Genomic DNA, 123,759 nt, shown 5'->3' on the forward strand with positions numbered 1-123,759 from the left:
CAAGGGTCAATGAACTTGTAGATGGGTCATGTTATCACTCCTTTACCAAGGTGTCACATGACTAATAATAATACTCATAATAATAAGGAATTCTGCATTCTATGTCCTTCCAAGTTCAGTGATCTGAACTCTACTGAGAAAAAAAAGTAACTGACAGAAATCCTGGCTAGAACATCTATTATACCTCTTTCTATATGAAGAGTAAATTTTCTTCAAGTATACGCTCCTGTTTCCTTTTACCTAATTTCATTTTCCTGCAACTCCAACTTTAATCTGAGGTTCTGGGAATGATGTTAGTCTCCTCTTTTTTCAACCATAGTCCAATATCAGCTTGTTGGTTTTAAAAGGATAACCACTTTTCTATACTCCCAAGAAGGCAGAGGCTGTGATAATCTGTGTGCGTGACAAAGAAGATCCTCCCTTGTGGATATGGGGATATCGAAGTGTCTGTGAATATCTGAGCCTGTTACTGGCAAGGAAGGTACATTCACAACAGATGGCAGTAGAGACAAACAATTATTGGAACCAGATAGTTTAGGATAATTTGAAAGCCAAATTAAATTACGGGGGGTGACTTTTTCAAAGAAGAAACGATTTTGTGGGATATTAAATCTCTACAAAGATAGGATCATGCAAGCCATGGTATTCTCTGTGACACTCTATGGAAGTGAAAGTTGGACTTTGAAGAAGCAGGATAGGAAGAGTATTGATGTTTTTGAACTGTGGTGTTGGAGAAGACTCCTGAGAATACTGTGGACAGCAAAGAAAACAAACAAATGGACCATTGAACAAATCAACCCAGAGTTCTCACTTGAGGCACAAATGACCAGGCTCAAATTATCCTACTTTGGGTGTATTATGTCAAAACCTAGCTCTCTGGAATAAGCTCTAATGCTGAGAAAGGTGGAAGGAAAGAGAAGGAAAGAGCAACCAGTAGCAAGGTGATAGACTTAGTTTGGAAGACCTGAAAGACCAGGTTAGGGACAGATTGTCATAGAGAAAACCTATCTGTGTGGTTGCTAAGAGGCAACAATGATTTGGTGACACCCAATTAATTAATTGGTACAATAAGACAATGATAAATCTATTAACTTAAAACAGATGATCTATCAGAATGAGACTCTATAAAGTTATAACTCAGTCATAACTCTCAGTTGGATTATTGCAATGTGTTCTACATGAGCCTGTCTTTGAAGAGTATTCAGAAGCTTCAGCTAGTTCAGAATGCAGAAGCTCAAGTAATTATGAGCATATCTCAGTAACTCATGTAACGTTCTGCTTCAAATACTGCAGTGGTTACCAGCTGGTTTCTGAGTGCAAGATGTTATTTTAAAGCACTTCATGGCTCAAGTCCTGAACATCTGTGGGACTACCTTCTTTCAGTAACAACTATCTACCCATAAGATCAAGTAGGATGGGCACATTCTAGGTCTCTTTCTTGAGGGACAGCCATCTAAAGGTAACTTGGAGGAGTGCCTTTTCAGTAATGACCACACTTTTGTAGAATAGCTTGCTCCTGTGTGTCTAAATTACTCTTCGCCTTCTGATTTTCAGAAAGTCAATAAAACATGGATGTTTTATCAGACCTTGAGGTTTGGAATGTTATGACTGGTCCCTCTGGCAAAGAATGGTGTTTCTAACATTGAGCTGTTATTAGTTGTATATTCCCATTTTTTACATACTGTTTGTTCTATGGATGTGTTAGATTGTTGTTACTTATGTTCCTTTATTTTGTTTTAATCTGAATATACAAATATGGGAGTCAGAGTTAGTTTTAACTGAAACTGAAACAGGTTTCTAGCTTTATATAATATATATATATATATATATATATATATATATATATATATATATATAGGTAAATAGGTAAAACTTCAGGACTCACTTGAAGACCTGTAATGACTGGCTTGGTAGACAGCCATTGGAACTTGGGGGGGAGGGGGAATACTACAAGGGTTCTATACTTCATGACCACCTGCTCAATTGGCTTGAGAAATAGTCAAGCAGGGAAGGGCCTCCAGTGTTGATCTCAGGTCAGCTGTTGACTGTTGAGTAGGATACGTTACCACAGAGACAGAGTAGGTCAGGTTCTCTCATCATGCTAAGCCATAATGTCATTTGTAAACTATGACTAATGTCTTAGTGTTCAGCTGAATCCAACAATTGCAGTTTATTCAACCATAATTAAAACTCCTATGCATATTTTTCTTTAACTGGCCTGACATTTGTTAATAACACCTAATACCTGAGTGGACTGCTGGAAAGACTCCAAGATTACTGAGATCGGGTGAGAGGGGAAATACAGGACTAAGATATCTGGGCTGCAAATATCTGGGGATAATTCTTGCTGCCATCTAATAGCCATCTGAATTTCTCCAGCTCAGGTAAGTGGATAGGTTAAAAAGTTAAGTATGGATGAATGTATCAAATGAAACAGCCATTTAAATGCTGCTTATTCCCAAACATTTGAAATAATAATGTTTAAATCTTTATTTTTATTAAAAATGTCAAGGATTTTCAAAACAAAAATAGAATGTGCCCTTTCTCAACAGAAAACTGCAGCGAAGTAAAAATCAAGTGGATATTATAAAAGGTAACACTGAATACAACACATACAGAAAATAAAAATATAATAAATTAACTCTTGGACATCACTTTACAAGTCTGTATAATGAGCAAAGAATTTAGCAACAGTAAGAATCATATGTCTGTTGATAACAGCTGATAGAAACATTGCAAATTAGATACCTATCCAGAGCCCCCTTCCAGTGAATTATTTCAGTTTCACTTGATGTTCACAGCCAACTTCAGCCTGCCATTCTATAATTAATACAATGACAATACAATTATAAAGGTATTAATTCTGTACAACATGTAATCAGTAATAACAAAAAACAATGACTTGGTACAAAGATCACACTATCATATTTACCCCAAAGGAAAATTACCTTGAATTTAAGAATATCCTTTCCCTCCAAAAAGGAATGGTAAACAGAAAAGTATTATTATAAATATTGACAAAAATCCTGTACAATGTTCACTTCCCCATTTTGTCAAACTAAGATTGCAAACATCAGCTGAAATAAATCCTGTATATTTCTTCCTTTTCAAAAAATACTTGTGTATGTGTGTTCATTGTCCACATATACCTGCCAAAAGCCATAGAAAAGAAATTGTAAGATTCTCCATTTATAACATCAATTGATCCCAATTATCTCTCACATAGAGACACATCCATACATACATTTCCTTCCTTTCTTCTTTCTGGCAAAACAGAAGGGTAAGGGGGAAAAGAGGATAGCAAACTTGAAAAGAAGAGGTAACTGGAGACATATGGAAAGAAAAGGGAAGGAAATCCAAACAAGACATTTGTAGTACAGTTGTACCTGCACTTCCTGCCTATTCCTTTCTTTTCAACAGTTGAAAAGGTGGGGGATTAAATCCAATCCAAAATCCAGTCCAAGTCCAAATGTTGTTTGTCAGATTCTTTGAACTCCTCAACTCATTTTGGTTTCTTGAATAGACCACAGTTAAGGAAATTGCACTTTACCTTGACCTGTGAAACATCACTAAATCAGATTATTAGTTTAAGTAGGTATTACAATTCAGGCAGGGGTGAAGGACAGCTCCCTCCCTGTTCCCATCACCATTTTATCATCAATAATAATAAACCTTTGAAGTAGATTAAGCAGAGACAAATTGTTCCCAGAGTTTTCAGAGGTAACCCAATTTCCGGGATTTTGCATAACACACTGAACCATAAAGTAACCACACAGTACATTCTCACACATCAAGCAATAATTTAGCCTCTCAAGTTTTAACTTGGCTAAACATCACGAAATACATTTATCTTCCTGTGACTAATCAAAGATAATTTTTTAACGGCTATTGTGAAATAAAATTATTTTAACTCCATTTCTCCAAGTAGTTTCCTCTGCAAAATTTATGAAGTTCAAATCATGAACCAACCACACATGAAAATTTCTTGATTCTGCAGCTACAAAAGCTGCTACTTTAGCATTTCTCGTGCCACGTAATGAGAGGAAACCTGTCAGAAACCCCTAATGTCCCGAAGGGAGAGGGGGAAATCAAGCACAAAGGCAGAGAAATAGGACATTGGCTCGCAAGCCGGAAAAATTTCAGCAGCCATTGCTGGCGCTGAAAGAAGCTTTCAGCTTGCCTGCCGGTCTGTCTTCTTCCCCCAAGACAAGAACGAAGAGCGCGCTCCCCGTCCCTGACTCTTCAGGCAGTTGCTTAGGCGCCTTTGTTTCGCCAAGGACCCTGGCTAGCGTTGCTGGGCAAAGCGAAGCTGCGACGCCGGGCCTAGGCAGGAGGGGCCAGTAGCGTAGCGTTGTTAGAGGTTTGTCGTGTGCCTCGCTTATGGGGCTGGAAATGGACTCGTTGCTCCACGCCTTGAGTTACTTCAGGCGGAGGAAATTCCAGCTCTGCTCGGATCTATGCTCCAAGTTGCTGGAAAAGGAGCCCGGCGACCAGGTAATGGGGAGAGGCAGGGCAGGAACTGGAAGCATGGCTGTGAGGTCGAACCGAGTTCGGGAAAAATGTAAAGCCGGGCCTTGGGTGGATCCCTTGATTCAGTAACCATTGTCTTTTTTGTACCTGCAGGTCTTTTTGCTTATCTTGCTTGCGCGAGCGTTCTGTAAAGATCGTGTAACGGTGCCTTTCCTGCATTTCATAGCTTTTCGTCTTGCCCGCGCAGGCACGCAGATACCTTGAATAGAGATAATTAGTTTTGCATTTATGAAAATGTGTTGTTCCTTAAAAGGTATCAGTACTAGATAGGAAACTGAAAAAAAATATCCTGTAAGAAGGCAGTGACAGACCACTTCCCTGTCATGGCAGGAAAGCCTCGTGGGTGCATCTTTAAGAGTCAAGTGGACTGGGAGGCGGCTTTAGCCATAAAACCCTCAGAATAGTTGCTACGAATGTGTAAGAAAATACGGTTAGAGAAAAGGGGATCATTGAAAAGGAGATAGGTAGTCTTCCATCCTGACAAGATTTCTTATTATCAACATGTTCTAAACTTGCAGTACTAAGTGTCTCTGGTTTAATTTTTTAGTAATTATTTTCAAATTCCTTAGCAACAGCTGTCTTTGTATCTTCCTTGTCTCTCACCTAGAGCATCCGAACGTTAAGTTTTGAAATAAGTGAGAATGGAAAAGATGAGGGAAGCCTGACACAACTCCTTGTTGTTTATTCGTTCAGTCGCTTCGGACTCTTCGTGACTTCATGGACCAGCCCACGCCAGAGCTTCCTGTCGGTTGTCAACACCCCCAGCTCCCCCAGGGACGAGTCCGTCACCTCTAGAATATCATCCATCCATCTTGCCCTTGGTCAGCCCCTCTTCCTTTTGCCCTCCACTCTTCCTAGCATCAGCATCTTCTCCAGGGTGTCCTGTCTTCTCATTACGTGGCCAAAGTATTTCAGTTTTGCCTTTCATGTCATTCCCTCAAGTGAGCAGTCTGGCTTTATTTCCTGGAGGATGGACTGGTTTGATCTTCTTGCAGTCCAAGGCACTCGCAGAATTTTCCTCCAACACCACAGTTCCAAGGCATCGATCTTCCTTCTCTCAGCCTTCCTTATGGTCCAGCTCTCGCAGCCATATGTTACTACGGGGGACACCATTGCTTTAACTATGCGGACCTTTGTTGTCAGTGTGATGTCTCTGCTCTTAACTATTTTATCGAGATTTGTCATTGCTCGTCTCCCAAGGATTAAACATCTTCTGATTTCCTGGCTGCACTCAGCGTCTGCAGTAATCTTTGTGCCTAGAAATACGAAGTCTGTCACTGCCTCTATGTTTTCTCCCTCCATTGGCCAGTTATCAATCAAGCTGGTTGCCATAGTCTTGGTTTTTTTGAGGTTTAGCTGCAAGCCAGCTTTTGCACTTTCTTCTTTCACCTTCATCATAAGGCTCCTCAGTTCCTCTTCGCTTTCAGCCATCAAAGTGGTATCATCTGCATATCTGAGATTGTTAATGTTTCCTCCAGCGATTTTAACTCCAACATTGGATTCCTCATGCAACAAGCCCAGCATGTTGCATGATGTGTTCTGCGTACAAGTTGAATAGGTAGGGTGAGAGTATACAGCCCTGCCGTACTCCTTTCCCAATCTTAAACCAGTCCATTGTTCCGTGGTCTGTTCTTACTGTTGCTACTTGGTCGTTACACAGATTCTTCAGGAGGCATACAAGATGACTTGGTATCCCCATACCACTAAGAACTTGCCACAATTTGTTATGGTCCACACAGTCAAAGGCTTTAGAATAGTCAATAAAACAGAAATAGATGTTTTTCTGAAACTCCCTGGCTTTTTCCATTATCCAGCGGATATTGGCAATTTGGTTCCTAGTTCCTCTGCCTTTTCTAAACCCAGCTTGTACATCTGGCAATTTTCGCTCCATGAATTGCTGAAGTCTACCTTGCAGGATCTTCAGCATTACCTTACTGGCGTGTGAGATGAGTGCCACTGTTCAATAGTTTGAACATTCTTTAGTGTTTCCCTTTTTTGGTATGGGGATATAAGGTGATTTTTTCCAATCGGATGGCCATTCTGGTGTTTTCCAAATTTGCTGGCATATAGCATGCATTACCTTGACAGCATCATCTTGCAAGATTTTGAACAGTTCAGCTGGGATGCCGTTGTCTCCTGCTGCCTTGTTATTAGCAATGCTTCTTAAGGCCCATTCAAGCTCACTCTTCAGGATGTCTGGCTCTAGTTCACTAACCACACTGTCAAAGCTATCCCCAATATTGTTATCCTTCCTATACAGGTCTTCTGTATATTCTTGCCACCTTTTCTTGATCTCTTCTTCTTCTGTTAGGTCCTTGCCATCTTTGTTTTTGATCATGCCCATTTTTCCCTGGAATTTACCTCCAATGTTTCTAATTTTCTGGAAGAGGTCTCTTGTCCTTCCTATTCTATTGCCTTCTTCCACTTCCGTGCATTGCTTGTTTAAAAATAATTCCTTATCTCTTCTGGCTAACCTCTGGAATTTTGCATTTAATTGGGCATATCTCCCCTTATCACTGTTGCCTTTTGCTTTCCTTCTTTCTTGGGCTACTTCTAGTGTCTCAGCAGACAGCCATTTTGCCTTCTTGGTTTTCTCTTTCTTTGGGATGTATTTTGTTGCCGCCTCCTGAACAATGTTGCGAACTTCTGTCCAGAGTTCTTCTGGGACCCTATCTACTAAGTCCAGTCCCTTAAATCGATTCTTCACCTCCACTGCATATTTCTTAGGAATATTAGTGAGTTCATATCTAGCTGATCTGTGGGTCTTCCCTAATCTCTTTAGTCTGATCCTAAATTATGCAATGAGAAGGTCGTGATCTGAACTACAGTCAGCTCCAGGTCTTGTTTTTACCGACTGTATAGATGTCTGCCACCTTTGGCTGCAAAGGATGTAATCAATCTGATTTCGGTGTTGTCCATCTGGTGAAGTCCACATATAAAGCCGTCTCTTAGGCTGTTGGAAGAGAGTGTTTGTTATGCAGAGTGAGTTGTCTTGGCAAAATTCTATCAGCCTATGTCCTGCTTCATTTTGTTCTCCCAGGCCATGCTTACCTGTAATTCGAGGTGTCATTTGACTGCCCACCTTAGCATTCCAGTCTCCTGTGATGAAAATAACATCTCTTTTAGGCGTGTTGTCCAGTAGGTGCTGCAGTTCCTCATAGAACTGCTCTACTTCAGCTTCTTCAGCATCTGTGGTTGGGGCGTATATTTGGATCACTGTGATGTTAGATGGCTTGCCCTGAATTTGAATTGAGATCGTTCTATCGTTTTTTGGATTGTATCCAAGCACTGCTTTAGCCACTTTACGATTAATTATGAAGGCTACTCCATTTCTTCTGGACTACTGTGGTCCTCTTGTCCACAGTAGTAGATCTGGTGGTCGTTTGATGTGAAGTGGCCCATTCCAGTCCATTTCAGTTCACTGACGCCCAAAATGTCTATCTTTAATCTTGACATCTCACCAATAACCACTCCAATTTGCCCTGGCTCATAGATCTGACACAACTCCTTAGCTCATCTTTAAAATGAAGATTCTAAAATAATTGAAGCACATACAAGAAAGAATGCTAACATTTTGATTGCCTTGAGAGCAAAGCATACTCAAGTTGTCTACTTTTCTTCTTCGATAAAACAAAAATGATTAGCAATATATGAGAAAAAACACATTACCAAACTTATACCCTACAGGTATTGTGAGCTACAACTCCTATATTGTAAATCCCCCACACCCCTAGGTAAATAGAATACCTGGATGGCACCATGTAACCAACCCAATCAATATATAATAATTAATTGTAATATTATATTGGCTGAAATGAACATTTCATGCTCTAACAACTGGTTTCATATATTATACCAAGCTGTGCTTTCGGAATTATAGTTTGTTGGCTCAGTCATAATGTCCAAGTTCAAATATAAATGCTAAGCAATAAAAATGACTTAACATGAGTTCTCTTGTGGTTTTTAAACTGTTATTTACATCTTGGTTTAACAAAGTGTAGCTTAAGGCAGTTTTATAAAGCTTTTTATAAAAAAATTCCTTGCAGAATTCAAAATGGAGCTTAACCTGTTGTAGGGAAAAACAAGTTCAGAAATTATTTGAATGAAATTGGAGAGTTCATGTTATATTATAAGTTGGGAGAATATTGCGAATAATTTAAAGAACAAGTGGCTGTGATCGTTCAATATGCTAAGTTGTAAAATTCAGTTTCCAAGCACATACTGCTGTTACCCTCCCCCATCCCCATTCATAGTCTATACAACCCTATATAACCTTAACCCAGAGGATTTTAACTCCAGCAGAGCTCATAACTGGAATTCCTACCTCCCAGTATGTCTACTCATAATGGAAGAAAAGCTCTAATTTATTTGTGTTAAAATATTTATAGCTTATTATCTAGATAATCTTGAGATAGGTTACAATTCAATTAATAATTGACATGATTTCAAATACAAGTGGTCCTCGTTTAACAACCACTCATTCAGCCACCATTTGGACTTGTAACGGCACTGAACAAGTGGTAGTTAACACTGGTACTAGAAGTTCTTGCAGTTGCAGCGTCCCGTGGTCACATGGTTGCCATTTGCGACCACCTTTGCCAGCTTCCTACAAAAGCAAAGTCAATGGGGATCCTAGTAGGAGGTTGCAAATGGCAACCACATGATGTCATCACTTGATGATGAGATTTGCTTAATGATGGCAACTGAAAGCGCCAGAAGTGCCATCACTTAATGGTGCAGTCATGTGAAGTCGTGTTTCATGAGTGTGGCTTAGTGATGGCAATGCTGGTCCCAATTGCCATCGTTAACCAAGGACTACCTGTAGTAAGTTTAAGAAAGGATTTCTAATTTGGATTATAACAAATGTAAATTGTTAAGTCCTCTTTTCCTTCTTCCCCAACCTCACAATTCTGATTTGGTTCAGTTCTCACTGGCTGGTTGTTTTAAGAAAAACCAGCTATTCAGGTTCAAACTATATGACAAGTATTGTTACCAAAATCTGTACTGCTTTTCTTGTTGTTGTTGTTGTTAGTTGCCGTCAAGTCATTTACGACTCATGGCGACCCTATGTATAACAGAACTACAGTCTTTCCTGACGATGTGCGCAAGGTATGAGAGTCTAAGCCTAGTTAGCTTTGCCTCTAGGGAACATTCTGGTTGTATTTTTTCTAAAACTGATTTCTTTGTTCTTCTGGCAGTCCATGGTATTTTCAGTAATCTTTGCCAACACTACAAATCAAATACATCAGTTCTTCTTCTATCTTCCTTTTTCAATGTCCAACTTTCACAGGCATATGTGGCAATTGAGAAGACCATGGAGTGAGTCAGATGCACCTTTGTTTTTAAACTGACATCTTTACTTCTGAAAACTTTGGATAGGTCTTTGATGACAGATTTTCCCAGCGTGATATGTGTTGCAGAATGCTGGGAAAGCCTTTAGCCCAGGAGAGATCAGAAAAGTCACACACCAGGCATTTCTATAAAAATAATTTATTTACAAAAAGCAAAACAAAAGCAAAACATATTTAAAGGACTTAGCTCTCATTCAGAGCTACCTAGCTTGGCTACATATCGGCACAGAGAAAAAAAAGAGGAAGTAAAACAAGTCCGGGCAGGTTCCTCCCCCCAGGCGATTTGCATCAAGCACGTGAAAGGAGATACAACCTCTTCACCCGGCCAAAATGATGAGGTACAATAGCAGTCTTAATCGTTAGTAGGAAAACATCAACAATATGTTGTTTGATTTCTTGATTACTACTTCCCTTGGTAGGATCCCGTTGATCCTAGTAGACTGAAATTGTTGACGACTTCAGTTTCTTCTCCATTTATTGTGACATTGTTTATTGGTCCATTTGTGAGTATCTTCGTATCTTTTCTTATTAGTAATATAATTTCATGTGATACAGGGTGGACTGTTTTGTGCTTTATAGCTGGAGAAATTTATTGATAAGATACAAACATGAATTTAAAGAAATAAGTAAAAGCTAATTGTTTGTCACTGTGATAGTAGAATAATTTATTTGTGAATTACAATTCTCAAGATCAGGCCATATATCATGTAAGGCAGGTGCCAAGTCTTGCTCCACCTCTTGTATTTCAAAATGTTTGTTTGGTCCAGAGAAATTAATGAATCAGCTTGGCCTTTATTAGGGCTGTCAGATCTAGGCTGCAAAAACCCAGATGATCATTGATGGGAGCAAAGCATTACAGAAAACTCTTACCTGCTCTCCAGTTGTCAACAACAAGCCAGTTAGCTCAGGTCTGCTCGTGGTACCCTCATTCTGTTAACCTCAGTAACCTGGCTTGTGCATTCATGTTATTTATTTTACAATTTAATAACCTACTTCAATCAAAAGTCTCTGGGTAAGTTATAACACGTTATTAAAAAAAGCACACAATAACAATAATACTGGTAGTCTTCGTTTAACAATGCTAATTGGGACTGGAAACTCCATCGTTAAGCGACATGGTCATAAGTTGAAAAACCATGTGACTGCACTGCTTAGCTATAGCTAAGCTGTTGCTAAGCTGTTCTCGCAGTCCCTGTTGCCTTTTGGGAAGCCAGCAGGGAAGATTGCAAATTGCAATCACATGACCTTGGAATGCTGTGGTGTTGTAATTGTGATCCAGGCACTGAGCGCCCGGATTGCGATCACCTGACTGCAGGAATGCTGTGATGGCCATAAGTACAAGGTCCAGTTGTAACTACCACTTGTTCAGCGCCATTGTACGTTTGAATGGTTGCTAAATGAGGACCACCTGTATATCAATTCTCCTCCAGATTGGATGCCAATAACATTTAATCAGGGTTGAACAAATTAAAATAATTGTATGTTCTTTGTAAATGGCATGAAAGGGGAGGCATTACAAACTTCTGGTGGTAGAGTGTTCAGAATCTGTGAACAGACACAGGAAAGACCTCTTATCTGAGCCATGTCCCTCTAACGTCAAATAAAGGGGTTCTCTTAATGGGCAGACTGAATTCTGACAAGGCTACAGCATACAAGATTTTGTAGGTTATTACCAGTACTTTGAATTGGGCCTGGAAGTCTACTGGTAGCCTGTGCAGCAACTTCAGGAGAGGTGTTATCCTGCAATAGTGCTAAACCGTGGTTTGCTTAACCATAGTTTTAATAACTATAGTATTTTGATATACACATAATGTTAACCTATTAACTCTGACTTACAAATCACAGTTTCTATATGTTACCTTACTTTATATGAAAACCAAAGCGACCATACTATGCCTGAGCTTGATGTGTGAACTCACCAAATACTTAACTCTCATGATGTAATTAAAACTAAAATGTTATATAGGGTAAAAGCTTCAGCTACATGTGTATCTACAGCAAACCATGAAGCCGATGAAGCCAAAATAGCAACATATTTGTGATGATGTTGTCATTTTCCACCTGCAGATGCTCATAAGTTTGCTTAACTAAAATGCAGAACCATATTAAAAAAACTTACAATGCTATTAAAATCTAAAACTAAAATAACCTCAAATAAATATATTTCCTCATAATGGATGAGCATGGATTTTCTCATAATGGATGAGTGTGAATTCTTGAATGTTTAGGGTGAAAACTGGTATTCCCATTTGGACATTCCAATGTTGCCATTGACTGCCACGACCGAGCATACACTACCTGTTCTAATAAGTGAAGTTTGGCACGCCATCCATCAGATGACACTGGGGAAAGCTCCAGGAAAAGATAGTATAACAACGGAAATACTGAGGGATGGAGGTCATAAACTATGGAAAGTGCTGGCAGAGCGCTTCACCAGGTACATAGGTAAAGGTAAAGGTTTCCCTTGACGTAAAGTCCAGTCGAGTCCGACTCTAGGTGGCGGTGCTCATCTCCGTTTCTAAGCCTTGGAGCCGGCGTCCATAGGACACTTCCGGGTCATGTGGCCAGCATGACGACACGGAACGCCGTTACCTTCCCGCCGAAGCGGTACCTATTGATCTACTCACATTTGCATGTTTTCGAACTGCTAGGTAAGCAGGAGCTGGGATTAACAACGGGAGCTCACCCCGCCGCGCGGTTTCGAACCGCCGACCTTCCGATCGACAGCTCAGCGGTTTAACCCGCAGCGCCACCGCGTCCCATCACCAGGTACATAGAGATGCAAAAAATTCCTGACTGCTGGAAGGAGTCCACTACGGTCCTACTGTACAAGAAGGGAGATCGCAAAGATCTCAAAAATTATAGGCTGATTTGCTTATTATCGACTGTCTATAAGCTATTCACGAAAGTGATTACAAACCATCTTACAAGAACTTTAGACAAGCAACAGCCACAAGAGCACAAGAGAATATGAATTTCCACTTGCGATTGCATTTGTGGACTATGAAAAAGTATCTGACAGTGTCAAAGTCAATGCAGTAATGCAAGCGATCAGGGAACGAGGAATCAACTTCAACTACATCACACTGCTCAAAGAAGCAAATACCAACTGCTTCACAAATATTACTCTCTTCGAAATCAAAATACGAATACCAGTGGAGATAGATGTAAAGCAAGGCGATATGATCTCACCTAAACTTTTCAACGCTTGTTTGGAAAATATCATGGCACAAAATGAAATGGGAAGACAGAATTGAAATAAACAGAGAGAAGATAAACCATCTCAGATTTGCAGAAGATGCTTTGACAACTTGACACTGAAAGCAGAAAGGTGGGTCTAAAGATGAATCACACTAAAACAAAATATATGCAGACAGGGAACCTGCCAAAATTCCAAATGAGGCTTCAGAATGAACTTAATGAAGAGGTTGACCACTATGTCTACCTGGGATGGCTAATCAAAATGAACAACCATCAAAGAGAAGAACTGGTCAGAAGAAAGAAAGCTGGATGGGCTAGATACAACTCCATTAGGGAAGTCTTACAGAATGAGAAGATCGACGGAAAACTGCATGCTAATCTTTTAATTCAACTGTCTTATTGGCGGTGCTATATGGAAGTGAAACATGGCCTCTAACAAAGGCAGAAGAGCTTTCAAGAGTAGTAAGAGCTATGGAAAGATCCATGCTGAAAGTTTCTCTCCGAGACCACATCCCAAGCAGCCAGATTAGAACACGAAGTGGAATAAATGATGTCATCGTCGAATATCGAAAATGGAAGCTATGCTGGGCAGGACATGTGTGTATGTCATATGGCCATTGGTTGCTGAATGGTATCCAAGAGAAGTAAAAAGACCTATCGGCTGACCTCCAAAGAGATGGAAAGATCCAATAGTCAAGGACTTTGGCAGAACCTGGAGAAGGAAAGCCAGGATTTGAGATGAATGGAAAGCAAGTTGTGACCAGCAGGACTCTGTTTAGCGACAGTCTGGTCAATCAAGGTGATCAAGGATGAGCATGGATTTTCTCATAATGGATGAACATGGATTCTTGAACATTTAGGGTGAAAACTGGTATTCAAATTGCCTTAAATGATAAGCCACCATTCTTTATAACTTCAGTTTATAATGATTGAATAAATATTCTGGTGCATAGTATCTGAACATTCCTATTTGCTTCTTTCCACTAGCAGGAGTAGCTAAAGGAGCCAAAAAACGGAATACATAATTTAGGTTTCCACAGTTTATAACTTGGGTTAGGAGCTGAACATAATTGGTTTTTTTTTTAACCCATGAACTGCCCAGAGTTGCTGGGAGTCAGGTTGTATGTTTTTTAAACAAACAAATAAATAGGGATCCTAGTTTCCACATGAAGCTAAATAACCCTGGACAGAATTTCCTAATTTATTTAGTTTCCACTTCCTCCCCACCCCTGCATTGACAGGAACTTGCCCACCATGTACATGACGGAATATCATTATTTCACACTTTCCCACTATATATTTGAAATATTCTGCTGAAGGGACTAAAAGCAATTTGCTGCAGAATCTGGATCTGCAGTGTAATATGCTTCTAGACATATAACTGATTTATCCATGCTATAGAATTGGGACATACAGTATCTTACAAGATCTGCAGTACAGTAAGTACTGAAATATAAACATAGCCACAAGATACACTTCTTATGATTGGTTATGAATGGGTGGTGGTTAGTGCCAAGCAATGTATTATGAATTTGGAAAGGCAGTCAGATCAAGCTGCCTTTCCAAATTCCTAGACATGTGCATTTGAGTAATCAGTCTTCCTTTTTTAGGCCAGCAAGATATCTAAATCATCTTCTCACAGAGAAGTTAGCCATATGTATCCTTTCTTAACCATGATGATGCCAAAATGGCAAAACGTGCATTGTGACATCAATTAAAACTGTATTCCTAATGCTTATTAGAAAGTAGATTCAGGAAATTTAGTAGGACTTCCTTTTAAGTACACGTACCTTATTTAAAATTAATTTTTGAAAGAGGGTCTAAATCAGCTATTACTGCCAGAAATAATCTTTCATTAACCTTATTAATCCCATTGCAGCTTCTTTGTTTATAACCGTAGCATGACCTAAAAGGAACATGCTTCTTTCCTCCTATCTTGGTTGATCATCCTGATCGCTTGCCTAATCTGATTATTGTTCTTTATGTTCCATATGTCGATTTAAAGACCAGGAAACAGTACTGATTTATAGTACTCAAGTACACAAAGAAAAATAGATGACAGCTTATGTTGAATTGCATAATTCTATGCTTGCTTCTTTTTTTTTTTTTTGCAAATGTATATAATATTTTGGCTTTCCAATATTGATTTTAAAGAAACTTTCTTACCCCTGCCTGATGCTGTATTTCACAGCTGATTTCACTTCCATGTCTTCTGAAGATATGATTAGTAATAACATACAAGGAAAAGGTGGGAAGGCTTTTAAAATATTTAAAAATATGGTAGAATTGGTTATATGATGTTCTTTTTATTTCTAGCCATTGAATTGTCCTAAACATACCATTTTTTTACCATTCATTTAAGCCTTTACTCCTGGATTTAATATCCTGTATGCAGCATTTGTGTGAGGAATTAACCTGTGTTAAACAGAAAAAAGTATTTGAAACATTGTGGCTTTTCATTATTCAGAAGCTTTCCTTTGATACTTTTAAAAGTTTGAAATGTTTATTTTGCATTACTTTTAGGACACTTCTATAGTAAAGTTATTTTGATTATCATGGTTTTCTGCAAAAACACAAGGGCTTGTTCTTTATTTTAGGAATTCTGCTTTACCATGCTAGTTCCTCCTATTGATTTCTCTGAGATCCTTAGCTTTTTATTAAGTTATCAAGAGAACATGTGGAAAGGCAATCCTTTTTTCAAGAATATTTTAGCTAATAATGAGAGCTATTTTTGATCGTATTTCATAAACAGACTGGTTTGTACTAAATACTTTAAGATTATCAGTACTGTACTGTATTTTGTCCATAACAAAACTGAAGATGTTGCCTAGTCTGGCAGTGAAACATCTGCAAGAAAACAACCAAGCTCAGAGAGCACCAAGGACTTTACAGTTCAATCCTGAGCTACAGATATTCTCTTCTTAAGGGTGTGGCACTTCAGTGTAGTGTTAGAGTAAAGAAAACAACATAGAATCATAGAACTGTGGAGGAAGATCATCTAATCTAGCCCTTTGCAATATGCAGGAAAAATCAATTAAAACAGCCATAAGAGGTGACTATCCAACCTCTTTTTAAACGTTCCCTATTAAAGGGGAGAGTTCCCTTGATAAAGAGCTGCTTCCAGATGAGTTAAAAAGAAGTAAAGACCAAAATAAGATACAGTACTCCGGTCAGGCCATATAGTGGCTAGTTACAAAGACTTCACAAAGAGACCTAAGGTTTTTTTTAAAAAAACCTCTTATTATTACTATTATGGAAGTCAGAAAGATTCTAAAGCAAAAATGCTATATTCCTACCCAGGCTGCAGCATGAAGAAAGATAACATTAAATGCCCAAGTGCCTAATAAAACTATGAAGTTTGACTTAACATCATGTACTAAAATAAATCAAGAAAACACAGAATTCCTGGCTAAATATTTTTATTTTATTCTCAAAGTTAGTTGTTATTTCCTCTGTGTAAATTAGTCCTGGAATTCCTGCTTCCTAGAGATTTCTTTAAGTTAATTCTAAGGCTTCTGAGACACCAATCCTGTTCCCAATCTTGGATCTCAGTATCCCTCAGTCTATTTTCTTTTTTCCTTTCCCACAGGTGCCGAGTAATCTATTGCTGGGCTGCCTTATCTGTATTCTATTGAATTTGATTTTTAAAATATTGAATGTATTTTGTCGATGTTTTATATTACTGGACCTTGTTTCCTCTCTGTCTCTCTCTCTATTTTAGGCTGCTTGGTGTTTGAAAATGCGAGCATTAACTGAAATGGTTTACGTGGATGAAATTGATGTGGATCAGGAAGGCATAGCTGAAATGATGCTGGATGAAAATGCAATTGCACAAGTTGCACGTAAGCTGCATTTATATATGCTCCAAAATGTATTGGCAGAAGCAGCTCATGATTCCCTCCCTAGAACACCAGCATTCCTTTTTAATAGTTAATTTAATTTGTCCCCAAAGCTGTCCTCTGGAATGAGTGACTGCTACCAGTTTAACTGTTTTCTTTTCTTCTCTTCTCTTTAAAATTACTATCCTCAGTTTTGATAATGTGGTACAGTTTTATGTCAATATTACAGTTTTCAAATTCAACATTGCATTTCTTGTTATAAAGTTCATATGCCTATAAAATATCAGTTGCCTTAGTGAGTAAATATTCTTCATGTATAACTTGTATTCAGTCCATACTGCAACCAGCTAGGAAGTTGATTTTCAAGAAAAATCTCCAGTGCACTAAATTCATGTGTTTTTAATTATTTTATTATGAACATAATCCAGTGCTACGCAGGTGGCATTTTGTTTGTATAAGGGAATTATCTTCTCTTTACAGTTTTGACTGATACTGAGTCCACTCATGATGCTGTGGTTAAATGAGACAGTGCATTTTTTAAACAAATGTATATAGCATTAGATTTTATTTGTGCTACCTCACTAAAAATAAAGTCATCTGTGATTTGAATATTCCCTCTTTATTTTTTTAAACTTGGGAGAGGAGACCAAAAGATAAATGGCAAAAGAAATGTGTATAGGAAAGTATCTATAACACATAAACATGGTGATTTTTGTTTCTTTGTTTGTTTGATAGGACCTGGTACTTCACTTAAAACTCCTGGAACTGGTCAGGGGGCTGGGCCTAGTCAGGCCATCAGGTATTCAGTTTCTCAGTGGGGTTAACTGATCTGGGTGTCTGTTCTTTGTAGTTAAGTGATACTATAATCACTACATAAAATGTATAACAGAGAGAAGAAATAGATGTATTTTATGTCTTTGTTCTACACTAGCTGATTTGAGCTGTCCCTAATTGTCACCCAGCTGGCAGCTACTATGTATTTGAACTCTTTTCATTTGAACTGGTCAAGAGTTGGTGGTATTTTTCCTCCTCCCTCATCAGCCCTTTTCATTTTGCACTATATTTTGTAGATTGTAAGCCTGAGAACTGACTTGAGCTATCTAATTAATCATATTTGTAAATTATTCTAGAAGTCTTTTTGCTAAAAATGGTATTAGAAGGTTTTTTTGTTTTTGTTTTTTTAAGTCTGTCTAAATGTACTTCGAGAGCCAGTTAGGTGTAGTGGATAAGGCACTGGGCTAGAAACCAGGAGACCAGGAGTTCTGTCGTGCCTTAAGCACAAAGCCAGCTGGGAGACCTTGGGCCAGTCACTTTCTCTCAGTCCTAGGAAGCAGGCAATGGTAACCACTTCTGAAAAAACTTGCCAAGAAAACTGGAGGGACTTGTCCAGGCAGTCTCTGAGAATCGGACACGATTGAACAGATTGTGTGTGTGCGTGCGTGCATGTATGTATATATATATGTGTGTGTGTGTGTACATATATACACATACATACTGTATACACATACACACACACAGACATTATGCTATTGTAAGAACCATTTAATACAGTCGTCGTTTTGATGTAAACTCTAAAAGAGTGCATACATACTAATGATAATACATCATTGCATATATAGGAAATTGTTAATGCACATGTATCTTTCTTAATAGTTCCATATGCCAATCTGTACACTTTTTGTTTTTACAAATAGCAATAAAAACTGCTGTTTTATCATTTTATTGTGATGTTTTTCCATATTTGAATCCTTTGGATCCAGTAAAAACTGCTGTTTTATCACTTTATCATGATGTTTTTCCATATTTGGATCGTTTCAGACCAGTGACTCAAACAGGGAGGCCTCTGACAGGTTTTGTGCGACCTAGCACACAGGCTGGGAGACCAGGTAGCATTGAACAGGCCATAAAGGCTCCAAGAACTGCTCACACTGCCCGTCCAATGACTAGTGCTTCAGGGAGATACGTCAGGCTTGGAACAGTAAGGATCCTGTGTTTGTATTCTTGGAAATTCAAAGTACATGTATATACAAGGACTAGATAGGGTTTTTTTTCCTCATATTCTTACCTTTTTTCTCTGCTAAACTAATAACTGTTATTAAAAATAATAGCATCTTTATGTCTGTTTGGATGATCAGACTTTTGAAAAATATGTGTGTTCTATAAAATACTAACAGACTTTGCTCATTACTGCTTAAACCAATGAAGATCAAATGTCCCACAAAATAGACAAAAGTACATTGTCTATGCATAGTAATGTGGAAAAAGTACAGCTTGGTTGTATAGTCCTGTGGGTTACTTAGATGTAAGCTCCACTGAATTTAGCAACACTTCATATTATGCTTTCATGGTTGCCCTTCATTGGATTTTCAGCAAATTATAGGCTTTGGTTCATCTTTCAGCTCCAGGCTAAAATACTCATCTTCTTTCATGCATTTTTACAGTTTTGTACATGCTCTGCACTGTGATAGGTAACAAATGTTATGTTTTACTTTTTTCTGTGCTGTTTATTATTTTAAATTTATTGTTCTGTTTATTATTTTCAATTCATTGTTTTGTTGATTTACTGGTGTTTTTAATGTTTTTAATAACTTTTTAAAAAATTAGTAACTTTTAATTCCACCCACAGAACTTCATTATTGGATAGCTTAGATATGTTAATCATTAATAGAAGAAAAAAATTAAGTGAATATTTTCTTCAGAAAGGGAAAGATTCCTATTGATTGCACTTTACTGGGGGCTGTCCAAGCTATATGGGCCTGGATGGACTCTGGAGAATCAGTTTCCTGCTAAGCTCCATTGCTGCTGTTGCTGCTGAGGAGTACGTGAGTGTCTAGTTGACTCAACTGAAGGAGCATTGGCAAGAGCTGGGAGTTGTGCAAGTGTCAGAATTTATTCTCATGTATTATTTTTTATAGGCACCATATTGGTTTCATCAGAATTTTATATTGTATTGCCTAGTAGACAATACAATTGTATTGCCCAAACATGGCATGTCAATTAGTTTGATGCTTTTTCCCACTACAGGCTTCCATGCTCACTAATCCTGATGGTCCTTTCATAAATATATCTAAACTGAACCTAAATAATTATGCTCAAAAACCAAAGTTGGCAAAGGTATGTCCTTGTTTAATATAACATTCTTGATTTGTTTATTTTAAATTCTTATTTGTTAATTAAAGCAGATAATATTCTGTTGCTTTTGGTTTTTTACTGATTTTTTTTCCTAAGAGAGATGCACAAATTCAGTATTGTGCAGTTTCATAGCCAGGGTAAAGCAATCAGGAACAAATGAGAAGAACTGACTGCATTCTCCAGGTTCAACTCATATCTTCACAAGTAAGAGTTGCAATGGCAGCACATTTAATTAAGATTAAAACAAGATTTCAAGGAATCCTGGTTACTCATGATCATGTCAGCAGTGGAATTAGCACAAGTAGAGATAACTCTGTCTCAATGACATACTCAAATTATGATCCAGAGTTTCCTATCTGAATGTGAAAGGGACGTGAAAACATTTAAGTCCAGTAGCCAGACATCCATTCTTCCAGTGCCAAATCTAGTGTAGTATTAAGGTTCCAGTCTTCACAGCTAGTAGTGGGAATTTATCTCAGTAGACTGTAGTCCTCTCTGAATTGGACAATAGTGTGTTGGCTTGCAAGATAGTTTCTAGAATAGAGATCTGAATGGTACGAGCATCGTTGCTGTAAAACTGGGCTTCGGTTGCACTTGTGACATACTGGCTAAAATGTATAAAAACTAATTACTATAGCCCTTATCATTAGTGGGGAATGCTGCATGTGGCACAGGCACAGCTATGACTGATACCCTAGCCTGTAAATTGTGTATAGACTACCTTGCAAGCCTACCAATAAGAGGCATATACAGTGTATAGACATTTTTTTTTATCCAGATTGTGTCCTTTTTTGGAGTGTGGCTTCTGGTAAGCATACCTGCTTACCTAATTAAAATTAAGGTACCATATAATGTAAAATCAAGTACCCACTTATAAAATTAATGGATTCCTTATTTAAGGAATATGAACACACTTTCTGACACACAGAAATACACACATGTATTACTCTTCATCCTTCCAGAAGATTAGTGAAAAGAAGAGAAAAATAATATGGAGATGGGATGAAAGGAAAGGATTGTTTCATTGGGAAGGAAAGGAGACAGGGAAAAGGTGGAGAATAAATTGGAGTGACATGAGGAAAAGAAAGGAGAGGAAACTTTGTTTAAGCCATACAGAAAAATTACATTTACAATATGAGCAGTCACTCCCAAGCAAAGGCTGCTTTTCAAAGATAATTTTCAGAGCATCCAGCTTTTCAGCTGTGACCCCCCCCTCCTCTGTTAAGTACAGTAAATGCAGCATATTATAAAAGATACCCCATTTCCCTTGGCTTTCTCGCAGATTTGGATTAGAATGATGGCTGAGCCTGTGTTGGTTGTTTGGTTGTTTGGTTGGTTTTTGGTTTACATGTTTTTCTTTGGGCTGCTTATGATCGCTTTGTTTTTCTTTTTGTATTTTTTTCCTTACTTTTAATTGTAAACTGCCCAGAGTCATTGGGTGTCAGGTGGCTATAAATTGTACGTAGGTATGTGTAAATAAATAAATAATATTCAGGTGTAAGATTAAGAATTCTTGTGTAATAAGGCAGCAACATTATACAGATTTTTGTGATGTGAATTCTTTATTGCATTCAGTAATAAAGTTTTGTGTGAAATGAGTTAATAAAGTGATTATTTCTAATGTACTGTAACTAGATCTTGTTTCACAACATATTTTAAATTTGTTTTCTTAATAGACTTTGTTTGAATACATTTTTCATCATGAGAGTGATGTTAAGAATGTAAGTATATTTGTTTTTAAAATGTTAATGTTCTTTCTGTTGTTTTTATTTTGAGTGTTTCTGTTGTTTATATTTAGCAGTTAAAGAAAACTAGGCCCATGTGGGACAGGCTTATCTCTTTCATCTAGAATAATGATACTGCATTTTCTTACTTCAGAAAAAATATAAAATCTATTCTCTTGAATAGATTCTTGATTTCAGATATTTCATGTTACGTAGTTCAAACTAATTTCTTTATCATTTCTTTTTCAAATAATTTTGGTTTTCCAAAAAAACCATATGTGGTCACTTGAAATCAACAGATGGTATATGGTTTCTGAAAATAGTTGCCATTTCTTGTTTGAGTGTCATCAAGTCAGTGTCAATTCTTAGCAACCACATAGGTAGATTTTCTCCATGATGATCTGTCCTTAACTTGGTACTTCAGCTTAAAGAAATATATTGAGGTCTAAAAGAGGTTTTAGAGAAAATAATCTCTGTGAAGGATTAAAATGAAAGCAGGAACCACCAAATGATTATTAGTTCCAACCAGGAAGAAATTATATAAAAATGTAGCTCACTACATATAGAAACATATCCTTTTGTTTTGCTAAGGGAGGCATGGCAGTATTTAGCAACTTCATATGTGCAAAAAAATGGTAGAGGAAATAGAAGCTGTATGAATGAACAAGGCTCTGAGATGAGGTTATAATGTACTACCTGCAAATTTTCACATTTCTCTGAAGTATCGCAATAGGATATCTTGGACTTATAGATTCTGCAATAAGTAGTTCAGTTATGCAGACAAACTACTCTGAAGTAATACCAGCCTACCATTCTTGATTTTCCTTCCTAGTGCACATCTGCAGAAGGTTGGGTGTCAGATTTAGGCAACAATGAGATGTTGATGCATTACATACAATCCTGTAAATATTCCCTCTCCCTACACTGCAGTGCACTGGAGTTCCAGAGTAGGAACTGGAAGCCATTTGTATCTTGAAAATCTTTGGAGTTTACTGTATTCAAGGGTAAATTCAGTCTGACAATCTGTTTTTGTCTATAAATATGGTGAAAGACTTCCTAATATCAGTCTGTAACCGATATTACAACTGAATGGTGACTTAAAATCTTGATCACAGAGAACAATTAGAATTATTACACTTTTGTCCTATGAAGGAGTCAACAGTGTTGCCCTCATTGGTGTGATGAAGATGCCTTATTTTTTTCTTGACAATTGCCAAAAAATACAGGTGGCTTTTATCTGATGTTGATACAAGGCCTTGGCATAGATTTAAATGTTTTTCCATACGTGCAGTTTGGGACTTGTTTTTTGTTGCTGAATGGATGTACAAAACATTGGATGGTCTTTTACTCATACAGAAAATATGTTTTTTAAGAGTTAGATTGTCTGCACAGTATAACTTTATTTGTTCATATCATTTGCATTTAAGGTCCTGCTATTTCCCTCCTCGCTTATTTTATGATGAAAATTAATTCTTCACTACTATCTTTTAATTTTTATATAATTGTTAATAGGAATAGTGGGCATGTCTACATGCTGGGAACTGGTATTCATTCATCACTTTCTGGTACCTAATCATCTAGAAACAATCTAATTGCTAAAATATCCGAATATGACACTGAATAGTATATTGATATCTGGTGTGATCAAATGCTGGTTAAGTCATTATTAGTGACTTCAGAGCCAAAACAGATGTGTTGCTCTTTTTATTTTTTCAGTATATAAAACACATAAACAGATATTAGTCCCTCCCTTCTTCCCCAGTTGCCATCTAGGATTTTAATTCATGGTACCATTCAGGTTTCTTGATGCTTTTCTCAAAACTAATTATTATAAAACAAAAGTGGCTCATATATCTAAACCCATTGTAGGTTTGCTTTTCAGTAAGAGTATGCTAAGTCCTCATATCAACAGAGAAGCTATTGTTAATTTGGGATGTGTTGTGTTCCTTCATGCAAGAATTGGTGCATATGAGGGATTAGGGAAGTATTTATGCTTTTGCACAGAATGCTGAATTTGCAATTAACTGCACATAATTTGTATAACCTTTCTCGGTATTCATTTATGCATGTACTAAATGATTGGAATGATCCAATTTAAGAGGAATCCAACCCTATAAGGAATTAATACTAAAAATGGGGAAGATAATTTGTTATATGAGTTAAACTATATAGGTGGTGGAGGGGCTTGAGCATTTTAAAAAATGCATTTATCAAGAAAGCTGTCAGTTTTGAATGGCTTAAAACTATGCCATCAAGGATTCCTTTGCCATTTCAACTCATGGGGCAAAATAATAAAAAGGGGGAAATCTAGTATATTTCTCCAATTTAATCTTGTAATTTTTTTACATCCTGCTAAACATGGACTGCATAAGTTTTTTCTCTCAAAATTGAAGATGACCTTTGTAAATCTGCTTCCCTTTCAAGGCTTTAGATTTGGCAGCCTATGCCACACAGCATGCCCAATTCAAGGATTGGTGGTGGAAAGTGCAAATTGGGAAGTGTTATTACAGGTAAACTTTCCATTTTGAAATCTGCAACTTCAAGCTTGCTTTTTTGGTGGCAGCCTCATGTAATGAATAATATAGTTCCAGTTTGAGACAGATTTCTACGCAGATCTTCAAAACGTATTTAAATTGCAAAATTAGCTCAGTAAAACTAGACAGTCTTCAAAATCTATGAAAAAGAAAGCAGATCAATTACTTGCTTCAATTAAAATACGTTGTTTCATCTAACAACCCTTTCCTGTGCCAAAGTTAAAAAACAGTGAAATTTTTATTCCATCCTGATCCACTACTTTTATGTTTATAGATGCTTTTTCTGGGGCTCGAAATACAAAATTCATAACATTTAAATCTTGAATTGAACAGGAGTATGATAGCATAGGACTTAAGAAAGCAATCTCTAATTTAAAAGTGTAATAAAAGGGGAAGCAAACTATTACTAGCTGAACTTGACTGAAGAAATTTAGTATCACATTGATGTTTTTGAAGAAAACACATTTCAAAATGGCAAACTGCTTGCAAAATCATTGCCACAGGCCAAATTTATGGTGGAATATTATACTTGCATCATTGGGATAAGGTTATTAAACTACTAATATACCACATCTGTCTGCCATCTGTAAGAATAATAATTTTTTAAAGTTGTAAATAATGCAGAAGTTAAAGACGCATAGGAATTTTAAAATATACATTGCTAATTTTAGTTCTTGTGCTACTACAATAGTTATACTCCATTGCCTCTGTTATTTTTTTAATCTTTATATGTCAAGGGTTTTCTGATAGAAGTAGCCAAATTGCTCATTTTCTACGAACTTAGTTTAAAATGCTGGAGCAAAATTAAGAGGCAAGGAATCATGTTTAGCATAATCTGAAGTGTGTGTGTGTGTGTATTCTTTCACTGTTGAGATGTTGAGCAATCCTAACTCATTTCATTAAAAATATCCATATACATTACCCATTTTGGGAAAAATGGAACATTTAATTTTGCGTGCTGATGATGACTCAGGATGCTAATTTTGCGTGCTGAGTCCGGTTACAGTATATTTGGTTTGGTCAGTTTGGTCTAGTGGTTAAGGTGCTGGGCTAGAAACCAGGAGGCTGTGAGTTCTAGTCCCACTTTAGGCATGAAAGCCAGCTGGGTGACTTTGGGCCAGTCACTGTCTCTCAGCCCAACTCAGCTCACAGGGTTGTTGTTGTGGGGAAAATAGGAGGAAGGAGTATTAGATTTGTTCACTGCCTTGAGTTATTTATGAAAACAAGGCAGGATAAAAATAAATAAAATAAAATAAATTTTATAGAATAAAAAACTTGCAGAGTTGGAAGAGGCCATTGAGTGCAATCCTTTTTTCCAAATGAAAGCATCTATGGCAGATTGCTGTTCATCCTCTGTATGAACATATCCAATGAAGAGAAACATTTTTCTGAATAACTGGTTCTACCATTGAATGGCTTTCACTGTTAGGAAATCTTTTGCAACATTAAACCTGAATCTGCCTTCCTGTGAGTTAAATCAATTATTGTGTATCCTGCCTCCTGAGGAGTAGAGTCTTGGCCTTCTTCTGTGTGACGTACTTTCAGATATCTGAATATTGCTGTCATATCTCTACTTGTTGCTGTTCTCTGAATCCATTTCACTCTGTCTAAATCCTTTTTTAATGTGGTGCTCAGAACTGGAGACAGTGTTCAAGATGGTGTCTCACCTACCCAGAACAGAGTGAAATGCTAACTTCCTGTTATTTAGAAACTAGTCTGTTGATGTAGTCTAAAACTTCATTCCCCATATTTATTACTACGTCACATTTTATTCAGATTGCAATCAAGTACTCTTCTAAAATCTTTTTCATGTGTATTCTGAAAAGCCAGATATCCCTTATTTGATATCTGTTTCCTAAGTGAAACCTTTGTTTCTAATAAATTTAATTATGCTATTTTCAACCTGTTTTCAATTTTACTTTGAAATGTTATTTCTATCTTTTTTAAGATCATTGCAGGTGGCAGTACCAAGCTTTCTCAAAAAAATTAAGCAAGGAGAGATATGGTTAATATTTGGATGGTAGAGTACCAAAGTTCCTGGGACTAGGAAGTTTTAAAAAGATGGGAAACATCTTTGTGTAGGTACCAGGAACTGAGCTTTGCCAAAGGCTGACTATTCTGTAGTTTGCTAAATTCCTTCCCCCTTTTTTTTTTGAACTTAGGGACAATATTTGCCACCTCAGTTGTCTAGCACTTCACCCATTTCCCAGGATTTCTCAATACATAAAGTTCAGCCAGACCATCATTAAGTTTTTTCAATGTCCTAGGATGCAGTTTATCTGACCCTGGAGATTTTAACTCATTCAAATACTGTAATTTATTTTTTTTTAAATATGTATTTTTCAGTCAATTGCAAGTTTCTATCATGCCCTTTTATTTTACTCTCCATAATTGTTTCATGTTAACATCTGTCCCTTTTTTAGAAGAGACTGAGCTAAAATAAGAGTTATGTCATTCTGCCTTTTCTTCATTGAGTAGCTACTTTTATTTTATCTGGAACATAAAAACATATTAGGTATTAGGATCATTTGCCAACCTCACTTCATTCTGATCTTTAGCCTTTCTAATATTATTTTTACAAGTCAGGTAAATTGTAGAATATAAATTCTCTAATATTTTTAGTGGTCATAATATTGAATCATTGTAAAATATAATCCATTTTCTACTAGCTTGTTAGCCTTAACATACTTTTCATTATATATTTGTCCAGACTAGGATTATATCGTGAAGCTGAAACACAGTTTAAGTCAGCTCTCAGACAACAGGATATGGTAGATACAGTACTGTACTTGGCAAAAGTAAGTTTGCATTTGTAATTAAAAATTCATCACTTTAGACAAATGGTTTAAAATTCTTGGATTAGAATTTCTTAAGCCTTTGCAGGCTACATAAAATAATAAGTTTTTCAGTTGCTAATGCTGTTTTTTTAAAGGTATCCTATAGGAAGTGGTAATTTGGAAGCTTTTTCTATAGCTGTTTGCAACACTTGGGGTAAATCCAGTTTCAGAATGTCATCGCATTGCCTGTTCAGTTTTGTCACTGGCTACAATTGAAAAGTTTTGTATAGTTTCCCCCCACGTGTATGCACTGACCAATATGCTAGTTACCTGAGATCAGTCTCCTTAAGAAGTTGATTTTTAAACAATCATTTCCAAATTCTGAGCTTGAACAAATAAAAAAAAAAACATCTAATAGACTACCGTGTAATCTGTCTTTAGAGGTGATTGTAGAAAACAGTTAAAAAACAATATAAATATTGGGGTAGTACCCAGCCTTACATTTAGTAACCAGCATTTTTCAGCTGGCATCATTAGGTGCCTTTGACAAGGCTGTACCGCTGTCCTATCACTCTTGAAAGTTCACTGCCTGCCTTGTCCTGCTGAAGGCCAAGTGGAGAGGCATCCTATCCTTAAAAAAATGTAACAGATGGTTCTCATGAGCTGGACTGAATGAACTAGTTATGCAGGGGAACACAGAATAGTTGCATTAAATATTTTAGAGGAGTGAAAGGAATAATGCTGTTTTTCAAAACCATGTTGTTATGGTATTCTAGAGTTATCTGAATTTTGTCCTGAAAGATATGTAGAGGCAATGCCAAAATGTGGAGACTAGTTTTCTAGCTTTAAACGTAGCTACATGCATAGACTTTATAAAATATAATATAATGTAATGTAATATAATGTAATATAAATGATTCAATTGGCAGCTAATTTTCACAGCTCTAACCATTATAAAATCGTAGCATTGATGGAGCTATGCCCATTTATTTGCCCAGGTGTATTCCCGCTTGGATCAGCCTTTGACAGCTTTAAATGTTTTCAAACAAGGTTTAGAACAATTTCCTGGAGAAGTTTCCCTCCTTTGTGGTATGGCCAGGATTCATGAGGTATGCAAATCAAGTTTTGTCTTGCATAAAGAGGATAATTGATGAGTACGCCCTCAAACAGTTTCTGCTTTAAATTTCAGTGGAGTCCTTGGTGCTCTCTGAGCCTTGTTGTTTTCTTGCAGATGTTTCATTGCTAGACTAGGCAACATCTTCAGTGCAAAGAGGGAGCAAGGCCCACTCCCTCTTTGCACTGAAGATGTTGCCTAGTCTGGCAATGAAACGTCTGCAAGAAAACAACAAGGCTCAGAGAGCACCAAGGACTCCGCAGTTCAACCCTGAGCTACAAATATTCGCTTCAATTAAATTTCAGTACATAGCTGTGCAAATGAGTTAATGCTAAGGAGGCAGAATGGGGGAAGTTAACAACTATTAAGACTAGGCTTGTGGCTTCTTTGTTCTAAAATTTATTAATTTTATTTATTTATCAAATTTCTCTGCTGCCCATCTCATACACGACGACTCTGGGTGGCTTACAGACCATAAAATAACAATAAATAAAAACAATACAATATAAAAGCGATATAAATATAAATATACATAAATATAAAAGTACAAAAGTGTAAAGTGTAAAGTGTAAAATTCAAGATGGTAATGGGCCTTAATAAAATCTTATCCTTAGCACGGTCACGGTGCCAGCCACCCCCGTGAACAGCTATCCCCCCTCCCGTCCCAAGCAAGGTGACACAACCATGTCTTCACCCCCTTCCGGAAGGCTGGGAGAGTGGGGGCCTGTCTTACCTCTGGGGGTAAGATTTTCCAAAGGGCAGGTACCATAGCAGAGAAGGCCCTTCTCCTGGACCCTGCCAATTGGCAATCCCTCATGGACAGGGTCTGTAGCATGCCCTCTGCCAAACTGTGTGGGACGGGTGGATGTAGCAGGGGTGAGGCAGTCCCTCAGGTAACCTGGCCCCATGCCATGTAGGGCTTTAAAGGTGATAACCAACATCTTGAATTGGACCCGGAAGCAAACTGGCACCCAATGCAGCTTGTGCAGCAGTAGTGTTATATGTGCCCTCCTTGGGACTCCTAAGACTGCTCATGCAGCCACATTCTGGACGAGCTGTAGCTTCCGGATACTCTTCAAGGGTAGCCCCATGTAGAGCGCAGTACAGTAGTCTATATGGGAGGTGACCAGGGCATGAGTGACTGTTCAAAGGGACTCCCGATCCAGGAAGGGCTGGATCTGGGGCACAACACAAAGTTGTACAAAGGCTCCCCTGGCCACAACTGCTACCTGCTCTTCGAGCAGGAGTCTTGAGTCCAGGAGGACCCCCAAGTTCCGCACCGGATCTGTCTGGGGCAGTGCAACCCCATCCAGAATCAAACATGGCAAATTCCCAGATCCCCGGGAGCTCCTAACCCACAGCCATTCCATCTTGCCAGGGTTCAGCTGAAGCCTTTTGTTCCCCATCCAGACCCCCACAGCCTCCAGGCACCGAGGGTGGCCACAGCCTCACTTATGTCACCTGGGTTGGAGATAAATGGTTGAGTTTCATCAGCATATTGGTGATACCTCGTCCCGTGGTGACGGATGATCTCACGCAGCGGTTTCATGTAGATGTTAAAAAGGAGGAGGCGAGAATACCGAACCCTGCGGCACCCACAAAGTAGGGGTCGCAGGCTGGATCTCTTGCTCCCTATCAACACCGATTGGGACCGGCCCTGGAGGAAGGAGGTGAACCAGCGTAGAACCATGTCACCCACCCCCAACTCCCTGAGCTGGCCCAGAAGGATTCCGTGGTCTATGGTATCGAAAGCCGCTGAGAGGTCAAGGAGAGCAAGGATGGATGCACTGCCCCCATCCCTCTCCCGCCAGAGATCATCCATAAGTGTGACCAAGGCTGTTTCTGTCCCATATCCAGGCCTGAAACCCGACTGGAAAGGGTCCAGATAATCTGTTTCATGCAGGACCCTCTGTAGCTGCAATGCCACCACTTTCTCAACCACCTTCTCAAGAAAGGGAAGGTGGGAGACTGGACGAAAATTGTCCAGAATGGTCGAGTCCAGTGATGGTTGCTTGAGGAGGGGGTGCACCAGAACCTCTTTAAAGGCTGCCGGAAACAATCCCTCCCACAGAGATGAATTCACCATCGCCTGGACCCAGCCACACGTCACCTCCCGTATAGACTACTGAATATGGAGAGCTAACCTATGCAGTCAGTCCCTTTAGCTCACTAGTATTTCCAAAGAGTTGTAGTGGCTCTGGGTTTCAGGATCTAGATATCAGGGATTGAAATCTTTTAGTTTATCACTGAGCTCTTCTAGCTTCTACGTTATAGTTCGGTCTCGGAGACACATCCATGCTTGGACAATGGAATCATTGCCAGATCCTTTTCTAGTACATTGTTTGTTTCAAACAACACAGACTTGTAGAACTTGTCAGCTAGTTGAATTCTTTGCAACTTGGTACTGATTTCATGAGCATTGGGAGATTGTAGGAATGTATCTACATTAATAAGAACTACTGCACACTACAATTACTTCAAAAATTACAGAATGGTTAAGATAATTGTTGTGTGGGGCATAAGATGGCACCAGGGAGATTTGGGTTCTAGTCTGTCCTCAGCCATTGAAGCTCCCTGGGTGACTTTTTCTCTTAGCCCAAACTACTTCACAGGGCTGTTGTTGTGGGGGGAAATAGGAGGAGGAAGTACTGTAAAAAGGCAGGATATAAATATAACAAATATATAAGATTTTTTTTTTTTTTTAGAAAATCACTGTTCTTTCAAAATTTGTTGAAATGAAAGATCATATTTAAATACGATAAATAGCATAAGTAAAGCATGTTTTAAGTTGAATACTGTTTATTAATGCAGTTAGAGTTATAATGGAAATTTAGGTACCTTTGAATATTTTTCAGTTCAAGTTTTTTAGCCCAGAAAATTTTGCCTTCCTTTGAGCATGCACACATATGAATTGCACTTTTGTAAGCACTATTTTCTCTTTATTAGACGCCCCCAGTCTTTAGGGACTGGGAAGCACTTGGATTTTTCAGAAAATATTATGAGTGTGCTTTTAAAGTAAATGCTTGGGAAGGAGCAGATCCATTCACAAGTGGCTGCCAAATGGGCATGGTCAGTCACAAAATACCCGTTTCCCAATAGGCTAAAAGAAATGCAACTTCCTCAAGAATTCAAACAGTAGTCTAAGGTCTGAAATCAAGTATAGTAGTCTAAGCTCCCAAATCATCATAAAGAGCAAATGCTAATGCTGAGAGAGACATCCATTCAGATAAAGTACACTTTTGTGTGATTGGAAGTCTGTTCATGCATTACTGATGTCCTAGGCTAAGTGAGTATAGGATTGCATCTTTAGAGATTAGAAGCCTGCTATGCCTTCCACTGTGGAAATAAATCTTTTAAAATTTTTTTGATAACAATTGACAGAAAGTTATACAAACAAACAGAAAAAGCTGTTTCTTTGAAGAAAACCGATGCTCTTATGTAGTACTGTTTTATCCAACAGCAGTCTATAAATAGGAGGAGGAAAGAACCCAAAACATATGGTTACTAACTGTGAGTAGGCTAGAACAAAACAGCTTAGTCCACATATAAAATGACATTTTATAATTATATGCAATTAACGCATGTATGCTCATCTTTTCAAGTATATTTGTTCTTTGGCAGTAAAGTGTATGTGAAATATATTTTCATCCACCTTAATTACATTTGAAGAATAATGTTTTCAAATCCAAAGATGATAAATTCCAAAGATAATTTCAAGTTGCCATTCTCAGTTACATTGTAATTCATACAGTACAGCTCCAAAATTTCACCCAGATATGCTTGGTACAGCAGATATTTGAGAATTGTAATAAAAGCTGCAAAGTTTTGCAGATCAGCATCACTGTACAATGCTGTCTGATGAGGACTGTAAGCAGGCATAGGATATATTCAGCCTAAGTAGAACAAGGAATTTAAAACTTAAACCTTCAGTGGAAAACTGCTGTGAAAACTTTGTCCCTAGAGCATTGTCCCAGCCTCATCCAACAAGAAATACTGTTTCAAGACTGTTGGTCTCCCTGTTCTGCTTGAGCATCCCAGATGCTGCTGGAGAGGTGAGATATGTCTTTCACCTTTTCTGGGGCTGTTAATCTTCCTTCTGAAAAGAAATAATAAGCATAAATATGATTTTACACAAATAAAATTCTGTGTATTTTGTCCAGACTATTATACTCTGGAGGGCATATATCTTCCAAATGGAATGTGCATGAAAAACAGAGGGCCTAACTTTCATAGAACAACGTTTACTGGCAAGTATATCATCAAAGAGTTATAAAGTCATCAAATCGATTGATGTACCTTGCAGCTCATTTACAAAAAAGTGAGATGGAAGATCCCTTTTTAAATGTCTGGCTACATAAGGCATGGAAAACCTGCTGCTCTATCTTCATAAGGCACTCCTTTGCACCACCAATACTGTCTTTTATTTTATCTTCAAATATCTTTTTTTATAGCCCCCTTTTTTAAAATGCAGAAGGATTTTAAATAAAAGGCAAATCAACAGAAGTAAAATAGTCACTGTTAGTGTTACAATACCAAGAATGGAGACAGAGGGAGATACTATTTTGTATCATTAACTGTATATTTGAGGACAGGGATATTTTAATGTAAAAAACTCCAGTAATCATAACCAGAGAATTACAAAATGAGTATATGATAAGAGAAGCATTTACAAGATAATACACAAGCCTGTAGTACTACATAGCTACTAATAAAATTCTACAATTAAGAGTTTTATTCTATATGTTGTATAGAACTGCCCAGAGTCCCTCCTTTGGCGGGGGGGGGAGATGGGTGGTGATAAAATTTGATAAATAAATAAATAAATAAAAATAATCTCTGATCAATTATTCATCTAATTGCTATAATATTCCTTAGTATTTAAGGAATCACAGCACTCTTTTTGTTTTTATTAATCATGCATAACTTAAAATCCTTTTATTTTTTTCATCTCTTTATAGGAAATGAACAACATTTCTGCAGCTGCAGAATGTTATAAAGATGTCTTAAGACAAGATAATACCCATGTAGAAGCCATTGCATGCATTGCAAGTAATCATTTTTACTCTGATCAGCCAGAGATTGCTTTACGTTTTTACAGGTAAGAAGGTAGTGAATCTACATTATTTTTTGAAGTAGTGAAATAATAAAATAAAAAGAAAACCCCAATATGGATGAATATGTGAAAAAAATGTTAAATTGTAGACCAACTCAGTGAGTTGTTTGTCAGACGTAAGAATTATATCCCTGACAGGGACCTAGAAAGAAACTACAGCCTAATTTTTGTACTAAGACATCTATAATAGGTGCTTATAGAAATCTTTGAAGTACACAAGGGAATCTCGAAATGCTTCTACATATCAACTGGTTCTGTTCCATAGTCTCAAGGCAGCCTAAAACAGATTCATGATCACCTTTGTTGCCAGTAGCCTTGAAGCACTGGGAACACTTGAACTGATCAGTCCTCTGTCCCCAACTAATTAATCAGACAACATAAAAACAGCATTCAAACTCTCCCACCCATTCACCTATATTTTTACTTTGTGCACATTTGCCTGAAGATTCTTCCCACCAAGATAAGCAATTGTTAGAAGGGCTACAAAGCTATCAGGGCACTATTCTTCTCTTGCATTTTAGGAAGACCTAACAGATGTTGAACTTCTGTGGGAAAGAGGGAAAGGCTGAGTTCAAGCTGAGTTAGAAGCTAGGAGGAAGCTTTTCAGAGCTTCAGCATCTCAAGAAACTGCAATCTGGAATGTAACGCAACTAAGCCTGAAATAAATTGGCTCAGATGCTGATTTATTGCTCCAGTGTGGAGCTGATTTGGGAGAGGTAAAAATGCCTCATATGGAATGCCCTTGCTATCTGTTACTGTTCTTCGCTCACTGTTTCTATCTCCATATAGTTTATATTACATTGCTTCATGTATTCCTGATAATACCTCCTGAGAATATGGCAAATGTGTTTTCTGTTATATTTTCTCAAAATTATGTATATATATTTCTTGTTCAGAGTGTACTGTATATTTGCTGTCTAAATAATGTACTTCATTTACATCTAAATGGAGAGCTTCTCTGTATTCCTTCCTCAGTAACACAAGCTAGCTATTTGCAAAAATATCCCTGACTTTACAGAACAATAATCAGTCAGGCTAGCTCTGCCGTTAGATAGGATGGAAGCACAGCCTGAGAAGAAAATTAAAAGCTTTTTATTATACCTGTCAGATAGTCAAAAGGCTATGAAAACTTAATGACATAATAAATGTGTTAGATTTTAAGGTACTACACAGTGTTTTGAACAGCAATTTCCTTTGCAGCTTTTAAAGAAGGCTAAGTTTGACAGTTCTAGTCAACAAGGCTTGATTCTCAGGCGAGGGAGAGGGGGAGGGAGAGAAATGGTGATCATATTGAAAATGAGGGTATAAGAGCTATTGCACCCTGGTTGCTTCTTATATTCAGTGAGAAATACAGATAGCATTGTCCTCTGAGATGATTTTTCCCTAATCCAGGAGAGGTGACATTTTTGTAGAAAGACCCACTGTATAGATATTTCCCATGGATTGTGATTTGTGATATTACCATGAGATGGAGAAGGAGCCATGCTGCTGCAACAACTACATGCCATGAAGTATACTATATAGAACTCCCTTTTTTGTAGGTTGCCTTAATAGGCAGCAGCACCTGGGCTCTTCTTTGGGCTTGGATGCTAAGAACGGTCAGACCTTGGGAGTACTTTGATGAGAGACTACCAAGGAACACTAAGGTTGTAGGTGTCAGCTATGTAAGGCAGACCAGACTAAGAAACCAATGCCATATAGGTCAGGACTACTTTTATTGAAACAGCTATAATAACAGAATCTTGCACATTTGAATGTGCTTCCCCCCACCTCACTTTATCTTAGTGTGAACTCGGGAGATGTTTACTCAGACTAGTTTCTTGGAATGGTCTCAAGCCATGCTTGTCTTTTCATTGTCTTGGTAGCAGCTTTTCCTCCTGTCTTCCAAGGCCGTTCCCTATTCCCTATACAGTAGGCTAGTCTGGGAAATCAAAACTATCCTTGAAGAGGCAGGACTGTACTGTTCCCAAGAAAACTTCATGGATGTCTCAGTGAAGTCAGCAGGAATCAAACTGCTGAATGAGGAGAATTGAGCTTGTCTATTTGGAGCACAAGAAACTTTCAAGAAGCATGCTACAAAAGTACAAGTTACTTCATTTACTTTTTATGTTGAACTAGGAGGCTCCTGCAGATGGGCATTTATAACAGCCAACTCTTTAACAATCTGGGCCTCTGCTGTTTCTATGCCCAGCAATATGACATGATTCTCAGTTCATTTGAACGTGCACTATCTCTAGCAGAAAGTGAGGAGGAGGCTGCAGATGTGTGGTACAACTTGGGACATGTAGCTGTGGTAAGAGCAATGTTTGTTAAGAATACTTTGTTGAAATATTTATGCAGAAATTATTAAATTTTAGCCCAGAAAGCTTTAGTGGCCTATAATCTGCTTATCAACTATCAAAAAGATGCAAGAAGAAATGTTTTTGCATGCTGCATATCACAATACATTTATATCATCTTGAAGAAGATAGAAAAAGTCTCAATGGAATTTTGTTGCTGTAAGGGAAAGTGATGTAGCCTGCCTGAAAATTTTCCAAACAAAACTTCACAGCATGTACTTTTCAAGGGCAAGATCTCTCATTGAGAAGCAGCCTTTGAGATGAAGTCTTGGTTCTGCTAACTCTGGGATAAAGTGACTTCTGAAAACTTTCTTGTAAAATTGTATCTCATTTCTGTGTATCGATAACTGAAGTGTTAATAATCAGACTGAAAAATGAAAGTAGGCTAATGTAGGGGTTTTAGTACTGATCCAGTAAATGCTCATTATAATTTGCTGAATTCACTTTACTAATTGAAACATTAGTAAAGATTTGAACATTTTCCTCAGGGATGAGTAACCTGCAGTTTTAGACGCTCTTTGTATTGCAGTCCCCAAAACTCCCCAAGAGGGCAAGAAATGTTGGCTCTGCTCCTTTAAAGACCCCTGAGTATCCCCTGCAACACTCCAAGAAGCATGATGACAGTACCACAAGAGGGAGGGAAATCTGTATGTAAATAAATAAAATGCACTCCTCAACCAAAGGAAAGATGTCCATCCCAGACTTACATGAATTAGCATAGCATATTTCTCTGCATGCCTAGTTATAGTGGTCTCCTTTCCCAATTTAAATGTACGCGGTGGCGCTGCGGGTTAAACCTCTGAGCTGCTGAGCTTGCCGATCGGAAGGTTGGTTCGAATCCGCGTGACGGGGTGAGCTCCCGTTGCTAGTCCCAGCTCCTGCCAACCTAGCAGTTAATGTCAAGGGAAACCTTTACCCTTTATCTCATATCCTATAGCTACAAATGATTTTTGGCAGAAAGTGATCATAACACTTGGTAATTTTGTCAGACTCCTTTAATTTAAATGGAAATATTGCAGGATATCACCTCCTTTCTTATGCTTTCAAGAGGTATAACTGGAGTTCTGCTGAATCCATTCAAAATTCCAGGTAGCACAACATTCTGTTTTCCACAATGACCAAATGGAAGAATTTCAGAAGCTCCGTTCCCACTTTTTTTTTTACAGAAAAGGTTTGAATGGAAGCCCTAACTCAGTACTTGTAAATGTTAAAAAAAAACCCTGTAATCACAAACCCTGCCTAACTACGCTTCCATTGTATGGAATGTCTTTACACTCTTCAAATATTCCAATTCAGTCCAGGAAGGTCAGGACTAGAGGAGGCAAGAGTGGCATGTATACCCATATCTCCTTTCCAGAGTTCTAATATCGGAATAGGGACAGTTACCTTGTGTATAAAAACTGTGATATAGTCTGTGCTTTTACTTCTTTTTTTATTAAACTTTATTAAGATTTCAAGATAAAAAGATACAAAGTTAAACAAAGAAAAAAAAGTAAAGTAAGGGAACAAAATAGAAAAAAGAAAAAGAGCAAAGTCAAAAGTGCAGAAAAAGAAAAAGAAAGAAAATACAGAAAAAGAATGACTTCCTTTGCTACATGTGCATTAAACTCTTACTCTAAGTTTACAACATAGCTTTCATTAATTCTATTGCCCATTATTATTTCTGATGATCAAATCCAGATATCATGATTTCATTTTTTTCTGTTTTACACAAAAAAGACCAAAAGGGGTTTCCAGGTAGCATTGAAATTAGTCAGTGTCTTTTCTCTAATCAAAGCTGTCAGTTTTGCCATCTCAGCCAACTTCTTCAACTTCACCATCCATCTTCCATTGTAGGTAATGTCAAGTCTTTCTACCTTTGGGCATATAAAAGCCTCACTGCTGTTACTGTATATAGAAACAAAGTTCCTTTGGTTCTTTCTAACTTTTGTCCATCAGTCCCAAAAGAAAAGTCTCTGGTTTTGATTGTATATTCATCTTTAAGATCTTCTGAATTAAAGTATGTATTTGATCCAAATTTTTTTAGCTTTTTTGCATGTCCACCAAAGATGATAAAAAGTCCCCTCTTGTTGTTCACAGTTCCAACATACGTTTGAAGTCCCTTTGTACATTTTAGATAATTTATCTGGGGACAAATACCAACAATACATCAAAAATTCTCTTTAAGATTGTAACACAGTATAAATTTCAATCCTTTCATCCACATATTCTCCCATTGTTCCATTTGTATATTATACCCAAAGTTTTTAGCCCATTTCATCATACAATCTTTAAGTTGTTCCTCTTCTGTTTCTAATTTCAATAAAAGTTTATGTATCTTATTCTGTGCTTTTACTTCTCAGGGAATAGGTGATATAAACTTGGCTTACCAGTGTTTCAAACTGACTTTGGCCAACAACAATGACCATGCAGAATCCTACAATAACTTGGCTGTTTTGGAAATGCAAAAAGGTCATATTGAGCAGGTTAGTATCAAATCTAAAGAAGGCAGCATCTTAAGTTTCTATAGCTAATGTATTTTAAGAATACTGTTGTTTGAGGTGAATGAGAACCATAGTAATGAAGTCTCAACCTGAAGCATAGGCTATATCAATGGCAGGAAAAGCATGCTGTGCAAACACCTTTAACCAGTCCACAGTCCACAGGCAGGAGAAGGTTTGTTCTAACTAGGTATGTTCAAAACCTGATGTTGCAGGAGCAGAACATTCCAGAGAGTTCCAAAATGTTCCAATTCTCCTATGAACTGTACCAATCCAGCAATTATGGGTGTTTCCAGATGTTTAACCTCTGGAAATATTTTGTGGTATTCTGAGATTGATCTGACCTAGAAGTAGAATGTTTTGTCTGAAACACCACAAACTCTTTGCAATTTGGAGAAATGAATTCTGGAAAACCAGAATGGCCAGCTCAACATAATCTGGGGGAGGAACCAGTAGGTTTTCCACCTACATAGTTTTAATCTAAAACAGCCATAAGCCTATCTTAAGCTGTCCTATCCAGTCAACTATGTTGTACAAACACTATAACTCAACAAGAAATGTAGTTGTAAAGCCCCACCTAATCAGCTGTCCAAGAAAAAAAGTTGCATACAGAGAGCAGTGCAAAGCAAGCCCATTGGCAGAATCTTGGCAGCTGTAATACTTGAGTTCATAGCATTAGATGCCATGCCCAAACCACTGTCGAAAAATTGAAACCCGTATAATTGTTTGTAATATGCAAATTTCTCTATGTACTGTTAACATGTATAGAGTTTTAGGTTGCTGTTTGGATGACTATGAACAAATTAATTGTTTAGTGCAGTGTTTCTCAACCTTGACAACTTTAAGATGCGTAGACATCAGCTCCCAGAATTCCCAAGCCAGCATGCTTTAGTTTAGCAGGTGAACCACAGCATAGTCTAAGTTTCAAAAACATTTTACCTTACTTAAAGCTCTATTCATAAGTAGCAAATTCCTTTCAGGCCTACAGCTTCAGAATTCTAGCAGTTACCATGGACACTGTTAAATACACATCTGCGCAATCTTTTGTTCTGATAGATAAAGATTATTTATACAGTGATGTCTAACTGGCACTGTAGTGTATATATGTATAACATATTACCTTTCCTTTTATATATTTTCCTTCAATTTCTTTACAGTTTCTTTTGCAGTAACTATAAGGCTTGTTGGCTGTCATCTACAGCTTAGTTTAGTGACCTTCTTTCCCACCCATCCCATATCTATTCAGTTGCTCTGCATTTGATCAGACATGTACTTTTCAGAGTCCCTCCATTGGATATTGCATATCCAAATTGATGGTAGGCATGCAGTTCAAAATTTTTGTATAATTCATATCCATGTAATTGTACAAGATGCAGAGACCATCTTTGGATTTGGGGGATGAGAGGAAATTGCCAATGTTTTATCCAAACTGCTGGTTCATATTCTGTATTTTTATACAGAATAGTTAGTGTTGAAATGAGTAATTGGTAACAATCTGTATCTTCCAGAATAACATATTTGATTACAGTCATAGCACCAAAACAGAGATAGACAAATGGTCATCTGCAGGCCATATGTGACTGTTTTTCTGGCCCCTAGAGATCTCCCTTCAATTATGCTGCCAGATTTCAGCAAGAAATGCTGCAGTTTCTAATTGTTTTTGGTGAAAATAAGAAAAAGTGGTATATGAGCATACAGGTTTAACACACCATATAGAATCAAAACTATCATTTGAACCACTGAAGAAATGAAACTCTTTTGAAGATCCAACCCTAATTACCTAAGTGACATCAATACAACATTACTTGTTCAGTGTGGCTCTTGGCCACCATTTATTTTTATTGCAGCCCCCAGCTATTTTTTAATTTAATGATGGTTTTAAAATAATTCATTCTAGCCTTCTTCATGCGCTGGATAAATGAGCATTATCTGGATTGAGTGTAAAGCTGAATGTGGATATATTTTTCAGCTATTTCTCTGTCATTGGTGGTGGGGTTGAGCACTGAGATTCTGCTCTCCCAGCTCTTCACAGGATAAAGCACTTGTCACAAGAATATAGCTATGGCTTTCTAATAGGTGCACTTTGCATCTTTTCCAGCACAGGGTTTTGGACTAATGCTAAAAACAGCTTCTCAGTTTCAGAGTGTGTTCTACTGCTTAAGTGTGAATGTATATAATTTTGCATAATTGTATGTTGTTAACTATTTGCAAACTGCCCAGAGTCGCTAGGAGTTGAGTGGCATACAAATTTAAAAATCAATAACAACAACAACAATAATAATAATCCCCTCCAAAGGAAGAGTACCTCATTGTGGTGGAGGTCTTAGCTGAAGAGTCGGGCTAAATCTGTTCCAAAATACCCATTCAATATGGTGAAAATATGCAATTTGAATTTCATGCTGGATTGACTGTCACCCATATTAACAACAGTTGCGTTGGATGCTATGGCTCCTGGGCATTCATCGAAAAATGCGCTACAGGGATCAGCTCCCTCTGCTAGGCAACCAGGGCATGGAGCTGACAGGCTACTGGAAGGCAATTGAAAGTGAAGAATTTGGTCAAAGGAAGAAAACTACTCAATTATGGAATGTTGTTACTTGGGAAAATCAAGGACCGAACGAAAGAAGCCGAGAGAATACGTTTGCTACAATTGAATCAAATTAACAAGAAGACCTTAGCTAAAATAGTGAAGAATATTAATGAAGCTGTCAAAATTATTCCAACTGAAACATTGATCCAAACAAACCAGTTGATGTATGCCTTAGCCTATGCAACTATTGAAGAATTGGGACTTAAAATGTGAAGAAATGAAGCCATTAAAAGGGGAAACCTAAATGGAAAATTCACTTGGAATTGAAGATAAAGAAAATTTGCATAGATTTGAGCAATTTGAAGAATTTTAGGCAAGGAAATTTGAAGAACAAGAAAATCAAAATTAGCCTGTGCATGAAGTACAACCTGGAGAACAATGGAATTTTATTTTATATTTTATATTTTTATCTTCTATTTCTATTTCTATTTGATGTATTATTTCTAGTCTTATTATATTTTAAATCTTACTTTTATTGTAAACCGCCCAGAGTCCCTCCTCTGGGGAGAGATGGGCAGTGGCAAAATTTGACAAACAAACAAACAAATAAATAAATGGAATTTCAGAGATTGTAGAACAATTGAAACAAAGAGTTGTGGCTATTGCAGAGAAGATCAAGCAATATGACAATCAAATAATCCAATTCCAACAGAATTTGCAGTTCACAGCAAATCAGCATCAATTTCTACAAAACCCTTGAAAATGAGAAAGAATCAACTACAAATAATGAAAAGCCTGAGAAAGAAAATTTTGGACAAGTTTGTGGGAAAACAACAGGAGTCACAATATGAATGTGACATGGATCAAGCAAGTTGAAAATGCAGTGAAGGTACCCAGCATGGAAGGCATTAGGACAACTGAGGAAATGGTATGAAAGCAATCAAAGAAGGTCAAAAACTGGAGTGCTCCTGGACCAGGTGAACTCATGGATTCTGGCTAAACAAGTCTACATTCAGGATTGGCAGACCAGATGAATAGAGTTTTGGAAGCATCAGAAAATGAAGAATGGTTAACAACTGGAAAGACATTCCTAATTCAGAAGGACAAGAAGAAGGGAAATGCGCCTGGAAACTAAAGACCCATAACCTGTTTGCCAGCAACATACAAGCTACTTACGGGCATAATTGCAAATCAAATTTATAGCGATCTGAAAAGGAATGATTTACTACCTGTAGAACAAAAAGGGGGCTGCAAAAACTTGAGGGGAAAGAAGGATCAGTTATTGATTGACAAGTTGGCTTTGAAGAAATTTGTTTATGGCTTGGATAGACTAAAAAAAGGCATTTGAATCTGTTCCACATAGCTGGATTGAGAAGTGTCTTGAAATTTTTGGAATCAGCAGAAACATTCAGCAATTTATGAATATTTCACTGAAGTTTTGATGAACAAAGCTGATGGCTAATGGGGAACAGTTAGGAGAAGTCGAAATCAAACATGGAATTTTCCAAGGTGACTCATTATCATCTTTACTTTTTATGCTTACTATCAATGGTCCCATTAACAACAATTTTGAATAATACAAACTGTGGATATGAATTGGCTAAAAAAGGAGTGAAAATTTTGCATTTGCTCTATATGGATGACTTAAAATTATTTGGAAGAACGAAGGCTGAACTGGATTCCTTGCTAAAAAGCACAAAATAATTCAGTAAAGATATTGGAATGCAATTTGGCATCGACATGTGTACAACTATAGCTGTAAAGGTAGGCAAAATTGTTGAAGATGTTGGAGTACAGTGACAATGAAGATTTGATAAAGATAGTAGTACCAGAAGAAGGCTACAAATATTTGGGAGTTTTGGAAGCTTCCGGTTTATTACAGAACCAAGTCAAAGAAAGCACTTCTGCCAAATATATTAAATGAGTTTGAAAAATTTTGAAATCAAAGCTAAATGGTGGAAACATCATCAAAGCAATCAATACCTGGACAGTCCCCATTATATGGGGAGGAGGAATAGCTGACTGGACCGAGATGGAACTTGATAACTTGTATTGGAAAACAAGAAAACAAATGACAGTATACCATGCTCTACACCCAAAAAGTGATATTGATTGGCTGTATTTGCCAAGAGCCGAAGCGGGCAGAGGACTCCTACAGGTGAAACAAACTGTGGAAGAAGAAAAACATGGCTTGACTGACTATATTAAGAAAAGCGAAGAATCCTTCTTGAAGGAAGTCAATCAAGGAAAGCTTTTGAAAACAACAAAGGTGAAGGCTGAGTATGGAAAAAAAAATTGAAAACCAATTTGTTAATTGGAAGAACAAGCCAATGCATGGTCAATGCTTTAAGGCTATAGAAGGAAAAGCCAATAAAAAACCCACATGGAGCTGAGTAAGATCAGGAGTGTTAAAGAAAGAAACTGAAGGTTTTATTTTAGCAGCTGAAAAACAAGCTTTGACGACTAATCGCATGAAAGCAAAAATTCATCATGTAACAAACAGTAAATGTCCCCTTTGTAGTGAAAAGGATGAAACAATTAACCATTTGAAAAGTGGCTGCAGCAAAATTTCATAAACTGACTATAAGCAGTGTGGTGACCGAGGTGCCAAAATTATTCATTGGAAACTTTTCTAGAGGTTTCGATTTGAATGTAGCAAGAACCACTGGGACCATCAAGTTGAGAAGGTTTTGGAAAATGAGTGGGTTAAGATCTTATGGGACTTTGAAATCTAGACAGACAGGAACCTTGTTCATAACATGCCTGACATAACAGTCATTGAAAAGAAGAAATTCATTGATGTTGCTATATTGGATGATGCTAGGATTGAGGAAAATCAATCCAAAAAAATTACAAAATACCAGGACTTGCAGATCGAAGTTGAACGCTTATAGAAAAAGAAATCCGTTGTTATACCAATTGTGATTGGACCCCTTGCAGCAATAACTAAAGAACTCCCTCGATATTTGGAAATTTTTAATTTATCAGACCTGAACTTTACAAAAAAAGTTCAGGTCTTAATTTTACAAAAAAAACCCTGCTTGGAACTGCTTATATCCTCAGATGCTACCTTAATAATTCTTAGGACCTTGGTTAGGACTTGAATTATTCAGTTTTCACCAATCTTTGCGAATCTAATTGTAGATTACCCTAATAATAATAATAATAAATTACATAATGCATAGGAGATATTAAAGTTAATAAAGTATATTGCTTCTGCTTGAGAAAGTGATTTTGGCTTAGATAATAAGCATGAGTTTGGCTTGCAGAAGGGCCCAGATTCACAAGGTATCTTGTCTCCTCTAGACAGGACAAACAAGTGTGAGGGGAGAACAGAAAGTTCAGCTCAATTAAATCAATAAAACACAGATAATATGAGTGTTGTCCATTTGTTTAAATTATTCCATGCTTCATTGTATATTGAGCTAAATAGACCAGTGATCTGACTTTGTATAAGATGTTCCTATATTAAAATAACAAGGGAGAACCCAAGATGGAGAGGGGACGTAGTGATGTTGGGTATCTTGACTTATACAAATATGCAGGTCAACACTGTTTCTATGTTTTAGGCAAGAGTGTTTCTGCAGACTGCTTCATCAATAGCACCTCATATGTATGAGCCACATTTCAATTTTGCTGTGTTGTCTGAAAAGGTAATGTCATTACCCTTTATTTTTTTGTTTCATATATAGCTATTTGTTAGTTTGCGTACCTGAAGTATTTTTGCCCCACGCTTTGCCTGAAAAAAAGCCCCTAGATCAGTTTTCAGATAGTAAGACAAATCCCTGTCCTCAGATGTATTACTTAGAAGATTTGACAAAAAGGAAAACAGGTTGGAAAGGAGAAAGAAAAGCAATAAACTCATGAATTAGTTTTTAACTGCAGAGGTCCTGTATAATTTGCCCATCTGATATATTAGTTCCAGTCCAATCCTAGCAGCCCATATATCTGAGCCATGTTCAAAGACAGCTCAACTCAAAGTGAGTAGGACATGAACTTTGTAAAACCAAATTAGGGTTGTGCCTTACTGTATATGTTAGAATATAAACACTCTTGGGGTGGAGAGGGGAATAGATCTACATGGGGATGGTTGCTATAGACCATTCCTCCCACACTTGGACTGTTTTAGATTCTTTGCCACCTCGATTCTTTATTTTTACCTTTATTTATATTATTTATTATTGTATGTTATACTGTGTATTTTATGGTTGTTGTTTTTAATTGATTGTTGTAAAGCGCCCAGAGTCCCCCAATGGGAGGAGGTGGGCGGGGACAAATTAGATAACTAAATAAATAAACGTTTTAAAAGTGAGTCAGTGGATGAAATCTAACATATAAGGCTGCTGGTAACATTTCTATGTCATTTGGTTTGCATGCCTTTCTGCAGGTTGGAGATCTCCAGAGAAGCTATATAGCAGCTCAGAAGTCCACAGAAACTTTTCCAGAGCATGTGGATACTCAGCAACTTATTAAGCAGTTAAAACAGCACTTCGCCAGACTTTGATGTACCTCCCATCAATGAAAATACTGAATTATTTTTCTTCAGAACTGCAGACTTGTGCAAAATTACAAAGGGGAAGGTTAATGCTGAATTCTCAGAATAATTTTACATTTATATTCTGAGAATTTTATTCAGACTGGGTGAAGCTTGTTACTCTCTTCAGATGGTAAAAAGCTGCTTAGTAGAGTCTTGTCTTTTAAAAAGAATTCCTGTCTAGTGGCAGTGTTCATTTTGGGTATATTAAGTGGAGCAAGGCAAGTTTTACTATATTTAATAATGAGTAATGGGAATATTTCCTTACAGGAACTGCTTGAAATAGAAATGAACCCTTGTTTGAGGATGTATACATGTTGTTTTATTCCTTTTTCAAGGAAGCATTTTCTTCTTTATTTACTGCCTAATTATAGTGATTTTATTGAACAGTCTTGTCACAGTAAATGAGCTCAAATGACACATGCAAAATCGTTTAACTTTTTGTTGCACCGGAGGAGGTTTAGAATGTAACTTATATTTAGGAAGATCATATATTATTATATATATTATATGAAAGGCATAACTGTTAATGATGAACTAAGGAATATACTGTCCGTGTATCTCTGTACTGCTAGTACCCAAGGTCTGGTATGTGCTGGCTCCAAGTGTCAGTTCATGGCATTCTTTGTTCATGTTTGTGGGATCAACAAAGGCTGTATAACAAAAGTTGTGATTGGTGTTCGCAAAGAAGCGTCTGTTTTCTCTTCCTTTCATTGTCTAAATGGGTATTAATGAAGAAGCAGGGACAGAAGGAGAGCTGCAGCTGGATTTATACCTTCAAAGCAATGAAACATGGAGTGTGTACAAATCTGAATATCTGAGCCCAATAGGATAGGTTCCCTTTAGAAGGAAAGGCAAAAGCAGTGGCTATGGAACATTTACCCCCCTTAGTTCTCCTTCATTTCTGAATCCAAGTTGAATTCCGGATTTTCATTTGCAGTGAGAGTTTTGAGAAGTGTGCAGATCCGCAATAAATGAACCTCCATCTTATGTGATGGATATTTTTGACTACTGATGCATTTTCTGGTATTTTTCCTAATATTGCTTTCAGTGAAGAACCATTTGTTTGTTGTAACTCTGACAGCTGATCCTTAATATATAGATAAAATGAATGTCTTAACTTTATGTTATATAATTCGCTGGGTCTTTTTATTGTTACAAATTATAAACGCCATTTACCATTGCATCGTGTGTACTTCCATAAAAGGTCAACCAAGTTTGTTAAAATTAAACAGTCTCTCTTTTCCTATATAGCCTTCTCAGACTAAGAAGCTATTATATAATGCTCCCACTTAGAGATTTCCAGCATATTTGGGTGAAGTTAAAAAAAACTTTTGTTAATTATCATTCAGTTTAAAAATACTTAGGTTTAAAAAGTTTTTTAAAAGGTTTAAAAAGAGCAACAGAACATAGGCAACTGTAGGCCACTATCCATACCAATTTCCAGTTGTAATCTCTAGATTATTGTGCAGCTGGTATATTACCAGTTTGCCAAAAAACAAACTCCTCCATTTCTTCAAAAGGTTACATTCCTACCACTCAGTTTCCATATTGATCCTTACTGGAGTCTAGTTACTCATTCTCCTGCTCCATTTGCTAAAGCAAACAAAATGTTAATATTTCTGCTCAGATCAAATGAGGGAAAGAAACAGAATAAAAAATTAAAGAGATTTTTTTAAATTTGCAGGAATTTAGCCCTGTTCCCATCAGGTTAGTTTGCATGGAAATGGATCTTGCATTCATGTTTTTGATTTCACTGTACTCAGCATAGATTTAAATTATTGAAGGCATCTGAAATAATTCCACATACATAAATTTTCATATGTAGTTATGTATATTTTAAAACTTTATTTATAGCAAAATAAATTTGAATTTATAATTAGTTGAGTCTTTTTTTAATAGATCACAAATTGTGAAAATTCTGGAAGAAAAATATTGATGCCATTATCATGTTTTCACATCCCAGTAATAATAAAATTATTAGTAAATGGATTATGATCATTGGTCCCAATCTCTAACATTGCTCTGTGGCACCTCCTGAACAATTCCTTATAAATACAGGTAGTCCCCAACTTACATCCATTCATTCAGTGACTGTCTGAAGTTACAACGGTGCTAAACATGTGGTTATGACTGGTCCTCGGAGCTACGGCTGTCCCAGCAGCCCTGTGGTCACATGATCGCAATCTGGGTGCTTGGCAGCCCGTTTGCACTTATGATTGGTTGCCAAGCACCCCACGATCGCCATTTGTAACCTTCCCTGCCAGCTTCCTCAGAAAGTCAGTGGGAAAGCCAGCAGGGAAAGTTGCAAGTCACTGGGGTAAGTCTCCCCCACCTGTGCACCCTCCCCAGCCCCTCTGCACTTGTGCCATGCCAGCCACTCACCATCCCTGACAGGCATAGTGCCTTGACATCATCCCCCCATGTTCCCTCTCCAACCTGCATGGCACCTTGTGCTCCCCTGTGTGCCCACCCCCACCTGGCAGCAGCCACTTGCCTGCCTGCCAGCCCAGGACTTGCAGCTTCCTGCTGGTTTCCCCACTGACTTTGGTTGTGGGAAGCTGGCACAAAGTTGCCTTGCTTAATGACTGTGGGATTCAGTTAACGACAGCAACTGGAACTGCAGGGATTGCTATCACTAAGTGATGCGGTTGCAATTTATGACTGCATTGCTGAGTAACATAATTCCAGTCCCAGTTATTGTAAGTCGAGGACTACCTGAATACTTACGTATGTACAAACTTAATTTTTTACACATGTTTAGAAACATACTGTTTGGTTTAAAAAAAAATATTGTAATAGTTGGGTGATTTTTAATTGATTTGGAAGTAAAAATCAAAATTCTGGATTGAGATCTCCCCCAAATGAAGAACAGAAAAAGTGAAGGAATAACTTAAAATTACTGATAAAAGACGGGGATTTTTATTTTTTTTTTGGTGCAATTGTAATGGCATTATAGGATGAATCCCTAAGAAAATGTCAGGCAAGTGGATCTATTCTTCTTGGATGATAGAAATATCAACTACTTCAGCAGGAATTTCAAGCTGCAATCCATTAACATGTTTGCCACACTGCATGCAGAATTTGTTTAATAAGGTACTTGCTCTTTTTACCCTCTCTGTAAGCAAGGGTATTTGAATATTTGCAGATAGCTACTTGGATACGTAATATAGTACTATGTTGTCATTAGAGTAACAAGAACAGCAGATCAATAAGCCAGGCTTTAGCCATGGAGGGCTGTCAGTTTTTCTTTAACTCGTGTAAGCACCAATGAACAGGCGAATCAGCTAGCCTGAAGTAATCCGCCTTTCATTCATTTAGTATGACGTGGCATAACACGAGATGATTTAGAAACCATCCATCTCTGTGGGAAAATTCTATTAGGACAAGTTAACCACTTCATACAGTGGCAGCCTTCCTGGAACATAGCAGCTTGTGTGTGACTTGAAGCACTGGGCCAGTGTTGTTCAGTCAGCATCCTTTACTGATAACATCTTTGCCAGTGGGGAAAACAACACTAAACTACATGGAATGAAAAGGCAACATTCTGGTTTGTACTGCTTTATTCTGTAGGAGGATGAGTATCAAAACTGCAGCTATAGTAATCTAGTACGTTAGAAGAATTGTTCTGAAGCTATACATTTCTACATAGAGTATACAGTAAGTGTTTTACATAGGTCACATTTTTAATGTTACCTTATCACTGTAATCTTGCTCAGTCCACTGTACGTCCACTTCGTGTATGGAGGCCCAGGCTTTGTAGAATTACCATCTGTGACAGAACCTCTTTAGATTGTGTTTATACTGGAAGACCTCTTGCAGAAAAGCTGCTTCCTGTGCTTTGCAAATTACATGCAACATCCTCAGTCTTACAGGAGAAGGTTGCATTGTGGCTCTTAGGTAAACATATCTTCTATTTCTTGAAAAAAACATGCTGACATGAGAGGGTACCACAATCTGGAAATCTCCCACTTGACCCTGAGTTCTTCATTTGAGAGAGGTGAGAAGGAGACCATAGTCCCATCACTGTTCCCCTGGATAACTAAAATACAGCTGAGCAAGGCTATAGTAGCCCGTAGATTATTTCCTAATTAAGTTCCATTTCCACTGAAGTCTGCATGATAGACTATCATCTGTGATGTAATTCTACTCCCTTCAAAATAATTGGTTTAGTTCTAGTTCCAAAAGTAGGAATGCAACCACAAATATCTACAACTATATCAAGGGCAGTCTTACGTCAAAGAAGCTTGTAAAGGTATCAAAAAAGCAGAAACACCAATTAAATATAATATAGAAGAGACAATATTGGATGATCCTGATTTAAAACCATTGTAATCTACCTTCATGTCCATTTTGAGATAGAAAAGGGCTTAGTCACTTTGCTGGATGATTTATGATTTGAACTGAATTTATGAGAATGCAAAGAGTCCACTGGCTCGCTTGACACCAATTGTTGAGCATCAAACAGTTATGGTCTTCTTACGGGATTCCTCAGTAAATGGTGCCCATGGACTATTAGCTAATGAGATGCTGTAAGAGTCCATTTTGTCATCTGTTATTTGCACTGTTTAACAACTTGGAGAAATCATCTGGGACGCGGTGGCACTGCGGGTTAAACTGCTGAGCTGCTGAGCTTGCTGATTGGAAGGTCAGCGGTTCAAATCTGCGTGATGGGGTGAGCTCCCGTTGCTAGTCCCAGCTCCTGCCAACCTAGCAGTTTGAAAACATGCCAATGTGAGTAGATTAATAGGTACCGCTTCGGCAGGCAGGTAACGGTGTTCCGTTTAGTCATGCCGGCCACATGACCACGGAAGTGTCTACGGACAAACGCCGGCTCTTCGGCTTTGAAACAGAGTTGAGCACCACCCCCTAGAGTCGGACACGACTGGACTTAATGTCAAGGAAAACCTTTACCTTACCTATTTGTGCTGTTTAACAACTTGGAGAAATCATCTGGTGGCTTGGATTGAGATGCCATTTCTGTGTACAGTGCCATATCTGATACCATATCTCTGCAAACGACATTTGACATGTCCTCTATATCCAGTTTCAGAATGGTTTACAGTAAACATACACATTAAATGTATGTGAAATGGTGATAGACTGTTCTACCAGCCATTGCCCCAGACTATGTTGCACTTCTCCCAAAAGACCAAATATGCAATGTAGAAAGTTTAATGTATTGGGGCTAACTGAAGAAGCACTTGAAAGAATGATCAAAAGCATTTTATTCTACTTTAGGCTGTTACAATAATCTATTCCCTAGTCACATCAAGGCTTATTCTAACAGCATATTGGCTTGAAAATTGGTTTGAAAATACTGGTAAATGATAGTTGGGTCAGCTCATGTGATAACTGTTATGCCAACAGGAGTGGCTCCCTGTCCATAGTTTAAATTGTTGGTGTTGAAAGCGTTAAATGGTTGGAATCAAGGATATTGAAATACCCATTTCCAATTGAGTAAGGATTTCTACTGGTGACGTTGACCCTTAACTGGATCAAGGGCAGGATTAGCATGTCATGCAAACTCAAAAAGCCTGTCAGCAAGCTAGACTTAACCCAAAGGAGATTTAGGGCTGAGTTGAATTAAAGTAACCTCTTGTGGTCATCTGTGTTGTGGAAACAGACAAGCCTAAGGTGAAATTAATGTTCTCTTCCTGTTGCTGGACACAGATATGGGAACCTAGACTTGTACCCTAAAAGCAGGGCTTCTTGGGCTTTCAGTCTCTACTATTTGGGGGGTCTTCCTCTCTGCAGGTCCATAGAGGGATAAAAGGACGAGGAAGACAGATGAATCACCTACCACCACCACTAGAGGTGACATGAAGATCAGTTGGGACCCTACAGATTTTTATGTATTTGCTTGTAAGTAAATAAAAAGTAAATATAAATAAATAAATAAATAAATAAATATAAACAAACAAACAAATAAGAAGAGCCTTGTGTGGTGCAGAGTGGTAGGCGGCAGTATTGCAACCAAAACTCTCCCCACAACCTGAGTTCGATCCCAGCAGAATCTGGATTTTTGGGTAGCTGGCTCAGGTCAACTCAGCCTTCCATCCTTCTGAGGTTGGTAAAATGAGTACCCAGCTTGCTGGGGAAGGTGACGACTGGGGAAGGCAATGGCAAACCACACCGCTATAGTCTGCCAAGAAAATATCACGAAAGTGGCATTCCCCCAAAGGGTCAGACATGACTCGGTGCTTGCACAGGGGACCTTTCACCTTTCACAAATAAAAAGTTGCCCAGGCTCCACAAACAAGCTGATCCATCAGTCAAAATAGATGCTCCCCATATAATAAGGGGCAATTTGGGATTCAGCTGATCTTCTGTTCCTGCTTCACCAGGTAGGTCATTTACTCTGGAACAGCAGTAGGTGGGTCAATTGTGTTATGTGAACACAGCTGATGTATAATTGGTGCTTTCTGCCTCAGACTATTAATTTTGATTTTATTATTCTTTTTAGTATTTGTATTTTACTTTGGTTTAAAGTTTGTTATTTAACAGCATGAGAAGGGATCTTTTAAGTATGAGAGCATTATGTAAAATCATTTTCATCATCGTCCAGATGCTTATAAAAATAGAATCTTCCCAAATGAGCAGAGATACCCCTTAAACAAAAACCTTCATGTAGCCATTCATCAAGACCTGAACCTATACTGTCAAAGCAACAGTCTGGATTATGAAATGGGAAGCAAAATGCTTTTCAAGCAGGTGGTCAGGGCAAAAGGCCAACCAGGCCTACTTAGCTTGCTACTTGACATTTTTATTAAACTGCAGGAGTTTTCCCCATGCAATGGATTCCCTGCAGGCAATTTCTTCTGTTGTTCAGTTTTGCATCTCCTAATATGGAGTGGAGCATTTTACTCTAGCTCATTAGTAGAACCTGACTCCGCGTGTATGTTTGTATGTGGTAAGAGACAGAATGAATGAGAAAAGCTACAATTTCCTTTGTTCTGGGCTGAGCTGGACAGTTTTTGCAGTCTATATTCACTGTTGAGCAGTTATGCACTGCCCATCCAAAATGCTTACCACCAGAAAAAATGAGGCTGTTTTTCTTCTCTGTTCCTTTGTACTACTTTATTTTACTAGTATTTTTCAGACTTGAATTCTTATATATTATTTGCCCTTAAATTTCTCATTTAAGGATAATCACCTCCTTTATCGCTAAAATTACGTCCACATTTGTTTTTCTTTTGGAACAATACTTGGGCCACCATCCTCCAATGCCAGAGATTTCACATGATCAAAAAAGCAAGTGTATTTCTCTATGGTGCTTAACTCTTTAGCTAGCTCAGCTACCTCTGAGGAATCCTCAGCCTATGAAAACCAGAATGTCTGTGTTATCACTGTGCTGGTTTCCCTGTTGGGGAAGGCAGTTAAATTCTCTGTGTTCTCACAAGTGGCTGCAAATGTGATGACAGTGGCAGCCACAGCAATTACAAAGTGGGGAGATGAAGGGACAGATGAAGGGAATGTGGTGGCCAAAGCAATCATTACCAAAAATTGAAAGTGGCAACTGGCAGTGACATTTGCTGGCAGAAAGAAGAAAAAGCTCTGTAGGGCTTCAGTGTCCAATACTTGAATGTGATACTCAGTTTGAAGACGTTGTTTTCATAATACCATCCTTTAATGCTTAAATGTTTACAGTGTATTGACATTTCTATTTATATTTCAAAGAAGGGGATTTCACCTTACGTTCAAAAGGAGGGGTGCCTAATGTTGAGGGAGGGAGACTGTTAATGGAAGAGTAAAATCTTTTCAGCATTTTACCCCGACTAAGCCACCATACTTCAGAAAAGTAAATGATGTCTCCATAAAGAGCATCCATACTTTTAATGAAATCCTGGAATTGGCGATGATTCAATCCCTTGGCCCTTATGAAATTCACTGCTTTGATGACAATTTGCATGACATTATCCATTTTTAAAGCTTTTGCACATAAATTTTCTTGATGTAGAATGCAGTGATACTTCATAAAACGTGAGTTGCCGGTGGCACTTGCATCATCTTCTATCAATTTTGTAAGTCCCTCACTTTTACCAACCATTGCCAGGGCACCATCAGTAGATATACCAGATGTGTTGACAATGGTTAAAGAAAATCGCTTTAATGTCATTTTTACTGCTTCGTACAAATCAAGATATTTAGTTGTATCTTTTAATGGCACCAAAGAAGCCATTTCTTCAGTGATATTATATTCAATATCAATACCTCTACTAAAAGTGGCAAGTTGAGCCGTATCTGTAGCATCAGTACTTTCATCCATCACCAAAGCATAAATTTGAAATTAGCAGCTTTACTCTTCAAACCTCTTTTGATAGATTTTCCTGTTTCTTCAATTTGCCTGGCTATAGTCTGGTGAGACAACTGATTTTAGAAAAATCGCTTTTTTTATCAGAACAAATTATGTCTGCCATGCTTTCCATACATTGCTTAATAAACTCACCATTGGTAAACGGTTATGATTTTTTTACAATCAGATTTGCTACCAAATAACTAGCTTTTATAACAGAGTCCTTTTGAGTTGTGACTTTTTAAAAAAAATTGTTGAGACGACACTTTTTTCAGTTCCGCTAATTTGTCTTTACGACAAATTCCTTGATACACTCTGAATTTGGCATCATGTTTTTCCGTGTAATGCCTTTTCAAATTGTAGTCTTTGAAAACTGACACATTTTCCCTACAAATTAAGCATAGTGCCTTAGTATTTGTCTTGAGAAGGAAGTACTCATCTGTCCATTTTTTGTTGAATACTCTTCCTTCATCCGCGATTTTTCTTTTTTTATTTTCTTTCTTGGGTTCTCTTTTCTGTTGAAACAATGTTGAAGCCGTTATTTAGGAATAAATATATATTTTTAAAAAATAACACAAGCCTATCATAAATTGTTAGGCAAATAAAGCAAAGTTTAATAATCAAATAAGAAAACTTACATGACTACTTAATAATAATAACAATAAATGCCTGTTGCCACAGACCACAGGTAGGTAGGTTGAAATATTATATATAATGCCAAGTTGCCACAAGCTGATGTGTGTAGTGGGTGGTGGCGGCATTAGCACTGCACTGCCCCCTCCCCTACACAGCATTCCATTGTTTCTACCTATGCAGTCTGTGCTTGAGCACCACATGATTAAGTCATGAAAAAGAATCACAAAATATTGTTAAAAGTTTACAATTTGGGGGGGCTGCATTACTAGCTGTTCAGGGCTGAATGCGGCCTGCGGGCTGCGGGCTGCAGGTTGGACACGCCTGCTCTATAGGATGTAAAGTTAAAAAGAGATAGAAAACCAGCAGCCATCTAGAAATGTAGAGGAAGAAGGTTTAGCAGGGACACAAATAAGAAATCTTGGTATGTTTTTATATAATTGTGTAACATAACATTTTGTAATAAAAGCCCAATCTCCTGTAGGATTGCTAGCATCTCTTATAAAAGAATCCACAACAACCTCTCAGTGACAGATTACAGAGAACTGTAGTCAACACTTAGCTACACAGCCATTCACAATAGATTTAAAAGCAAGAACATGCAAATAATCACTTGAAAAGGAAAAAAGTTGTGATAAAAGAGAAAGAAGAAAAATGAGCCTGAAAATAAATGTAAACCAATAAAGAGGAAATTGTAAATGCTGTATATGCTCCAAGATTTGTAATCTTATGTTTTGCTTTCTTGCTAGAGTCACTACTTCTGTGGGCAATTCATTATTTCTGTCAACTCAGCCTGTAATATAGGAATATTAAAACACAGGTCAAGTTTAAGATAGGCTGTGATTGTGCTGGCCCATGCAGAAGAGCATGTCCCAACTTTTGTAAAATGAGGTACCATTGGTATATGACACCAGAGAAATTATCTAAGATGTATAAAGGTACTTCTAATCAATGTTGAAAATGTGAAAAACATGAAGCGACATTTTACCGTGAATGATGGACTTGCAAAAAGATAGACTTGCAAAATTATCTAAGATGTATAAAGGTGTTGTTGTTTATTCATTCAGTTGCTTCCGACTCTTCATGACTTCATGGACCAGCCCACGCCAAAGCTTCCTGTCGGTCGTCAACACCCCCAGCTCCCCCAGCGACAAGTCCGTCACCTCTAGAATAAATCCATCCATCTTGCCCTTGGTCGGCCCCTCTTCCTTTTGCCTTCCACTCTCCCTAGCATCAGCAACTTCTCCAGGCTGTCCTGTCTTCTCATTATGTGGCCAAAGTATTTCAGTTTGGCCTTTAATATCATTCCCTCAAATGAGCAGTCTGGCTTTATTTCCTGGAGGATGGACTGGTTTGATCTTCTGGCAGTCCAAGGCACTCTCAGAATTTTCCTCCAGCACCACAGTTCAAAAGCATCGATCTTCCTTCTCTCAGCCTTCCTTGTGGTCCAGCTCTCACAGCCATATGTTACTACGGGGAACACCATTGCTTTAACTATGTGGACCTTTGTTGTCAGTGTGATGTCTCTGCTCTTAACTATTTTATCGAGATTTGTCATTGCTCTTCTCCCAAGGATTAAACATCTGATTTCCTGGCTGCAGTCAGCAACTGCAGTAATCTTCGCACCTAGAAATACGAAGTCTTTCACTGCTTCTACATTTTCTCCCTCTATTTGCCAGTTATCAATCAAGCTGGTTGCCATAATCTTGGTTTTTTTGAGGTTTAGCTGCAAGCCAGCTTTTGCACTTTCTTCTTTCACCTTCATCATAAGGCTCTCAGTTCCTCTTTGCTTTCAGCCATCAAAGTGGTATCATCTGCATATCTGTTTGTTAATGTTTCTTCCAGAGATTTTAACTCCAGCCTTGGATTCCTCAAGGCCAGCTTGTCGCATGATGTGTTCTGCATACAAGTTGAATAGGTAGGGTGAGAGTATATAGCCCTGCCGTACTCCTTTCCCAATCTTAAACCAGTCTGTTGTTCCATGGTCTGTTCTTACTTGCAAAAAGATAGATAGATAGATAGATGATAGATAGATAGATAGATAGATAGATGATAAATAGATAGATAGATAGATAGATAGATAGATAGATAGATAGATAATACAAATACACATGAAGATACAAAGAATTTTAAAGATTAATATTCAGGTGAAACTAGAACTTTTTTTGTTGGGACTTATGGATAGCCAATTAGAAAAGACTTGTGGAATATTTTTTTAATATGGTAATTGCGGCAAGACTACTATTATGCACGAAGATGGAAAACCACTGAAATACCCACAATGGAGGAATGGATTGTGAAGATGGCAGAACTCACAGAAATGGCAAAATTGACCTGTCTGATCAGGGATAAAACAGTAAGTACTTTCATAAAAGACTGGAAACCTCTTATGGACTTTTTGCTGGAAATAGAAAAAATGAATTGGTGATTTATGGATTTTCCGATTAAAAAGGGTTGAATATGGGAAGAAAGGAACCATGTAATATAATCTTAAAGAGGGAGGAGAGATAATAAGTTTCTTTCTAAGTGCCATAAAGATCAGATGGTGCTTCTTTATATATCTTTTCCTTTTTGCTTTCCTATCTGTACAATTTCCTGCACTTTTTTTCTTTTATATCTTTCTTAATTTTTCTTTATATATTTTCATGTTTATCTTTTACCTATGAAAAAAATCTCTAATAAAAATTACAGAAAAGTGTGTGCCAGATTGACACATGGTTGCACACGAGCCGCAAGGATCAGAGCCTGCAAGCATGCAGCCATTTGTAAGGGAGCTTGGGCAAAGTGCTGATTAGAGAAGTTGGATGCAGAGGTCAGGACGAGTCAGTTGTGAACAAATCCACAGTTCATCTCTCTTTCTGCAGACTTGCAAAAACCAGATGAGCTGAGGATTTGTTCAGTGAAAGGAACCAAGATGAGAAAGGATGTTAATGCCAGCTAATATGCAGAATGATCAAATGAAATAGAATCACTGGCTGACTTGGGTGAACAGAGGATAGATTTGAAAGGGCTGGGTAGTTATTAAAAAGTTTGACTGTTTTGTTTAGACTGAAAAAGATCTGCCAGACAGCAATTAATCAAAGCGGAGGGAACTCTGAGGAACCTATGACACCAGCAGTTTTTACTTCTCAGGTCTTCAAAAGCAGTTTGATTATTCATACTTTTATTGTACTGTTCTCACACAGCTGAGAATGAAGAACAAATAATCACTATCCTGCTCAAATTAGCACAAGTCCTGGAAAAAGAGACCTTCCCTCACCTCCACCCCACACAAAAAGAAAATAAAGTGAATTACTTACAACTGCTGTGGTGAAATCATGTTTATTTGGTCAGAAGTGGCAGAATTTCCTCTATGTTGATGTTGGGGACAAATATAATAGACAATCTCACTGTCACCACCCCAATAAAATACCTCCCTTAAAATTTGTCTCTTCTCTTTCTGGTTCTTTTCTTGGTAGAGCAGCACCTTAAGAATAGCGAGGGAGGATAGTATATTTTGTCATTTATCCCAGAGGATGAACAAACAATGTGAATTTATTTAAAAATTACCCTGTATGAACAATTAATCTGGATATAAGTTGCTTCTGTTTCGAAGTACAGAACAAAACTATGCTTATTTACAGGCTCATGGTTTTTTATAAGAGCCACAAGTGTCCTTGTATACACGACTGTTGTCTCCATTTCTCCTTCTCCTCCTCCTCAGTCTATCAGCTCTTCTCTAACCTTCTCCAAGTTGCTTAGCTTTTTGCTCTGACTTCCTTTTAAGAAAGTGTCCTGTTAACCCTTTACTAGCATTATATGAAATCTGTATATTCTATCCCACCTCTCAACTACTATCCGTATTCTTGTTTTACATTGTATACATGTTTGATTTTATCCTATATAAAATCAGAGCATGCCCTCTGGTTTCTCCTTGAAAGACCTATTAGAGCAACTGAACCCCAGGAGGCAGAACAAGGCAAGTGTTCCTACAAATAGTGAAACTTGCTACCCACGTGCTCCACAAAACTGTAGCATTTTTAAAGTCTTGCTTTGTGGTGGCTTCAGGCATACATTGCACCAGAACTGACCCAGAAGTGCATGTTTCTTTCTGAAGTGGATGTTTCTTCCTTCAGTTCTAAAACCACGTTCATCTTCTTCCAGTCCAGCTTCCCTTAAAACATATTCCACATATAGGTTGAATAAATAAGGGGAGAGTATGCAGCCTTGTCACACTCCTTTGTCAACCTGGAGCCAGTCTGTTTATTTTGCTCTTTTTTTGTAGTCCTCTGTTATATATTCTTTACATTGGCTGGACATGGGTCTTGTATTTTTCTTTTCTTATGCATCAGATTATGCTTACAAATCATGATATCTTCCTTTGCCCCTTAATGTCAGCTTAGTTTTTTTTCATTCCTGTTTTTCTGTTGTTTACCCTCTGACAGAACGAAATGCTTTCAAATCACAGGATCACCAATGGGAAAGGTCAATTAATAATGATTATTGTTTGTGACCAGCTCAAATTTTGTTTACTTCACAGTGTATTTGATAATTCATATTCAGCAGGAGGTTATGATTCCACCTGATAAGAAATGGGGATGGAAAATGCATACTGTTCTACAATCTCCTACAAGTTCTAAAAAAGATTGCACATGTCATCTTAAAAGTTCTTTAACATGCGTAATAGTTGTTCTTTTTTCAAGCTTGAAACTAGTGTAGGAAAGGGAGAGAAGGAGAGATGCCTCACTGAGGTAAATTTAGAGTCCAAAAGAAAAAAAAACACAGACCTTTGAAATAAAGAATCTAAATATATTTGTAGGGAGTCTCTTTTTATTTTTCTTCATTTTAATTGCATTTATTAACTAAACTCCAACTTAAATCAATTGATGGTATGATTCTCTGTATAAATTCCCAAAGATTAGAAACAAATAATACAGATGTGGCCAAAAGTATTGGTACCCCTCCACTTTTCCCAAAAGAATTCCAATTGCTATAAAAATAAGTTGAAACTTACACAAGTAAATGGCATCTACCACTCTTTATTCCATTGTCTATAGAGTAGACACTTTGCTTTTTTGTATATCTTTGTTGTAGAAAATCGGAAGTCACTCTCTATGTAGTTTCTCTTGTATTTCACACCTTTTTAGTTTTTTCTTTTTTCTTTGTAGATTTTTGTTTCATGCTTTGTAGTTTTTACCTATGTTTTGAAAATTAATAAAGTTTGATTTTAAAAAAAGGAAGTACTATTCTTAAAATGATTTTAAGATGAACATTTTATCCAGATCTTGTCCTTGAAAAAGACAGGACAATTATATGGGTTGTTTGGTTAAAAAAAAGCCTCCTATGTCTTATTTAATCAATGGGAGCTCTTGATTTAACATTCCCTTTCTTCTGGATGGATGGAAGAAGAGGTCATTTTCTCCCACTTCTTCCCTGGAAGAGAGGAGATCTGCATTAAGGACTGCAGAGAGTGAATAATTTGTGAAAATGCCCTCTCCATTTTCTCCTAATAGGAGCGTGCTAAGTAGAATAAAAACTCTGGCTCCAACCCAAAGCTTTGAAGAAACATAATAGAGAGAAAGTTGCTAATTAGGCTTGTATGTTGGAAATTAGTGAGAGATGCTGGGATTGTGGTTTACCAACATCTGGAAGGCTACCAACAATTGTGCTTATAAGTTTCTGCTTATCAAATAATGGACAAATATTTTGTGTAAGACACACACTTATGCACACATATACAATGATCAAAGACATATAAATGAGTCCCTGGAATAATTCATTTACTTAGACAAATTAATTGATTTAAGAATTCGTAACAATTATTTTTACTCTTAGAATCTTTGTATTGTATAGAGGCAGCTAAGCTAGAGGAGAAAAGATAGGGAAACAGAAATGGCCTAATTCAGAGGAACAGTAAAGACCCTGAGATACCAGTGGCTCTGAGTGGAACCATCACAGGTCTGCAGGAAAGAAATATGGATGGAAAAAAGGAAAGACTTGGAAGAGAAGGGAATTGGGGAAAGAAATTCACTCAGCTAGAATATAGAATCACAGTGGGCTGGAGAAACAAAGCCATGCTTCTGAAGCTTTTTCTTCAACATAGAAAATCCTGAAGTGGCAACTGCAGGGGAAATGTGTGGAACCAGTAATTGAGGCTTTACAAAGGATGGAACTTCAGGCACAGGGATCCCAAAAGCATTAATGCCATCTGATCATGGGGAAATGTTAAGTTTGCCTTACAATATCTATGGGTGACATCTGGTTTAAAATTTATCTGCATTACCATGCTTTGAGAAATAACTTGGACTGCTGCATTCATTTTTACTACTGTTTTATAGCTTAGGTTTTATTGTGGAGATGTTTTAATGGATTTTATTGCTTAATCTATTTTGCATATTGCAGCCATCATATTGCTAATTGAAAAGTAAAAATGAATCTCTCGAAATAGATCAGCAAAAACCTATCAACTGCAGTGAGGTAATGATTCACCCCTGCTTTGCCAGAGACTGATTTTAGCAGCTAATGGTCTTTTATGAGGCAGAGGTGCTTCTAAGGCTGATTGGCCATAATATGCTGCAAGTCTCTACTGCATTTAATATTCATTAACCAAACAAGTGCACAGATGAATAGTAATCATGCAAATGCATAGAAATTACTGGAATAGCGCGCTAAGATTGTTGTGTAGTTTCAGCTTAGTCAGAAAACCTTAATCATATTTGAAACAGCAACATGGAGATTTGAAATGCATAGAAGCAGAAGGAGATGACCAGATTTTTTTTGTGGTAGCTTGTTACCTCCAAATTGTTACCTTCCTCCTAACTTCTCATCTTACAGAAGAAAAGATACATGTACTCATATCTTTTTCCTTCAGGAGACAAAAACAAATGGGTGTGCTTTTGTTGATCTGAAGATAGAAAATGGTGGAGAAAAAGTTTGCTCATCTTCCCCATGCATGCCAATTTTCTGTTGGAGATAGCTGGTTGAGCAAAAACAGGAAAGGGAAGTGGATGAGAGAACAGAAATTATTAACAGAAGTAGCTTGAGGCTCATTTATTCCATTTCTCATTGTCACAGGCTAATCTAGGAACAGTCTTATTATTGACAAAAGATAGTCATCAACCCTGAATGAATGCACTTTTCCACTTGCATTCCACAGAATGTCCTCTCCTAACTCAATGTGGGTTTTGTGGCAGGGGACCTGCAGCAGGTCCATTCACTGATCCAAGAAGAAGCTTCTTTCTTTTTCCCTTCCATATTTCTCTCCCACAGCTCTCATGCAGCTATTCGGTGACCTGCTTCTTCCCAGGATCCTTGTCTTTTGTGGGTCTTGGCTTCTGCAAGCTCCATTTGGGAACTGGAAAATGCTACTTTCCTCCAAAGTATATTTACATCATGACATCTGACCAAATAATAAATTGGGCCCCTGACCAGATCTATTGAGTTAACCATGACTCTTTGATGGTGTCTTAGTCTTCAACCTCTCAATAGTTTTGGCCAAAGTATTCAAACATACTAATTGGAAAGGAATTCTTCAAGTCCGCTGAGGGTGCACTTACAAGTATGTCTATTAAGAGAGACTATAGAAAGGACTGCTGCTAATTTCACATGTTCTAGAACTGCGATGTGGGTGCTGAAAATTACTCTGATGAGTTATGGTTCAAATTATGCTTTGAATTGTCTGCCAGATAATTTCTGTAGGAACTAAATTAGATTTGAAACTTGATGTACTTTTATCAATAAAGGAGTTATTTGATCTTTGCTTCAATGTAACATTGCATTTGGACCAAGCATATATACAAAGCAGTGCCCTGAAATAAACTATAGCAAATCTCTTGACAAATCTTAGGAGGAGGCAAAGTGTAACTGAATTTTGTTCTCTGTAACAAATAAAAGTCTGCTAAAACAGATACTAGGGCTCTATTCTAACCTGCATCTTGATCTTATCAGTTCGTACATGTAGGGTTTCTACATGAGTAAGCAAGTTCAATACTATACCAGCTGCAATTTGGAATGATACGTTCTAGAAACAGCAGTGTTATTACACTGAACTGTAATGCATGATGCATTAGCTTAGAAAAAAACTCTGAGGGATTTTTAAATTTCACTTTTTTATAGGTGTACTGCATGTAGACAACCAGTCAGTTCAACTACTACATTTATCACCTCAGGTTTGGTGCAGTTACAAGCCTGATAAATATCAGCTGGAGAATTTTGCTGTAGTTCAACAGCATCTTAATTAGAATGTAGAAGCCATCCTTGTTTTCAAGCTTTGCAGAAATAAATGAAGCTGAGCTTGTTTATTTCAATGGGATTTTCCCCCTTTTTCGCTTTCACTAAGATGCTGAAACTGTAAATGCAGCGCAGACCCTTTCTGCTAGTGATAGGTGGGCTAGCAAATCAACGAGGATTTATTAGCTCACCTAGTATAACTTACTGTGCAAAAATATGAACCAAATAGAAATAAAAAAACAAATGCCTCAAAACTGCAGTTCAATAAGACATAGAATTTACAAGAATACCAAGAAATAAGAAAACACTGAAATCTGACCAGCTTCTATGCACTGCTGAATGCAGTATTTTTGAACTTCCAGTACAGTTAGTTTCATTTGAAGGATAAAGCTAGAGAGAAAGCTCCATGCTACTTAAAGAAACCAAGAAAAGCCAAGCCATGCAGTTTTCTACTGCACTTTAAAACTGCTGGCTAGAAAGGATTGAAACTAACTAGAAGGGATATTGGCTAGTAGTGATTAAGATCAAATGGTAGAATTAAGTAGCTAGAAGACAATGAGCAAAGGGCAGAAGTGGGAAATTCATGCTTCAGTCTCTATTTCCTCCAACAAACTGGGAACATTTATTTTGTGTTTTTTCTTTAACCACCTCCAATATGTAGGAACAAAGGAAACATGTTTTGAAGGTCTGAAAATCTGCCAACAGAAAACTGGATTTTAAAAATATGAACATACATGGGAGCTACTGAACCTGTGGCTGCAGCGTTCTTGGTCCCCATAAACACGTGGCCATTCTAGCATCTCCTGCTTTTCCCACAGTTATGCTCACACACAGTGGTTATGAAGCTGTATATTTTTGTGCCTATGAGCACCTTGTGTTCTGGAAAACTCCATCCACCATAATCCTGCACACAAGGAAGAGGCTGTTTCTGCATTTTATACTGCTGAATATACTATATTGCCCTTGAATATTCTTAGCACATGTTCAAGAAACAACAAGGCAAGGCAAGCCAAAAGTATTGTGCACCTCTGGTCAAATGAAATGATGTCACACCTGAAGCTAAAGTGGAGTCACAAGGTATTAAGCCAGTGGGAGCCAAAAGACAATTCAGGATGAAGGATTAAGGACTATAATCAGGATAACACGTGACTCTTCCATAATTTAGGAAGACATTGTTGATCAAGCAAAATTTAACTAAAAGAGGGAGTTGTCTTATCTTTCCTGGGTGACATTTACCAAACTGCTTGGTACTTAGTGGCTCACCAGATGTGTCAGCTGCATTTAGAGCCAGAGGTTTTTGGTTTGAGCCATGACAATTGCTTTCAATAATAACTGAAAAGCCTTGCTATCCTTAATCACGACACTGAGAAATTTTCTTTTGTAAAAAAATGTTGGTTTTTTAAAAAAAAACTCTACTGGAATCAGAGAGAGTTGACTGTCACAGCTTATAATCCCTTAAAGTAAGTACACATAAAGTAATATTATCAGTTCTAACCATAAAGAAATATTAGCAGTTCAGTTTGCAAAATCTGAATTTTCCATTTGCAGTTGTCCATCATTCTTTCTTATTATTCCCTTTCATGTATAAGATTGCTGTATTAAGAACAAAATCTTGACATTTCATATTTTACTTCTGGGCATGATGCCAGGATCTTTTAGATCACTGTGCTATATCTTTGTTAAACACAAAGCTGGAAGTGAATGTTATATCTTAAGTAAGTGCACCCTCAGCATATGCTGACTATACACCTATAAGAATTTTATAAATGGAAAAATCTATTATCTGCACTCTTGGAAAGAATGGATCAATATTAAGGACTATGCAAGGCTATACAAATATTTCAATGTACTGTATTTGTATCTTGAATCTCTACAGTATCATACAAAACCAAGAAGCAAAGGCAAATCTTTTCTCTAAATAAGACAATCTCATTTTTTTCTGATATTGCACAGCTTTTTCACTCGTATCTTATGTTTAGTTCCCTAAGACTCTGATGACCTGCATACCATTTCAGCTAGACTTTTGTACCCAAATAATCTAGGTTACAATCAGACCTGCTGTTTGAGTGATCAACTGATTGCTTTTACTCAACATATCAAGCAAAATAAGCCCAGAGATCTGTCTGAGAAGGCACATAATATAGCTCTGCTTCCAAGAATAAGAGAGGAATACCCAATATGTTCCTCCGTTTGTTAATACTGCAAATCAGGGATGAGCAATTTTAGGTCCTCCAGATATTGCTGAACATCAGTCTTAGCCAGCAGGGACAATGTTGTGGCTGTGAACTGCTGGGAGTTACAGTTGAGCAATAGCTGGAGGGCCACTGATTGTCCACACCTATTAGAAATCTTGGTAGTTATGAAGCCTCCTTTATTGCTGATGCTTATATATTAAATATAGAAGGAAAAAACGTACTTCCATTTTTCCTACTGAGTGAAAGTTTTAATATGGCTCATCACTGCATGATCATATAAACCTTAACCCAAGGAAGGCCACTGCATACAGTAGCTGTGTCTTGGTCACAGCAGGGATTGGTAACTGTGTTTCTCAGTTGTTTTGGACTACAGTTCCAATGCTCACTTGCCACTGATCATACCAGCTTGAACTGATAGAAATTGAAATCCAGTACCTGGAGTGCTTTGGGCTGTCTGTGTGTCTGTCTGTCTGTCAGATGCAGAATATGGGGCCTTCCTGACCAGCCTATGAACCCAACTCCTCAGTCTGCCTCTCTCTCCAAACACCTAAACTTTGTAAAACTTCTAGTAGAAGATAGAGTTGGTGAGAGGTTTTTTTAAAGCACACGTTGAAGATGGAAAGAAAAGATAGCCTTCCCTATTTGCTTTAACCTCCCCCACCTCCCCCCCCAAAAATTACAGGCTTGGGAAGAAATACTTCCCATTAGAATTCATTATCACAGGTAATTTTCACAGGGAGACTGCAGTATATATGAAGGATTAATTATCCCTCTTCAGATACCACTCATCAAAACTCATCTCCTATACAACCATTAGCTTTAAGGAAACAACATATCAGTTTTTTTCTCAAATCTAATTACTCTGGCAGATGCTGATGCTAGGGAGAGTGGAAGGCAAAAGGAAGAGGGGCCGACCAAAGGCAAGGTGGATGGATGATATTCTAGAGGTGATGGATTCGTCCCTGGGGGAGCTGGGGGTGGGGACGACCGACAGGAAGCTCTGGTGTGGGCTGGTCCATGAAGTCACGAAGAGTCCGAAGCGACTGAATGAATAAACAACAATTACTCTGGCAGGGGATGACAGTTGTTTGTATGTGGGTTTGTTAATGAATGCGTACTGGGTGTGTATGCCTATAAACACATGTGCAAAAATTCACATCATTATGTCTGAGAATGTATGAATGGGTATATGGGCTCATGCACATAAAAGTGTTAGCAGAGAGAATAGGTGTATAAAAGAAAGAATATGGATTTTGATTGACTTCAAAAGTAGAATGGATCCAATGACTTGAAATCCTGAAAAAGTATCAGGAAAGTGGGAGGTTCTACAAAATACTGAAGGCATAATTGCAAACGATCACCACAGCAAGGGAGAGAGGGAGAAATCTAAAGAATCCAGAATGGTTACATGCAGAGCTCTCTTAAAATGTTGATGCAAAAAAGAGTCGTGTATGGAAAGTGGAAGAAGAGGCACATAACTGAAGAAGAGTACAGGGAACTGTCCCAAAACTGTGAGCACAGTATCGGAAGGCTAATGCTTGGTATCAGCTGAGGCTTTCAAGAGATGCCAAAAGCAACAAAAATTAATTATTGGGGTATGTTATAAATAAAAGGAAAGTCAGTGAGAATGTAAGTCCACGGCAAAAAGGAAGTAGTAATGTGTGATGTGGAGAAGGCAGAACTTCTTAACTCCCACTTTGCGGCTGTCTTCTCTCAGAAGGGAAATGGAAATGGAAGTGGAGCCTAGCCAACCATGGTTATGCTACTGAGGGAAGGAGGGAACCACAGTTTGGGAGGAGACAGGAAGTGACAACTTTTTTTTTTTGCTGCCTTTGAGTCTGTCTGGATAAGTCCATGCAGTTTTCTTTGGCAACGTTTTCAGAAGTGGCTTCCATTGCCTCAATCCCACAGCTAGAGGGTGTGACTGGCCCAAGGCCACCCATCAGGGCCTGAGAAATCACAGTTCTGTGAGGCTCACATCTATACAAGGCACGATCTTCAAGCGGATTATCAAACAACATGTTCATCAACACTTGTATAGGCAATTAACAGAAACCAGTATGGATTTGTTGTAACCAGATCATGCCGGGCTAATTGTATCTCCTTTTTAAATAGAGTTATTAGCTCAGTAGCTCAGGGGGATGCTAGAGATATAGCATAGCTGGGCCTCAGCAAAGCCATTGACAAAATGCCTTATGATACTCTCCTTCACAACATGGTAATGAAAATATTACTGCTACATGGACTCATAGATAGCTGAATGACTACACTCAAAGAGTATTCATTAAAGAGTGTTCCTCTAAAGTCTGCAGGGAAGTATTGAGTGGACCGCCACAGAGCTCTGTCCTGGGCCATGTACTATTCAACATTTTTATCAATGACTTAGATGAAATAATTGACAAGATATTTGTTTGGTCTGCAGATGACACATAATTGTGATGGATGGATAATACTTTAAATGAAAGAAGAATTTTCAAAAAGATATAGAGAGGCTTGAGCAGTGGACTGAAGCAAACAGAAATGTAAAGTTCTATATCTGTGTAGGAAAAATGAAAGGCACAAGTATATGATAGAATACTGGTCTGGCAGTTAAACATGAGCCAGCAGTGTTATGCAGCTGATTTAAAAATGCTATCCTGGGATTCATAGACCCAAGCACAGAGTTCAGATCACAGGTAATATCATTGGGCACTCTGCTCTGCCATGGCCAGACCCCACTGTGTCCGTGTCTGGGTGCCACAGTTCAAAGAAATAGTGATAAAATACAACCAGTTTAGAGGAGGGCAACCAAGGGGCTGGAATGCAAGCCCCACAAGGAAGCTTAAAGGGTAGTTATATTACAGAAAAAATGACAAAGGGGAGATATGATTGTCATCTTCAAATATTTAAAGGATTGTGTGACAGGAAAAACTACCATGATTGAGGCTGTGTTGTATTTTGTCTCAAGGTTGGATTTTTGCCAAATGCATGAAAAATGTTATATAGGCAGCTAGCAGTTTCTTAGTTTAATTGGGATACTTTTGAGCAGGTATGTCTACCTGGGCCAATATTTATGGGGAGCAGATATTTATTTATTTATTTATATTTATTTTATAAATTTATTCACCGCCCATCTCTTCCTCACAGGGAGACTCTGGGCGGTTTACAATAAAACAGGATTAAAATTCAAAACCATCCCAAGTACAAAATACAATAAAATACAAATACAAAATACAATAAAATACAAATATAATAGAATCTAAATGGCTAAAAGATCTTAATCAGTCCGTGAGTGTAATAGGTCCATCAAAAATCATGTTAGGGGACTAGCCATCCCCAGGTATAATTATTCGCCCTTCCATTCCAAGCCTGCCTACAAAACCAGGTCTTTAAATCTTTTTTGAAAGTCCAGGAGCAAGGGGACCTGTCTCAGCTCTGGGGGAAGGATGTTCCAAAGGGCGGGAGCTACAGCAGAGAAGGCACGCTTCCGAGACCCCGCTAGATGGAATTCTTTTATAGATGGGGTCTGTAACATACCTTCTCTGCACGACCGGGTGGGGCGGGTCGATGTAATAGGGATGAGACAGTCCCTCAGATATCCTGGTCCCATGCCATGTAGGGCTTTAAACGTGATGACCAACTCCTTGAAGTGGACCCAGAAGCAAACTGGCACCCAGTGCAGCTCATGCAACAAAGGCGTTACATGTGCAAATCTTGGGACACCCAAGATTGTCCGTGTAGCCGCATTCTGGACCAGCTGTTACTTCCGGATATTCTTCAAGGTTGGCCCCATGTAGATATGTCAGGCAAAGGGTTTTTTTTCTTTGCTCTCTATTTCTCTGTGGACTGGAGATGCTAAACTACAAAGAAGGAAGTTTGGGCTGGACATCAGGAGGAATGTCCTAACTCTATGAGCTGTCAGCAAGAGAAAAAGGCTGTCACATGATACGGTAGGTTCTCCTTTTCTAAAGGCCTTCAGCCAGAGACTGGATGGTCATCTGTCAGAGACGCACTAGTGGATCATGCATGGAGCAGGGAGCCAGATTAGAGAACCTCTATGGTCCTTTCCAATTCTATGATTTTATGGGATAGCCTTGCCAACTTGTTATTTTGGCCTCATAACTGCTGCTATGCAGCCTTCAGAAAGCCATGAGCAAATATGATCCTAGAAAATAAAAGGGTTTTTCCAGTGCAAGTTAACTAAAAGGGCTTTCCAAGATTTCAGATGAGACTTTCCCTATTTCTTTTCTGAAGGCAAACTACGTATCCTTCTGGATGGATTATAGATCTTTTCCAATATACACAGGACAAAACATAAACATATATCTGTGTCCACTATATGGATCAGATCCATAGCTTCAGCATCAGGAATATGATCAATTGAACTAACTGAGCATTTGGGATCTTATTAGAAGCAGCACTCCAAAATCTCAGAGAGAGATCTTTGCTCATAGAGACCACCAATTGGAGGTGCTTAAAAGGTTTGTCATGCACAACATGGTGCTCAACTACTTTGCTATAGCAACTTTGGGATTCTTTCTGATGAATCAGAATAAAGTCAGTGGTTTATGTTATTATTCTGATTCACCATTCTGAAGGAATGAGTCCTGTCTCTACATGGCATTATAGGTTTCTTGGATACTTTTGCTGGTGACTATTAGTAGATTAAAAGTATGTTGCCACTCCTGATTGATGCTGAATGTACATATCAGGGTCAAAGATTGGTTATAGATTTGATCCTCTCACAAATGCAGGAAATTAATGATTTAAACTTAGAGCTAGTGAGCAGAAAAACAGATTTTTCACTTAGAAATGTGTGAGGCATACTGCTTTGCAGTTCATTCTCTTGTTTACATAGCACTCTGGATGCCTCATAATTATCTTACACTCTGGCACATTATTTGCTTAATTTCACTGATTGTAAAAGGCAATTAGGTACTAAACTGCTATACTTTCCTGTGTGTGCCTCTAGATACTAAACAGCATGACACATTTTTGCTTACCAAACAAGTGCCAGTTATCAGCTAGTAAACTTATGCAAAATATGCAAAATATTCAGGGTGGAGGGGGAAGAATTGGGCCTTATGCCCATTTTGATCCTTGATCAGAACAGTTGTTTACAGAGCTCAGTACTGAATTACAGGTACTTGATTTAGGAAGCTGCCTTAAATATTCAGACCTCAGACTCCAGCCCTGTATGAACTACACCAACCTGGCTCAAATTTCTACTTGTGTTGGGAGAACCACATCCAAAACTCCTACCTCACCTGATCAAGATCCTAACACATCTGGATTGGAGAGCAGAGAACCATACAGTATTGGAGGAGGCTGGTCTAATTGGGGGGAGACAGCTGCCCAAGATTTTATGCAGAAGCCTTTCCATCTGGAAATTGAATTTTGAATGCTAGAGTACAAAAGCATGTTCTCTAGCATTAAGCTAGGCTCCCTCGCAGAAGTATGCTAACCTGTGAATAGTTATAGAGATCAGAATGTAACTTAAACGTATGCAAGGTGAAACACATTCAAACACAGTTTGTTTTTAGTGAGCACAAATACAGTTTGTTGAATACTAGGACTCTTTTCAAATATATAATCTTTTCCTCCTTTGTAACTGATTGTGCTGGTAATCTTTCTGAACTATAATGTTAAGTTAATATAAACTATTATTTTTATATACTTACGATGAACACCGCCCCCTAGTGTTGGACACGACTAAATGGGAACCTTTACCTTTTTACCTTTACGAAAGTGTTAACAACAACCTGGATCAAGAGTACCTCTTTTGCACAGGGAAAAACAGAAAATGGGCTGGCAATCCAACAGAGGCTTATTTTCATTCATGAAAGAAAAAAAAAAGGCTATTGTTGCTGATCCTCCTTCCCCTCGTAGCCTTACTTTCCATGTTTGACACAGTTCTGGAGAATCCTTCAATCCAACTGTACATGAATAAATATGAAACAAGATTTATGGCCTAGAGATTGGAAAAGATTGGTATATAAAAATATAATGAAAAAGGGAGATGCAGTATCCCTTTCACTAACTTCTCATGCTAACGGACTTTTGCTTAAAATCATACAAAAAACAATAGAGCCATGCATGGAGAGCAGAGTGCAGGGCAATTTAACTGGATGATCCTCGTTTCAGTAGCTTCCCACATGGATTTTATTGCCAAGGGAGTGAAGGATTAACATTTAATGTATGTGCTTCCTAAACCATTTTCCTGTAAAGCGACCAGAATGGTTTACAGATTCTGCAAGCAGCTGTAGCAGAATGGCTGAGCCTATAGAATACAAAGCTGAAAATCTCACTTCTCCTGTCCCATCACCCCTATGGCTCTTTGCACTCTAGCCCAGTGTTCCTCAACCTTGTCCACTGGAAGATGTGTGGACTTCAACTCCCAGAATTCCTCAGCCAGCCATGCTGTAGCCTCACCTCCTGCTTCAAAGCAGCAAATTGATAGTTTTGGCTGCTACCACCTATCTTCCAGGTGTGCCTTACTTAGCAACGTCACCTAGTCCTGATATGTGAAAGAGAGAGAGCTCTGGCAACTCTGCTGCCTTTCTGATGATTAAAATGTAAAAAAGAGTAAGAATAATTTCACAGTGTAACTTCTTGGCTATGTGGCTAGAGGTTTTGAGGAAATGTTCCCAGCCTCCCTTACCAGCTTTTGCCCTTGGTTTTTAAACAGATCAACCATTTTCTATTTCCAGCAGAAGGAGGGACTGGGTGAATCTGGCTCTGTATGTGACCAAGAGCCATACCTCACCCATGGAGTGGAGTCAATGTCTATGCCTGCCTGACACATGGGCTGGGTGGCTGTGACTGTCAGAGCTTGCCGCTGGCCATGCACAACAGCAGGATATAAATATTAAACAATACTTATTTTTTAGCAGAATAGGCCTATCCTAATATCATCACATAGCAAAATGGTTCCAAGTCACCAAAATAAAAGTCAATAGGCTTTTTTTTTAAACTAAAAGGGGGGAGTTTTACTGATGTAATTTCTTCCACTTCTGTCCTCAGAAGTAAATCAAACTGAGTTCAATGGGGATTACTTACAGTCAATGGATTTAGAGTTGTACCTTTAAAGTTTGACTTGTTGCCAGGTTGTAAAGCATACACAGTCTGGGAAAGATTTCTGCAACCTTGTTAAAATCCTCCCCACTATTGTGCAAGAATTCCAAAATGTGTTCCAGCTTTCATTTATTTATTTAGTATAAAACATTCTATTCCACTGTTCTAACGCTTATGCTTATGCATCAATGACTGGGGTCCTTTGGCATGATATTGCTGCTTTATTTCAGCTCTATTGTCAACCTTTAAAAGCTGTTCCCTGCAGAGAGGAATTTATTGGTGGAATGGAAAAAATGAGCAAGGGATGAGAAATGCTTCTAAGAGGAATACAACATTTGGGTAGTATGGACGAGTTAATGGGCAAAAAACAAAACAAACAAAAAACATAACCTAGATCAGGGTTTTCCAAACTTTTCAGGGTGTGGAGCCTGTTAATTTTAAAAAATACTTCCTAGAACCCCTGAACAAGAGGCAAAGCTCTAGTGATAGTATATTGGTTGCATCTGAGTGAACTCCCCCCGCCCCCCATGCATCTTAAAGTTGCCAAGGTTGAGAAACACTGTTCTAGGCAAAGGGTTGAAGTTTTTTCCCTTTACCGTTATCTGTAACTTGAAAAACCCTATAGAGGTGGTACTTTATTAAGGCAGCTGAAGATGTATAAAAAGTCCTATGAGCTTCCAGCAGCAAATAAGCATTTTGCCTTTATTTATACTTTATCTATTGACTAGTATTTTTTATTGGGGGGGAGGGATGTTGCCTTTGTTAGTGTTTGTACATGTGTTTTAATTATTTCTATGGTTTCTTACATATTTCATAAACCATATTAAATGACTATTTGCTCTGACAGAGAAAAAGGAAGGCATACTTTTCTTAATAAATAGACAAACAAAACTTTTCTTGTTTTTTCTTTTCCCTGTTAGTCAAAATGGTCTTATATTGTTGGAGGTTGAAGTGTTCTCTGTGAGCATCAATTGGAGCAGGAATCTGACCTGACCAAGGGTACGGAAGGGGTTTTCTGTGAGAGAAAGGAGATACATTGACAGAAAATACATGATAGGGATAGGCAAAGCCGAGCACCAAACTAGCTCCATCTTACCAGAGAAGAGTCCAAGAGCACTTGCTCCATGCATCTGTGGCCAGACAGAAGGGAGTGACCCCAAATGAGCAACTTCATATGCAAAGAACAGACAGAGCAATAGACAAAGAGGGGACACAAAGGAAATCCTGAATTATCTACTTACATCCTACTGTCCCCTTGTGGCCATGAGGTGCTGAAGAGCCAGCAGCACTGAATTTGGACCTCCAGTATATACAAAACCTGCAGGACTGAAGGGAGTCCATCTGGCCGAGACAGGGGCAGCCAAACATGTACAGAAGAGGCCCGCATTTCTTAAATGTGTTTGTTTGCCTCAGAGGGCTACAGAGGAGTGGTGGTAATGTCACCGAAGGAACAGAGACATTTTCTCATTCAACCTCTTTCTTATTTTGCCCTCTTGGGGGATTGAGAGGCTGAATAAATTTCTTGTGTTAGACAATTGGAAGCACAGTGTGCTACTTTTATTACACATTTGTAAAATTTCCCTCATGTGCCCATCAGATCATATCCCTGCAATCCCTGAATTTCAGTGGCCCAATCTTGGGGGTGCTGTGGTAGCTAGAAAACAAGTTTGTTCTACCCTTGAGCTAAAGAGACCAGAAAGCATCAGACTAGCTGGCTGAGGGCCAGCAGGTTGAACGGTATTGAGATTCAAAAAGTAATATTCCAAAATGTAGAAATAAACCAAACAGCTTCTACCCAGCTGTGTACTTTCCAAAGCAGGGCTTTTAGCCCCTTAATTCAAAGAGTTAGCTGCAGCTGTCTAGATGTGATGAATAGCTCACTGACTCAGCAGACCTTGAGTGAAATTGTTTGCTTCAGTGGCAGCTGGTCCTCTAAAGAACAGAGCCTCCTTTTGCAATATGCCATTGCTGAGTTAGCTTCCGGAGCTCACATTCTGGCATCCACACAACTTCTTCCTGTTATATGTTTATTGCCACAATTCCCCCTGCTATATACATCCACACATCCTGTGAATGATGATACTTGGAGTTTGGCTCAGTTGTTCCACACATCTCAACTTCTTCTTGGACTAGTGATGCAGACCATTAAGCTAAACAGGTGCCAACTAAGAGGTAACTTCTACTTAGCAGCCTGTGTCTGTCTGTCCATCTGTCTATCACAACAGGTTTCACCCATTTTTTTAAAAATAAAACTATATTACACTATACACAACATAATCCACATTCTTATAGCAGACGGTTTACGTTTTTATAATCCTGATGGGTATTCATTTTCTCATTTATAAAACAGATAAAATCCTGCCAATCCCAATAAAATAATGTTTTTACACTTTGTTTTTTAAGGAGGTGAATTTTACCAGAGATCTTCATCCCATGTGAAGACCTAATTCAACAGTTCTGTATTCACACTGCCTGACAATCAAGAGGAGCTGAGGGAATGTTTTTTTAAAATCTAGATTTGCTTGTACAATGTGCTGTATTACTTTTATTTTACCATAAGCCTATTACAATCTGCTTTCTGTGCTACTTTTTATTGACGGAACCTATTTTACTTCTGAACAGGAGATAGAAATAAAGTGTACCTAGTTCCAGCCTAACTCAATAGAATCCATTTGCTCGTTCAGACTATCTGTCCCCTGCCACTATATGAGGGGTTCACTTTGGGAACTGGTACAGAACATGGAGAAATGAAGTTTTCTCTTCCTTTGTTGCAGGAGAGGATATATTTCCAGGGAGTTTCTATAAATTTCTACAGTTCTTACGTGTACATCTATATTCTGTTTCTGTTACTATTTTTGCCTCTGTGTGTCTATTTTTCTAAATCATGTTTCTAATTTCTTGAAGCTAGTTGGGCTTCTATGTCCATATATTGTTTATATAGTATAATTTTTCCCCTCCTCTCTCCCTTTTCTTTTACAGGCAGACTCTGTTTGCCCACAGGTGTGCTGGGCTCTGCTTGGCCACTCCCCCAGCTGAGGAAGGCCGAGAAACTAAGGTAACTTACTCCTTGGCCAGGGTCCTAGCCAGCCTTTAGCTATGCCAGGTTTGGATTTCTTGGTTGCCAGCTGGTATCTTCTAGACTTTTCAACCTGACACTTTTTGCCTTGGGCCTGAGCTGCTGTTCTGGGACTTTTGTATTGATTTCTTGCTGGGGTCACTGGCTGGCTGCTGGTGTTGAAGCTGGCGTTGGTGTGGCTGCTGGATTCTGCAGGTGCTTTGGGCTCTCACAGTTCTAGGCTTTGCTTGTGCTTCTGAAACAACTCTTGGATCCCTCCAGTGAACCCTCCACACACTCGCCTTGTCCTTACCAACCCAGCTTTGTCCTGGGCACCTGCTGCCAGTTCTACAGTTCTTGCACGCTATCCTGTCTTCTTCTCTGACACATTAACACAATGCCTTCTCCCAACATATCCACAATCACTTGTTCAGAACTCTTCCTTTTTATGGCTGGTGGGATCATAGCATCTTTTGACTTTGACTGGACTCAGAATTGAAGAGTGGAGAAGGAGGGGCTTGTGTTTAATATGAGACTCTCCTTCCACACTTCATTCACAATCCAAAGCCTTAGAGCTGGCCTAAGAGATGACTTTAGAATGCAGAAAACCCCATTTGAGTCTAACTGTGTTCTTTCCAGCTGACCAATGGGACAGCATAAAAACAGGGCATCCAACTAGCATCCACCCACACAACATGTGGTGTTCATTTGTATGGTGCTTTGTAAAAAAATTGCAATCAAGAACATGGTAGAAATCTGCCATATCGCCTTTCCTATATTCACTATGTAAAAGAATAGTGAATGGTAAAATGATGACATCTTTCCATGATACTACTATAGCTGAAGCTCTGCAGGAAGTTGTAGAGCATGGAAGTTGGAAGTTCTTGCCAATGGGAAAGTAACTGATAACCAAACTTCATGAAGACCTAGCATTTCATCTGGAACACAAGACTTGTAGCATTTTTGGTTTCACCCCATCTAAGCCAGAAAACCCCCAGCTCAGATGATATCATAGGTTCACAAAGGCATGGAGCCAATCATATAGTAGCACAAATACCACATGAGGGAATGCTAACACTTCTGTCTCTCCCCCTTTCCTCTCACTTCTCCTTACTTTGCTAAGCACAACAGCATCAGTTGTGGGCATACATGTAGAGATTTTGAATAGCTTAATCCTTTATAGATTGTGTTTTTCTGATTCAACTGATTATCCTTGTTCATGGAAAAATCTGTCAAAAGCATGGGCCAATTCCTAAAGGATGACTTTGTATGTGGATGTTCTGTGAAATTATAGTCATGAATAATGAGCAATACACATTACAAGGTCTTTCTGGAAACAGTTGGATGGTATCAGAGGGGACTGGGTGGGTAGCAGCATTGAGATGGTGACAGTAAGGATGAGATATGGTGGGAAAGGTTGTTGAGAGGATAGTAGGTGCTCAGCTCCAAAGGACCCTAGAAGAAGAAGTTGATTATCTGGATGCTTTTTGGTTGGGATTCAGGTTGGGTTATACTACTGAGACACCATTGGTTCCGTCTGGAGGACAGTTAAAAAGATGTCATTCTTTATACAGAACATAAACCTGTGAACTGCTCCACCACAAGATGGCAGTGATAGTTAACTTGAAAAGGAAAATAAGGCAGCTTGGATAACATGAAAAGGAGATTAAGCAGCTTAATGAAGGCTATTAACAGCTGATGATTATACCTGATATATAATGGGTGTATTATAATAGCTGTAACCATAACTAAGGGATATGTCCAAATGCTGTTAACATTTCAGAATCACAAAAACATGTCAGTCTGTCCTCAGGGGGAGGAAAAACAAGATAGTAGCACACTTACACTCCTTTGTGTGTATTCTCTAAATCCACTACTATTTTATGTAATTCCCCTCTTACCTTTTTTTTATAAGAATTTTATTAAGTTTGAAAAAAACAATAAAAACTACAAAAAAACAAAAAACTACAAAAAACTACAAAAAGAAAAAAACTAAAAAGTGTGAAATGAAAGCAAAAAGAATTTTAGAGATTACATAAAGTGACCTCCAACTTTCAAGAGAAATATACAGCAGTTTCCATATTCAAACCTTTATTCTATATCAAACCCAGCTCACATTATTTCTATAAATCCTTCCATTAGCCCATATACAAATCACTAATACAATTGCTCCTTCCCCTTATAGAGAAAACAGAAATAATATTGTTGTTGTTTATTCGTTTAGTCGCTTCCGACTCTTTGTGACTTCATGGACCAGCCCACGCCAGAGCTTCCTGTCGGTCACCAACACCCCCAGCTCCCCCAGGGACGAGTCCATCACCTCTAGAATATCATCCATCCATCTTGCCCTTGGTCGGCCCCTCTTCCTTTTGCTCTCCACTCTCCCTAGCATCAGCATCTTCTCCAGGGTGTCCTGTCTTCTCATTATGTGGCCAAAGTATTTCACTTTTGCATTTAATACCATTCCCTCAAGTGAGCAGTCTGGCTTTATTTCCTGGAGGATGGACTGGTTTGATCTTCTTGCAGTCCAAGGCACTCTCAGAATTTTCCTCCAACACCACAGTTCAAAAGCATCAATTTCCTTCTCTCAGCCTTCCTTATGGTCCAGCTCTCACAGCCATATGTTACTACTGGGAACACCATTGCTTTAATGATGCGGACCTTTGTTGTCAGTGTGATGTCTCTGCTCTTAACTATTTTATCGAGATTTGTCATTGCTCTTCTCCCAAGGATTAAGCGTCTTCTGATTTCCTGACTGCAGTCAGCATCTGCAGTAATCTTCGCACCTAGGAATACAAAGTCTTTCACTGCTTCTACGTTTTCTCCCTCTATTTGCCAGTTATCAATCAAGCTGGTTGCCATAATCTTGGTTTTTTTGAGGTTTAGCTGCAAACCAGCTTTTGCACTTTCTTCTTTCACCTTCATCATAAGGCTCCTCAGTTCCTCTTCGCTTTCAGCCATCAGAGTGGTATCATCTTCATATCTGAGATTGTTAATGTTTCTTCCAGCGATTTTAACTCCAGCCTTGGATTCCTCAAGCCCAGCTTGTTGCATGATGTGTTCTGCATACAAGTTGAATAGGTAGGGTGAGAGTATACGGCCCTGCCGTACTCCTTTCCCAATCTTAAACCAGTCCGTTGTTCCGTGGTCTGTTCTTACTGTTGCTACTTGGTCGTTATACAGATTCTTCAGGAGGCATACAAGATGACTTGGTATCCCCATACCACTAAGAACTTGCCACAATTTGTTATGGTCCACACAGTCAAAGGCTTTAGAATAGTCAATAAAACAGAAATAGATTTTTTCTGAAACTCCCTGGCTTTTTCCATTATCCAGCGGATATTGGCAATTTGGTCCCTAGTTCCTCTGCCTTTTCTAAACCCAGCTTGTACATCTGGCAATTCTCGCTCCATGAATTGCTGAAGTCTACCTTGCAGGATCTTGAGCATTACCTTACTGGCATGTGAAATGAGTGCCACTGTTCGATAGTTTGAACAGTCTTTAGTGTTTCCCTTTTTTGGTATGGGGATATAAGTTGTTTTTTTCCAATCTGATGGCCATTCTTGTGTTTTCCAAATTTGCTGGCATATAGCATGCATTACTATGTCTGGCTCTAGCTCACTGACTACACCGTCAAAGCAATCCCCAATATTGTTATCCTTCCTATACAGGTCTTCTGTATATTCTTGCCACCTTTTCTTGATCTCTTCTTCTTCTGTTAGGTCCTTGCCAACTTTGTTTTTGATCATACCCATTTTGGCCTGGAATTTACCTCCAATGTTTCTAATTTTCTGGAAGAGGTCTCTTGTCCTTCCTATTCTATTGTCTTCTTCCACTTCCGTGCATTGCTTGTTTAAAAATAATTCCTTATCTCTTCTGGCTAACCTCTGGAATTTTGCATTTAATTGGGCATATCTCCCCCTATCACTGTTGCCTTTTGCTTTCCTTCTTTCTTGGGCTACTTCTAGTGTCTCAGCAGACAGCCATTTTGCCTTCTTGGTTTTCTCTTTCTTTGGGATGTATTTTGTTGCCGCCTCCTGAACAATGTTGCGAACTTCTGTCCAGAGTTCTTCCGGGACCCTATCTACTAAGTCCAGTCCCTTAAATCTATTCTTCACCTCCACTGCATATTCCTTAGGAATATTAGTGAGCTCATATCTAGCTGATCTGTGGGTCTTCCCTAATCTCTTTAGTCTGATCCTAAATTGTGCAAGAAGAAGTTCGTGATCTGAACTACAGTCAGCTCCAGGCCTTGTTTTTACCGACTGTACAGATGTCCGCCACCTTTGGCTGCAAAGGATGTAGTCAATCTGATTTCGGTGTTGTCCATCTGGTGAAGTCCATGTATAAAGCCGTCTCTTAGGTTGTTGGAAGAGAGTGTTTGTTATGCAGAGTGAATTGGCAAAATTCTATCAGCCTATGTCCTGCTTCGTTTTGTTCTCCCAGGCCATACTTACCTGTAATTCCAGGTGTCATTTGACTGTCCACCTTAGCATTCCAGTCTCCTGTGATGAAAATAACATCTCTTTTAGGCGTGTTGTCCAGTAGGTGCTGTAGATCCTCATAGAACTGCTCTACTTCAGCTTCTTCAGCATTTGTGGTTGGGGCGTATATTTGGATCATTGTGATGTTAGATGGCTTGCCCTGAATTCGAATTGAGATCATTCTGTCGTTTTTTGGGTTGTATCCAAGCACTGCTTTCGCCACTTTACTATTAATTATGAAGGCTACTCCATTTCTTCTGTGGTCCTCTTGTCCACAGTAGTAGATCTGGTGATCATTTGATGTGATGTGGCCCATTCCAGTCCATTTCAGTTCACTGATGCCCAAAATGTCTATCTTTAATCTTGACATCTCACCAAGAACCACATCCAACTTGCCCTGGCTCATAGATCTTACATTCCAGATTCCAATGGTGTGTTGATCCTTAGAACATCGGATTCGCCGTTCACCACCAGCACCGTCGGCCGCTAGCCGTCCTTTCGGCTTTGAGCTAGCTGCGTCATCACGTCTGGGGCTAGTTGAGCTCATCCTCTGTTCCTCCCCAGTAGCATTTTGACCATCTTCTGACCTGGGGGTGTCATCTTCCGATGGTATACTGACATATCTCTGGTTGTACTGATCCATTTAGTTTTCACGGCAAGAATACTGGGGTGGGTTGCCATTACCTTCCCCAGGGATCGCATTTAGTCTGACCTCTCTGTCATGACCTTCCTGTCTTGGGTGGCCCTTCACGGTTTAGCTCATGGCATCATTGAGTTGCTCAAGCTCCAGCACCATGACAAGGTAACGATCCTTTGCTGAAGCAGAAATAATATATAAATCTATAAATCAATTTCCCTCCCTCTCCCCCAAAAAACAACATTTAATTATTTCCTTCCTATCACTATTCTATATACTTCTGTCCCGTATAATAAAAATCAAATTATGAAAATTATTTTTATAATTAATAATACTACAACATTTAACCTTATTAAACCTAAAAACCAATTATTATTCTACCTTATAGGTGTCTTATAAATCTTATAAATCAAACAAACCTTTAGAAAATCCAGTCAAATCATTAAAAAAATGAAGTCATATAAGCCTTAATATCAGACCAAATATATATACTTAATTTTTTTTAATCCCACATCAAAATAAGCCAGAACATTTATTTGTCTCCATGCTACATATATGGCATTTTTCATAAAGACATCAAGCAGCCCAACTGCCCCCTTTAAAAAGTCAAAAATCCTCCCACAAAGCAAAACTATTTCATTCCCAAAACAATCCCTTAGAGAAAACAACATCAGTATCTTGCAAGTCAGACTGTAACTTCTTCATCACCAACGTATATTCATCGCTTGGCATTTCTTGAAAGAGTTCACTGTCGGAAGAAATACCTCGCTCTTGATAAAACTCTTCCTCTCCCTCCAAAACCTCCATATTTCTAAAATATCCCAAGTGTCTTGCAGAATAATTTGACAGATATCATGGAAAGTCTCTTTGAAATTGCAATGAAGTCTCTTTGAAATTGCAATGAAGCCCAGGACAAAGCTCTGAGAAGATTTCCTTAAGGTTGTCCATCTTCCAGGCAGTAGATTATGGCACCCCCTGGATACTTGGCTAGCACAGATCAGAATTAGTGGGTTAATGAAAGGCTTTCGAAAGTTATTGAGTAATACTGACAAAAGAGAAAGTATTCTAACCAGCAGCTGCAGCGCCCAAAGACAGTGGATAGAAAAACTGAAGACTCAAAACAGCAAAGTCAATGTGTAGAAAAATGTTAAATCCTTCAAATTAAATACAGAAACAGTAATGGGGAGATGATTATTTATTGTCAGTCCTCCTTAAAATTTAAATGGGAAGTAAGCCAGCAATTAAAAAAAAGTTTTAAGATTAATCCAGAAATAATGATAAGCACCAAGAGATTAGTTTCTTCTTGCTGTGGAAAGCCTCTCTTGGGGTACAAAAACTTTACAAATACATAAATTGGGTGATTTAGAAATGGGAAAGGCTCGACCTAGTGTCTCATTAGGCTGCAGTGTAGTCTGGAAAATGATGGAGCCCCAACTCCTGTCTTCTCTTATCAGATTGACGCAATGTTGATTGCAGTCCTCAGGCTACAAGGCAACGTTCCGGAGTACAAGTGGGACGATTCCAAGTGTTTTCTGTCCATGAAAATGCTCTAGGGCATCAGGAAAAACTTGCCTGTGCACCCCCCCCCAAATCCATGCTGTCAGGTCTGCTCTCTGCACTTGCAGGCAAAGCTGTTCAGTTGACCATATTCCCACCAGAAGTCAATTCCCCTCTTATCTTTTAAATCTCTTTTTCTTTTAAAGGAAGAGGCTTTTTCTATCTCTAGAGTAGATAGCTGCATTTCTATGTTTTAATTGCAGGGAGAGCCTTGATAATTGTTTGTAAGCTGTGGGTCTTGACTAAGAAAAAGAAGCAACAGTGCTCCAGAACAGGAGAGATTACTGAGAAAGCAATAATTCAGTTAGTACAGATCATCTTGCTGGTGCTAAGATGGACAAAGTAAGTAGCATCAAGATTAAAGCAAATAAAAGATTTATGACACTACAGGATCATTTAATCACCTCCTCTAATAAGGAACCAGTAGTAACAAAGGATAGCGAAATAGGGGAAGAGTTTTTAAAGTCACTGGAAGTAGATGACTTGGTTGAACAACCCTCAAGTCCCAATTACTGAGCCTTCAGAGCACCATATTCTCAAGCAGTGTCTTTGAACAGCATATCTTGTAATTACTATTTTCAAGAGACAATAATCCTCACACATAAACTAGATTATCTTAGAAGAGAGTTTGATGAAACTGTCCATAGAAATAATGTGAAGGAAAACTACCTCAAGAGGAGGGAAGTGATCAAGAGAAGGATCATAGCTCTGTCACTAAGAGGCAAGGTGAGCCTAAGAAATCTCCCTTATGCTCCCACGTGTCCTCTGTTAAACCACTGATTGCCTCTACTCAAACCTATCAACCAAATCAGGTTTTATTGCATGTTGTGATGAATTCCATCAACCAAAACTGATTGCTGTACAGACAAGGAATATTAAACTTACTAACTTGTCTACTCTATCACAAAGCTTAGATCTGAAACGACAGGGGGCTCCCTAGCTCTCTTTACTAGAAAATAATTTTACTTACTTTTAAGCAACAAATTATTCCTTCTGTGCTATTTAGAATGAGATCATTTCTTGCCACTTTTCAAATCACACCAGTTGGAGTTTTCAAGAATGCACAACTTCAATCTCTGTAATAAGAGAGTGTTAAATGTGCAACCTCTAAGCTGGAACACAGGGTATCTGATCTTGAAGGCTGGTGTATCCCACTAGCAGAGAGAACAAAGGACTGCAGATTTTATAGCACATCATAGAAGCAGCTATGACAGACACAGACCAGAAATGGCATCTTTCAGGAATCCATCAGGGGGACCTACATAAAGATTGCAAGCCAACTGAAGGAAATTGGTAAAAATCTTACTTCAACTCAAGAGCTTACCAAACTTCTAAAAACCTTTTATATTGCCTATAGTAGCAGAACTTCACTATTTACTAGTTCTGACCCTCAAACCTCTATCACCAGACCCATGAGGAAGTCTCACTGAACCTTTTTAATATGATCCTGATGATTGAGAAGCAATCAGACAAAGAAAGAGAGCTTAGCGAGAATCAACCTGAAGCCTACACCACCACCACCCTTCTGAGAAAAAAAACAGGACAAAAACTCTGTCCCAAAACTCTCACCACTGCATGTACAGGATGTGTTGTCTTCTGAGCACACAACAAGCTTCCCAGATCATCTTTGATACTGTAGAAGGATACCTGTGTTGGTCTATGGTATCCAAAAATCAGAAAGAGTCTGGTAGCACCTTTAAGAGTAACAAATTCTATTATAAGGCATAAGCCTTTGTGGTCAAGGGCACAGAGTAGCACCTTTGGGCATATTCATGAAGGCTAATGTCTTACAGTAAAATGTGTTAGTCTTAAAAGGGATTACCAGACTCTTTCTGATCTTTAGATGTAAAGTATGACATAACTCTCAGGCTAGCCAACTTCTGTGTAGCTGCTGTGAAAATGTGACAACAGTTCATTCAACATGGTGCCTTGCTTCTGTTGGAGCTTAACAGTGTTTTATGAGTTTGTGTTTGATCTTTTATCATAAAGATGGGTGTAATATACCTCACACAGCATATTGCACAAAATCTGTGTTCTTCTCCCTCCAACCACATGCACTTTACTTTTCAAGACTAAAGAAACAGTCTTCCTATATGACTGCACAAAAAACACAGCTGCAGGGTCTCCTTTTTATCTAGCCAATGCGAAACCATCAGTGGAAATCCATTCAAGTAGAATATTCGGTTACATTTGCACAATGCCCGCATGCACCCTTCCAGATGTGAATCCCACTGAACTGAATGAGGCTTGTTCTCAGATAAGAGGATAGCAAGACTGCAGCCTTCTTTAAAGAGTTAAAACAACAACCACAACCAGAATCAGATTGCACTGACAGCTTGGGGATCAGGGGGTTAGATAAGCCTGTAAGATATTCTTAATGGCTGTTGAGATCCTTGACTGCTACTTTTTCATTTTATGTATTTATTTAATATAGCCGCCCATCTCAGACCAGTGACTCTGGGCAGCTAACAATAATAAAAAACAGTCAAACAATTAAAACAATACAGAAAATTAAATATAAATAGAGCCAAGTGATATTAAAATCCATCGGTGTCGTTTTATTCTTGACTATTCTTATTTTCCCTTTTGAATTATTATATTGACATTTTTAACTGTTTTCGCTGCTCAGAGTTGCTTATGTGAGATGGGTGGTCATATACATTGCATAAAATAAATACATTTGCAACTTTGCAGCAGCTGCTGAAAAAAGGCAAAAGTCCCTTTACAACCCTCCCATTGGGTTATCATATATATATATATTAAAAAAACTATCCAAAAAAAGAAAAAGATTATCCTTTGATTATTATAATGATTATTATCATGTTGCATGCATTCAAACTAACCCTAACCCTAACCCCACCCCAAAGTCACTCATAAATCTCTGTTTTGCGCTTAGTTACTGCTCCAGCAAATAATAAATTCTCAAACCCGGATGCAAAGGGAAGAGCCTGCTCTAAGCTGCAGTTCAGAGGCAATTGGCTGCTAATTCACCATTACCTGGTTGCAGGTTGCTCTGAATTGGCTGTAAAAAGAGAACTCTTTCTTCAAGAGGAGGAAAATAAATCCTCTATTGTTGAAATAGGCATCGGATGAGCTTACCTGGAAGAAGCTGGAGAGGGAGAGAGGGAAAAAGACAAAAACAAACAACTTGAAGGAATCGTGTGGAGCAATTTAAAGAAATGTATTAATTGCAGGGCTTTAAGGTGGGACTGTACTTGAAAAAACAAGGGTGTTGCTGGAAATTGGTGAGAGTTGGTTGATATTATCCCCAGTAATGGGAGCAGAATGTCTCTTAATGGAATATGAGCAAATGGACATTACTGAGTTACGTCCTCCTTCAGCTCCCCAAAGCTAGATATAACAGGAAATATTTGATGCCCTTGGATCCTTACCCCAATCCCTTCTGCCTTTCATACATTTCTGTCTCCTTTCTGCTGGCCTTAAGAAGTCAGGATGGAAGCCATGACTGCACAACCAGAGCACCATTTCTGTTTTATGTGTGTCTCATGTGCAGTGCATGCCAAAGGGCCTGGGCCTTCAATCACATGATCATAGCCACCATCTTGACTTTCTTTGACTCCTCCCCGCTTATCCCCCAAAATAGATTTTTGTCTTCATTTCCCAGAAGAATCTTTTATTCCTTGTTCATGTCTGGAACTTAGCATTAACACATTACAGGTGAATAATACAACAAACTTAAACCAGGTCCTCCTGCAAAAGCATCAGTGCTCATGGAGCAAACATTACAAGGATGAATGAAAGGCATAAGATTGAAGACATTTCCCTCTAAGCTCCACTGAGCAGCTCCCAAGATCTTGGCAGGAGTATCTGGAAATATTAAGCACGTCATGAAATGTCAGGTCATGCACTGGTACAGGTATCACAGTCTAGGTTTATTGCTTTGTTGGCCTTTCTAGGTCTTTTCATTAGAGAAATCAGTAATCTGAAGGCTCATGCTAAAAGACTTACATTGTTTTGTTTTCTAAAAAAAAAATTAGGACTCAAAGGCCAAAATTCACAGCTAGATGCAAAGTAACAGCTCAGACAGAAGAAAACATATTACAAATTACTGCCAGGCTGTCTCTGGATGAACTAGATGAAGGTAATCTTTCTTCTATCAAGGGCCACATTTTCAAAGTGTAACAAGTAGGAATTTCATGGAGGGTATTGATGAAGTAAGCAATGGATGGGATCAAAATTAGAAATGAGGGAGAATCCATTCCTTTTCTGTGTCCCTTTTTTTCTCTGTCAGCCTCTTTTCTCTTTCACTTCCTTGCAGCCCTGTGTGAGAAGGACAATTCGTACTAGAGATCTGCAGCAATCACTTGTATGGCATTACTTAAATTAGGCAGAGGCTACTTAAAATTATGACAGAGTACAAATGAAGCCCAGGAATCTGTGGTCATTACCGTAATGTCCATCTTTCACTTGTGTTTTCCTCTTAAATATTATTTGTGCTGGGCATGATATAGGAGAGTAAAAATACCTCATTTCATCAACTGATTTGAAAATGTTCACATAAAGAAATGCCGAAGAACTCCCTGCCCCCCCCCTCATTATTTGAAGCACAATTTCAAAATTGCAGGTAAATCTTGAATTCCATTTTTACAACTATCTCCTTCCATTTTCTCATAGCTTAAATCGAAAGGATTGCCCCTTTTTTCCCAGCAGGAAAGGAAAAAAGCTAAGGAAAAAATAGAAAAGAAAGAAAAAAGCATATGAAGACATGGCTTCCAATATTCTTCACAGTAGCTGTAAGTCGGATTCTCCATCTAGGATTTCCATTCCTGCTATCATTACTGGAGAGGATTACTTGGAAGACAGAGGAAACTAACCATCCCAAGCTGGAACGGCTGGCAACAAGCAGCAAAGCGGAAGCACTGGGTGCCTGGCTGGTTTTATTGACTAACAAGATTGGCGTAACCCATCACAGTCGTAGCAGTAATTTCCCCTTCCTGTGGTTTCACTTTTGACCTGAGAAGTTTAAACTTAATCAATATAGCCAAATTAACAATATTACAGTATAAGAGAGCCAGTTTGGTCTAGTGGTTACGGCACCAGACTAGAAACTGGGAGACTGCAAGTTCTACTGTAGTACCGCCTGAGGCCCAAAGCCAGCTGGGTGACCTTGGGCCAGTCACTCACTCTCAGCCGTAGGAAGGAGGCAATGGCAAACCACTTCTGAAACACCTGCCAAGAAAACTGCAGGGACTTCTGGAAGTTGCCAGGAGTCAACAAAAAACCCAACATATTATATATCCTAAATATTAATGGCAAACTCCTCTTCCAGATTTTGATACACATGTAGCTAAAACAGAACTGTTCATTTCCGGAATGGAGATGTCAGTCTGGGGGTGTAATGAACACAGAATCCCAAACAATGGACTGAGCATGCAGAGGTTTGGGGGAGGGCAGAAAACTAGAAGAGAGAGGAGAATAGGATGGTATTTCTAGGGAAAAGGCATAATTAGCTGGCTTAAACCCTCACCCAAACTACCACACTAAAGTAGGTCTCCACACTGCAGATTTTCTTGCCTGTTCCACTTATTATGAGGAACATTATTGATCCCCACCCTGTAAACTCCACAAATATATGTTTCTGCAAGCTGCAGCAAGCGCATCCTTTGTTATAGTTATATCCTGCTTTTCAGTATAAAGTAAAGCATCCTGCAAAGCAAATCAGACAATACAATGGAATTACCACTTAAAGCACAAACAAAGATCTCTACCTGCATATGTAAAAGCATTCTTTCATCTACTATCTTCCAGATGGGGTGGATTACAAGTCCCATCATCTCTGGTGACAACACAATTGCAGCTTCTTTAATGTAAAGAATGAAGGCTGTTCTGACAAGGCCTTCTGATGACAGCTTTTCTGAAGCATCCCAATCCAGATGAGGGCCCATGCTTTGGAGCAGAAAGCTGTGCCAGCCTAACATAACAGTGAAGCAAATTCTCAAACAGTTTCTAATGGAAGTCATTTCTTTCCTCTGAGGAAAAAATAAAATTAAATAAAAATGGGAACCTTTTCAGAAATCGATGAATTAAAGGACTTCCAGTGGGGACCAATGGCGGCTTGAACTGGGTTTTTTTTTCTTGCTGTTTGAGGACTGACCTGTCAGAGCAGCTTTTTTTCTTGGGCTCAGGCAAGCTTCCTTGGAGCCCAGATGCATTCTTTGGATTAAGGAGAACCCCAGGAATCACCCCATGCATTCTCCGAATGGCTGGTCACAGCCAGAAGACAGCAAAATGGTGTTTCGTGATCAACTGGTAAGCGATCAGCTGGGAGGTGGGGTGTCATCTTCTCAAGCTGCTCTGAAGCCAAAAATGGACCTTAAAGCTGCCCACCCCATTTCTACAGCACTAAGGTTTTTTTGTTTGAATTTTACCAAAAAGAGGCTTTCCACAACAAAGAAATGAGGAATCTCTTGGCGACTCTCATTATTTTTAAAAATTATTAACTTGGTAATTTGGCTATTTATATATAATTTATTAAATGGAGATTTAAAGAATTTTTTTATTGCTTTTTTATTGAAGTGATTTTTGAGGAATATAAAACTTTCTCTTCTTAGTTGAATCTGCGGATTGGAGTTCTGATCTATTTGCTTTCACTTTCCCTTAGGAATGCTGTTTGTTATTACTTTTTATTTTCCTGATTGGCCACAATGGAGATAAAAAGGCTGGAGAGAGTGTTCAGTTACAGCATTAACAACTTTACCTTCCTGAGGCACTAGAGGGCACCATACTCTTTCTTATTGTTAAGAAATATGGAGGAAATTAATTTGATATTTAAAGTTCTCTACAATGCTGCTATTCAAGTCTTGGAGCATTTCACAGAATTTGTGGAGTCCAAATTGTCACAAGAATTGAGAAAAACTGATAAGGCTGAAAACTACCTTAAGAGTAAAGTAGTTTCTTCAAAGAAAAAGATGAGAATTAGTGACTTAGGTTTAAATAGTCAAAGGAAAATTGAGTTGTTGAAAGTTGAAGAGTGGAAGACAGTGTTGCCACCACACCATGATCAAGAAAGAGAATTAAATTCTAGAGGCTGGAAGATTTTGGAAGAATAATTGGGCTTTTTAAAGCAGGTTGCAGAATTTGAAATTGACAAGAAGAAAACTCTGTACATAATCCTGAGGTAGATAGATGCCTTGGTTTACTTTGAAGTGGGATCATTGTCTAAATGTGGTTATCAGGATGATTTTTTAAGGGGACAATTAGATAAATGTTTATGCTGTTTGGAGAATTCTTACATTTTTGGATAATGTTAGTTTAGTTGGCAGATAGGAGCAAATGATAGTGAAGAAGGATAATGTTTGTTACTATATTATGTTTGAAGGGGTTTTATATTTTTTTGGGGGGAGGGTAATTTTGTTTTAGAAGTGAATGTAATAATGAGAATCTAAATGCTTTATAGAAATAATGTTTACTATAATGTGAATTGGAGTAAGAGATTGATACTGATTTATGTATACCTTTGTTCTAGAAAGTCGAAAGTCACTTTGTAGTAGTTTGTTTTGTGTTCTTTCACACCTTTTTAGTTCTGTTTCTTTTTCTTTGTAGGTGTCTTTGTTTCAGTCTTTTTAGTCTTTATGTATATTTTGAAAATGTTTTAATAAAGTTCTCAAAAACAAAAAGAAATCAATGAATTAAAGAGAAAGAGTAGTAAATTATTCTGAAGCAAAATCAGAGAACTACATCCCATCTACTACTACAACTACTACCACTACATACATTTTGCCACCTGCAAAAATCTGAAACTGAGATGTGACTTTTATTTATTTTAAAATTTGTTTTACCTTTGGATAGACTTAAAAATTAAAAATCCAGTTTGCACTATTCTAGCTTTCCATAGCATATTTCACCCAAAGCCAAAAATGGACTTATAGGTCCTTGAAAGGATTTAAAATATTCTCACTGAGGTTAATATGTTTATTGCAGTCTACAGCAAGAGAAAGCCAGACCCTGCATAACTATATATTTGTAAGATCTTTATGAATTACTTGACTGATACATCTGTTCCTCAATGCTTTTTTGAAGCATCTAAACCATCAGAAAAATCCTGCCAGATCAGGTGTCCATCTGGTCAGCATCTGGAGGCCAAACAGTTGCCTTTGGGAAGCCCAAAAGAAAAATGTGAAGGTAATAGCCTTTTACAGCCACATGTGATTGTCAGAGCTATGTTATCTTAAAAAATTCTGCATTTTGTATGGATTTCTTAATGATGAATACTGACAGTTAATATAATTAACTGGCATCTTCTGATGCACTCATTTGTATATGGGTTTCATTTTGTTTTAATCCTCTGATTTCAACATTAATGGTTTGGGAAGATGATTGTATCCTATTAGCTCCATTCCTTTTGTGATATGCCAGAAACAGCTGCATCTGCCATTTGATTTTGCCTTAATGCTCTTGTGTCCTAGAATCCAGTTAAACAAATACTGTACATACAGTGTACAATACACTGGATTGTATTATGTGATACCTTGCAGTCCTGTACAATCCTGCATAATTCTCTAGATAAGACGGTGTTAGTGAATTTCAAAGAAAAATCATTGGAAAAATATTCTGCACCTCCATAATCCATCCTGGCAGTAAAAAGAACTCCAGTAAGAACACTGACAAATGGTTTAAGAAGCTCTTCTAAGCCTCCTTAATCCTGAATTGCAGAATATTACAGCTCTGCAGAAAGTATGATAGGTAATGGATGGAACCTTCAACAAAACACTCACATGTGCACACAACTACCCTATATGACAATCTGACAACTGACCACTACTGAAGATTCTGCATCAATTGATATGCAGCATCCAGTGCATCCAGAAGTAAAACAATTGGAAAAGTATGTGGATAACTATTTTTACTGCCAACTGAAAGTTATATAGCATGAAGTGGAGGATTTTGCTGGCAGAATTCTGGACTGCAGAGCAGGTTTCACATCTTTGAAAGGTAGCCCAGATTTTTTTAAAAAAAAAAACCACCTCCCTAAATGTAGTACAGTAACAGATCACTGGATGTGCTTAATTAAACTTTTATTCCTAGGTGACAGATTTTTAAATGCAAGGAGTTTGGGCAAGAGAATTTGGACCTATAGTCTAAAGTTATAAAGATTAGTGGGATCTTACATTATATCTGATAGTATACAAAGCACTGGAACTTGCATCATTCTTAAAAGTTTGGTATTAAAAAGCAACCTTGAGGATTTTTGAGAGGTCACTGCATCTCCTTCATATGCCAGCTTCATCCATCCTGGAAGCAAAAGCAATGTTGCTTACCTAATGTGGTCTTGTAGTTTTGACATGACCCCAGTAACGCAGCTGACCTGGGGAAAAAACACCCACTACATTATGGAAGGACCTAGCTTTCTGGAGAAGGCTGGAACGCTGGGAAAGACAGAAGGAAAGAGAAGAGGATGAACAAGCAGCATGGTGAATGGACTCAGTTACAGTGGCAATGGGCACACTGTTGGAAGACCTGAAGGACCAGATTAGGAACAGATCGTCATGAAGAAAATCTATGTGGTTGCTAAGAGTTGACACTGAGTTGATGGCATATAGAGTCAGAATCCCTCTATCGGGGGAGATGGGCGGTAGTATAAATTTGAGAAATAAATAAATAAATAAATAAATATAATCAATCAATCGGTATAAGGAGCTCTTAAAGCAGTCCATAAGCCACATGGTATCCTCTAATACCTATATGTGGTCTTCCTAGCTGTTTAGGGAGACTGGAGACTTTTGGGGAACAAACTTGGTGGCTTAACCTTTCAACAGCTGAAGTCACCCATAAACACCTTTTAAAAAATCAAATATGAGTTTGTTTGCCCCCATTTTCACAAATCTTTAAGGGAAAATGAGTGCCTTGAGCCTTGGACTAGCTTTAGGTCAAATCCTTTCTGACCTGCTTGGACCCAGGCTTGAAAGGTAACATGGTAAACGATAACTATCAGAAAACTATCCACTTCTTTTCCAAAAGATTTATTTATTTATTTAAAAGATTCGTATGGCCACCCATCTTAAAGCCCAACTCTTGGCAGCTCACAACAACATTAAAACCACAAAACCATAAAAATCATTTGTTGTTGTTGTTGTTTATTCGTTTAGTCGCTTCCGACTCTTCGTGACTTCATGGACCAGCCCACGCCAGAGCTTCCGGTCGGTCGTCAACACCTCCAGCTCCCCCAGGGACGAGTCCGTCACCTCTAGAATTAATTAAGAAATTAAAGTATTGTCTCTCCTAATTAGTAGCAATTTGTGTGACAAGCCTACGTTGCCTCTCCTGCATTTGTCCAAGAACTGCAGAAGCAAGATTGGTATTATTTTTTTCTACTAAGAAATTCAGGCTAATCTATGTTGTTCCCTGTTTCTGCAATTTTATTCTCTGAACAATTCTGTAAAGCTGAAGAGATAGTGACTGGCCCAGGATCCACCAGTGAAATTGATATTCTTAATGGAGTTTGAACCATCATCTGTCTCTTTGTAGTCTAGCACTAACTACAACACTGTGCTGAAAACAAAATATAGTATCTGTGAAAATACTTTTCCCCTGCATTTAGACAGAGAGAGAGAGGGAGAGAGATGGAGATGAATCAAAACTTTTTGGAAAGAAAGAAATGCAGTAACCCTAAAAACTATTTTATCAGCTAAATCTTTGGTCCCTTAATTCAGCGATGCACAATGTCAATGCCCAGAAAAGCCCTGAAGGTATCCATAGAGCCTTTGAAAGGTTGCAACAAACTATAATGTTTTATGTGACAGAAAGGAAAAATGATTAAGCACATGGGAGTAATCCTAATAATTGAATGTAATTATAATCTAATTTAATTCAATTTTTGTACCAACATTTTAGGGTACAACTCCAACATACCATGGAAACAACAAATGTAGCTTTTGACACTCCCCACACCCTTTTCTTAAAGCAGTGAAGAACAACAGTATATTTTGATGTGTGGGTTTGTTCTACTCACCCCTTCAAGCACATTTTTCAATAAAGAATACCAAAAAATTGCATCATTTCCAGAAATTGTAGTCTGTGCACACTTGAATTGTTCTTTAAAGCATTCATATATGTTTTTGGTGCCATGCCTTCCTATACAAAGCACACTTCTTAATCACATGTTTAGGAGCAGTGTACCATATCAAAGCAGCAGGATTCTTATTTGACCTAAAAAGCCACCAACAATAATGCAATACATGCTATGTATTTTCATCCCATTTTCCTCTTCTATCCTAGAGTGTCTTTCTTACAGTATAATTACTGTATTCACTTATTTCTGCTGTGCGGGTTACAAGTACAGAGAAGAGTCAAATTAAATGCATCATACAACCACTGGCAGAATAATTTGCTTTCATATTCTATCATTAAAGGATCAAAGTAGTTTCCATGTTTGAGCACATGCATATTTTCCGTGGTTCAAAACAATAAAGTAGAATTAACAGATTAGCATGAACTGAAAAGGGACCTTTTAGGAGATATAATCCCCTCCTATGCACGTTTATTCAAAAGTAAAATCTACAGACCCAACTGAGACCTATGCCCCTATAAATCTTGATATAACTGCATCTTTGTGCAGCTCTTTTTGAATAGCCTGATTTTTAACCAAGTGGCTAGTCCCAAACACCAGAATCTGGTCCTATGGGAAACTACCAGGTGTTGGGTCCCTGTTTCTTTCTTATCTCCTTCCTACCCAAAACCTTTCAACCCAGTCTGCTCCTAAGTCTCCAACGGCAAAGAGTTCTAAGCGCCCCTCCCCGTGATTCAGTAAAACTCAAGATCGACTTTTACTTATGAACAAACAGCTTTACTTTGTTACTTGCATGAAACCAAAGTTACAGAACAAGCTTTACTACTTGCATTAAAACAATAACCACACAGAGCTACAATCAAGTAACATTTCTTTCACTTCAAGGTTTTGCCTCCTTTCTCTTTTCCTGCAAGTACTGTAATCTTTCAATTTCGTTTTAAATCTGTCTCCTTTTAACCTCCTCAGGTTGCCTCACTAAGATAACCACCTCCTGTTCTTTTTCCTAGTCCAGCATTTCTCAACCTTGGCTATTTTAAGATGTGGGGACTTCAACTCCCAAAATTCCCCAGCCAGCATGCTCTAATCACTCATCTATAGTGGATCCCCAGGCCTCACCTCAGACGTAATGGGCTGCAAGGCACTGCACATTTTATACATCTTGAAGCTGGGGCAGACAGTGGGAATTTGCTTTAAGGGGCAAACTGCTAGTTTGAATTCATATACCTAATAACCACTAAATGTTCTTTCACTCTGTCACTGAGGCCAAGATGAAGGCAACAGCATGAGGCTGTGGAGGACGTTTCGTGCTGCCACAGAATAATTTTACCATGTTAAACTACAGTGGAGACAGGTGCAGCTCACAAAGCAAGATCAGTCAGTTGTACCCATTCAGTGCAATCCACAGTAGCAGCCTTGATGTGTTGGGTGCCTATTCATGTAGAAGCTGCAGCCGATCCTGCCTTTCTGATGATTGCTCACTGGAGAACCACTTTTTCCTGCTACGAAGGATGCTAAAACACATATCTCCAAACTGAGAAAAAAGGATCTTCACAAGTGTAGCCAAATCTGTGATGGAAATGAAATCTTGAATGAGTGGTGAATTTTGGGGAGAGAAAAGAGAAGAAGAAGGTTCCCCAGAATTTTTCCACAATGAAGATACCAGAATGTTTAGCTGGGAGGGAGGAACTTAATCATCCATTGCTTTTCTGACATCTTTTTAGCATATTGTTAATTAACAATATTTTTGCAGAATGTCTAAGATTACTGCTTTTCTTCTTGCTGTTTCCTGCCACTTGTGCATACTTTATACCAGCTCTTCGAACTGTACCTTAGTTCAGAGACCCAGCTGTTTTCCTTGCCTTTAGGTTGATCCAGAAATGACTCAGGACTGCATGGTTTTGTTTCCTTGCAAACACAGCTCCATATGGAGTTGCATGAGGCCGTAGCAAAATCTAAAGGAAGAAGAATGGGCAGTAATTTCTCTCAGCCCACATCAATAATCGTATGTGGATAATATGATTTTATTTTAGTTACTAATTGTATTTTTCTTGTTTAAAGGGACCACAAATGTCTTATATAACTTTCTGACTTGTTCCATAAAAAGCAGTATACAGTAGTAGCTCTGCTGGCCATGAAAAACAAAAAAGGAGAATTGCTTAAAGGAATCTTTGTATTTGTTTACTTTCTCAACTTATATGGCCCCCCATCTCAAATTCATGACTCTGGGCAGCTAACAGTAATTAAAACAGCACAAAAGCAATAAAAACGTGCCAAATATTTAAATCAGAGGACGTATTCTGATTATGAAGCGAAACTTTGGTCTGATTGGTCTGTTATATACTATTACTTTTGAGTCTCAACCTGCATTCTGTTGAATAAAATCCCTTTTTTAAAAACTAACTCTGTTGCACCACCTACAGTCTCCATCAAATATTGGTAAATATTAGAATATCCAAAATCTGTGTTAGGTTAACTCAGCAGTACAAAATAAGGCAGGAGAGGAAGAAATGCAGCTGCCATTGAACCTATGGCTGCATCTTTACTGTCTTGGCTATAACAAATTTTCTATTTTGACAAATGGTACAACTATTGCAAACTTTAATTCTGTTACAACCTACATTTCACATACCAGAATAAAGAGATACACGCTAAAGCTCTAAACTGAAAGTTTACTTAGTAGGTTGAAAATGTTTGTGGAATAACACAGTGCTTTGCTTTGCATTGCAAAATGCTGGCATATCATTCATATCATTTAGTTAAGGAAACTAAGACAATAAAATGTGGTAGGAAAGGGAATTTAGCAAGCTCCAGGCACATTATCACCATGGGCACCACACTGAAGACCCCAAAATTAGCTGATCATGATTGAGGTTTCACATTGCACTAAGCCATTATGTGGTTGGATTAGTTTTGATTTAGCATGATTTGTAAATCATAGTTTTGGTTTAGCGAAATATGCAAATCCAGCTATGGCTTTAACAGAGAGTAACATACGTGTTACTGTGTGCACGTAACTCATCTCTAACTCATCCGTCAAACACAATAATCCATTGGGGGAAATGTTGTGTGGCTTTCAGATCCAAAAAAGTGATGGTGTAATCACTTTGTAATTTAGGTCTGGCTCCAAGGTTGCCTCCTGGTCATATCTAAGGTGGTGGAATAGGTAGAAAATGCAAACATTGTGCCAGTCAATATTCATGCCATTGAATTGAGCTGGGCTTCTGGTGAAAATACAGACACATCTATATTGGGTTTTTTTGGGCAATTATACAGATGTGATTTGCCACTATTTAACAACTTCCCAGTCTAGTCTACAGTCCTGGAGTTACCTTGTGGTCTCCTATCCAAAGACTAACCATGGTTGACCCTGTTTAGCTCCTGAGCCTAAACAAGGTCAACCAGGTGCTCCCACCTGCTGAGTTTCAGAACATTTTTCAGAATTTTCATTAACGTTCATTCATTAAAAGCAGAGTCTTGTAGGAATAACATCAGCCCTGGACACATCAGCCAAGGAAAGAAGACAGATGTTTGGAGACAGTCCCAGAATGCCATGGATTACAAGGAGAGCTGCTCTCTCAGTCCTGGATGAAAGAAAGGTTGGCTGCTCCTTTGAGGTGATGATCAGCAAGCAGAAACTCTAGGACTTAAGGGATGGGAGGTGAGCAGGTGAGCAGCCAGGAAAAACAACTGGACTTGGCAAGATGAAGGGAAGGAAAAGAAGAGAGAATGAAAAAAAAAACTGATTGACATGCTTATAGAGATTTCTGCAATATCCCTGGAAGAGTTGCCAGTTAGTAGTAAAAAAGATCAAGGCCCCACTGATGCCCACAATAAGGTGTGAGTTTCATAATCCTCTTCTCATACATGAAGTGAATAATAGCTGCTATTATTACCAATATCACTAGTATTATTTCAATCTGTCCCAATCTGAATTTTAAAGGCATCTAAGCTGATGGACATCACTTCCACCTTGTAGCAGCAGATTTCAAAATTTAACCCAAATCTCTTGCCAATCAGCTCCATTGAAAAATGCAAGTGCTCCTATCAGGAAAGGAGAAAACATCACTATGCAAATTATCCTCATTTTGTCTAATTTTATACCTCTGTTATCATGTGTACCCATCCTTTTTACTCCAACTCTCTCAAACAAGTAGGGTCCCCCTCCAGAGTTGGCTAACAAGACACCCAGTGTGTTTCTCCTTCCTTCTTATTTTACTGCGAATGTGCCTCCGGAACTTGAAGCCTTGTGAAAGCCATTGCGGATGTTTCATTGTCTCCTTTTTATCTTTGCAGTTACAAGCTGTCACTTCAAAACAAACCAGCAGGGCCCCGCGGGGATCGAACTCAGGACCCCCGATTTACAGGACCCCCCCATTTACAAGCTCTAACCACTGACCTGTGGAGTCATCACCCAGGCCCCTTCTCAGACTTTCTCAAGTCTGTTTGGCCGTACGAACACCCTCTTCCCACCTTTTACCCACTTCTTTCCTTTTTCTTCCAGGCCAGCCAATTCCCACAGGGACTTGCCGCTGCAATAAAAAAGCCTCCGGCGACCTGCAAAGGGGAAAACATAAAGTAAACTTGCAGAGGTCTTCGCTTCGGGGTTTTGTGTTTGTGAACGGGCGCGCGTGCCATTCTGGAATGCGAATGGGGCAGGTTCATCCACTCATCCATCCAGGGATCCCCGCCGCGAGGATCCGGACTCCCCGCCTCTCCCGGCCTAGTTTCTGCCACAGGTCATCCTCACAAAGGCGTTTCAAGTTTTCGCAGGGGCGGCTTGGCGGCGGCCTTTCTCTTTGCCGACCCTGCTGAACAGCCGCCCCGGAGGCACGGAGCGCTTCAGGGACATTCGCGAGGCTTTCGATCTGGGGAAGGCGGCGTGGCGCACCAACCGCGCTTGATCACCGGAGGGCGCCGCTGTACCACTTCAAAGGAGCGAGACAGGGCGGCCTAAGGAGCTGGGACCGACGGAATTCTGCCGTCAGTCCCGAGGAATCTGCCATCGGAACGCGGGAAGAGCCTTCTGCGGAAGAGGTCGTGGGGAGCTGCCGTGAAGGCGCTGTCCTTAGGCCTCAGAGCCGTCAGGAGTCAGGACGGGACTTCGGGGAACCAGCAGGAGGGCTCGCAAACAGGCTGCCCGCGATTACAGAAAGCGCAGCACCTCAGCACATCAAGCAGGAGAAGGTCGCCTAAATTCATTCGTAGATCCAGGGTTCAGAGTGATCTTCCAGCGCTGCTGCCTTTTGGGTCTTAGGAAAACTGGCCTTTTCAGGTTCAAAGATATTTTAATCAGAAGTCAGCGATCGCGGAGGAGGGGGAGGGCAGGTGTTGGGGGCTGCTGAGTCTTAACTGCAGTATAATCTACTTTAGGGCTTACACTACAGTTTTCGTTGAGAAGACGATGCCTCAGTAACGGGCAAAGGGGATTCCAGGGGCCATAAAATGCGGGGTTTCTTGTCCCCTGCAGCCTGTGGTTTTCAATAGAGAGAGACTGTACTGATGCTGTCCCTATAAAACATGGACTTTTGTTCTTTTTTTGACAGCCGAAAAGGCTTTCCCCACCTGTGAGTGTCGCTTGTTTCTGCTGTCTCGTGCTTTATATCCTGCCAAATTGGTTAGGGTTATCAATCAATGCTTGACAGTTACTTCTGCCAATTTGTGTACCCACACCACAATCATATGGATATTGCACGAATCAATTATGTCTGCAGCAAGCAAAAACTTTTTGGACATGAGATTTTAACACTAATGGCAAGCAAAAAATGAACAAGAGCCAAAACATGAAATCTATCCTTAAGAGTTGGAAGGACGGAGATAGGTAAATGGATGGGGGAAGCTCATTTTGTATGGAGCCTTCAAACCTCGTTATTTCACTAGCCTAGAGCCTAAAAGACCACTCAAACCTGGAAGCCTTTAGCCAAAAAAACAAAAAAACACACACCTCTTGGCTTCTTCAGTATCTCAGGACTGTATTAACAAGGCAGGTCTCTCAAATGCGTGTTTTAATTCCTTTTTGGGGCAGTGAAATATCTCTAAAAATCCACCACATTTATTTTTACCTGTTCAAGATACTTGATGGTCTTAGGTGCGAGAATTTAAAAGATGATCTCCCCCCCTCCATTAGGGGATGAGCCTCCAAAATATTAATGCTTTGATTATTAATAGCCCAGCTGGCTGGAAGACTAATGTGCCTCTGTGCACGTGCTGAGCAAAGACTGTAATAAAGTAGCTTGACAGATCAGAAGCTAAGCCAAAATCATGGTATCCCTTTCGCAACTGATGATTTAGCAGTCGGTGTTGACCTTTCATGCCACTGCATTAAAATGGACATGGTGCAGACTGCTTAAATATTTAGGCCAAAGTTATCAAACCATCTGCCTCAGAGCTCATGTCAGTATTTGCACATGTGCAAAATGTTAAGAAGTTCACTGAGCCCGTTTTCTATGGCTACTCGGTTTTCTCATTGTCCATGACTGCCCCCTAGGAAATGTTATTCCCCAAAGTACCCTGTGATGAGTAGCTGAGTCCAGAGTAAGCTGCACATAAGCTATACTTGCCAGCTGTCCTGGTTTTAGGATCCAATGTCTTTTGGGGATGTTTGCTTAATTTTTCTCCCTTTTTGGGATTTAGTTCCCTGGCATCCCCTGCTGTCAGATTTATTACCTGTAAGAGAAATGCATGTGCCTGTTGGATATTTCCAAATTAGTTTTTTATTATGCAGTTTCTGTAGCTTGTTTATGGAACTTTACAGAGGAAAGTTCAGGCACCATCTCTGAGTTGTAATCATCCTGCTTTTCATTGCTTCCCTACAGTACTTTTTTTTCCCACAAAAATTGGTGAGCAAGCTAACTGACAGCACAGAAAGGAATAGTTTAATACCTTGAACAGAGATCCTGTGATTATAATGGCATTGCAAGCATGTGGGTATTTTCATCTGGTAAATGTTGGGATATATGGCATTAGCTTGCCAGTTGGGGATTCCCAATTTACCAGATTTCAGAGGCTTAGTAAATTATGTTGTGAAAGTGTGGTCTTTTTTAGCTGCTGGTTGAGCCTTTCCCACTTTCCCCCACCCTCAGCCATTCACTGTCAGCTTACTAATGGGATTGTCTCTCCAGCAAGTATATACCTGCTCCAAGGCCTGGGGTTGGCCACTGAAGGAAGAGGCTTAGAGTCATCATCACCACCACTGCCACCACCACCAGGGGTTCTGCAGGGGGAAGATCAGAAGAGTCAAAATGGCAGCTGTGACCATGTGATTGAAGCCCTGCACTTTTTGACATGCATTGCAGGGGTGATGCAAGTAAAAAAAAGGGGAGGGATTTCAATTGCATGGTCATGGCTGCCACTTGCCTTTTTCTACGCTCCCCTGCAGACACTCCTGACCACCACCCCAATACATCCTGGAGGAGAATCCTGGAAGTTGCACACATCTGAAGGGCTGAATTAAAAGCTGTCTTTCTCGGGTTGGGGCTAATTTACTCTCAAATTCGATATACTTGGCCTTAAGACTGTTTCCTAGTACTGTATAATATGCTGCAGCGAACACCACCCATGTTCTTCTTGTGGTAGTTTTTTTCCCCAAAGGTAACACTTCTGCTTTCCTTCAGAGAGCCATTTCCTCACCCAGTCATGCTTTCTATATTGTCTTTCACTGAAGGCTTATACTTTCATTAGAGAATAGTGAGTAGGGCCCGGCCCAGTAGGTACCCACTTGGTGTACATGAAATAATACCCTCTCAAATGAAAATGCCAAAACTAGTTGTTGTTTATGAGTATGCTGATAGGAAGTGGGTCTCCTGTGGGACAGCTTTGTTCAAATAAGATTTTCCACACCATTTCATTAAGAACAGGACTTGTGCTTAAGCCAAGGGTCAGCAGGTAATTTCCTTTGACACGGAGCACCTCAGCCGAATGTGTCAAAGGTAACGTAGTGAGTTCTCATGTTGATTTGCCACCTCCTCTTTTCAGGAAGAAAAGCTCTCTTGGAGCAAAAGTCACTAGATACAGTAGAAGGTCCAATCTAGATTAACAACTTTGCCATGGGTGCCAAGTGACGTGTCTTCACAGTGCCACCTCTGGCTTTTGCAAAGTAGCAGCAAAAGAAAGAAGAACCCCTTCTAATTATAACAAAGAGCTTGGCTTCCAGGGCTTTATTTTTTTAAATAATTGTTATGCTGCCTATGTATTCAAGGTATTCCATAACTTTATTTATTTACTTAGTTGTTTAATAAGGCTTCCCAATTCCACCCAAAATATACGCTGCAAAAGTTTACCAAAATCAGTACATGCCAGCAACAAAAGTAATAGTGACAAATCCATCCCTACCAGGCCTCACTCCTTTTTGCCAAACAACTGTCTGAAGTAGGTTTGCTTTTGGGAGTGATTGTTTTTTTTCCACCTCTTTTCTGGGGCCACTAGTGCTCAGGGGTAGGTAAAGGTAAAGGTAAAGGTTTCCCTCGACGTAAAGTCCAGTCGTGTGCGACTCTAGGGGGCGCTGCTCATCTCCGTTTCTAAGCCTTGGAGCCGGCGTTGTCATAGACACTTCCGGGTCATGTGGCCAGCATGACGACTCGGAACGCCGTTACCTTCCCGCCGAAGCGGTACCTATTGATCTACTCACATTTGCATGTTTTCGAACTGCTAGGTGAGCAGGAGCTGGGACGAGCAACGGGAGCTCACCCCGCCGTGTGGTTTCGAACCGCCGACCTTCTGATCGGCAGCTCAGCGGTTTAACCCGCAGCGCCACCGCGTCCCTCAGGGGTAGAGAATGCTAAAAAAAAAAGACTTTTTGTTTTGTTTTGTTTTTTCCAAAGTGTGTTATAAGCCATCAAGGCCTCTTTTTGTCAGGAATGGCAGCTTCATCTTATGATACTATGAAACAAAGCAGATCCTGTACTGAAAATCCACCTGGAGAAGCCAATTTTTCTTGAGGGGTTTGAAGAAAAATGAATATGTGGAAGAGACTCTGCCTCCATTCCTTTCAGTTCAGATTTAAATGTTGTCAGGAAATATTCAAATTCAGGATGAAACCATGTCCTTCTGAATAACCTTGCAGGCCTCTGCACAACCTTGGGGTTTTACTGTGCAGCGCTACCATCCCATGTAGACTGCTTCAGTTGAGAATAGTTACAGCTTCATTGTTGACAAGCATGGGAAAATCTGGGGGCTTTAGAAGTTGCTGTAGTACAGCAACCAGGAGCTTCAGCTAACAATTCCCAAAGTTGTTGAGACTTGTAATTTGGCCACGTTTGAAGACCAAATAATAGTTTTCCTATCCTATTCCTATTCTTGACTTACATCAGGATGAGGTCAAGGATGAGAAGAACAGAACCAAAAGGTACAGCCTTCTTTCCCTTCCCTGAGCCCTTTTTTCTGATGCCTGAACAGAATTCTAATTCTCTTGTAATAATAATTCTAATGTTTCACAGAGCAGGTCCTCTGTTTGAAGGACTGTTCAGTCCAAATACTAATATTTGCAAGGAAAATGCTCAGAACCAGATGGTTTATCAGTTTGTGAATACTGTGAGGCTCTTGTATCTTGGGGGAAAAACCCTAATATCGTATCTGTAATGCATATTTGCCTTTAGAATCATGTCTATCATACTGTTATGTTATTGTTAACTAATATATGAATTGATAGGAATGAATTGGCAAGCAATCTATTAAAAATATTATCTAGTTATATGAATCACTTTGACACACATTTGAGCAGCTAAGGCTTAGCAGACTGTGGGAAGGGAACACAAATGGAAACATTGGCTGGTGGTAAGAATACAAACTAGCCCGTGTGTCCTTCATAACGTTTATGGAAAATAGGATTACTCCTATATCTTGCTTCTATCGCTCACTGGAAAGAATATTCTGATAGCATTCTTGAGACCAAATGTGTGTTTTTCTTAATTTTGTATGTCACAATGCCTTTACATAACTCAGATTTCTGTAGCCCTTTATGATTCGCATTACAAAATATCTCTAGCCCTTCCCCAGTGTTCCACATGTAGCATTGTACTTTGCTTCATTTTCATGTTACCATATTTCTATATTCTCTCCACTACTGTCAATGTTCTTGGTTCTTATTTCACTTTTTTCATTAGATCAAAAAACGAACTAGTGGATTAATGCAGCGTAGATTTATTATGACTAAATATTTCTGTCTGTGAGAGGACAAAAGTGTCATCATCATAAGGTTCAGATTTGGCTTGGGTCCAACAGTGATAAAGTAAACTTTGCAATGAACACAAACGGAAGTACAGTTATTGTTGTGATCAAAATACCAGCAAAAAATGTAAGACCTTGGAATCTGGCAAAACAGGCTGGATCTACCAACTGCTTAGCAAAGGCAAAAAGCAAGGAAGAGCAATGCTGAAGCTCACAGAATCTGCTCTGGCTTTTACTAGAACACTGAGGAATGCTGCTGAACAGGATATTTTAGATAGTTAAGTAGGTGCCATTGAGTCAAGTCTGACTTCTGGCAGTTGTATAGACATCATCTCAACCTGTCCCTGGCAATAATCTGAAGCTCTTTCAAGGACATTCAAGTGTCAGTGAAGCAAAGGTAAACTTGGTAAACTTCTTATATTCTCTTGCTCTCTCATTATTTACTGTATGTTATATATTTGAAGTCAAGTCCCCCTACCTTTTCAGTAGCCTGCCTGTTCATTTTAAATTTCTTTCTCCATGCATGACTAGATTTCTATATAAGCATGATTTTGCTAGTGTAAGGTATTAGATAAATGGTTTGAAAAATTGCATAATAACTTGCATCTTCCTTCCCAAGTCCATCCTTTCCAATCTCTAGGTTGTACATTCTAGTTCCTCATTGTTTGACATAGAGCTACTAGCACTTTGACTGCCTCTTCTCCTGAAGATTAAACAGATCAGTGGGTATTTCATCTGAGCCTGATGTTTTTCTAATTACAGATAGTCTGATCCATCTCATTCCTCATTTTCTAGTAGAGCCAGTTCCTCAGAATACTAGTCCTTTCTGTAATGCTATCATCCTATTAATACTGGGCTTCTTTATAGTATTCCACATTTTTGGAAATGCATTTGCTCTTATTAGATCTTTTCCATGATTACTCTTGAGTATTCTTAACTTGGCTGTAAATTTTCCCATGCTTTTAAGATATCTCTTTTCTTTTTCTTGTAATTTCCATCTTATTTTTGACATTCTTGACAGAGGCATCTTTCCCTGTCTTTTCTTGAAGTTGAACATCCACATTCAGTCATCAGGCATCTTTCTTGTTGCCCAAATCTTTCATCTTCCATCTCTCCTTCACTATCTTGTTCTAAAAGCTTATTGGATCCTTTCCTCTTTAAAATCTTGGGAAGGTTGTGTGTGTGTGTGTGTGTGTGTGTGTGTGTGTGTGTGTGTGTGTGTGTATATATATATATATATATATATATGAATTTTATTAAGTTTCAAGAAAAGATAAAAGCTACAGAAAAACAAAAAAAGCTACAAAGGAAAAAAAACTAAAGGAAGTGTGAAAACACAAGAGAATTTTTTTTTTAGAAATTACAAAAAGAAGTGACTTCCGACTTTAAACATCAAGGGTATACAACAATTTTCCATAATTAATCTTTACTCTATTTTAAACCAAAATCACATTATTTCTGTAAGTCAACCCCTTAGCACATTATAAAAATCACTAAATAAAATTGTTCCCTCCCCTTATATTAAAAGAAAAGAAAAAAAATATAAACCTCCTAATCAACTCCCCCTGCCAAGAATAACAGTTACTTAATTATTTCCTTCCTACTATTATTCTATACATTCCTGTTTGCTATAGTAAAGATCAAAATAAAAAAAATAAATTGTCTGCCATTATAATTAATAATACAATGCTTATAATAATCTTAATCATATTAAACCCAAAACCAAACATGAATTATTATTTTATACCTTAATAATCTTAATCCCAATCATTAAAGATAAATGAAATCATCCAAGGCCTAAAGACCATCCAGATAAATATTTTTCACTCCTTATCCCACTTCAAAATAGACCAAAACATTTACATATCCCCATAATAAACACAGAGCTTTTTTCTTAAAGGAATCAAACAACCCAACTGCTCCCCTCAAAAACACCAACTTCTCTTCAAAAAACCTCCTATACATAATAATCCCTTCTTTTCCATAACATCCCATCAGAAAATCAATTTCACTCATGTCTTGCAACTCAAACTCTCTGTTAAATTTCTTCAACTCTGCATTCCCATCTTCATCCAGCATTTCAACAGAGGTCCCAACCTCACTCTTAGAAGGACATTTCTGTTGCTGTTAAATTCCTCAATTTCATCCATGACATCCCCAAACAGATGACACATTTTAGACCTCATATTTTCCACAATGCTCTGAATGTCTTATATAAGAACTTGGCAGGAATCAGAGAAAATCTGTTTAGTATCTCGATGGAAGTCAGAGAAAGCCTGATTGAAATCCTCCATGTCTCATGCAGTAGATTATGGCGCCCCCTAGGTACTTAACCAGCAAAAGTGGAAGATAATGGAAAAATTCCAGAATGTGTTTACACAAGTGAAGGTAAATATCAGACAGTTCCCCAGAGAAGGTAGCGGCAGGAAAGTAAAAGTTCAGAACAGCAGATTCAACGTGTAGGAAAATGCTAAAATCTTCAAAATTAGTATAAAAATAATAACAGGGAGACAATAAAATACTCTTGACCCTCCTTATTGTTTGGATGGAAAGCAAAATCCAAAACTTAAAAAGAATTTTAAAGAAAAGATTAATCACAAAAATAATGATAAGCATCAAGACAGACCTTTTCTCCTTGATCTAGAAAGCCTCTCTTAGGGTACAAATACTTAAAAAAAAATATTGGGTGCTTTAGAAATGGGGTGGCTGAACTTAATGTCCCTTTAAGGCTACAGCATGGCTTGGAAATGGTGACATCCTAGCCTCCCATCTAGCTCTTACTGGTCAATCGAGAACACTGTTTATGATTTTCTGGCTACAAGCTGCCATTTGAAGGACAGATGGGATGATTCCGAGTGTTTTCCTTGGTCCAGAAAAATGCTCCTGGGCTTCAAGAAAAGCCAGCCCGAGCCCCGCAAAAAACTACTGCATTGTCGGTTCTGCCCACAGAGCTCACAGGCACAGCTGTTCAGTCTGTCATGTCCCCACCGGAAGTCCATTTTGGTTAAGTATATTGAATTTCCTTACCAGTGTTCCTTACACTGATCGTATATCCTGACTGTATGTCCTCTAGGTCACACCTATTCTCTTCAAATTTCCAAGCAAACAAATAGATTTGATAGTAATAATTCATGATCTGTTCCATAATCTGCATCTGGAAATATCCTGGCTGACTGGATTGTAGTTCCCCATTTTCTGTTCTGTCTTATGCAGTCAATGTGATTCCAGTGATGTCTACCCATTGATGTCCAGAAGTAGGGTCTGCATTTATGTCACTTGAAGCAGGTGTTAGCAATGAACAAAGAATTTCCTTCAGAAAATTTGGTTAACTTTTGTCCTACATTATTACATTTATGCAATTCACCTCTTTTTCTATTCCAGGGCTCCTCCTTTTTTCCAACTTTTGCATTCCAAATATCAGTTGTATTAGTAATTACTAATTGTTAAAGCAATTCTAAATGTATTAATAATACAGTGTGTTCCTAGATGTATTTAGCACCTCTTGAAATTTGCCTTTGTATTCAGAAGAAGGGGCATTTACTCATATAGCACTTACATTCACTGGGTTAATTCTAATATGATCCTCTTATTTATTGGGTTATATAAATATAGCATATATGTGATGAATTCCTTTGTAGGGATTCATACGCTGACAGCCTATCATGCAGTTATCTGACTTCAAGGGGCCCATTCTGACCTACTTAGGCTTATTAATATAGTATGCTTTCTTTCCACTGACATTTTCAAGGTTGGCTTGTGTTTTCCACATCCCATGTTTCATTTGAATGCATCCTTGAAAAATGCAGAATTCCTCATTCAACACTGGTACTATCAGTGACCAGACTTCTCTGCAGCTTCGAGGTAGCCAAGCCATCACCTCCAGATGTACTCATGAAAGTTTATAAATAAATAGTAAATAGAGATGTGCCTGCTGACTTAGCACTTAAATTTGATAAAAGTCTCAGCCAAGTTGTTTTCTTGAAAACAATACAGGAGTGGTTTGCTATTAACATCTCCTGGGTTTGATTTTGTACTTTCTTGTCCTAAGTGGGTTGGCTTCCTTCATGCCTGCAGAGCCTAATTTATGGATCCCCCAGTGATTATATTTAATACAAGTTCAAATTAGTGACTTCTAGACCAACCCAGTGTGCCTGTAATTCTCTCTCTGGATGCTTCCCAGGGACTGTTGATTAATTGATCGATTGATTGATTGATATCATTTGATTGGTTGATTTGTGTGTTTGTTTTTGTGACTGCCCATGCCACCAAGACAGCCATTTGTGAATGGGCAAGACTCATAGCAATCAGAATGCCCACAAGATGCTTGCAACATTTCAAAGGTGCCTACTGGGGAAAAAAGTTGGAGACCCTCAAGGCAGTTAAGTCAGGGAAGTATGTGTGTCATTTGCCCCAATTAAATTCCTCTCCCCCATCACCCCCATAAAAAAGCATGTACAGTATCATAAATATCAAATAAAAATTCAGCCATTCAAAAAAAGCTCAGTAATGTTGGTAGCAGTCCTGTTTGACTGCAGTAGTTTTGCCTAAGGGTTTTTCCTAATAATCAAGAACTTGAGGCTTGAGATGTGGCAGGGAAAGCTCTGTTGCATACAACATATTTTGTCGTTCAACTCCTAGTAAGATCCTTTAACAAATAATTATGACTTGCCATGCATAGTGGATAAGCTTGGCTGCATACAGCTTTCTGCATCAATCATATCATGCTCCTTTTGGCTATCAGGTCATCTTTCCCTAATCATTTATCATGTTGCCCCCCAAAATTCTTGGACAATTATTTAAACAGCTGTGTTATCAGCAGCCCATTCTGCATTCTGCATCCTGAAACCTTGACTGCATGGGTGCTCATGCTCCTTTGGTCTGGGGGCTCTTCAATCCAGTCAACAAAACAGAGGTGGGGAACGGGGATGGGGTGTGGAAAAAGAGGAGAAAGAGAAAGTGGAGTCTGGCTTCAGACAGGAGCAAGGCATTATTTTCAAGTTGAGATTGCCCATTCAAATTTTGAAGCTAAACATTTACTTCTTTTCCCAAAAAGGAGCTGCTGGTGAAGGGCGCAGCCAGTTGCAAAGATCCAGTGTTGTGGGTATGTCATGTGTTTGCAATGAGAGGAATGCAGGCGAGCGGGAGATGAAAAATAACAGCTGGGGAAAGAGAGGGCGCCAGCTTCACTTAATTCATAGCTGCCAAGTTGCAGTGATTGTGTGGGGTGTTTTATGTAAATGATATAATTAGGTAATTTGCATGTTTGAAAATTATTTGCATATACAGTAAAACACACTGTTTTTTTAAAATTTGATAAAATCACTCTGGCAGGCAATATTCTTTTTTGGGTGGGGATTTCTGTTTCAAAGCAGCAGCAAGGCACAATTCACAGATGATTTCAGTAATGGCTCTTGTTCCCCAAACAATGTGGGTATGCAAACATCCCAGAATCATGTTATTCTTTGGAGCCATTTTTGGCACCAAACATTAATTATATATTTACTAACAAAGCCAATAAGCGGCATCGGTAAAACCCTTCTACATCAACCTCCTTTTCTACCTTTACACATCCTACCTTTCCTTCAAAGAACGTGAGGGCAGATTGTCATCCTCATTTAAAGGTCATAACTGACTTCCAAAGTAGGAGTGACTGATATGCCTCCCTACACATTTCCTAGCTAAGCAAGGATCTTTTGGTTTCATACCTACAAATTAATAATCTAAGTCAGGGATAGACAACTGAGAACTAATGTGCCCCCAGATAGCTTGCTTGGTGCTTGCCAGTTTCTCTACTCATCCACTCTTTTTTTAGTTCCTTAAATTACTCACTGTCACAGCTGTCTTGTGATATACCCATAACTTACTCTCAAAATCCTGAACATGCTCCAAGACCAAAAAGTTACTGTACAGTACTCGATTTAGTTACTGGACTGATACAGTTGTAACACAATCCATATTCATGCTTTGGTAATTCCTAGGCTCACTTGATGCCAAGTGTTTAACCTGGATTTTCTTTTTAGAGCTACCAGATCTGGGTTGTAAAGATCCGAATGACCACCAGGCAGTAGCAAAGACTTAAAGTTTCTGTATCTCTGTGCTGCCATCTAGTGCTCATTTGGATTTTGCAGCCTAGATCTGATAGCCCTTGCTCAATAGAGCTTTTGGAAATTAAATCTGACGATATTGGACTGATGTCTCCCAGGCCTAGAAGCAACATGCAACACCTTTGGGTAGCTTCAGCATCGCCTACACTTTCATGGGCTGTTCTAAGCAACTAAATCTAGGAGCAGCCACTGTCATGAGTACTGATGGTGAGCAGGAGGGGGCCTCTATCCAGGGGGGAAATGCATGCGTAGTACTGAGGAATTAAGCAGCCATTCAAAGAGACACAGATCTTAATTTTGGGGGTTTAACTTTTGGGGTTTATCTGTCTGGGTTTTCTCACGCTTCTTCAGTTTGTTAGGATTCTGTTTGATGTAGCAGTAATAAACACTAGAGACCTACTCCTTGTCTCAGCGTGATTTCTGACTGTTAGGACAGCCACCCACAATTTTGGTTTACCGAGCAGAAGCAAAAGCCAGTATTTTTGGAAGACAAGTTATTTTGGTTTCAGTTCCAAAGACATACAGAATAGTCACAGTTGGAAACAACATATCAACTGTCTGATTTCAGACCCCTCTTGATTTGCCAAAATCTTGGCTCTTGGTCTCTTGTACAACTCTGGATTTTGTCTTTGGACAGCAGACTCCTGCGGCCTGTTTCTTATCCTGGCTTTGAACCCTACTTTTCTCCTGATATTGTTAATAGCTTAGCTGTTCTAATATCCCGCTATGCCTCAGACAAAGCCTTAGTGTTCTTCTGTGAATTCCCAACTCTGAATCTTTGGCTCTGAATCACTTCCCTGATTCCTTGGCTTCTAGCTCATATCTGACAACCATCTATAGTGAAACATTACCAAGCAAACCTGCTGTGATTTCATGCTTATGATTTCATCAAATTTCTTTTTATGTGGTATTAATGTCAATTATTCTCTTCAGAAGTCTATAATGCTGGGAAAGGTGGAAGGAAAGAGAAGAAGAGGACGACCAGCAGTAAGGTGGGGAATGGACTCAATTATAGTGGTCATGGATGTATTGTTGGAAGACCTGAAGTACCAGATTGGGTCCTTGGACCTGTGAATTTGAAGTGTTTTTCAACTGTTGAATTCTTATTGAATTATGTTTTAATACACTAATATTTTTGCCTGTATTTTAATTTTAGCAATTTTAAATATGTTATTCTTGGGCTTCATTTTTTTTTTACAAAAATGGATTTTCAGTTGCACATTGGGAATTCTCTTTAACCTCCTTCTCCTGGACATCCTCTGTGCCCCACTGAAATTTGTCTGCTGAATCCTCCAGATTTGGAGTGTAGTGGGAAGAGAGTCAGAAGCCAACTGACAGGCAGAAGTTGCTCTATCAGCAGACAGGCACATTGGATGCAATGCACTGATGTATATTTATCTGATTTGCTGCCATGAGTAGGGTTTGACAAGAGGGACAACCTACAAATATTTGAAATAAATAGAATTAAACACATTTTTGCAGTGGTTTATTAATATGCCTATTCATTAGGAGGCAGGGAAAGCAATGGAGTGCACCCTTCAGTTCTGGAATTAACTTGAGGAATTATCTTGTTAAACCAGAATTCAGAAAGCATAGAATACCTGGCAGAATAAATCCATGGAACTGTAAAGGAACATCACGCAGGAAATCAAACTAACCTTGATGCTAATTCACCAGCACATGGTTTGAGATAGCCTGTCACCACTTCATGAGTCAAACACAAAGCAACCTGGATTTTTTCCAAGAATATAGCAATGTGTTATTGAAAATGCCTTTCCAAAGGTGACTGATGAATGGGCACTGTATTTATTAATTTCTCAGTTGCTCTGAAATACCTGTCAACAGCTCAAGGTTCCTTCCTTCTGAAGGAAGGCTAGATGCCTAGAGATTAACATGTGATTTGACAAATGTGGTTTTGCTTAAAACATTTTTCTTTGTTCAAGTTAAGTAGTAAAAGGTGCCAATATTAGAAAATAAAACAAAATAACACTTGCCTTGGTAGTCTCCATTTCCTGAAGAAAAAATAACACTAAACATTTAAGCTAATTTAAAGCTCCTTTAGTATTGCATTTTCTTAAAATTGTAAAGAAAGATTTGTACATTTTATAATATTGTAGTTCATATAACTATATAACTTACTATTCATATTTTACCATGATTTTACTATGCAGGTTATCATTTTTATATTGTGAGTTGGTCTTCCATCCGAAGTAGTAAGAAAGAAACACCAAGATAAATAATAATGTGTTACATACAGATATATTTTGTCCTGTGTGCCCTCAATATGTATATTGGTGAAACCATGAATATCTCAATATATTGAGCTGAGGCAGATAGCTCCTGGAGATCAGTAAAGACCCTAAACCACCATTATCCAACTTGAAGCTTTCTAGATATATTGCACAAGAAAATTCCTGTGCAGAACATCCAAAATTTTTCTAAGCACTAGAATTCTCTGCCTATGAATTGTTACCCATCAGAGGTAAGCTTCCATATTCTGCAATTATAGGTGAAGATCCCATTTAGTTAACAAGTACTATACAGTAAATAAGCTTAAAGTTACAAAGGTGAATAACTCCCCAAAATAAGTGGGCAGAATTTTAAGTGGGCAGAATTTGTATTCTTACCAATAGAAAACTTCTTCTGAAAGTTAGAAGAGCATAAAGCAACCTTCACTCCTGGGGGCCACAAGCAATGCTGAGTGATGAGTTAGAAATCCCATTATGGCAGAAGGATACAACTTTGTCTATCTGAACACTTTGACTTCAACCCCAGTCAGCTGCAGCCAACAGGGTCAATGGTAAGAGACTGTGAAAAGGGGGCTCAAAATGTCTTATTTCTGCATATTGGCATAGATGAGCTTCTAAGTACAATAAAGACCCATTTTTGCACTGATGGACACCCCAAATATTTATGTAGCCTCTTGAGGGAAAGAACAAAATGGCTACATCCTTCTTCTAATCTTTTGTGCCGAAAGAAATGGGTTCTGGCAGCTGAATTTTACTTGAATACACTGGAGGAAGGATGTCCATTGTCACACAGACAGGCAGTGAGAATCTGGTAGACAAGTTGTGTAGCATACATAGCTTTCTTCTCCAACAGAGGGAAATATATCTGTTTTCACTTGAGCAGATGCTGAATAGCCATTTGCCCAAAATGGCTTGGCACCAGGATGGCATTTACCTGCTATAATCAGCTTGACCTATTTGAGTTTGCCAGGAGAAGCAACTGGCAATTCCCCACTTTTGGGAGGCATGGGGAGCCAAGACACAGAGGCATTGTTTTTTGGGTAGCAGTGCCCTCTGGAACAGGCTCCCATTGGAGGTTGAATTAGCATTGACTTAGCCATCTTCTGGAAGCAGTTGAAGACAGCTGTGTGCCTTGACAGCTGTTTTTCTGGATTATCTTTTTGAATTGTTCTTGGATTTTTTGATTTGTGTGTCTTACAGCTGATGCTATTAAATCATAGATATTTTTAATGTCTGCATTCTTGTGAATCCTCCAAGAGTCCTATGGGATTGCAATGGGGTATAAATGCAATCAATCAAACAATAGGTCAATAGCTTATGCAGGTCCTGTACTGATTAGGAAATTGGACTCAACATCTGAGGTCACTTCCAGCTCCATGATTCTATGTTCTAAATTCTACAGCTACCTTAACATTGCCTAAGGTAGAACCAGTCCTGGGAAAGCTTTTATATCATTTGTAGGTTGTCATATTAGTATGCTTATATTTCTTGCTGTGACAACATGACAAAAACACATGTGCTGTCAGTGACATGTTGACTAATTTAGATAATACCTTTGGGTTGGTCAACCCCCCACTGGCAAATTTCCTCTTCAAATGTCTATTAATATTCCAATGACTGAAATCCACTAAAAAGTGTATTGCAGGTTAATCTCCAGAAAATGTCCCTGGTGCTCATTTAAGAGATATAGGCAGGAAGGCATAGCTGTGTTTGTGTGCACTGGGTCCATATTCATTTTATAAAAGGGCAGAACAGGATTGGGCTGATAGATGTTAGCTTCACACATAATGGGTTGCTGGACCTTTTTAATTCTGATGCCAACTGCCCTCATATTATCAATAAAATACCAAGGTATCTCTTAGTGGCATCTTTTCAAATCACACTCAATGCAATCTGTACTCCACATTGCAAATAACTGTAACCATAATTTTCCTTTCAAGCCCCTGCTCTGATTATGTAATGCAAGTCATATATTTTTCCATTTACTGCTCATCCAGTTCCTTCCTATTCTGATCTTGAAAAGTAGCTGCATTTGAATCACTTCTCATTTATTTATTTATTTATTTATTTATTTATTTATTTATATAGCCAACGTCTATATAACATTGGATTTCCATTAGATATTGCTTAACAAGGGATTCTTTTATTCAAAGTTGGGAGAGTAAGTGACAAAGAAGGCTACTCCAGTAGCTCTCCAGTAGAAGAACTACTGGAGAAAGATGGCACGAAGAAGAGATGGTGCAAATATACCAAAGAATCATGCAAGAAAGATCTCCAAATTGATGATATGGATAAAGGCTTGATCACTGAACTACAGCCAGACTATATCTATCTATCTATCTATCTATCTATCTATCTATCTATCTATCTATCTATCTATCTATCTATCTATCTATCTATCTATCTCATCTATCTATCTATTTATCTATCTCATCTATCTATCTATCTATCTATATCTATCTCATCTATCTATCTATCTATCTATCTATCTATCTATCTCATCTATCTATTTATCTATCTCATCTATCTATATCTATCTATCTATCTATCTATCTATCTATCTATCTATCTATCTATCTATCTATCTATATCTCATCTATCATTTTCCACATTTCTATCTGGCCACAATTCAGAGACTCTTAGTGACTTACATAGAGTATAAAAGTATACATACTGGAAAGTAAAGTTAAATGGCCCTAGTAACTATTGCTAACAACAAAGCTACAGGGGTTGATGAAATGCCAGCAAAACTCTTTGAAATCTTACAAGATTATGCTGCATGCAGTTTATGAGCAGATATGAAAAAGATCACAGGGTCCAAGGGTCTGAAAAAGGTCATTTTATATTCCGATATAAAAAAGGGCAACGCTAAAGTATTTGTTCAAACTCCTAAACAATTGCATTCATCTCATGCCAGTGAGATAATGCTTAAGGTTTGCATTCCAAATCAACAATACAGTACATAGAATGAGAACTGCATGTTGAACAAGCTGGATTCAGAAGATACAGAGGCCCCAGAGACCACTTTGCTAACATATGATGAATGATGAGGCAAGGGAGTTTTTAAAAGATGAGAGATTTTGCTTTATTGGCTATCGAATGGCTTTTGGCTATGTAGACTACAACAAATTGTGGAAAGCCAGTAAAAACACAAGTATACCAGGCTACCTTATCTAAGAATTTGTATTATGACTAGGAAGAAACAGGATAGAATATGAAGCCCCTAAATAGTTCAAACTGGGAAAGGGGTGCACCGAGGTTGTATACAGTTACCTTATTTATTTTACTTACATAAAAAAAATAATGAAAAATGCTGTACAAGAACAAATAGAAATAAGAATTAAAATCCCTGGAGAAGGATCAACATCTCCAAATACACTGATGATATTACTTGGGTGGGTGAAATTGAGGATTTCTTAAGGGATTTCTTGTTGAAGTTGGCGACTATGGCCATGCAAGAAAGAAATGTCTCGCACTAGACAAAATGTTAAAGTGCAGAGATATCACACTGACAGCAAGTCTGTTGTCAAGGCTGTGGTTTTGCCTATTGTAACAAATGGCTGTATAAGTTGGATCATCAGAAAGGCTGAATGAAGAAAAATGTATGCCTATGAACTGTGGTGCTGGAGAAAATGGCTGCAGATACCTTGAACAATTTAAATAATACTAGATACAATAAAACCAAAAAAAGAGGGGCTGACACAAGACCAAGTGGTTAGATAGCATCACTGAGGACACAAGCATGACTTATTAGAACTCAAGACTCAGTCACTGAGAGACAATTGTGGTGAAATCATTATTGGATCACAAAGAGTTGGAAGCAACTGAATGACTGAATAACAACAACAACAGTTGTATTTTTCACTAAGTTTGGAAATCTGTTACAAATGCTGAGTGGCAGGTTTTTTGTGTACATGGCCTGATTGAATTTATTTCCTTCAAAGCCAAAATATTCAGCTTTAATATGTGGTTAATGTTATATGAACTGATTCTAAATGTTCCCAGTCAGGGGAGAACAACCTGTGGCCCAGGAATCAGGTGCAGCCCACCCAACAACACCTTCGCCATTGCCCGCCCAGCTCCACCAAAAGCTCAGACTGCAGTTGTTATTGTGATGGAAGAGGAATAGTATTAAGGAGGGAGGATTAATGCATTTGCTTATGTTTAATTTTAATTTCACTGGACATACAGTGAAATCCCATCTTTTAATTTAATTTATGTTCTTAGCCACTTTGCTCCCCAAAGTTTATCTAATTTTTGGAGGGTGGACTCCACCTCACCCAACATGAGAAACAAAGCCTGTTCTAAATATTATCCTCTTATTGCATGATGCTGTAAAACACACGGTGTCTCCACCAGGGCTTTTCAAGAGCAGCTCCTCAGAAAACCATTTTTAATAGTAACAGGTGATCAAAAATATATTTATGATTTGGTAAATATCTCCACTACTTATGCTGTCTTTTAAAATAAAGCCTTCACAAGGTAGGATACAAAGTGAATGTTTATAATAAAATAGAATATTCAAACTAACACAGCAGTGTAACATTTTAAAAATCCAAGCAACTCTATATTATATGGACAAATATAATTTTATATACAGCAATTGTGGCTTTGAAGCTATGACAACGAAACATTGACAATGGAGGAAAGCTATAAATATTTTGTTGCTTTAGAAGCAAACGATATTTGTATATCCAAGTGAAAAAGAAAACCAGCTCTGAATATGCGAGAAGAGTTAGAAAAATCTTTAAATTGAAGGTGAATGGCAGTATTACAATCAAAGCCATTAACACTTGGACTGTCCCTGTAATATACTACATAGCAGGTATTATTGACTGGACAGAAGCTGAACAAGACCTAAAAGCTTATGACAAATGTTATGCACAATTTTCCCCAAAACAATATAGATTGCTTGTATTTACCAAGAAAAATGAATGGTTCCAGTTTGTTGCAAGTGAAGCAGAGAGTAGAGTATGAAAACAGAGGTCTAAATGATTACATACCAACAAGCAAAGAGAGGATATTAATAACCACCTACAAGGAAAATATTTTAAATGTGACAGAATCAAATGTAACATACAAAATTGAATAGTTACAACAGCAAATGAAACATTGGAAAGATAAACCAATATTTCATGGTCAATATCTGATATAACTTAAAGGCAAAGTGAACAAAATTTGGCAATGAATTCAGGTTGGATCCATCAAGAAGGATTAATATTTTCAGCACAGGAACAAGTTCTAGCAACAAATGCCATGAAAACAAACATTTAAAAAACTTGAAATAGCAGCAAATATAGATTATGCAAAGAGAAAGATGAGAGGGTTAGCTGTCTAATACTAAAATTGCACAGACATGGTCACATAGCAAAAATGGTACATTAGAATTTATATAAAATGTTTGGGTTTGTTGCCCCAAAGTACTGGTATGACCATGGTGTTGAAAAAATGCTCCATCATGATCATGTAAACATTTTATGGGACTTCCAAATGCAGACTACCCAACAGCTAGAACCTAACATGCCAGACTTCACAGTGGTTGAAGAAAAGCAAGTCTTACAATGGCAAATAGAGTAGCTCAAAAGGAATTGGGAAAAATTATAAAATACAGAGATTATGGAACAACTGGCAAAAGTTTTCCCCATAGTTATTGGACTATTAAGAATGTACCCCCTCCACCCAGTCGTGTTGTGCTGGTCATTGTGGTGGTGTGTGTGTGCGTTCCTGGGAAGGATGAAGAACACCAGGAGTGTATGCCAAGAGTGCAGAATCCCAGCAGGGTCACCCAAGGCACAAAGGTCATCCCAGCTTCCCAACTAAAGCAAGAAGGCATCTATATTGGGCAGCAGCGATATAGGAAGATGCTGGAGGCAGATGATCACTTTAGTGACAATAAAAACCTAATTTCATACTGTGTGGGAAAAGGCAATGATAAATCACTCCTGTATTTTACCACATGGCTAGACAATATAAATGATTGACGATATAGTGCCAGATGTTTGGCCCCTCTGGTCGGATGGGACCCAACATGTTACTGAGGAAGAGCTGAGGATTTTTCAGGATACTAATGATATTTATTGATGTGGCTAGATTAAAACCTTTGGAACATCTACATCTATGCAGGTAAAGAACACCCAAAGCTGCAAAGGCAGAATTACAGCGGGAACTTGGAATGTAAGAAGCATGAAGATGGGAAAGTTCAATACAGTGAAAGATGAAATGAGCATCAGTGAATTGAAATGAAATTGGACACTTTCAATCAGAAGATCACACTATTTACTACTCAGGACACAAAGAACAAAGGAGCACCGTTGCTTTCATAATCAGGAAGGGTACAGTAAGGACAATACTTAGGTATAATGAAGTCAGTGTCCAAATAATATCGATTAGATTTTGTAGATAACCCTTTAATTTGATTATCCAAGTTTATACTCCAACCACTGCTGTAGAAGAAGAGGAAGTTGATGAGTTTTATGGTCAAATACATCCCCTTATTTATTTATTCCATCTGTATGCTGAATTGAGGGAAGCTGGATTGGAAGAATATGAGCGTGTTTTTAAAATTGGAGAAAGAAACGTCAGTAACCCGTGCTATGCTGATGACACTACTTTGATATGTGAAAATGAAAATGATTTGGAAATTCTAGTATGAAAGTCAAGAAGAACAGTGAAAAAATTGGACTAAAATTAAATATAAAGAAGACCAAACTAATGACAACAGGTACAACCAGCCTTAGAACTGACAATGTCAATATTGAAGTTGTTGATAACTTCTGCCTTTTAGGATTCACTATTATAAGCAGTTAAGAAATACACCACACACGAGCACTTGGTAGAGTAGCCATTAGGGCCTTGGAAAAGATATTCAGATGTCATGAGTACTAACATCAGAATTAACCATGCAATGGTTTTCCCTAAATGAAAGTTTTACTTCAAAGAAGGATAGAAAGAGCATTGATATTTTTGAACGTTGGTGTTGGAGAAGACTCCTGAGGCTACCACGGATAGCCAAAAAAAAAGAAAAAGCAAAGCAAATGATTCACTCAATAAATCAACCCAGAGTTCCTATCAGACTCAAATCACCAGATTTTGGACAGTTTATGCAAAGACAGCTCTTTAGAGAAGTATATAATCTGGGAAAGAGAGAAAGAGGATGATCAACAGAATGGTGATTAGACTCAGTTACAGCGGCAATGGGTGCACCATTGGGAGATCTGAAGGGCCAGGTTGGGAATAGATTGTCCTAGAGAAAATCTATCTATATGATAACTAACAGTCAACACCAACTTGATAGCACATAATTAGTCAGTCAGTCAGTCAGTCAGTCAGTCAGTCAGTCAGTCAGTCAGTCAGTCAGTCAGTCAATCAAGGAGCTGTAAGAATAGAATTGTGAATATGGCTAAAAAAAATTATTTGACCTTACAAAATATAGTTTACAAACTCTGCTTGGCACCAGATATATATTACAATAGTATTTGGACAGTTCTTTGGCATAAAGGTTGTATTTACCCTAATCGATCATCATGTGCGCAGCATTCTTCAGAAGAGGATAGACACAATAATAGATATATTACCCACAAGATATTTATAGCCTGTATGTGTATATGTGTGTGTGTGTGTGTGTATGTATGTGTATGTATATATATCCCTTCTCACCCATATGGGTGGTATGTGTCTTCCTCAACCTTGGGTCCTCTACCAGAGGCCTGGGAGTTTGAGGGTACTGCGCAGTATCTTAGCTGTTCCTAGCACTGCATTCTTCTGGACAGAGAGCTCTGATGTTATTCCTGGAATCTGTTGGAGCCAGTCTCCCAGCTTGGGAGTCACAGACACAAGTGCCTCTACCACCACTGGAACCACTTTGGCCTTCACTTTCCACATCCTCTCTAGTTCCTCTGTCTGGCCCTGGTACTTCTCCAGCTTCTCATACTCCATCTTCCTGATGTTGCTGTCACTTGGCACTGCTATATCTATCACCACTGCTGTCTTCTGGTCCTTGTCTATTACCACGATGTCCGTTGATTGGCCAGTACCTGTCTGTCTGGATCTGGAAGTCCAGTAAGTCTCACAGGATCTTAGCCCCGTCATTCTTCACAATCTTCTGTGGAATCTCCCATCTGGACTTGGGAGGGTCTAGCCCATACACTGTGCAGATGTTCCTGTACACAATGCCAACTACTTGGCTGTGCCGTTCAGTGTACACTGTTCCTGCCTGCATCTTACACCCTGCCACTATGTGTTGGACTGTCTCTGAGGCCTCTCTGCACAGTCTGCACCTTGGGTCCTGTCTAGTGTGGTAGACCCTGGCTTCTATGGATCTGGTGCTTAGTGCCTGTTCTTGTGCTGCTATGATCAGTGCCTCAGTGCTGTCTGTTAGTCCAGCCCTTTCCAGCCACTGGTAGGATTTCCCAACGTCAGCTATCTGTCGATGGTACATCCCATGCAGGGTCTTGTCTTGCCATGGCACTTCCTCTGCTTGATCTTCCTTCCATGCCTGCTGCTGCCTCAGCATTCTCTCAACAGCTCATCTTTAGGGGCCATCTTACTGATGTACCCCTGAATGCTCTGGGTCTCATCCAGGACAGTGGCTTGGATGCTCATCAGACCCTGCCCTCCCACTTTCCACCTGGTATACAGTCTCTGGGTGTTGGACTTGGGGTGGAAGCCTCTGTACATTGTGAGGAGCTTCTGGGTCTTCACATCGGCAGCCTCCATGTACTCCTTTGGCCAGCTCACTATACCAGCAGGGTATCTGATGACTGGCAGGGCATACATGTTGATGGTGTGGATCTTGTTCTTCCCATTGAGCTGGCTCTTTAGGACCTGTCTTATCCTTTGGTGGTACTTGGTTGTTGCTGTCTTCCTTGCCTCTTCATTGTGGTTCCCATGAGTCTGTGGGATACCAAGGTACTTGTAGTTGGTCTGTATGTCTGCTATGTGGCCTGCTGGTAGTTCCACCCCATCACTCTTAACTACCTTCCCTCTCTTTACTACCATCCAGCCACACTTCTCCAGTCCAAATGACATCCCAATGTCCTTACTGTAGATCCATGTCAGATGGATCAGTGAGTTGATGTCTCATTCACACTTAGCATACAGCTTGATGTCATCCATGTAGAGGAGGTGGCTGATGGTAGTTCCACTCTTGAACTTGTATCCATATCCACTTCTTGTGATAATCTGGCTGAGGGGGTTCAAGCCCATGCAGAACAGCAGTGGGGACAGTGCATCACCTTGATATATGCCACATTTGATGGCCACATGTGCAAGCTGCCTTGAGTTGACTTCCAGTGTTGTCTTCCACAGTCCCATTGAGTTCTTGAGGAAGGTCCTGAGTGTCCTATTGACTTTGTATAGTGCCAGGCATTCACAGATCCACGTATATGGCATTGAGTCATAGGCTTTCCTGTAGTCAATCCAGGTTGTGCTCAGATTGGTCTGTCTAGACCTTGAGTCTCAGGTGACTGCTCTATCTATGAGCAACTGGTGTTTGGAGCCTCTGGTGCCCTTCTGAGCTGTGCTCATGTACTGGCCCATATGGTCCTGCAGCTTGGCGGCTATGATGCCTGATAGGACTTTCCATGTTGTGGGGAGGCAGGTTGGATTGCGTTGTTCCCTTGTTGGGGTCTTTCATGATCAGCACTGTCCTACCTTGTGTTAGCCAGTCTAGCTGGGAGCCTGCTGCTAGCAGCTGGTTCATCTGTGTTGCTAGGTGTTCATGCACTGCTGTTAGTTTCTTTAGCCATCAGGTGTGGATCATGGCTGGGCCAGGTGCTGTCCAGCTCTTCATGTTCTTGACCTGCTGTTGGATGTCTGCTACTGTGATGGTGACTGGTTCCTCCTCTGGGAGATTTCTGTGGTCTGCTCTCAGGTCCTGCAGCCACTTTGCACTGGTGTTAAGTGTCTTCTCTTTCTCCCATATGTTCTTCCAGTACTGTTCAGTCTCTGCCATTGGTGGTTCTGCTGTTACTGTGTTGTTGCACTGCAGTTGGGAGTACACCTTGGATGGTTCTTTGGTGAACAGGGCATTTATCTTCTTGGTCTCTGCTTCTCTAGTGTATCTCTTCAGCCTGGTAGCCAGTGCTGTGAGCCTTTGGTTAGCAGTCTCTAGGGCTTCAGATGGAGTCAGGCCCTTGTATTTTTTCAGTAGCCGAGTCTTATCCTTAATCTCCATACCTTCTGTAGTTCTACCGAACTTCTCTCCGAGTTGCCTTGATCTTAGCCTCCAACCTCATTTTCCAGGGGGTGGTACGTACTGCTGTTGTTCTTGATCATGTAGCCAAGCATCTCCAGGATTACAGCAGCTGTAGTTTATACTAGTTCATTGGTTTAATTTATGATGGTAGTAGGGATTGTCACGAGGGCTCTGTTGGCATCTTCTAGCATACTATCTGATGGGACTTCTCCACTGAGCCTTGGAAATTGGTCTTGAGAGTTGACTGTAGCTAGTTTATCCATGATCTTTTGCCTCATATCAGCTGCTGTGCTCTGTAATAGAGGGGGTGGCAGTGATGTTCCAGCTTGTGATGTTCCAGCTTCAGGTGTTGGCTGCACCTCCAGTTGTTCTTCCGGGTCTTCTTGAGTCTGGGATGTAATGTGTAGTTGGTCTATCTCAAGTTGTGAGAGCAGCTTCCTCTTCACTATGTGCTGTTTCTCAGTGTGGATGCAGGTCTTCGGTCCATCCATAGTTCCCTCGTGCGTTTCATATATCCCCTTTCATTAGGTCTGCTGTTGTAGTAGCATTCCATCAATTCCAGGTTCTCTTGTCTCGTCCATGTATGGTTTGTTCCAGTAGCTCACTTACCGTCAGATTGTCCTGGCTCCCCAACATCTGACGCGGACCTTGTTAATCCGGGCAATGTCTGAGCTGGCATGACTCTCTTAGTTTGTGTCACTCTCATATTTTTGAGGTAGGCAGGTGAAGCGTTAGGGGGTCTTTGCCCAAGGACCCCTACTGGTAAGGTAGGTACAGCTGGGATTTGAGCCCCGGTCTCCTGCTCCAAAGTCGGTGTTCTAACCACTACGCTATCTAGCTGCTATATATGTATATGTGTATATGTGTATATGTGTATATATGTATATACATATATATGTATATATGCATAAATATCCTAAAGTGAAACTTAAATCTTTGTAATTTGTATGCATAGTACCTAGGAGCAGGCTTACCACCTAAATGTCTACTTATAAAATATTTTTGAAAATATATTTAAAATGCTGCAAATACTAGAAGGAGACTATGAACAGGTCTCATATTTGCTTGGCACATTGCTAAGAAAAAATATTAAAGAAGAAGGTGACCAAGGTAAAAGACTTGAGTGATGAATAAATCTGGAAATTCTGTGAAAAAACAGCTCATATGCTTGATTTGTTATTTGCATTTTAATAAGCATGAGCAAGATCTGTTTTCCTGACACCAGCTCTTTCTTTTTTAGAATGTTAAGCCTGCTTTCATTTCTTCAAAGCTCTGATTTCAGAGAGAGTGTTAATTTTCACATTTCATCTGATGTGTTTGGCATCCCACTCAGTTGTGACTTTTCAGATTTCATCAAGTCACATTAATTTACATTTGCTCAGGCACTTTTGGTAGAATGCACACTCTGGGTCAGTTTCCTATCAGGACTCTGGTAATGCTGAATTTCTGATATTTTGGGTCCTGTGAAGTGACCTCCACACACTCCATATTTGAAATTCAGTAGCAATAGTTTCTCTTGTAAAATTTCTCTTCAGAAATCTGCACAGCAATGAAACATCAAGAAAAAAAGCAAACAAAATTACCTTGCAGTCTGAAATATGGCATTATTTATCATGCAGGGAGTTGGCTCTGTTAGAAAACATGTACTAAACTGAATTCACAGGGAGATGCTGAAACAGCTACAGTGAGGTGAGTTGTCGCCTCTCTGGCTCACAGCCCCAAGCCTTCTCTTGGCTTCCTGGCAACCCTTGTTCCTTTTCCTGGGCCATGTGCTATCCCAGAGTGTTCTCCTGGTACAGCAGTTTCATTTTGGTTGAAGGTTTTCTCCTGTCTTGGCAAAGCAGGCAAACCCTTTACTTTTCATTTTCAGGTGAGGACTATGTTTGAAAAAAACTGATAGGGTAGATTGATCTACCCAGTGATGTAGTACTCAAGTGACCAGTAGCAGATCAGTCTGCTGCACTAATAGCTTAATGTAGGCAGAGGCAGACTTAAAGAATGAACCATAAATGCAACAAAGCCCAAATGTGTCTGCCTGTACCCTGCCCCTGTTTTAGTATCAACATGCTTGACCCCCTCCCTCCTTTCACCTTCTACTAAAAATCCCAATTGCCAACTTTTTTCTCCCCCTCCTTTCCTTCCACTCTAAGTAATGTTCCTGTTTAATTCCTTGCATTTAGAGTCTACCCATTTTCTGTAAGCCTCTAATCAAAGTTAGTTTTGTAAACACTACACATTTTAAAAATGTGTATTATTTCCAAAAAGTGAAATCTTTAAAGTTAAACTAATACAGTCAAGATTTAAAGCTTAACCCTACTATTCCACTTTCAGTGAGCTGATTTTGTTCTCATTTGACAGGACAAGTTTTGCCTCTCATCTACTTAGCTTTCAAAGTTTACTGTGCTTTGCAAAATATGAGGTCCTCCCCATGCTTACCTCCCTCTTCTTCATGGATGGCATAGTTCTGGCTACCTAAGAATTGATGCCCAGTAAATGAATGTTGCTATTAGCATAGAACAACATTCCTCAACCTAAGCCCCCCACCACCCCCAATGCTTTGATGTGTTAGGCTGATGACCATGGTGGCTGGGGAAGATGAAAATTATAGTCTAACACTTCTGGAGGACATCATGTAGGAGAAAATTTATATTAAAAAGGTTTGGTTTTTTTGTCTTGCCATACTCAATTTCTAGTGTGCTTGGGGCAGT

At 38.8% G+C, this 123,759-nt stretch overlaps 1 protein-coding gene across 1 annotated transcript; it reads left to right on the forward strand.

Moving 5' to 3' along the window:
• Positions 1-4,308: 4,308 nt before the first annotated feature.
• Positions 4,309-45,665, forward strand: TTC8 (tetratricopeptide repeat domain 8). The gene is made up of 14 exons (XM_063290204.1): positions 4,309-4,494; positions 16,804-16,924; positions 17,657-17,720; positions 18,740-18,899; positions 19,946-20,035; positions 21,730-21,774; positions 24,202-24,287; positions 27,022-27,109; positions 28,087-28,197; positions 33,161-33,300; positions 35,434-35,608; positions 37,997-38,119; positions 44,234-44,317; positions 45,052-45,665. Exons 1-14 carry the CDS (start codon positions 4,381-4,383, stop codon positions 45,166-45,168), a joined length of 1,518 nt encoding a protein of 505 aa, XP_063146274.1. The 5' UTR covers positions 4,309-4,380; the 3' UTR covers positions 45,169-45,665.
• The last annotated feature ends 78,094 nt before the right edge of the window (positions 45,666-123,759 follow it).

The sequence above is a fragment of the Candoia aspera genome, chromosome 1 (genome assembly GCF_035149785.1).
Source record: "Candoia aspera isolate rCanAsp1 chromosome 1, rCanAsp1.hap2, whole genome shotgun sequence".
Classification (NCBI taxonomy): Eukaryota; Metazoa; Chordata; class Lepidosauria; order Squamata; family Boidae; genus Candoia; species Candoia aspera.

Excerpts from the sequence above, each read along its gene's own strand:
- TTC8 (XM_063290204.1), top strand. The coding sequence starts at position 4,381 with ATGGGGCTGGAAATGGACTCGTTGCTCCACGCCTTGAGTTACTTCAGG. Across the intron at positions 16,925-17,656 it reads TGCAATTGCACAAGTTGCAC|GACCTGGTACTTCACTTAAA; the intron begins GTAAGCTGCATT and ends TTTGTTTGATAG. Across the intron at positions 24,288-27,021 it reads ATTGGGAAGTGTTATTACAG|ACTAGGATTATATCGTGAAG; the intron begins GTAAACTTTCCA and ends ATATTTGTCCAG.